The following is a 121,896-nucleotide window of genomic DNA, read 5'->3' on the forward strand; positions in this document are numbered from 1 at the left end:
CTGTTTTCATCGCAGCGAGAGCACCGGATACCGCAGTACGTGTGCGTGTGCGTGCGTGCGTGCGTGCGTGCGTGCGTGCATGCGTGCGTGCGTGCGTGCGTGCGTGCGTGCGTGCGTGCGTGCGTGCGTGCGTGCGACTGCTCCCACGGACTGCACGCCGAGGCGACCGAGCTGCATTAGTATACATGACGTGCTTGCCGCATGTTGGCGTATCGTCTGCGTCATGCGTTGGCAACAGACGATGTTTTTTCCTTTTTTAATCTTCTGGTCTCGACAACTGTCTGCACTAGAAAAATAAATTATAGATAGGGTGTAACACTGGGCAGTGTACTCGGTCCGTCTTTATTTATTATCTTTATAAATGACAATATAGCACCGCGAGTAGCTATGCACACGAAGTGAAAACTAGTTTTACTTGCACCAGTAGCGATGTAATTTATATGCTTGAATGTTCCTTCTGTTAGAAACAATATATCGGCAAACAGGACATTCAATGAACGTCAGGTTAAACGGACGTATTGTGGACACAGCTAAATAGCTTCCCCAAGCCGGCGCCGAGCATTTCAACCAACCAGGTCATAACGTTGATGAACTTAAACTCTGCACCCTACGGTCAAATTTCCGTTCTGCGCGAGACCGAATATACAAAGAATCGTACCTCATCCATAAGTTAAGACATTGCAACCAATATCATGAGAAGCCAACAAACAAAGACGCGAAGGACAACGTAGGGGAAAATTGCTTGTACTTACTAATTGAATTAAAGAAATGAAAAGGTAATGGCAATGAAAGTGGATGAAAAAACTACTTGCCGCAGGTGAGGAACGATCCCACGTCTTCGCATGACGCGTGCGATGCTCTAACCAATCGAGCTACCGCACGCGTAATGCGAAGACGTGGGATCGTTCCCCACCTGCGGCAAGTAGTTTTTTTATCCACTTTCATTGCCATTACCTTTTCATTTCTTTAATTCAATTAGTAAGTAGACTTTCCCCCTATGTTGTCCTTGGCGTCTTTGTTTGTTGGCTTCTCATGATATGAATAATAAAAATCGGGCACCTCGGTTAACCCCCTTCCTTCTCGTTCATTGCAACCAATAGGTATAAACGTTTCAAAGTGAGCTTTAGAATCTGTTCGGTATGCTAAATTTAAAGCTATAGACAACAGCAGCTAGTTATTGTTATTATTTTTATTATTATGTCTAATCCGGCTGCTTAGTCTTTTTCTTTCTCTCTGTCTTTTTTTTTCGTTCTTTCATATATATATTTTTTTCCATGAGCACCATTTTCTTCCGCTACATTTGTTCTCTCTTTCAGAGAACCGATAGTTCAGTGACCTCCTGCAGAGCAGATAATCCCCTTCCCCTCCCTACGTGCAGGCCCCTTCCACGAAAACAGGATCCTACGTACAATGACACGTCAACCGGCTGACGCACGAGGCTACCTCACATTCCTTCACCGACGTTGAATAGCACACCGTTCTCTTCAATTCTACACTCTCGCCGCTAACACACCCTCGTTGATTACCTCGCCCACCCGCCTTACCCCATCACCCCTTTAGAAGAACCGTACCTCTATACACTGTGCCGAGGTAAGCATATGTCGCCTTGGAAAAGACAAGTCCACTTGTCGAAACGCTGGCTCCGGCTATCACTTTGTCCTCGTTATGCTCATTATAGGATGGACATTTCAATACACGAAGTAAATCATGCGGACGACGTGAGTTCATTTTTATTTTTTTTCAGGAACAAACGTTGATAACATCATAGCATCGACGAATGACACATTAGAGGACTATACACTTGGACAGCTAAAAATAATTTTTACATTATATTGTTCTAAAACAAAAGCTGTTACTTTTTTCGACGGGGGCGAAATGCAAAAACGCCTGTGTCCCGTGCGTTGGGGGCACGCATAGTATCCCCAGGTGGTCAAAATTGATTCGAAATCTCCCATTATGGCATGCCTTATAATCAAATCGTGGTTCTGGCACGTAAAACTCCAGACTTCATTCATTCATTCTTTTTCGGGCCAAATTCACATCATGTGAAATGCTTAATTCCCTTACTCTAAATAACGTTAGAATAGAAGTTTCGCCGTCTCCAAAGACACTAGGGGTTTTGAAGACTTTCCGCCTGTATATTTACTTAACGACACTACGCTAGGAGATGCGTTCTATAAGTGTATGTCCAGTGAATATCACATAAATTACCTAATGAATAAACTTAAGAAAGTCGTGGGCATCCTACGAACTGTCAGAGCATTCTACAAGAGCCGCAAAAGGCTAGGGTATATAACGCTGCTCCTTCATCTCCTCACCTGTGTTCCTGTCATCTAGTTTGGGCTACTGGTGCTAAAAAATCCTTGAATAACTTAATGAAGTCGCAGAAAAAGAAGTCTTGCGTTGTAATGCGGGTCTACTGTGCATGCACATACGTCCGAACTATTTGTTGATTTTAAGGTTTTAAAAATTACAACCTCATACGAGTGTCACCTTTTAACAACCTTTAGGTCCGAATTGATACAAGATGGTCACCACTTACGCACTTTAGAAAATTTAACTTTTAATTCCCCGTCACGCTTAGCAAGACACCGATCATTGGCCCACACCACGGCCACCTACCAACTATGGACTGCATCTACTGCGGTATTGGTCTCCTCAGTGCATTAAGTTCGAACAAACAGATCAACGTCTACGTGTAATAATGAAGAATGTGTCATTCTAAATAAAATGTCTTGAATGCTTTTTCCTACCTTGTGTTGTGAAAATTGTGTGAAATATTGTAGTTTGCCAAGGCTGTTGCTTCGAATTGTTCTGTGCCACCTGTTTTCGTTGCTGCCTTTGTTACCAGAGGGTCGCGGAGCTAGTCAATCTACTAATAAAGCATGCCCTATCCAACCAAAAGAAGTTCATTAGGAAGATAAAATAGAAAAATAAAGACGTATATATAAAGAAGTATATATATATATATGCCTGGAGTGCGGACTGATCCCGGTGACCAGAACCGGTAACGCACTCTCTCACCAGAGCAGGATTGGCCACCCTGGTGCAGTACTTGGCCACAACCTCCTATATGATTACCACAATCAAACCCCGGCCCTCAGTCCCCAGCAGCCGGGAAGCAACTTACCACGACGGCGGTCAGATCTGTTACGCTGCAGAGGGTGCTAAGAATCCCTGGCTCCGGACAGGCCGCCATTGGAATCTGAACCTGGCAACGTTTAACGTTAGAACGTTATCTAGTGAGGCGAGTCTAGCAGTGTTATTGGAGCAATTTGAGGGTAGTAAATGGGATATAATAGGGCTCAGTGAGGTTGGGAGGATAAAAGAAGCATATACAGTGCTAAAAAGCGGGCACGTCCTGTGCTACCGGGGCTTAGCGGAGAGACGAGAACTAGGAGTCGGATTCCTGATTAGTAAGGATATAGCTGGTAACATACAGGAATTCTATAGCATTAACGAGAGGGTGGCAGGTCTTGTTGTGAAACTTAATAAGAGGCCCAAATTGAAGTTCGTACAGGTCTACGCCCCTACATCCAGTCATGATGACCAGGAAGTCGAAAGCTTTTATGAAGACGTGGAACCGGCGATGGGTAAAGTCAAAACAAGATACACTATACTGATGGGCGACTTCAATGCCAGGGTAGGCAAGAAGCAGGCTGGAGACAAGTCAGGGGGGGAATATGGCATAGGCTCTAGGAATAGCAGGGGAGAATTATTAGTAGAGTTTGCAGAACAGAATAATATGCGGATAATGAATACCTTCTTCCGCAAGCGGGTTAGCCGAAAGTGGACGTGGAGAAGCCCAAATGGCGAGACTAGAAATTAAATAGACTTCATACTCTGCGCTAACCCTGGTATCATACAAGATGTGGACGTGCTTGGCAAGGTGCGCTGCAGTGACCATAGGATGGTAAGAACTCGAATTAGCCTAGACTTGAGGAGGGAGCGGAAGAAACTGGTACATAAGAAGCCGATAAATGAGTTAGCGGTAAGAGGGAAAATAGAGGAATTCCGGATCAAGCTACAGAACAGGTATTCGGCTTTAACACAGGAAGAGGACCTTAGTGTTGAAGCACTGAACGACAATCTTATGGGCATCATTGAGGAGTCTGCAATAGAAGTCGGGGCAACTCCGTTAGACAGGATACCGGTAAGCTATCGCAGGAGACGAAAGATCTGATCAAGAAACGCCAATGTATGAAAGCCTCTAACCCTACAGCTAGAATAGAACCGGTAGAACTTTCTAAGTTAATCAACAAGTGTAAGACAGCTGACATAAGGAAGTATAATATGGATAGAATTTAACATGCGCTCAGGAACGGAGGAAGCCTAAAAGCAGGAAAGAAGAAACTAGGATTAGGGCAAGAATCAGTTGTATGTATTAAGAGACAAAGCCGGCAATATCATTACTAATATGGATCAGATAGTTCAAGTGGCTGAGGAGTTCTATAGAGATTTATACAGTGCCAGTAACACCCACGACGATAATGTGAGAGAGAATAGTCTAGAGGAATTTGAAATCCCACAAGTAACGCCGGAAGAAGTAAAGAACGCCTTGGGAGCTATGCAAAGGGGGAAGGCAGCCGGGGAGGATCAGGTAACAGCACATTTGTTGAAGGATGGTGGGAACATTGTTCTAGAAAGACTGGCCACCCTATATACACAATGCCCCATGACCTCGAGCGCACCGGAATCTTGGAAGAACGCTAACATAATCCTAATGTATAAGAAAGGGGACGCCAAAGACTTGAAAAATTATAGACCGATCAGCTTACTGTCCGTTGCCTACAAAGTATTTACTAAGGTAATCGCAAATAGAATCAGGAACACCTTAGACTTCTGTCAACCAAAGGACCAGGCAGGATTCCGTAAAGGCTACTCAACAATAGACCATATTCACACTATCAATCAGGTGATAGAGAAATGTGCGGAATATAACCAACCCTTATATATAGCTTCCATTGATTACGAAAAAGCGTTTGATTCAGTCGAAACCTCAGCAGTCATGGAGGCATTACGGAATCAGGGTGTAGACGAGCCATATGTAAAAATACTGAAAGATATATATAACGGCTCCACAGCCACCGTAGTCCTCCATAAAGAAAGCAACAAAATCCCAATAAAGAAAGGCGTCAGACAGAGGGATACGATCTCTCCAATGCTATTCACAGCGTGTTTACAGGAGGTATTCAGAGACCTGGACTGGGAAGAATTGGGGATAAAAGTTAATGGAGAATACCTTAGTAACTTGCGATTCGCTGATGATATTGCCTTGCTTAGTAACTCAGGGGACCAATTGCAATGCATGCTCACTGACCTTTAAAGGCAAAGCAGAAGAGTGGGTCTAAAAATTAATCTGCAGAGAACTAAAGTAATGTTTAACAGTCTCGGAAGAGAACAGCAGTTTACGATAGGTAGTGAGGCACTGGAAGTGGTAAGGGAATACATATACTTAGGGCAGGTAGTGACTGCGGATCCGGATCATGAAAATGAGATAATCAGAAGAATAAGAATGGGCTGGGGCGCGTTTGGCAGGCATTCTCAAATCATGAACAGCAGGTTGCCACTATCCCTCAAGAGAAAAGTGTAAAACAGCTGTGTCTTACCAGTACTCACGTATGGGGCAGAAACCTGGAGGCTTACGAAAAGGGTTCTGCTCAAATTGAGGTCGACGCAACGAGCTATGGAAAGAAGAATGATGGGTGTAACATTAAGGGATATGAAAAGAGCAGATTGGGTGCGGGAACAAACGCGGGTAAATGACGTTAGTTGAAATCAAGAAAAAGAAATGGGCATGGGCAGGACATGTAATGAGGAGGGAAGATAACCGATGGTCATTAAGGGTTACGGACTGGATTCCAAGGGAAGGGAAGCGTAGCAGGGGGCGGCAGAAAGTTAGGTGGGTGGATGACATTAAGAAGTTTGCAGGGACAACATGGCCACAATTAGTACATGACCGGGGTAGTTGGAGAAGCATGGGAGAGGCCTTTTGCCTGCAGTGGGCGTAACCAGGCTGATTATATATATATACATATATATATATATATATATATATATATATATATATATATATATATATATATATATATATATATATATATATATATATATATATATATATATATATATATATATAATCATATATTTATTGTCCTAAAGGCGTTTATTAGTCCCCGGGGCGTTTTGGGACCGATCGTTAGAGCAGGGCACGGACTCTCAGCACAATCGGCATCTTCAGAGAACCGCACTAGAGAGGATGGCCCACTATAGTGTCCCTCTTCTTCGCTACAATGACCGCGGGGAACGAAAAAGGAGCCGTCCGGCGACCTAACAGCTCCTCACTATGAGCGGGTGATAGTATGGCTTGAGGCGTTCGACGTTGACAATGTCTCGTCCATGACGGCGCATGTCCGAACACGGTTCGATGGTTTCGATCACTTAATTAGCGGGGGATCTGCGCTCGGCGATCCTGTGTGGTCCTTCATACTTGGGCAGTAGTTTTTCGGAGAGCCCAGGTGCAGCGGAAGGAACGGAAAGCCACACGAGCGCTCCACGAAGAAAGGTTGGTGCCGAGGTGGTGTCACCACCAGTGCTCCTCTGGCGCTCTTGGTCATTGGAGGTAAAAGCCCGCGCGAGATCGCGGCACTCTTCAGCGTGTCTTGCTGTGGCAGAAATAGGCGCACATTCAGATGCATCCGGTCTGTATGGTAGAATTGTGTCGATGGTGTTCGACGGTTGCCTTTACCGTACAGTAAGAAAAAGGGTGAAAAGCCGGTGGTGCTCTGAGTAGCGGTGTTGTACGCATACGCTACGAAGGGCAGAATGATGTCCCAAATTGTGTAGTCGGAGGCGACGAACATTGTAAGCATCTTGCCGAGCGTACGGTTGAAGCGTTCTTTAAGGCCATTAGTTTGAGGATGGTACGCCGTAGTTGTGCGATAAACAACGTGACACTCTTTAAGAATGGCTTCAACTTCGTATAGGAAGACACGTCCGCGATCACTGAGCAGTTCCTTTACTATATATATATATATATATATATATATATATATTGCGCGTACCTGAACGCCGAGATGCACCTGAGGAGCTCCATTTGTTGTCGTCGCTGAAATAACTATTGCACGCGACCGAGATGGTCGCTTTTCGCATGGGGGGCAATTGACACAACGCTGTGCGCCTCCCGCACCGTGGGACGGCGCGCTCAACGGCCGGCGCCATGGAAGACGACGAAGCGCGTACGCTTCACGCTCTTTTTCTGGCCCGCCATTAAAGAGAAGCGTATATTTTGTAAAACTCGTCTTCAATCTACGTTACAATATATATATATATATATATATATATATATATATAGAGAGAGAGAGAGAGAGAGAGAGAGAGAGAGATGTGTAAACGAGAAGAAAGGGGGTTAACCGAGGGGCCCGATTTTTATTAGTCATATCATGAGACGCCAACACTGACACCAAGGACAACATAGGGGAAATTACTTGTGCTTAATAAATGAAATACAGAAACGATAAATTAATGGAAATTAATGTGGATGAAAAAACAACTTGCCGCAGGTGGGAACCGAACCCACACCGTTCGCATTTCGCTTGCGGTGCTCTACCAATTGAACTACCGAAGCGCTGTTTCCCCATTCACTTTCTTGGGTATTTCTGTGTCTTAGTAGAACTCTGGGAGTCGAATTCTGATTGGTGACGCTGGCTAAACTCCCAGGGTTCATCCACTTTTTTTTCCATTCATTTATATTGTTTCTTTATTTCATTTATTAAGCACAAGTAATTTCCCCTATGTTGTCCCTGGTGTCCGTGCTTGTTGGCTTCTCATGATATGACTAATATATATATATATATATATATATATATATATATATATATATATATATATATATATATATATATATATATATATATATATATATATATATATATATATATATATATATATATATATATATATATATATACTAAGCTTAAGCTGATTCTGGAAATTGGGGAAGCATACCAAAGTGGCAAAACGTAAAAGAAAGGCACGTATGAGTCAGCCAACCATCAGAAATTTTGTATTAAGGAAGCACCTGACCCATTGTACCTTAGTCTTTAGGATGCAGAGCTTTTAATTCTGCCATCATTTGTAGCTACGAGCATCTCTCATATACGTATATTTTCACCTGCGTTTCCAGTGAACGCTCATTTGTTAGACACCGCCTGTCTCGTGTTTTACTATTCTTGGTGTCATCTTTAACGCGCTGATCACCATAAATACTTTCCAACTTACCCAATTCGCAATTTTCCTGCAATTCCGGTGAAAGGTTGTAGTGAAAGTATTAAACGCCCATTAGTTGCTGTATGTCGTAAGTTGAGAAATCTCTCCTGCTAAATTTACTTTTCTGGACCATAGAGAATCTGTCCTGAACCTTCACTCAGAAAGAAGACAATTCGTGGAATTCAGAACCACTGGCCTGTACCCCCTCGGTATTAAATGAAATAAGCTGTTATACAGTGGGCACTTTCGGCTGACTGTAGATGCCAAGCCACAATTGTGAACGAGGGACGTCACAAAGTTTCTTCCCTCGCAACAAAATTTTGATTGCACTTATCACGCAACGCGCACATTAAGCTCTCAAAGCAAGTTTCGACGACGCAATTGCCTCATCATAAGTGCTTAATATGTGAGACATCGTGGCTAAATTAAGCGCGTTTGAATGTTGAGGGCACTAAGAGAGCACTGTTGCCGCATTTTTCTATACTTTACCCGTTTGTCTGATTTTTTTTTTCATTTTGCCATATTGACCTATCTCAGAACCATTTTGTTAGGTTGCGAAATTAATCTACATATTATGAATTTCGGTTTTGTAACGGGATCTTTCGGGAATGTCTCTGCAGAGACCTCGGTGTTCACATAGGCTCGTTGTTCTGCTTTTAATGCCATCCAACTAATTACTATGCAAAGCAGTACATGCGCACATTATTAGCTTATAATTATTTTAAATTCGTATGCAATCAACAGACAAAACTCTGTGAGATGCGGTTTGAAATTATTAAATTTCTTGAGATGCAAAAGAAATATTTATGTGAGTACAGGCTGCCAAACGCAATTTTCTCGCTTGGTTCTATACATTTTCGCCAAATGGACACACGGTCTCCGCATAAACAACGGTGCTCGTGAGATAACAGTCAGACACCTTGTCACACAGGAGGATGTTCCTCCAACAACCTTTAAGCTTCGCATCGGTGCCAGCACAAGTTCCAAATCGTTGTGGAAATAAATGTCAGCGATTTTAGTCTTGCAAAGGTGATTCCAGATGTGGCGAAGTTTGAGGCAACACTTCTGTCGCCACAAGCTACACTCCAGTCGTCAGAACAACGAGCAAACGCACTTTAATGGACAGTATGTAAGCAGCATCAGAAGCGACACAAATGACCATGCGGGTAAACGCAAATACACTCACAGTTGCCGGAACACAAGATTGCGGCAACAGAAGCGATAGACACGCACAGGACAGTGACAATGGACATGGTCATTGACTGCAAGACATTGACAAAAAAGTGTCTTTTGGCCCGCCACTCCCGGTCCTCCTTCACCTTGGCATGCTTACTAAGTTGCAAGAAGCTCGAGGGTGGTTGATGTTACGCAGTAAAATTGTAGCGCAGGACAGTAGTGACCGAGGGAAATAATGGCAACAACCGTCATTTATAGTAATGCATGATCGTGCGAGAAGTCCTTTCTGGTTGCTTGCCACGCTTGTACCCTGTGTAACTTCGTGCAGCAGCATTTAAGCTGGATGCGGCTAACGCGTCTGAGTATTCTTTCCTTCCGAGCGCATCTTGCGTTGAATACTGACTTGACGGACCAGTGCGCTTTGCGAAATATACTCCCACAACATTTTGAGTTCAGATGTCAAGTCACTCACAGAGGAACGCGTATTCAGGTCATGTGATATCTTGTTGTGCCTTAGCCTCACTTTATGCTCACTTTCATCGACTAAACAATTCCACTCACCTCTTCCCGCTTTCCGCCCCGAAGTTACTGGCTGCGCCACTCGGTAACGTACTGCGGCGCTGCAGCACCATGACCTGAACGACTGACTGGTCAGCAGTCAATCTGAGTAAGAGACGATTACAGCAGTGATGAAAAAAAGCAGGAAAGATATTGGTACAATATAGTGATAAAGATCTTAAAAACGAAAGATTGATATCAGATAGGCAAAGTGTTAGATAGCTATAGATGTAGTAAAACCTGATTAAGTAAAACAGTCTAGGTGACTGTCCCCGCCCCGTTTCAAATAGGATGCCAATCATCATCATCATCATCATCATCATCATCATCATTCTAGCTTTAACGAGGCCTGCACAATGTACATACCATGTGTTGTGTTTCAATGCACGCTTTTCCAAAATTAAGAAAGCTTCCCTTACATGGGCAAACACCAGGGACCTGTTCTGCATAATATATTTTCCCCCTCAATAATGCACTCGGGTATCTACGGTATATAGGCACGTGGCATTGCTCTTGCTCCACAACATCGACGGGACTTAATACTGCATCAGAAAGCAATGCAAGCGCAACTGCTGTGCTTAAGATCCACCGGCCTGCGTGAACGCCTCTAATTCGAACGCGCTTCCAGCTACTTTCTTATTTAATCTCGTTCTCTCTCTCTCTCTCTCTCTGTCCTCTTTCCAACCCCTGTTTCCCCCACCTCCGTGCAGTGTAGCAAACCAGAAACTCACATCTGGTTAGCCTCCTTTTCTCTCTCTCTCTTTCTTCCTACACGGATTAATAAACTGATGGCGAAGTTATAATAAAGTAAAGCAGTGTTGAATTTTAATGTTTTGGTTTAAAAAGACACTGCTGATGAGCACACTAAAGCTGTTTATAATTTTAAAAAATTTCGTAAAACTGAATTTTCGTTGATTTTGCGTTACAATGCTGATTACTAGAATAAAAAAAAATTCCAAAGTTCAGTTTCTTATATTTCGCATTGAAACGCCAGCCCCAATACGTCAGTGCGACGTAGTGCATTTTAATGTATACCTTATTGTATTTTTGGGCGCCAATTGCAACGTAGCAAATCGAAATGTTGCCAAGTGCATTCTTTCGTTTCTTAAATGCAATGTAGTACATGTTCCTTGATAAAATACATGCCCAAGCAGACACTGTCAAAATCTGTGACGTCACTGCGAGCTGGTGCGGGAACTTCAACGCGGCGTCGTTACTCGTATTTCTTATTTTCTGCTCTTTTGGCTTTAGCCTCCTCTCTCGGCAAGAGCAGCTTTTCCAGTATTGTAGAAGCGTAATTTATTCATACAGCTAAAATTATTTCTTTCTCTTTAATGTCCCTTTAATGGCTGAAGAGAAACGGCAACAGGCAGGCTGCGTTAGAGTCGGTTATGGCAGCGAAAATTTAAGAAGTTTAAGCTACTTCTATCCTTGCATAACACGTACACATATACCTCACAAGCATACGGACGTACTAATGCCAAGGAAGAAAAACAAAACGTAAATGTAAACACGACGAAAAAAAATTCGGCATAGTCTCTTAAGACTGCTTACGTGTGGCAATGCGAAAGCATTATAGCGTTTGTAGACGTCAAGAACGCGCTCATTTTATGCACTGATGTCGTGACGTCACCTCCTCCCCATTGGCTGCACCGTCACGTGCCCAATGACGCACACGCTGGGCCACACCTTTAGTCAGCCAGAACCGTGACGCCGCCGTGCCTTCGGGGAAGCGTGCTCGTCTCGCACCTCGGAGGCCCGGGCTCGATTCCCACGCGGACCGAAATGTACAAAATTTTATTTCCAAAGCCATTTAATATAACCTCAAAGCCGCTTAACCTCCCTGAAAAATTTGACATCAATCCGAGCGTTCTTTCACGTGTTTTAAATGTTTGCGCCGTCGACCATTTTTAGTACCATTCTCTCGGTCACGCCACCGTCGCCGCCGGATGTTCGCGTAATGGGGTATATGATGCTTTCGCATTAAAACAGCTAACGAGAAGAAATATATCGACATACCTGTGTTCAGTGACACAAGTTCATGTCTAGTGTGCCATAAAAACATAATTATATGCGATAACAGAATTGGCCTTGACAGGAAAAAATTGGCATCCACTGGTACGTAGCACGAAGCTACAAAGGAAACCCACAAGGGTTTCACAGAAACAAAGCTCCGTAGTCGAAAAAAAATTCGTCCTAGTCCGGGATTTTTCTTCAACTACCAAGCTTTGTTTCTGTGAAACCTGTGCGGGTTTCTTTTGTAGCTTCGTGCTGCATACCAGTGGATGTCAATTTTTTCATGAACCTTCCTCCAACTTGCGAAATTCTGGAGAACTGATTTGCCACAAATGGCCTTGTTTAAGATAGTCCTAAAAACACACTCGATGTAAGTAGAGTATACGCAAGAATCTACAAACTAAACAAATATATGGAGCTTCCCTCAGAGGTGTCAAAAAAGCCCACAGTGTATGTTAAGAGGGGCGTGACCATGGACCAAGTATTTTGGAAAATTACCACTTTCTTAGTGGCTCAAGTTATCGTGCAAATGGACTCTCTGTCGATCATATTGTGAAATTGCACAGTTAAAGGTTTCTTCTGGTTTATTGCAATGATAAAATCAGAGACAACTCGGGCAAATTTAGTGCCATGTAAGCGCACTTCCGTGCGGCTAGGCAAGGCTACTGCCTGCGCTTCCAGCAGTATCCACCGTGCTTGTACATGTTGTTGACTTTGTAGCTCCTTTGACCACCATAGTCGCCTTGCCCATGGCCGTAGTGATCGTGTCCGTGTCCGTAGTGGCCGTGACCGTATTGACCGCGACCGTTGTGGTTATCTCTGTTGTAACCGTGACCGTGATGATGGAAGTAGTGCTTATGATGTACCGTCTTAGTGTGGTGGTTCACCGGAATGTAAATCTTGTGCAGGTGACGGATGTTACGGATCTTGTGCTTGGTGTACTGATTGTGGTACACCCTGCGCAGTCAAAAGAAGAAAATAATAAGAAAAAAAAAAAAAGATTGTATTTGCATTGCATTTGCTTAGGCAGGAGTGTTCGCTAGCACTTAAGAGGAAGCTTTAGCTCGGGTGCTCCTATCTAAATACATGTGAAAGGATAATTCGTTTTTCTCGGCAACCACCGCACCAAATTTTAGGAGGTTTGTCGCAGTAAAAAAAAAAAAAAAAACTTGATATCTAGTGACTGTTGGTTTCGAATTTTTTATAAAAAGTTGGCAAAAATCGAAAATTTTCAGAAAACAAAATTATCGAGTTTACAACTCTGTAACTCAGCAATTAAAGATGGTATCACAATTATGTGAATTGCATCTCATAATAAATTTAAAGCGGACAAAACTGATATGTCACGCATGAATCTAAAAAAAATTGTAATATGGAAATACAGCTTTTGCAGAACCCTTGCACACAACGCAACAGATTCACGTAACATATAAATTGATATATCGAATTTGTTCGCTTTCAATGATCTAATGGATGCCGTTTACAGAACCGCGATATCTGTTCTTGATGCAGAGCTATTAAGTTGTAAACATCGTGCTTCTATTCTTTTTTTCAAATTTTCGTATTTTTGAAAATCATTTTAACAAAATTCAGGCCCTAAATTGACATTCCGCTTCCAACAGTCACTATAATTTCACCTTTTCTATAAAATGCAACAAATTTCATTACAATCAGTCTAGGGGTTATTTCAGAAAAAATGTTTTCGCGTTTTACTTGTATTTGAATAGGCCGCGTCGGAGTTGGGCCCGAGCTAAAGCTTCCCCTTAAGTGGTGCAATCTTGCATCTCCGCAGCCACTAATAAGAGGCTCATTAAAGTTGTCATTGCCCTCATGGAACCAGGGCAAGCCAGATCAAGCGACTAGGCTTACTTACTTCTTACTTTCTTACTTTCAGTACTTTCTTTCAACAAACACAAGTGGAAGTACGTAGAAGCCGTATTTCTACAGAAGACAAGGACGTTTTCAGAAGTGTTTTCCGCCTTCTTTGAAACAACAGCACTTCTCTCGCACCCTTGACCAAGATTGCAATATATTAATGTAGGGTAAGCTTGCAAGACAAATATATAACTTGGCTGAAAGATTGAGTGATTTGTAAACTATTTGACCCGTCAAGACAGCACTCATGACAGGTTCTCTGATTCCGCTGTCTGGTGAGCGTGTGACCGTTTCACAAGAAATTTTGTGTTGACATTTCAAACTTAGCGCGTTTCTTTCCTAATATGCACCTATAGTCACCTGCAGATTCGCGCATGTGTGATACATATACCACGCACAGTACGTCGTACCTCATCGCACATTCACAACGAATGTACCCCTGCACGCATCACACATACTTCATGTGCTATACACGCATATCGTCAAGTAATTTCAACCTGCTTGAATGCATAACTTTTTCAGTCTTATGCGCTTTGAACTGAGACATCATTTGGATGTGGCTGAACAACACGGCTTTCTTGTGTCAGTCCATGGTGTCGGTCAGACTTGAAGAAATGTTATAGATCTGATGGAACGCGTTCCTTCACTGTTTCTGCCCAGTTAAATGGAATACTGCAAGCCAGGCCATCACGAATGCATTCCACGTAAGCAAGCACCCCCACTGCTCCTATCAGACCCAACAGAGCAGGTCGGTTTTCTTCGCGACCTATAATCAGGGACAGCTCCAGAGAACGGAAAGGAGGCGACCGACCCCCAATATTTTTTCTACCACCCCCCTCACACAGACATACACACTGCCTGCCCTCTCACCACCACGGAGTGCAAGCCATGGAGGGTGCACTACCAAACGAAAATTGAGAATCACGCTCTGCCCCCACCACCACTGAACATAAAAATAATGTCGTCATCACAGAACTCACGTTCATAACGACAAAACCACATACTTACTTTGTGAGACTACAAAGTTTCGAATTGTGGTTCTTCGCATACTTTAGATAACACTTTATTTAGCAGCCTGCACTATACACCTGCAATATGAGCGCCGCCTGCGGCAAGATAATAAACTCCAACACATGCCAGACGTCACATATGCGCTTGTAACTTGCTCGACGAGTTGTCTGTCTCTTTATCTGGCCATGCGTAGCAAGCATTAACAGCATGCAGCTTACAAATGATACCCGCTTTTAATTCGTAAAGGCCGAGGCCAATTCCGTGCAACAGCCGTGGCTGAGTCATTCAATCAAAGGCACCTAGATCAACCACTGCGTGATCCCGCCCGCATTTATTTTTGTTTTCCTGTTCTTTTTTTTTATCCACCGCTACTTCTTTTGGGAGAGAATCCCGAAAAACTTCAGTCACTCTCATTTTTCGCTCTATTTGTTTCTCGTTTTTCGAGTTCCACGTGAATAAGGTATTGCCAGAGACTTCCAATATGTGATGCTGAAAGTACATCGGGTAAATTATGCTAGGACAGGAGGCTGGTAGGCTCAGTGATGCTGCACAGAATAAACGAATTGCGTATGCTTGGCAGGCGCCCGAGAAAAAACAGCACACGTCTCTTCAGCGCCCTAATCGAATCAGCAATGCGACCCGTCACAGCGGGTCAGTCACCTTTCTAGTTGGGGGCAAGCGATTTTGTCGAAAATAGGCGCACAAATATGACTGGTGTCAAAGTCGTGAGAAAATAGAAATTATCCACGTGCCACATGTCTGGGGCCACCGAGCATGAACGAATGAATTCGCATGCCGTTCTACAGGTTTCTGCACGATCAGAGCATTCTAGCAATAAATGTATACTTCTGAATCTTTAGCAAGTTCTATTTTTAGCACATTCCCCGGAGTAAAAGAACAAGCATCGAAAGCAACGTCTAAAACCACGTTAATAAGGTATGTATATGTCATATACCAGCGGTCTGTACCTTGCGGGAAGAAAAGAAGATGTCGGGCGTTCAAAGAATTCTCGAAGCTCCTGCGGCTAGGCTCGGAATCCTTCTCGGACGGCAAAAAGGAAACAAAGTACAGAAATATGCGTCGCTAGCTTCGCTTGCTACAGCACATTCCTTTGTTCGCGTAGCAAGTAATAACAAATACGAACATAAATTTGATGAGTACACCCCCAGATATCTTTCCGTTTGGAGCATCTTTCAGACTCTGTGAAAGTTTGTCAGAGGAAAGATGCGAATACCATTTTGCAATACGGTTTCTGTGTCGTCGCTGATTTCTGATGCGTTGACTTCACCTTGCGAGCACAGAAACGTAGTACCAAGAACAGAACGCGTTTGCAAAGTACTTGCCACAGGCAAAATGGCACAGGAATGGAATACTGGAAGCGGAGTGTTAGTCGTTACTTAAACAGGCGTTGTTTTCATTTTCTGTGCCTCTGTGCCCTTGAAAAAGGGATGTAGCACTCGCATAAAAACTGATCGAGACAGTGTATGGATGGATATAGATTTTTTATATAGAAGTTTACAAATTGTACAGGGATCGACGTCCTTATGGACCTAATTGTTAAGTCGACTGACGTAACAGGCATACTTTCTGGTAGCAGCCGACCAGGAATTCTGTAGACATAAAATAGACAAAAATGAAATGGGCATTCTAATTACTTTTGTCTATAGGCAGTACAGTACATGAGCTACAGTGCATATACTGTTCGCATACATACAGTGCCGTACAGTGGCAACAGAAATTGCTTAGCGTAAGAAGCCGCTGATCGGAGTGGCGAAATTGCGATACGCGGAATGGCAACTAAGCACAAGCTGATAGCAAGAGTATACCAGGCCGTTCCCGCTCCTCGCCTTCAAAGGTACAGTTCGGTAAACCACTGCGACTTGGGGAGAAGTAGTTTTCGTTTTAGTATAACTGCCAACCTTCCCTAGCACTGTGAACATGCAATGGGTCCAGAATCATCGCTGTCTGCCTTTTTCTCTGCACAGTAGGGCCATGTATCGATATTTAGCCGATATGGTGACTTAAGCTAATCTCTTTACATATAAATTATACAGCAGCAGTATCAGCGAGCAAGGCAAGGCAAGGCAAGGCAAGGCAAGGCAAGGAACTGATTGGCTACGGCATGATGAGTGCGAGGCAGCTATAGGTCGATGACTGTAGCTCTGGAGTGAGTGGGGCACAATGTGGGTCACGTAGACCGCATAATTTAGTGCAAGTTTCGAAGCGCTGTATACGGTTCGCAGCAGTGAACGATACGCGAAATTCACTTAGCAGGGGTTTCCACACATCTAACTTGCCCTAACCAAAGACTTTTAAACCTGAGACACGCGTTTTGAAAGCTTGTGCGCTGCGGGGGAAAGGGGGGGAGGGGAAGGGGGAGAGGGGAAGGGGCGGCGGGGTTGACGGCCCCTGTCCACATGTTGACACCTCAATTGCGACTCTAGCTCGAGGTCAAACCGTATTGGTTAAGTCAAATGAGGTGTGTGGAGACGCGCACTCGCAGGTTTTGCATGTCGATCGTTACAGAATTGACAGCAGTGTTTCAGTTTTCAGTTCGCTTCGCTGTATGGTTATTATAGCAGTGAAAGATGGCTTTTTTTTTTTCTAGAGCAATAGAGTAGCAGGCGCTGCCTGCGTTGCAAACTTCTTGCCCTATAGGAAGTACACTAACCAGAATAAAGAAATTTGAAGGTATATAAACGGCAGGCGAAGCGGGGAAGACAAGAGGCAGCTGGTGGAAGTTGACTAAAACGCCAAGAACAAAACTCGTGGGTGGCGTGTGCGGAAAGAAGGACGGTTGCGGAAGCAAGGGGTACAGCCGATAGCTCTTTGAAGGTGGTCGGGCGAACACCGTCCAAAATGTTCGTTCGGACTCCCCCGCCCACGGCGAGCCTCAGGCACGACATACACGAGATTCTGCTTTCTCGCTTGCTGCACCGCGAAAAACCCATCACTAGTGGAAACATTGCGTGATGAATCGACCCCTCTCTCTCTCTCTCTCTTTCCTTTTTTTCTTTTCTTTTTCTTATTTGTTTTTCTTAGGTTCTCAGGTTTGCGAAAAGGACTTGGCGCTACAGGCTTCGAACGAAAGCTTGTCGGCTACTGTTTATCGGCTGCTCGAACAAAATCAAACAAAAGAAAAGAAAGAAAAATAAACGAACAAAGAAATAAAAGTAAAAAAAATTTGTTTCTGAGCACAATCACACAGCGTGTAACAGATTTACTTGGATTTTTTTTTTTTTTTTGCCTTCGAGCTCGTATTGAAATAAATGGAGGTGCAATAGGGATGGGGTGTTACAAGGGCGCTAAGGGGCCTATTGGCCTAGGTTTCCTTTCTCTCTTTCTTGCTTGCTTGTTTTCTTTTTTTCTTTCGTTTTCTCGCATCTTCGCATCTTTGTACCTGATAGCCGTCATCCAGGAAGAGACGAGCTCTAGAAGTCCCAGCGAAATGGCGGATTACCAGCGCCACCCGCGGCGCAGCACATAAACCGCGAACTTCAAAGCAAGGAAATGTTGTGGCATCCATTTACATTATTTCTTTGCAGTGCCGTCGAGATACGTCCCTGAATTGTGATATTGTTCTCTTTCGTTCTCGTGTATTCTTTTTTTTTTTTTTGACAGCATGATAGAGCAATTGGAGTGTGCGTGTCGAGCGACGTGAATGTGAGAGTGAAAAGCTCACGCACACGTCCTTTTTCCTTCTTTTTTTTTTCAAGCCTGTGGACACAAAATCAACCTTAAGGATACCTCCGTCTACCGTAAGTACTGACGTCCTTTATGTATGTGAATGGTTGTTTATTCACTAAACGTGGAAGGAGGAAGGAAGGAAAGTCCTGCTGGTCGCGTCGTAAAACCGTCCAGCCAAAGCGGCTGACACCTGAAAGACGGACGGTCAGCGGAGGTAGAAGGAGTACGGGAGCAAAGAGCAGGCAGAGATGACAAAACAGAGTATAGGTGATAATAAGCACTAAAAATATATCTTTGCGATTGTATGCAGTTCGCGACTAAGACAGCATTCCCTTTTAGTTCGCGCGCATACGGTTTCATGCGCAGTGCACTGATTGCACGGCCCTGCTTCCCGTCACTATATGGGCGGTGCTATATGGGTACTGATTGAACAGCAGCCGAGGTGCGAGCCCAGGCTTGCTGTGCAAAGGCGCAGAGTTAAATGTAAGATGCCTCCCGCGCGCATGGGGCACCGCGTGCCAACCGGCAAGCCTTCTGTGTATGTGTGTGTGTGCTTTTTTTTTAATTTTTAAATTCGCTATTGCGGGTACCGAAGTAACATTTGTGCGACATTTTTATTCAACCGAGCGCAGGCAACGAATAGGTGCAAGATTGCATATTTTTATTAGCCATCAGATACTTCGCATTATAGTTCTCTAAACGACAACTTTACGGCGTGTATGCGTATATGTCAGGAAAAGTTAAAGCCGATTTTCATCCGCGGCTTACACCCATACGTCGGGAATCTCCCCTGACTCCTTGCTTCGGAATACAAAACAAATCACTCCCTGTTGTCAGTATACTAGCCAAACATGCCAACACGCCGCAATGCCTTTGCGTTATACTTCATGGCCGTTGGATGAGCCGGTCATATGAATTTAGGTCGCCATTGCACGCGAGTGAGGTAACCGGTAACATAGCCGTAGTGTTGCGACTCGTATGTAGGTCACAGGGTTTATCGACAAATTACTTTATAGCACGCGCCGCCACGCGACTGCAGGATCGACACAGAGCCAGCAGACTTATCGCTCGCATTGAATGTCTATTACTATGATACAGCCACAAGAGTTCGCTGGTCCGATCCCTTGTGCAACTGCACTCCTAGCTGGCGCAAACCCATCCTCGAACGCACCAGCAAATGAGGAGGCTGTGGTATGCGCTGGAGAATACCTAGTCTGGCGATAATCGTCGCACGAGCACCGCCGCCTATTAAATGTACATATAGATGAGGTTAAGCCCATAGTACGCCGGATATCGCTGCGAATATGTCGAATTTTAAGTAAAAATCGAATAGGTCTGTTTCGAATCTATAAGTACTCGATCGGTTTGAGAACTCGGTATTGAAGTTAATCGAATATTCGGATTTAGCCAAGTATGCAGGGTTACTACAATTTCTTGAGCCGTACCGGCTCCTAAAAAGGCCGATGTCTGTGGGGCGCAGGCCTCTTGGAGTGTATGTTGCAAACCGACCTGAATCTGTGGCCATTTTTCGCGTTTGCAAGCTGTATATTTGGTTGGACCTACAAGTACGCGCAAATACGCGCATAGCAGAAAATAAATAATATTTTTGTTTCACTTTTTCTACCCTTGTTTATCTTTTTTGTTATTTCGACAAGCTAGAAAAAATGGGATATATGATTCTATATTTGAAGCCCGTATCTTCCCGAAAACTCTTGTTCTGTTCGAGAACTTCACTATACGGACAGCTGCTGCTATAGTGGACATGGCTATACGCGCGCACAAGTGCTCGAAATGACTTTTATCGCACAAACACGCTTAATTCCTTTCACAAACGCATTATAACTATAATGTATCATTCACCCCCCCCCCCCCCGTGTATATGGAAACTCAAATAATGTTCCAGCTCAAAGTTCCAACTCTGTTACCCAAAACCCCATTCAGGGTGCCACACTGACTCCCACAGAGGCAGCTATATTGTCACGTAGTAGGTGACGGTGAAGAAGGCAGCATAACTGTGATTGACGAAACTAACGTATTATTGGGCGGGCATCTGTTCTCAAAAGCAGGCTACACTTAAAGAACAACGATAGCGGCGAACACAGTCGGCGATCGTCGAAAATCTGATCAGTGGGTCAAGCGCGTCAGCTTTTATGCATGAGCCATTGAACGTTCCAGAGTAATCGCTGGTGACCGCGTGTCTTCCAGAAAGTTCTACATGCAAGTTCTACATGCAATCAGATTACGCAAGGTTCGGCGACAACAGACAGCGAATAGAACCATCGATAACATTCCAGAACCTTCCGATACATGCAGGCGCGTCCTACGCTGAGCGATAACATTCGTTAGACGATGAAACGCGGTCATTCAATAAACAAGTACACGTGTCAATATAGACAGAGCGTGTAATGATTAACTCCTGTACGGGAACTGGGTAGTGCACCGAGCGGTACTGCTTGTCTTCCTGGTGGATGGGAATGGGAACCGTGTTGAATTCGCGGTGGCCGCCCAGCGCAGATGCGGCGAAGGCGATCTCGAGCAGCTTGCCCTGTTCGGTGTGCTGAACCAGGGTGCCGAGTACGACCAACGATGCGGCCGCCAAGCACCATCGCCACCCGGGCATCGTGTCACGCTTCCCGCGTTGATGGCACACCGCAGGGCCCTGTGTTTTATCATACACTTTTCAACCGCGCCCGCTCATTTCAGGGCACCGTATCAAGAACTCGGAAAGCATTATGAAAACGCGAAACCGACTCGATCAGTAGCTACCGAGACTCGGAAAGCTCATACGACTTTTCTTGAAAGTTGAGAAAAAGACGCAGATGGGAGATCTCGAGAAGACGACACGAGGTCGTCAAACGAACTGCTGCATTGCGAAAAAAAAAAGGGTGGGGGGGGGGGGGGGGAGTTGAGATGGCCTCAAACAGCGACAACCTCCGCGCGCGCTGGGAGTCTGCGTTGCTCAGCTCGGACTTGCAGCACCAACTCTGGGCCGTCCAGCGAGCCGAGGAAGCCGCCAAGGGCCAACAACCCTTGGCCGAAACCTAGGCGGGGTCGAGGCCCACCCCACCAAATCGCAGGCAACTGAATAAAGTTATTTGAATGAATGAACGAGATGGCGCAAAGGTAATTTGCTACCTAGCCGAAGCATGACCTTAGCTTTCTGAGGAGATATTGCAATGATGTGCTAGTTGGTAGACCATGATTGTTGTAAACGCAGTGCACTTGATACGTAGACGAACACCAACCAAAAGTCGACTCAAACGCGAGCACTTAGCTTTAGCCCCCCCCCCCCCCCCTTCCTCTCCTTTCTTTACTTAGCCGTTCAAAAACACAACGGTGGTTCAGAAAGAATTTAAAAGAAAAGAGTAGAAGCAGCCGAGATCAGGAAGAAGAACCCGTGACCAGCGGAGCCTGGCGATCCTCAGAATTGTGAGTTGGCCGTGGAACTCAGGTTAAGAAAGACCTGGCGATGACAGCAAGCCGGCAACATCGTCGGATGCCGGCACAGACAGCGTTCGTGCGGCTCTGTTTAAATAGTGTAGAGTGCCTCTTGAGCTGTTGCTTACCGTGACTTGTTTGTCGTTGTTGTCGATGCTGTCGCCCATTGTCGTCATGAAAGCGACGCGCTTACGACTCACAATACACACAAAGAATTTGAAAGTCAAGGCTGACCGCCAAGAGCTAGCAGTGCACAAACGAAGCCACCTGGGAAGAAACTGACGCGGTAGCCTGCACTTTTTTCTTTCTTTTACATCGATATACATGTTTTGGATATTTCTTCCAAATCGTTTTGGCGTCTGTCCGAAGTCGTCATCATCATGCTTACCGCTATGTTTCCTTGGGTGAAGTGTACTCACCGTAATAAAAAAAAACTGCGATCGATTGCACCCCTGATTCAATGAAGGCTCGTGACGTGTGAGCTGTTTTACCATCGTGGTCATCAACGTCGCGTCATCGTGCCGTCGTTCCGTTATCGTGCCGTCGTCGTCGTCAGTTCTGCTGCCGCTGGTCCGAGCAGACCCCTTTCGGGTAAGTTTTCCACGAAGCTTTTCTTTAAGTGATACTATGTACGTTCTTCTCGGGAGCCTAATGTAGACGCTATCAACGTATGAGTACATTGTCAGGTTGTCGTAGCTGGTATAAGAGGAGCGTCCGAGTCCGGTTTTGATTAAAAATTAGTTTTCATTAAAACTCGTCTTTTAGCGTTATGTGGTACACGTTACGTTGAAAACGGCCCCGGTGAGTCCTTAAGTGAGGCTTTGGAAACCAACACTTGATGTCACAGTTGCTAAGGCAACCTTGACGCTGATGAACTAAAGAACGCGCCTGAAACAACTATTCATCAGGACATACATGTACAGTGATACGAGTTCGAAGTAGTCGTAACGCACCTTTACCATAGACACTTGTCAGAATTTTTTACATGTAAACATCATAGTACTGTGATGTCAGGGTATCGGCGCAACGCGCTCTCTGAAACGTTTTGTCGACGTAACAATGTTAAACGCAGTCTGAGAAAGAGGCACCCAACGTAAAGCATGCTGGGCATGCGCGACGCTACAGTACCCTAGCGTTGTCATTATAATCACCAATTAAGGTATTATAGGCACACACACAGTAATGGATATTTAAATCTGCATTTACTATCGGAGAAACGGCAGTGGAGGGCTCAGGGTCAAATTTCGCCGCCTTCTGTGTAATAACCTTACACAGAGGGCAGGAGGGCAGAATGCAAAGGCCATTAAATAAATAACTTCTTGGAAATATCCAACCTTCCTTTTCAAGCAGTCAATGGACAAAAGAAATCTCCATCGGAGCAAACACACTGAGGCTACATGTTCAGCGCACTCTGAAAATCCCTGCTCGGACGTTATCGCTTGCAATGGCGCTGACGAAATACGGCTAGTCATCACGGCTATATATATTGCAGCGGCTACATTTTGGCGCTTATGCACTCTTTAAAATATTTACGTCGCCCTAGTTGCACTCCCGGGTTTTTAGATGTCCCAGTGCTTGTACTATACAACATCAGTGTTGTGCCTTGGGGGTAGCGCGTATATATACGAAAAACCACAACCTCCATTTCTCTAAGGTAGACCGAACGCGTTCCGAAACGGACACTAAAATCACCCAGCCTGGAATTCGTCTTGCAAGCTGCGAGCTGACCCTCTTTCTCGCTCTCTCTGTCTTTCTTTCATTTTCTTATTGTTATTTTGCACCGTTATAAAGGAATGATTGCCTGAAGACTCGACTTTCCTGGAACAAACCGACAAAAAAAGGACGCGACGGTTGTCCGATGTGTTGAAGCACGTTCGAAAGAAGCGTTAGGAAATAATCGAAGGCATAAGAGCACAAGCGATCAACCTGAGGAAACAATGGCAATCACTTTGAAGTATCCGCCTTTTTTTTTGTCTCTTGGCTAAAACACCTGTGTTTCGTTGTCACAGCTGGGGAATTTTCCTTCGCACACCTTACAACCTTCGTTTTGCTTCCATGAATAGCATTTCCTTGCTTCGAGAATATTGCAGTAGCGAGCATTGTTTACGCACGAAGCATAGGGCTTAAGGCCACTCACCTGGTTCCGTATTCGCAAGCTTTTGTTCGTAAGAGTTGTTTTCCATTATCCGGTTGCCTTCGCCCATTACATAATATATGTCCAAATTCACGACTTGCCGGCACTTGTTCTTACGAAAAGTTCCAAAGTGATAATTCTTTTTTGTGTGTGAATACGAGCCCTAACGGTAAAAAACAAGCTTGTCTTTCTTTATTTTTATTTCTGCCTCTCCTTATCAATCATATTTTTAACCAAACTGGTTTTCTTCTTCTCATTATTATTTTTCATCGCAAGCTGGTGAACCAGGCCAGGGAAGCAGCAAAGGCCAATGGCTACTTGGACTGAGGAGACCACCCGCCTTGGGCGATGAAGAAGCACTCTTTCTCACTAGTTCAGTTTATTAAACGTTTATTATCTATCTATCTATCTATCTATCTATCTATCTATCTATCTATCTATCTATCTATCTATCTATCTATCTATCTATCTATCTATCTATCTATCTATCTATCTATCTATCTATCTATCTATCTAGTTCGAACAATTATTTTTAAAGTCGCATGGAGCATATATCGCAACCTTTTCTTCTTTTCTTCTTCTTAAGCTTTGGTTTGCCTTTCGGCATCAAAAATTTTCTACGCGCGATTGCGAAGCCCTGTTTCTCGAATAAAGTTCAAGAGCTAAAATGTGCTCTACGATTCCAACAAGAGAAATTTGGGCTATAGTTGATACGGGTTTATCGTGTTGCGATGGGCGTCAAAGATAATACATTGTCAACAAGAAGGCCAGAAGCCACTTTGGCTGATCATAGTGTGAGTCGCGGATGCTTGCCAATGCTTAGCAATACGGATATCTTGTTCGTCACTGAAGAAAGGGTACCGGAGAACTTATGGTAGATTACCACATATCTTCAATAACTCGGATGACTGCGTCAGTTTTGGCAGTTGCTTTGTCTGCCAATGAGGTAGACTTTGTTTTTGGAAGTCACGTGATAAATGTTGATTTATGATAACTGGATGAAAAAGGTGGTGCCGGCGCCTGCGATTGGTCCGCTTTCCCTTACTTAGCTTGCAGTGGCTGGCCGAAAATCGCGGCGGCGTGCGACGGAACGTTAAGAATGCCGCTAAAACGAGTCCTCAGCGAGGAAGAGTTAGCAGAGCGAGGTCGTAAACGTGCCGAAAGTGCTCGAAAACGTTACACGGCCACGCATAAAGATTTACTATACGCAAATAAACCCACGCTCTCAGGTAGGTGCGAGTAGCCGGTGTCTGAGCGATCGGCGGCAACCATCTTTTATTCCTTTTGGAACGGGGAAACCTGCGGCTATTCAGAAAAAAAAATGTTTTGTTCGGCATATTAATGCATCTTTAACGCGTACACGTCACTTTGACGCGGTGAGTTTTTGCGGTTTTGTGACGTCGCGTGACAGGCAGGTGGAGTGGGTTAAGCTCGAAAACTTTTGACCAATAGACCAGGGCTAATGGCGAGAAGGCGTCGAACGAGAAATACCTTTCTTTTGTTCGGTCCAATCATGTATAATCAGTGTGTGCGCGCCATATCAGACGGGGAGCTATCGCGGTTTTCATAATATCGTGTGACAGACAGGTGACGCGGGGGTGGGGGGGGGGAGGGGGGGTCCAAAAACGTTTTAGACCCATCGCGGAGGGCTGATTGCAGAAGTGGAATAGAAAAGTTTCGAATAGCCTTACGTTATAGCGCCCCCCAAAAAAGCAAAGCTGACGTTGTCTTCTAACGACACGGGAAGCACTTCCAGCTATTTCGAAGTAGACAGTGGCGATTTCAGCGAAGATTTCAGTGACGATATGAGCGCTGAAGGATCGCCGTTTGCTTTTGACCTGCCGCCGCCGCGCGAGGCAGCTGACGTGCCCAAGTCCAACGCATGATGCCGTGGCAAAACGGAGAGAAGCACCGGTTATCGCGGTGATGTCGGCCGTTTTCTCGTACAAAAAGGAGTCAGCTTTGTTATTTCTGAGCGAAGTGGTCGTGTAATCTCTGACGGCACAAACACAGGGTGACCAGTAAGATGGCACAGATGATCAGAGTGCAATAGAGAACGTACACTCAAAATTTTGTTAAGGTCAGTGGACATAAAAAGATCGCCGGAGTTTCCCTGTAAACATCAAGCGTTACGTTTGGTACTTCTCGGTTACATGCACCCACAACCGTAAATAAAGACCTGCACAGCGAGGCGGACAGTCTCTCGTTGCTCAGAGTATACGGTGGAAGCCGCCGAAACGCTTCGCGTCCACCGGTTCCCGCAGTACGGGGGACAGGCGCAATTTTTTTTTTTTTTTTCAAATTTAGTTTTGTGGTTGTGGTGAATTCGGGCCCCGCTTATTAGATAACAAGCACAAGCGAGCAGCTTCGTCCGTCCGCGGGCTGTCAACCGGTGTGCGCGCTCTCGTGATATCACCGCCGCGCCTCGGCCGTACACCAAAACCAGACGCGCGTCTCCCCGCTCGCCCTCCCCCTCACCCCCTCTCCACCTCTGCCGCCGCCTCCCCTCGCGCGAGCACGCAGAAAGTTCCGCGAGACCCGACGGAAAAAGACGAGCCACTTCCAGGACCACTTGTGCCGCGTGTCTCCGAACTGGATGCAGCAGTGAGTGAGACGACGCGATCGGGATCCTTTCGATACACACCGCCAAGCATCCAATCGGTCCCGCTTTGTGACTAAGGTGAGTGTACGCATTACGCACTAACGATCTGCAGGTAACCGGTGGTCTATTTAGAGTTCGCGCAACCGGCATTCGAGGGAAAGGGAACTGACAATCGAGGGCAGCAGAAAATTAGGTTCAGTGATGAGATCAGGAAATTTGCCCGCATGGAATGGGTTCGATTCGTGTGGGATAGGTGCATTTGTAGATACCTTGTAGATAGTACATTAGGTCTGCTTGTATATAAGTGCATTGCAAAATAAAAAAAAACAATACAGGGGAATCAATCAGTCTCGAGATGGTGACAGTGATCACCATTGTGCCTTGTGAACGGAGAGGAGTCTTCGTGTCCTGATTCGAAACGTAATTCATTTATATGACCTTACTGTCTACTAAGTGGTAAACGTTTGCGACCGGATAAAGAGAAAATATAGTTGCTCGCTGGATGCTGTCAAAGGATACAGAAGTTATGCTTTCTTCCTCCTTTCTTTGTTTAGCTTTTACCCTCTAACGCTTAGCTTGAAAAAAGTTGCGTCAGAAGGAAATGTGAATACAAGAACACAAGAGAGTGGTCCGTTTCTTTTGCTCTCGAGTGAACATTGGCGCATCTTTCCGTCCTTGTCATGTGCGGTTCAGTCACCGCGGCATCCTCTCTCTTTTCTACCAGTCGCGTGGGTTGGTTCCACAGGGGATGCCAATAGATGCCAAACGCGACCCCCTCCTGGAATCTAAGAACACGACGGCAGGCGCGATGCGAGCGAGCTAGAGCATGAGAACACAGCCGTAAAATTTATCCGCCCGTCCCAAACCACCCAGTCGGGTATCTCTCTTCCCCACCACGGCAGGACGTACGCGGCACTTCTCTGGCTTGTCTCCGGCGTAGCGGCCAAAGTAATGATCCGTATCTGGAGCTGATAAAAAAAAAAAAGTGACAGCAAAGCGTAGAAGAGCAGGTGAGTGCATTGACTGAGTTGGGGGAAAAAAATGAAAAAGAAAAGCAGTGGTTGAGTGGCCGCACCCGTATATCTCCTGAAGGAGAGGTGAAAAACTCTGGTGAAACTATACAGTAAACCTGCACTTTACCTATAGTTCTATATATATATATATATATATATATATATATATATATATATATATATATATATATAAAGACGTGCAGTTCGGACGCTTACGAATGTCGCGGTGGCTCAGCTGCTGGCCTTGTTTCGCTCAGCGACGAGAGGTCAGACGTTCGACTCACAATCGCGTCTAGGATAACAATAGAGACGCAATAAAAGAAAGGAGAAAAAGAAAATTCGTGCTCTCATATTTTGATTCATATGATAAGGCCTTCAGGAGTTAAGGTTAATCCAAAGTTCTCCCTCACGACATTTTTTATCGAAGCTTAATATATAAACGTTTCGTGAAAAATATCCGTAGAGATTTCGCGATCAACGCGAGAAAAATGCGTTTGCATTAAGTAGGACCTTTCTGAGGTGCCGCATCCATGATTTTAACAGCGTTCAGCCCATTGAAAAGCGTTGTTCAGCACCTCACTCGACAAACGTCCTGCACTCTTCGAAGAGCGAAGTGCAACTGACGGTGGTTCGTCATTCATTCATTCATTCATTCATTCATTCATTCATTCATTTACCGCCGTCAGTATACCGCCAGACCACCGTCAGTTGCACTACATGTACAACTACCACGTGACCGACTTCCCACACTTCACACGCTTACACTTTTTTCGACTTGGACATTTTTAATGCTAACGCATTAGTAAAGGGTCATATGTGCATTTATCAACCTGTAGACAGTCGATCGACGGACGTGCCAAAGCAAAGCGCAATTATTTCTAAATATTAAATCAAGTTCGCGCGTTTTACGTGCCAAAACCACGATCTGATTATGAGGTGCATATCGCATTGTAAATGCTCCACAATAATCGTGACCATGCACCTTTGATTATTTAACGTGCACCCTATGCATGCTAAATACGAGGACTTTTTTTGCATTCCGCCTCGATTGGAATGCGGCCTCCGCGGTCGGTATCGAACCCGCGAGCTCGGTAGCTCAACTCTATATATCCACTGGGGTATACCGGTGCATGCGCAATTCTTTCTGCCGGAGGCTACTGTTTTTTTTTTTCTTTCTTTTTTTCGCCGTGCCGTGAGCGACGGAGAAAGCGCAAACGCCCTTGACATCTCTGCGGAACTGGTGTGTGACACGACGTCTCCTTTCGTTCGGCGGCATTTCAATCTTGCCGCGACGACTGGCTGATGCTGGCGATAACGTGCAGAGGCAGTACTATACATAAAACCTACAACTACGCAAAAAGGCAATCAAATTTTTTTTTTACATCGATCAGTCAAAAGGCAATTAGCTTTTTACTATGCCAACTGAATGAAGTTTCCCAGCCCAAGGGGCCGCACTTCTGAAAACAATTTCTTTTGCGTTGGTTCCAGTTCCTTTTTATCACTCGTCGCTCCAGTGGCCAATTCAGACGATAGCGACGACGTGCGAACCAATAAGAAGCGGCGAAAATGAAGGGGGGGGGGGGGAGCAATCATTAACGAAATCTTGCTCGTGAGTGAAAGTGCAGCGGACGTCCACCCGAATTCTGTGTACGACACGTATACAGAATCGAAGCGATACAGGCGTATGCAGGGCATACACACACTTAAAAGGCCAACTGCAACAAAATTTTGAAGCGCGGAAAAATCCCAGTCTTAGACGGCGTAGACGTAGAGCAGCCTCCTCGCGAAATTTTGCCGTTGAAATACCGAAGCTGAAAAGAAACGTCCCTATATAATACTTCTCGCCGGAAGTGTCGCATGACCCAGACCTTTGAGAACCAGTGCGGTTCATGGTGCCCGCGGCTGGTCGCAGCTAGGTTGCCCCAATGCGCTCAGAGAAACCGCCTCCAGGAAGCCGCGGGGCAGTGGTTAGAGCAGTGGTCACAGAAGAGGGAAAATAAGAACGCACTAGAAAACTATAAAATATGAAAGGAAGAGACAAATAACTTTTCTTTCTTTTTCTTTTTTTTGACAGCTCGAGGGACAGTGCACTTCTTTTTGAGGCTATATAGGGCAGGCTGCCAAAAAACGCCAAGTTATAATAAAAAGGGGTTTACCGCAAGAAGATTATCAATGCGTATGCATACAACAATACTACGGAGACAACTAACTGCACATATCTTGTTGGAAATACTGCGCACTATACTAGAATAAAGCAGCGCTTTCTAAGCGACATGCTTCTTCCGTCTTGTCTTGCCCGCTTACGGGCTAATGACTTTCGCGTAATTTGTTGGATGCGGGCATTTAATACACGACGCACAGAGGAACGAGAAGGGAAGCAGGATTTGCAGAAAATACGACATTAAAAGGAAAGAGACAGCGCGATCGCCACGTATACTTTGGCTGCCACGTTCGTATAGTTCATTCTTCTGAGGCGCGTGTCGCATTCTATTGTCTATAAAGAGAAGTTTTGTTTTAGTTTTCATCGACTGGAGAGCGTGTGTCGGATCCGTCGTTTCTTGTTTGAAGTAAAGGAGACACAGTCGCTCGAATAAGCTGCAGTTTCCCGGTCAAACAACCACCGTATATCAATGGCAAAACGATGTAGGCTTAGCTTCATACTCGGGCTACATGCAGAGCCTTCCGGAGAATGAACCTATATAATAGCTTGAAATATTTTTTCTGCAGCAAAACCTTTCAGTGAGACCCAGCAAAGAAAAAAGGAAATATATGCACTGCATTTTCGTGTATAACTGCAAACTTTCCTCTCTTTTCTTCTGTTAGTAAGATTAAAATCACATTAATGTGTAGGTCGCAACTCATAACGCAGGTCCTGCACAGCTCATCACTTCTGAAACGGGGGCTGAATTCACAGCACTTTTCACGCGTAAATGGTGGGGTTCATTAGCCGGCCGCCTTCGCTATTATGTCCAACGTCACGATAGACTGGCACTTGCTCTCACGAACAGCCATATATATATATATTTTTTTTGTCAATACGTGCCCAGAATCTTAAGAAGCTGTAAGTGCAGCAGGAGCGTGCAATACATGGGCTTTTCGTTGCTCAAGTCCCTTGTAGGTTAGCCATTACATTAAAGAAAAAAAAAAACTTTAACTAGTCTATAGCCCCAACTGTTTACAAATATTGGGAGTACTGGTTATATTTTGCTTTCTCTGACATTTGTTTGTGTATATTTCACGTTATTTTCCTACGCTTTCCCGCAGTGAAAATGTGAAATATCACCGCTTCGGTCCAAGAAATTAGCAAGAAAATAAACGCATTCATTGCTATGATAAAAGCAATGCTTCGATAGTCAATATTTTCAATGCTGCGCGTGTTACCGTGTGTGCCGATTCGGCCGGTGCATGAATGATAAAATTTATTTACGTGGGAACCACACAAGTTTGCCATTGAGTTGCCCAGAAAATTCGGCACAACTGTCATTAGGGTTGAAGCCTGGCACCGCTCACTGTTATGAGTAATTTCTTCCGAGTTATCTAGGTGCGAACAATGAAAACACTTGCCCTTGGTATAGGTATATATCAGGCCACAAAGAAAAATGCTTTGATTGGTGATTTAATTTAGTTTCACGTCAACTATTGTATTTCTGGGCGAAAATTGTTACATTCCTGGTTTGCTCCAACGCTCAGAAAGCGAAATCGTGGGCTCGCTCGGCAAGAACATGCCAATGCCATCCCAGCCATCCTCGATATAAGGATCAGGAGCACGCGCATGCGCGCACACATGCCGGCAATATTTGCGCGTCACCGCCTTCAAAGTGCAGTTCACGGGGCAAGCTCCCAAACTAAGCCCTTCCTCTCCGTAACTCCAGATGACGTCACTGACATTAACCATGGTCCTCAATGTGCATTGAAGCAGCTCCCGCAGTGATTGATCGCAGTGCGCTCCCGCCGCGAACAGGAGCTGGACATTCCAGCGATTCGCTGTCGCAGGCCGGCAGTCCCAAGTCGCAGTGACGTCATCAAAACCACACCTTCGCTTCCGTTCCGCTGTCGAATTCTTCGAGCGTTCAGCCCCGAAGGCACAGGACCTGCTCGAGGCGCGATTACTGAGTGCATAATCACGGCGCCCTACACCTCGAGGCAATGACCGGGCGTGCGTACGGGCAAGCGAGGTCAAGAACAAACGCCTGCATCGCTCGGTGAGAAGGGCAAGCAGTGCAGTCCGCTCCCAGTTCACGGCAGGGAAGGCTTCCGTCTTCGACTGCGAGAATAATAGGGTTTAGGGCTGAGATGCGTGTTTATTTCTAGTCTTCCTTTTCTCCTTTCTTATGATGACCGCTTATGCGGAGCGAACCTTGTAATTCTCAGAGTCGTTCGCCTTAAGATATTCGACCGAGAGACGACAGAAAATCCCAGAAAATGCATTGATAAAAAGGACACCGCATAGCTTTCCCGTAGCGTTTGAACGGCACTGCCTTAGGACCACAGGTTGTGCTATCGATGAGGTTATGTCCGCCATGAGATGACATCGTACTATGAGAGAGCAATGTTGAGTTCGCTCGTTGAGCGAACGCAGCGCTGCTCTCTGACACGTCGTCGTCATAATGTTGCTATATATAGCAACAACACGGGGCATATCCAGAGCTGCCTGCTATTAATATAGAGTGCCCCCCCCCCCCCCCCGGTCGAAGAGGACACCGATATGACTACCCCATTGATATTGTTTTCGGATTACAAACACAAAAAGAAGAGCGAGTTTTGGACGGTGTCGCAGCATTGTTTAAACTTCTCTGTGTGTGTGTGTGTGTGTGTGTGCGTGTGCGTGTGCGTGTGCGTGTGTGCGTGTGTGTGTGTGTGTGTGTGTGTGTGTGTGTGTGTGTGTGTGTGTGTGTGTGTGTGTGTGTGTGTGTGTGTGTGTGTGCGTGCGGGAGAGGGCATCGCCGCGACGCCACGTCACCTTCGCTCTCGGAAGGCTATGTTATACGGCGTTCTTTCGCAAGCTCTCGCCTGTGCTATAAACTGCGCCATTTTAGATCCCATGGCAGTCGGGCAAAGTCGCCTGACTTGACGGTTCGAAGTGCTCCGGCCTTGCGCCATCTAGGGGGCGTTGGCCAGGCGTCTCAACGCGCTCGCTTGCTCGCGAGCAGCTCAGCGGCTTTCAATTCGAAGGGCCGCTCAGCGGCTTTCAATTGGACATTAATGCTTTCGCATTCCCAACTGATAAGTGCTTAAGTGTCCTCGGATATTTTTTTTTTCTTTTTTGATGTGGCGTGTATTGCCCCCAGGATAACTTCTAACCACGCAGACGCCGAAGGAGCGCGAAATTTCGCAAGTGCGCTTATCCACACATCTCGTTTGACACGCGCCACAAGAATATAGTGGATTTCGCAGTTTATGTATGTGGAACAAAGCGTGCGCAGGAAAGCAAGCGTCCCGCCAACGGGGCCACCCGCACTCCTTCTCGTTGCTCGCACGCGTCCCTCACGTGTATACAGTGACGCCAGCGTGGGGGCGCCGGCCACTTTGCGTATAGGGCAAAACTTAACTATGTGGGAAAGCCTGCTTGCAGAATTTCGCACTCTTCAGAATTTTGTTCAGTGTTGTTTACCCTGTCCGAATTTCCATTGTATAAGGAAAAAAGAAAAGAAGAAAAGAAATAAAAAAAATTGGGCCCGATCTAGCCCAGGGCTATGGATCCACTCTGTGTGTGCAAACTTTATGTTACAAAGCAAAAAAAAAAAAAAAAAGAAAGAAGTCAATCAAATAATCAATATGTGGAATGCTTCAGGAAGCGGACATAACAATTTTGGGAAGATGATCGAAAAGCCAAAGAAACGCACAGAAACACCACCAAGCCTACGGTTGAATTCTTACTAATTTGCGTTTGCGCAGGCTAACCTACGTGTTCTTAGTTTAGCAAAAGTTTTCAATGAGAACGAGAAACTCGCTTTTCTTGGCATCAACGGATCTTATTTGGATTAGGTTTGTGCATTTAAAGAAAACGAAAAGACAAATTCTATATGACAGTCAGAGAGAACATGACCTTTTAATTATGCTCTCAAATTTCGAACAAAAGTGTATCAATATTGGAAATTTTCAGAACACTGAAGGGCAAACTTAACAGTTATGCGTAACTACGCATGCAATAAAAATAGATGCCACAATTATTCAAAATGCATGCATATGTTACATACGTCGCGCTGAAGTGTGCCACTAAAATTTGTGAACAATGCCTGTGTGAAAATCACGTGAACAGCGTAACGATTTCGCATAAGCTGCAAACCAACGTGTAGCATATTTGCCGACTTTAAGCACTCTAGCACGCATGTACAGTTTACCGAATTTCGATATCCACGTTTAGTGCGGAGTTGTAAAGCTGTGTGGTTTAAATATCGTTTTCTTTTTAAAATTTGCCGAAAGTGGGCCATCCTCATAAAATAATTTCATCCCTTGGACGAAAACCCTGCACCCAGCACTCGGTAGAATTTAAATTTCTCTGTTGAACGCCATCACAAATTGCTTCATCGATTGCCTTATGAGAGAATTTCAGCGTTTGAAATGTTATCTTTTTTAATTAATAGGAAAGTTAAAGTAAGGTTGCCTCCGAGATGTATAAAATTTACTGTCCGGATCTTAATCGTGCTAGGAGATCTTACCGCAGACCACTAGATATTATGATTACTTTATAAGCGATGGTGAAATTAGGAAATGTGCAGGCGTAACCGTAAGTTGGAATCAGCTATAGCGCAAGACATAGGTAATTGGAGATCGCAGGGAGAGGCTTTCGTCTTGCAGTGGACATAATTATGTGATGATGATGATGAAGATGATGATTCGCAATAAACGTACGCTTAGCAAACGTAACGTCCTTTCACGCTTGCGAGATCGGTGTGAGAAAGTGCATCTCTCGGATATCTCATCCTGGTATTCGAAACAAACGGAGAGCATTCGGTTTTTTTTTTTTTTTTTCGAATTCTCCAAATATGCTAATATGCTATATATCGAGTTCTCCAAATATGCTATATGTATAGGCTGGAAGTTGGCGCTTCACAATAGAAATAAATGCAAAAGCTGCAAGCTCGGCTTTCGAGCAATATAGCGCAAGGCACGTACCCTCAGTTCGTGCCGAACAGCTGCCCGCATAAATATTCTTGGAACAGCTTGGAATCAACAAAGGGCGAGATAGCCCTGCACTTCGCAGCGCAATCAATTTTGTAATTGCAGGCTTTGTCGCGCACGGACCACGTGGCACCCCACTGTGACGGGCATATAGTTTTTTTTTTTTGTTAGCTGCACCAAATTAAAAAAAAAACGAAAAGAAAAAGAAATTGCCTGTGGCAGATAGCGCGATTTTAACCCTTGACCTAAATTACTCGGCGAGGCGGCCATACTTGTGCGAGAAATCAAAATGCCTAAGCGAATAGTTAACGTAATTACACTAATTATCGTCTTAATGAATTATTTTACGGCACAAATTTTGATCTATACGAATTGCAGCTAGTGAGTTCGAAAGGCGCATCCACTTGGAACGAGTTATCAGTGCTGCACCAGGTTCGAGATATTAATTTTGAAAGTGTCCGACCAAATGCGTGGGTGTTCAAGTTCCTTTTGGGCTTCAATTATGCATAAAAGAGCCTCTTCTATTAAAAGAAAAAGCAACTGCAACGCTTCTATACGTTTATACGAATACGTTTATGCGAATACGTTTTGTCGGGCACATCGAAAATTATTACGAAACTGGTGCAGTCGTGAGAATTCATTCCAAGTGGATGCGCCTTGTTAACTCACCGGCTATAATTCGTAGACTGAAATGTGTGTCGTCAGCTAATTAATTGGAAAAGTTAATTGCCGTAGTTATGTTAATTATTCGTTTAGGTATTTTGATTTCTCGTATAAGTAATGACCGCCTTATCAATTAATTTTATCAAGGGTTAGAATTGTGCTTCCTGCCGCAGGCAGTTTTAAAAAATTTTGGTGCACCTAAAAAAAAAAAAAAAGGAAAAAACACCCTATACTGTATAACGTAAAATCCACCACGTCCTTTCATTGTATGCGAATGCATCCTTATATTAGGTGGAACCCGCACTGAAGCTGAAATGGTGTTTTTCTCATGATGACGCACTGAGAAGAGTTACGGAAAGTTGCTTTTCTTTTTCTTTCATTTTTTTTGAGCAACTAGTTTCTTTGCACTAAAACGAAAGATACCTCAAGCTCTGCAAATAATCCTTTAGACTTTGTGATGTTCTTGATTATAGTTGTCGCGGCCAGGAACGTCAAGCTTCGGTGCGAAATATCTGTAGCACGTCATTTGTGTTTCAGTTATATAAAAAAAAAGAAGAAAAAACCGCAAGGAGCACTTGACGCTGTAGACTTAGTGCTCAGCAGAGCTGGAGAAAAATGATTAGGAGAGTGTTTGTGTTCAGTCATATGACTTCGTATTCTGATACTAGTAATAATATTTTGACCAATATCTAAAACATTTCCCGCTGCGTTGTCCACTCATTCATTAACCCGTGCTCTGAGACCCCGGGAGCTTACTTACTTACGCTTAACCAGCATCGATTAACGTAACGACGAAACCTACACTACGGTAGATCCGTAAGCAAATCACGCAACTTCGTCACGGTGTGGACGTTCGCACGTGTCCGCGACTTAAAGGCAACAGCGATAGTAATTTGATAGTAAATGAGCAATCAATTCACAATTCGCCCACCGCGGCAGTTCAGTGCAGTCAAATAGTTCGTTGCAGTAGGTCAGTTGGTTCTGTGACGTGATGGAACGCTGCACTGCGAAGCAATACTGGTTCAGTGGCCATGGCGGTCTGCTGCTAAACTAGCGAGGTCGCGGGCTCATCTCCCGGCCGGCCGCGTTTCGATGGGGGCGGAACGCAAAATACGCACGCATGTACCGGCCATTTGCGAACACGGGCAAAGTTAATCCGGGGCACCCCACTATACAGGCGTCTCTCGTAACCAACTGTCCAGTTTCAGGACGTTAAGTCGCATAAGTTTACTTTACTCAAAGGACATTTCAAAAATATTTCTGATACGATTCGGTTCCGTGACTGTTGGAATCGGTTTCAAAATTTGGTGTCGCAAAAGATGAAACGGAATTTGGAGCGAGTTTCGGGTGCAAACACTCCTAAGCAATTATGCAACCGAGAAACAAAGTGCATAAGTGTCAAAAAAAAAAAAAAAAAAGAAAGTGCGGCCTCGATAAAAGTCGGGCCTTATTAATGATACAAGTCCGAGTAACACAAAAATTAAAAGTGTTATCGTGCGCTTATTTCTTTTTGCTTTGCCTTGCAAAAACAGAGAGAGAAAAAAACTACAATGGAATATAATTAGTTCTGCTGCTGCTTCGCCGTTCAAGACATTTCTAGGATATTGTTGAAACTTTGCAAAAATGTCGCATCTGTGAGTGCAGTTGCGATTTTCAAGGCGGCGTGCATGGCAGCGCACGCCATACACATAGTACATATTCTCTTCGACAATGCCCTTTGTAATCTCTATACACACGTATAATAAATTGCAAAGGCGTTCATCTTTGTTCGAGTGTGCGTAAGTAACTTCAAAAAGCTTAAGACAATGTTAACCTTTGGAGGCAAAGACGAAACAAAATGTAGCACCAGGCGCAATTTCCAAAGCTATTATTTCCGCACAAAAAGCAAATGCTAGTAGAAAACACAATATGCGTCCATGCCAGTGCCGGGACGATTAGGCAGCTTCTCCATAAGATGTCTTTATTCGGAATCTGAATCAGAAAGCTCCATGTTTCAAATGGTATCACAGAAGCTACAAGCGCCCCCCCCCCCCCCCCCCCCCCATATTTTGAGTAAATCAAGTTACTACTGCGGAAAGTTATAACTACAGTGTAACAAAGCGTCAGATAAAGGATAGAGCGCATTTTATTCGACAAAAACGCAACTAAACAATACAATCATTATTTCCATTACATGTCTAGTACGCATTAATTCGAGAATGGCCGCCTCAAAGCCTAGCAGAAAATGCTAATGCGTGTTCACTTGTTTCGCGTGGCCTGTATGGTGCTGGCAGAACGCATTGCGCCAGTCAGTTGCATAACATCATGTCTGATCGGGACGTACGTGTGCAGCTAACATTTTAGAAAGCGCGTGCGTCGTGTATCGTTATTGCCACTCCTCGCCCACTTTCACAAAGCGCTTCCAATGATAGCGCACGACATTTGGCGCCATGAACCAGTTATAGTACAGGACAGACCGCCGGCGCGACGACCCAGTCTGCAGTCTACCGTGAAATCCTTTTGTCGTGTTTGAATGAGACCCGCAAGAGGTAGACGACATTTTAAGCCCATTAACCAGGCTCCTTCTCACGACTGTCCGGTTCATCGCACGCTCATGACCTCGATTCCGGTTTTCTCCGCATTCGAGTTTTCGTCCGCTACGGCCGCGGGGTGCGCGACCAAAACAACCGGACCGCGTCCGAGCAGCTCGCTAGGCCGACTCGCTAGAAAGTCGCGCGCAGAATTTTCCACTTTGTGTCCGACATTTGTGCTCTAGTAAAGCCTGCTGCTCCGAGGGCTCGGGCTCGTCGCAGTTACTTGCAGCAGCATCGCTGCATACGAACGCGGCATCACGTTGATTTTCAGTTTCGTAAACGCCGCCATATTTCCTCAGCGAAGGCACATCGCGCCACCTCTCGGCGGTGGCCTTGGTGGGGCGACGCATCGCACGATCGTGACGTAACCCTTGTGTAGCTGGCCCTTGCCTCGATCATTCAACTTGCGGCAGCGCAGCAGCTCCTCATCTCCGGCTCTCGGCATGTGCGTTGCTATGGTGCTTTAGACGAGGCCGGCTCCGCGCTCGTTGGTCCGGTCTTATCACGCTGTGTGTGCAAAGTCTCTCCGCCGGCCGTGCCGCGCTTGTGAGTACCTGCCTGTCAGCCCTTTGTCAGAGGCTTGATCTCCCTCTCTCTCTCTCTCAGCCGCAGCTGTCAAGCCGGCAAAATGTCAGTTGAGGCGCGGCACGCTTGTTGCGCCGGTCTGCCATGTCGGTAAAGAAAGGGTTGAAACGAACCAATCGGCAGCGCGTGAGTTCGCGGCGCCGTTGACATATCCGTCAGGTTCGGACGATGCGGCGTGATTCGCATAACGAGGCCCGTTTTTATTCGCGTCGCACTGTCGACGGAAAACGAACCGTTTTGACTGACACGTTGTGCGCTGTCACCGCAGACGGTAGTGGAAAGGGGAGTTGCGTTATCTGGCGCGATATCTTCTCCGCGGCGCTGTTATTGGTTCATTGCTTAGGCGGAGGATGCGCGCGGATGACGAAACGAAAGTAGTATAGGCGCCAATTGGTGCAATTACGAAATCAAAAGCTCCTGCGATTGCGCGATTTTATCCCTCAAACTGTAGATGGAAGCACATCAGCCGTCATCGCGTTTTTCCGAAGCCACTCCTCTCTGTTCTCCCTCTCTCCGCTAGCTGTCGCGTCACTGGAGGCCCTAGCCGTGTCCAAGATGAGTGGATCGGTTTAATGAAGTTATTCAATTTATGGTATATCTTGCCGAGTGTTCGCTTTGAGTCAACGCAGGTTAGAGAAGCGGCCTTGAGAAGCTGTCACAAGCGATGCGTGTGTATGTGGGTGCGCCATCCTATGACGTGTCAATGACCAGTTCCGTGTCCAAGTCATTGTAGCGGTTACGTTGCGAAACATACAATTTATTAGCTCATCTTACTTGTGATTTGTGCACATGTTTATCAGCTTCGGGTGCAGCTAGACTTCAGCAACCGATATATCTGTCATTTCCTTTTTCAGAAGATTGTCTCCACATTTCTTCTAGTGCTTTTTTTTACTTTGCCTGTAGTATTCATGTGATGTTAATGACTGAACCAATTGAATGAAAAATATATATTTTCCCCTCTGCATTAAGGAACACAATGCAAGGAACGACCAAGATTTTCCTCAGCCTCAAAGCATGCAAGAATGTGTGCACAGGAAGCAAATTGCCACCAAATATTTTGCTGTGCCGAGGACTGCTGACTTCAAGATCACATGGGCAGATTGAAGCTGTTGCCACACAGGTAAATTTTATGCATCCTTGTTTACTGCCCAAATAATTATTATCAACAACTAAAAAGATGGATGATAACTGAGTAAAGTTTTCTAAGCGTTCAGTTCATTACTGAACATGATTTCTTTGCTGTCCCATCCTTTCTTATGTGTATTACTACTGAAGTTCCCAGTCACACTTGTGTATACCCATGCTGTGTTGATATCTCCTCCAATAGCTTGCCTCCAAATGATTATTTGCAAATTGTACAACCAGCTTCAGCTAATTCAACCTTGTCACGAACTGAAGAAATTACTTCAATGGCCCCATATTTGAACCAAATGACAAGTTTGATGGCTGATGCAGTTTAAGTCAAATTGGCTGTTGTGCTGTGAAAACCTGATTCAACATCGTCATAAGTTCATATACCATAAAATACACTGTGATTGCTGCCTGTACTAGCGCTAGGTAAAAAGCACTGCACAGATCTTGAAGTATGAATATATCTTGAATAACAGGGTTAGTATAGGTACAAAACGAATGTTGCAGACTTGGTTTAGTCTACCATGAATGATTGCTCAGAAAGGGGCACATAATAGAAGCTGTCACTTGCAAACGGAACTTCCATACTATGTGTTCATTGGCTCTTGCATAGCTTCATATTTCAAGCTACCCAACGTGTCTACACCGTTCTGCTGTTATTGGCCCCTAAAACCAGAAGTCATTAAATTCACTCATACTCTTGCCATTTCATCCTTTATTTCATCACACACATGGGAAAGTGGTGTACGTGGAGTGCTGGCAGTGCCGTCAATTTGATCAAGAAACATTGCCATTAGACCCTTTAACAGAACTGTATTTGCCCACAATCTTTCCAATGATTATTTCCTGAAAGTGCACGCAGCATTTAGGATTTTTTTAAAGGCAGTAAGAAGTCAGCTGGAGTTGAGTTGACAGAGGTCAACCTTATGAAATCATCATTCACCATGGACAGATTAGATAGGGGTAGTCAGAGATCGTTGGGAGAGGCCTTCATCCTACAGTGGACATAAAACTAGGCTGACAATGATGAGCATGGCAGACAGATTTAGGCAAGTTCTGTTCCCATGCACGGTACAGTTGTTGATACGTGTTTCATTTTTGCCACATGGTACATCATATTTGTGCACTTTCATTGGTTTTAAATACATGTTACAAAGTACTTAGATCTCGGCGTGCAAACGCATAGCAATATCAGTTTTGCACATTCCACGAGGTTGTTTTCAGAGCCTAGAAAAAGGAAACACCTGAAAGTTAATTTCATGCAAACTGCATCGGTGTGCTGTGTGATTTTTCATGTGACATGTGTACCATTATAAGGTTATTCACAAAATTTCATAATTAATTTTATGTGGGTCCTCCAACACATTTAGAACAATAAGAATAACTTGCATAGCCACTAGGTGTACTGTCATGGACACTTGAACCAAATATTATGCCTGTGCTTTCTTACATACATAGCAGGTAATGCTGTGGAAGTTACTGAAGTAGTGCGATCGTAGAAGACTCACTCTATGTGTTTCAGAGTACTGTTGTTTTTTGATCTGTGATGCTTTACTATGGAACAGCTACTTCTGATATTATAACTGCAACTTGCTGCTTCAAATCTGGCATTATTTGTGCACTTTTGCACTTACAATGTGCAACATACTGTAAATTGGTGGGAAGTGTAAGCGGTGCGCGTGCCTGCTGCTCGCAGAAATGTGTCACTCCGCGTGTTTGGTGGCAAATAGGTACAGATCTTTGATGCTTTCCCTCTAAATTGTATTTTGTGACATAAAATTATGAGGCTTGACGTTCGGTCAAATTACATTATGCGTGCCTATATCTTTCTTTAATGTGTGGTGCACTATTCTTTTAGTTGCAAATGTGAGCATTGCGAGGAGTCTCTCTAGCCTTCATTGCATTGCTCGGCATGTATGAAACAGAGTACATACACGCAGCGGGGAGACACAAGTTTGCTCGAAAGCGTGGCTGCCCGTTTCTTCCACTTTTCAAAGCCCCGACTACTTTCTTTCCTTGCTCTCGCAGGAGAGTAAACACTTTGGCTGTTCGGTTGGTTTATTGAAGCATCACAACTAAGCAGTGTTCTTGGCTAAAAGCAATGCTGGTATTGTCAGTGATTACCACGCCCTGTGCTGGCTCGCCAACCTCAAGGATCATTTAGGTAGACTAGCCCGTTGGAGCCTGCGCTTACAAGATTATGACATCACCTTTGTCTACCTATCTGGAAGCACAGCGACGCTTACTGTTTGTCATGCGCATCTTTCCCTACGACATTATCGGATCCTGACCACGACTTGCCATTTGTTGGTGTTGTCGACATCGTAAAGATGGCTGAGCACTACTGCGCTGACCCAGAGTTGCTGCCACTGATCGAGCACCTACAGTAACTTGAAACGTTTTACCTCGCTCACTCATGCATTGCTTATCATCATACTGTGTGCGCAACAACGTCCTTTACAGGAAATACTGCTGGAGTGGTTCAGAAACGTACCTCCTTGTCATACGATCAGTGCTGCGCCAAGACATTTTGCAAGCCTACCACGATGAGCCATGTGCAGAACACGTTGGAATCACTGAGACGTTAGTTAGCAAGGATAAGACAGGAGTGTTACTGGCCTCAGCTGTTTTCTTCTTTGCAACAGTATTTGAAGACCTGCCGAGATTGCCAGTGCTGCAAGAAACTGGCTGGCTTTCTCCACCCTGTAGACCCTCCTTTAATACCATTACAACAAATAGGAATGGACCCACTTGGTCCGTTCCCAGTGACCTCTTTGTGCAACAGATAAATAGTCGTCGGTACCAGCTACTTCATCTGATACGCCGAAACCGAAGCTATTCTGCAAGGAAACCCTTATGAAGTCGCCACGTTGTTTGTCCGCTACATCGTCCTATGACATGGTGCACCCTTTGTTTTCTTCAACCTTCGTTACAATATTAGAGTCGCTCCAACTCTCATTGCTCTAACAATATGGCTCTGAAAAGGGCGGCAGGACGGAGTGTCAAGATTGTGCTAATGCAAAAGCTCCGTGCGATGATAGGAGAAGCATGGTGAACTTTGTTCCATATGTGTGCAGCACACAGTTTCCAGTGGAGTGGAAATGACAAAACGGTGAGGAGGTTGTGAGGGTGTGGAAGCGGCAGCGTCTGATTGCTGATAACTCCATTAATATGAGGTGCAATAAAATATCTTTGTTAGAAAATGTTTGTGTGGAGGGGCCCTTTAATATGACACACATTCTATTGCCTTTCATAAACCTAGTTTCATCTGTGTGCAGCAGATTTTGTTCAAGTTAGGTTAAACACGTTTTAAGTCCATGATTGTAAGACTCTTAGGTCGTCCTTACAGGAAGTCTCCCTTTGTAATGAGGCCCTCTTCATTTTTATTGGTTATTGTAAGCTGAATTTGGAGTGAATGGTCAATATACTTTCGTGAGAGAAGTCAGCTGGAAATCTTTCTGTTAGATACAATTTATGAATTATACCTTCATCACACGCGCACACAAAAACTTTTTTGTGTAAGCAGTCTTTTACCAAGTTGAAAGAGTTATAATGAAGAGGCATTGCGCAGCAGACGCACGGCACCAATAATCTCATTTTAGTGTTTTCTTCTGGGCACGCTACTGAAAGCGTGGCGCTAGCGTTTGGGACAAAATTGACCTAGATAAACTGATGTAACTCAAAATAAAAGTGAAAACTTATTGTATTACACATTTTCGAAATAAATTTAACAATGCCAAATTAAGAAACATTAATGTCTCGTCCATGCGACACACGTCTGTAAGCGTCATCATGTGACATCTCTGACCCGTTCGGCCAGCTTACGAGTACAGAAAAAAATGAGCATCACTGTGTTTACTACAGCTTCTGGTATGATGAGCCTAGGTGACAGAAAAATATGTGTTTGCTTATATTCTTTAATATATGATAATTGCTGGTGCCCACTGGTTTCGAGGCTACTCCTTTTTCGCTGTAAAAGAGATCGACGAACTCCACTTCTAGGAAAGACCACTTCTGTAAACAATATCGCTCCCTGTCATGTGTCTGCGGGCGAAACTCTTTTTTGAGAGAAGTCCTCTTGCTCGAAAGACTTTCGAGTGCCCGTGTGACCGGGGCATTATTTTATATGAAAAGAGGTGCTGGCTACTATAAGCAGCTGGAGGCTGCTTAACAGATGCTCTATACACTGCTGCAGGGATGTGAAATGCACCATATAATTGCACACATCCACTCTTCCATTAATTTTGGGCTGCATGATATTGAACTCAAACAAGCCTGTAGAAATTAGCAATCCATAGCACAAGCCATTGTTTTTTATTATTTTTGTTAGAACACATAAATGTCTTCCCGATATTCCATTGGTGCATGCTAAAAATTTTTAAAATAAATGGTCATTTGCATATAAAAGTACCAGAATGTTCACTGGTTGAGAAATTTTAAAGTTTTGTTACTTTGTTGCATCATGTTGCTTTGCTTTTCTTTTCACCATTGTTCTCAACATGTTGCCAATGCATGTCCATTGAACAGGTCCTTGAACCCACTGCAGCTGCACTGAAGAAGCAGCCTGCACCAGTGGAACCACCTGAATGGCCTTACACCGAGCACATTGTAAAGGTGCACACATGTGCAAAACTCTACCAGGACTGGAGAAAATGGAAACCTGGCTATCAGAATGCACCTCCTGAAGGTATAGTGAAAAATTAGAGGGCACTGACAGATTGTCATCCAGTAGCTTACAGTTATCCTTGAAAAGAGTCCATTTACTACATTCTGCTGGTACTCAAATATGGGGCAGGAACTTGAGTGAGCCAAGGACCACACATTGAGTGATGGAACCAAAAGTTATAGACTTAGCATTAAGAGGCAGGAAGACAGCAGTGTGCACAGCAGGCAGAGGGTAGCCAATATTGCAGTTGAGATTAAGAGTAATAAATGGAGTTGGACAGGCCATGTAATGTTTAGAGCAGATAATCAGTGGTTTATTAGAGTTACAGCATGGATGATGAGGAAAGGAACATGCAGTCAAGGACAACGGGGAATTGGGTGCTGCCTGTCAAATTTTCAGGCAGCAGATGCAGTCAGCTGATGCAAGACGGGTAATGGGAGGCTGCTGGGAGAGGCCTCTATGTCGCAGTGGACGTAGATTAGGCTGATGGTGACATTGTCTAAAGACACTGTCTCATGTTAAGGTCTAAAAATGTGACTTTTACTTGTTGACTGTGGTAACACATTGAAAATGTGAAGAAGGAGGCAACTGGGCTGCTCTAGGGCTTGACTTCGATATCACTAGAGAAGCGAAACGCTTGTATGAGGTAATGTAAAAATATGTCACATATTTAAGTTGTAGCTTCTATTATAAAACTATTGCAGCATCACTGACATGTACATTTCCGCGTTTCTGTCCTGGCATCTTCCTATGACGTTCCTTTTGTCACAATGGAATAAGAGGACCACAACAAGAGAGAATTTGCCATTATCCATGTCATTTTTTTCATTTCTGCACAACCAAAATAAACCGTTATGTTCGTTTTATGATATCCGAGAAGAAAACCTGATGCTGGAAGTGTGTCGCCTCTAAAACAACCCGACACTTAAAAGGTTAACCATACTCTTAGCACTAGCTAGATTATTTAACAAAAACACTTTGCCCTTCAGTTATTCATCACCTTCAAAAAACCCACATTTAATCAGTTTCAGAGGTGGGCAGTATCTCTTCTCTGCCAAAGGACACGTTTCGTGAGGAACTAAAATGTATTAAGTATGTGAAGAAACTGTTCAGACGCGGCAACATAATATTGCTACTTTGTATTGCATTTAAATATGTGCAAACAGCGCTATAGGTCCCATGACACATTCGTCCAACTATTCTCAATTTATCATCGTAACTGAGTGTAGAGGGGCAAACATAGTTATACACACAAAATAACTGGGCTCTCAGAGTAAATTTTAACTATTTCAATTTGAAATTGCTGCCTCCAAGCTCCTCCCATTGACAATGACCACTATTTTGGCATGAATTACGTGATGTCAGGAAATGCGGGGCCACTGCTGCACAGGCTGCTCCAAAATAGTCTGAAACAACATCAGACTGCTTGCTCCGCACGCTCTGGCAACCGCAAGGGCATCGCCATTGATTTGTGCCCTCAGTTCCTTCACGCGCACGATAAGAGCAGCAGAAACTAGAGAATGCATGCAGAAACTATCTTGTGCCGACTGCTGCCGACGCATGGCAACCATGACATATTTCTGGCTTGTGGAATCGCTTCCGGCACTTGCAGTACACAAAACCATGGCCTTTGAGATTGCCTCCTGTCACTACGAGCGAGTATTTTCTGGGGTACGTTTCATTTCGTCACCAGTAAGTGTTGCCAGACTGCTGTACAGTTCAACTGTGATGTAAAAAATTAAAATACAAGTTTTTTACCATACAGAATATGCTCAAATTTTACCAGCTTGATGTGCGATGCGCACAGTTTAATGTGCAATGTAAATTCAAGCTTGAAAATTTGGTGTCACGGCCCCTTTAAGCTCAAATCAGCTAGAAAATGACATATCCTGGTTAAGATCACCGGAAGCCTTCTGCAGCAATACAACTTTTTTACATTTCAGGTGACTCAGTGTATGAATTAACAACTAACATCATGTATATGCAAATTTGAATCAGTGGTTCAAAGCATATTGGAGCCTTGTGGTCATTTATTTGTTTAAATTTTTTCTTCAATGCTGTATATTTTATTTGACCTCATATCTTTGGCATAAAGGTTTCCGTGATTTCCGGGCAACACATGTACATAAAATGGCCTTTTTTATATTTATAGTGCCCATTGTTCTACGCCACTTGATGTGCAGAACACAGATGTATGCAAGTCTGCTCTACTTATGCTTTTTATTTCGCTATCCACTCAACCTCCCCCCTCCACCCTCCCTTTGAGAGGAAGCAAATGCCAATCTGATCAATAGATATCTTGAAGTAAAATTAGGTGGTTGTGCACTGTTGTCTATTCATCTACGGGCAGGAAAGATTGTTATAGAACAGTGCAAGTTCTCTTAATCATTTCTGAACTTCTATTTCAAGAGTCTGTTTGTACTTCAGGAAAACACTAGACAACAGAAGCAGTGCTCACAGCTGCTAACTAAGGTTCCATTACTTACAATAGCATCTGCATTCTGCAGCAGTGATGACACAAAGATGAAAAATAAGAAGTCAATGCAGTAGCGTTCTATGACATGTGGGCACAGTCACAAAAACAGCAAAAGGACCTGTTACCGACTAGTTACTCAACAACTAGAAACATTTTCCCAAATCACACTGCTTTGAAAGCATTGAAAAGCCTTTTAAATATGGTTATTTTATTGTCGCAGTGTTTTTAGTGCATTTCATGCATTTGGTTTTTGTTTGCTGAGCAATTAGTTCTGCCAGTGCCACTGAAGGCACCAAAGTACTTTTTAAGTTTACATAAATTATAAAAAAAGTACCGACTAGTAGTCAACACACTTCTAGTTTATTTAGTGTATTGGCACAAGCGATGTCCGACAATGCTGATCCCATCAAGTGTGTTTTTTTTTTTAGCCACTTCTGTGCTGCACATCTTGTGGCATTGCTTTCACGCAGTGGTCGTCATCCTCGCCTGAATTGCTGGTATTTCAGGTGTTGAAGTGGAACTGGGCTACATGCACACAGGCTTAGACAGACCAGCTGCCCAGCGTGAGGGCTGCCCCACTGTGCTGCTGCTGCATGGGGCACCTGGCAGTTATCGTGACTTCACTCAACTGGTGCCTTTCCTGGACAGTCACGGTGTCACTGTCATCTCACCCCGGTGGCCCGGTAAGCATAGTGGCAGCTCACGGAATGTGACAGTTCAGTCATGTGGAGTAATGTGCAAAAAGCATGCGCAGCAGTTTATGAGAAACCAGACCTGTGACATCTGCGGTGTTTGCAGAGTGCCACTAGAAAAGACATCTTTATGTCTAAGAATGTCTAGCGCATTACCGGGGCTCCCTAAAGGTACAGCAAAAAGTTATGTGCTGCAAGATTCGTTGCAAGACCCAGTAGATGGAGTGTACTGTACACTGACATCTGCTAAATTATTGTTTATATGATGTCTACTCCAGAAGAAGCAATGACTTTGACTTGCAATGTTCACCTGTGCCAGGCACATTTTAGCAGTTTGTTGTGGGGGCATGTTGGCTGCCATGGCAGCATTTGCCATGTACAGGGTCCTCCACTGATACAAGGTGCATGTCATCAGTGCACAACTTAAGTTTAACTGTGCAGATCAAATAGAGGTCAGTGCGATGTCTTGCACAGATTTTTGATAATAAGAAATCATTTTGCATGTCTTCACTTCAAATTGAAGCTGCTATGGCTCCTTGAATACTAATGGGGTTTTTCTCCCACAAGCTGATGACCCTGCACAATTAAGTGAACAATACTTGCTGTGTCACATCAGTTGGTGTAGCATATTGCTACAGAAGTGAAAGTCTGAAGTTTGATTCTGGCCCCAACGGCCACAATTGGTGGTGACAGAATTGCAAGAATGCCAGCATTTGCTGCTCATATTAATGGTCAAAATTATTCCTAAGCCTTCTCTGCAATGGTGTTTGTCATGCACCAGGTAGTCATGTACACATAGCACACAATCGGTTAACTCTCGCAGATATGTATGATGCTTTATTGCTTGCAGAAAAAGACCACATTGTGGCTACCGCCTGCAAAATTTTATTTCATGTGCGGCTGCAGAATGAAAGCCCTTCAGCAGTTATGCAATTAGTATTATCTATGTAAAGATCATGGCTGTGATCTTGGACTATGGTGTTTTAGTGTGATTAAAGTTGGCATTCTCCTCGTGGATCCGCCTTTCTGCCGTATCTTTAGGTCGACAAACTCTATTCCAACATGGCTTTAAAGGGCCCCTCACCAGGTCCCATAGCAAATTTTGGTTATGTGCTGGAAGTTGTTACATGACCTCTAGAGAGCGTTCTGCCGAACAAATTTTTCAAATCGGCTCATTAATAGCCGAGATAAAAATATTTCATTGCTGCAAACCCATGATTTTAGAAGTCGAGCTCCACTGCATAGCAAGGCACTCTCACCACTCGTCCCGTCTAGGCTTCGCAAGCGAAATTCCTTCCCTGCGTTCTCCTATACCGGACCTCGAGGCTCGCGTGACGCATACGTCACCGGGCCGCCTTCATTTCTTTTTCTCCTCATTCTTCTTTTCCTTTTTCTTTCTTTCTTTTCTTTTTTTGGCGCTGTGCGCTTTTGTTGACAGCGTTGCACGCGAGGTGTTGCTATGTCTCGTTTCGCGCAGTGCGCAAGAACACGACTAGTGGTATAATTCAGTGCTAGACGAATACTGAGGCAGCACAGGCGGATCGCAGAGCATCATCATGCGCTGGAACACGGTAGAAAACGGCACAGTTTCGGTACCTGCGCATGTGACTGCATGGCCGTGGGAACGAGCAGGTGAAGCGGAAGTACACCTCTCTTGCTTTGATGCGAAGTACTAAAACAAAGAGCACGCATACATTCTGTTTGTGTGTTTTATTATTTCTCGAAACTTCAATTCGTCAATTCAAGCAACAGATTGCACAAATAAAAGATGTTGCCTTGAATAATTTGCGAAGTCACGTGTCACCACAAGCAACGTCACACTGCAGGCACGAGTACATAGCCGCAGGGACATGACTATGCCACCATCCGGCTTGGAGCGCAGTTGCCGCGAGGGAAAGGGAAAATGGCGTTCAGATTGAAATTTCATACCTTTCCGCAGCGCGTAGGGATGTAATTCTTTGCAAACACGATCGTTAGTGTGCATTGTATGCTCTGCGCTTGTCAGCTCAAAATGGCCAGACTTGGTGAGAGGCCCTTTAAGAAGTGGCTCCTTCCAGCTGACATGTAACTAAAACAATAATATTATAGCTATAATATTGCTATTGCTGCAGCTGCTGCCAGCTCATGCTATTGACCCACTGCAGTTGATGACATAGGCAGTATATAGTGGCGCTGTTGACAGTAGCGATGGCCGATTTGAGTTACCAGATTTTTCCTGACCCATAGAAATATATGGGCCAAGAAATATGCAAATTAATTTAAGTAATTTCTCATTACTGTTACGGCTTGTCACCCATTCGCCGTCTATGGGGTATACAAGCCGGTTGGTCGTTCCGTACTCAAGCGAACACAGTGAAGGAGTCAGAGTCGGGAGAAAGACAGAAAAAAAAGAAGTTTATCGACTGACAATGTCACAAAGGTTTAAAAAAAACACAAACAACACAAGAACACTAACACACATGCACTTAATCTAGATCAATGATGAACACAAAAAAAATACAATGAACATTTAACAGTAAATATAGAAATTAACACTACACAAAACACACCTAATGGTGGTCAACTAAACAGAGTTCAAAGGAAAACAAATGATGGCATACCCATGGCAGCAGCAAGTCCATAAAGCGTGGAGTCGACGGCAGAGCTTTCCCGAAGGACTCTGACAAGCCGATCTCGTTGCAGTGGATGTGATTGCTGGGCTGGTTTTCTCGGGAGTCTAGGTCTGACATCTTCCCTCGAGCAGGTTGTGCTAACTTGAGGGAAACTACCGTGAGCTGCATTGCAGACGTTGGTTTGTCGTCTCTTACGCCAACTAATTACTCGCAATTCAGACGCGGCTAGGTGGCCCAGGTGATACTGGATGGCACTAGCTCCTTGACGCTTCTCAGCAGATTGTAGGCTTAGTTTCTAGACTGCTTAGCTCAGTCTAAAACCTGCGTTTAAATAACTTCTCTTTTTCCTAGTTCCCTGTGTTAGGGAACAGTAGATATTGGTGACGATCCAATTAAGTTCACCCACTTGTATACCGGCTCCTCCCAAGGTCTTGACCGCGCCCCTTTTAATTATGGAGGAGGGAACAGGTGTTTCCCCCCTGCTGATAGAGGTCACATACTTGTATTGCACCACACACGCACACCCTTGAATCCATGGTGGACCTCCATTGTCTGTTCAGAAACACAGGAGAAACTATGGCAGCTGGCCATATGGCACTCTCGGCACACATACACTGTCAGCAGTTTGTGGACACAGGATTGCACAGAGACACCACATTTTTCGGAGTATTCGCACCCCTGCTTTTTTAGTAAGCTTCTCAATGCACGCGCAGGGCAGAGAATACACAGGGGTTCTTACAAAAAGCTGTGGGGCATCAAGGTCGCGCCGATAACATAAAGACAATAATCTCTAAACCTGCCTTCGACTTCTTTCGGCCGCTTGCCTGAGTGGTCGGTAATACCCATCTTGCTCGCAGGTTCCTATTTCCACGAACTTTTGGTGCTTACTGATCGGTGCTTCACCGAATCGAATAATGCTGCACCGTGACAATTACACTGTGCAGTTATGAAGTGCACATTTCATGAGAAAATAGCTTTTACATCTTAGATAAGCCTGCAACACAAAACAGCCATTTCGAACCCATTATACTTTTGAAACACAGGTCTAGCGGCAGAAGCAATATCCTCAACACACCCACCTCATTGAAATGCCAGTTGGCAAGTAGTTCAGAGGCGTCTAATTTATTTAAACAATGGCCAGTAATGCAGGAGTTTTGTCAACAGGTGCCCAGTGCAAGTCCTGACAACTTTTTTTGAATATCAACATTAACATAGCTGATTTGGGAAAATATCAGCAGGCAGTAGCACAGAATGGTAATGACAAACGGGGAACAATGAAGCATAGCATGCGACATAGTGGTGTAAAGTTACACAAAACCTCAACAATCGCTTCAAATTACTGGTATTTTATTATTTACAGGGCATGTCACTACACTCACACACTGTGAACTACCCTTTGAGGGTAATTTGTTTTTGCCAAATGCAAGCCCCCAGAGTTGAAATTTTTATTGCATACTTAAAAAATTCATTCTGACCTATGTCGAAAAAATTTGTCAATTTTTTAGAGTGACCATGAAGTGACAAAAAGTTCCATTGGTAAACATGCATTGTTTATTCATGAATACAGATGAGCTTCCATAAATACTTATAATAAGACAAAAAAATTCACTGATGATTACAATACTTCCTGATACAAATTTTTAGCGCAGCTGTTTAGGTGTTTTGATTGCGTGATATATTGTGGTAAAGAATTTGATTCTGAATGACAGGGTCCTCTCGGTGGCAGTGCTGAACCTTGCTCGGACAGCTAATTTAGCAGCAGTGGCAGACGAAGCATTTCCACCAGTTGCATCACCCACTGTTCAGAAAGAAAACGTGAACACAGGAATGTGTGGCTCGTGTACAGTGCATTCTCTAGTGGCTGTGGCAGATGAGAAGTAGTGCATGTGCAGTGGGTTCGAAGCACACGTCAACACTTTGTTTTTATATATATGGTATCGGTGGACACCATTGCCGTGTGCTAGGTTGCCGCCATGGAGTACGTCTCGTGCAGCACCAGGGTGTCTAGCAACCGGGAAAACCGGGAAAACTGGAAATTCTCAGGGATATTGAGTAGTCTGGAAAAACTCAGGGAACTTGTGCTTCTATCAGGGAAAATTAGCCGTATATTTATTGAAAGTGAACGAAAGTTGTGGTAATGCTGGCTCGAGTAACATACAGGAATCATAACGAATAGTCTTTGACGCCCTGTCATTGGCTGGAGGAGTTGCCAGTGTACAGTGAACGACCGACTTTTCGGACGGCTTTGCAGTACCACCACGTACCCCATAGAGTCAATGTATCAGAACATCTGAAATTTACGACGCGAGAACCCTTCACCGTCCAATTTTCCTCAAGTTTTTTGCCGAGACCGCTGGTCCAAAACAGCATTAATCAAAGCCACCACCGCTGCCATTTTGATTACCTCGCCGCATCGAACCGGCGCTCGCGCACGCAGATCCGCTGGCAGCCATAGCCACCACTGCGGCAACGCTAGGCCTAGCTGCTTCGACGTTCGCTATTAAGCTTCTTGCTGTGGGGTGCAGTGTTTTTCATCGAAAGAATTTGCCGCTGTTAGCAATGGTACCGACTCCGCATTTGTGGTCCTCACAATTGGTTTCCAAGCTCGCGAAAACGGTGCATTGCATAATGCCAGTTCCCGGAAGTCAGCTTCGCCTTTGTACAGAAATGTACTTTCTGAAGCATATGCAAAAGTATTGCAGTGAAGCATAATAAGCCTGTGAAGGGGCTATTGCCACGGGTCACAGTATGTATTCCTTAATTACACACGCGTGCACCTGATATCTCCTGTCACAGTATGAGCACCGATATGACTAATACGTGTATTGACAGACCTTCAGATCTTTTTCGAATGTGCCTGTGGTGGCAGTAAAGACATGCATTCTTTTCGAACTAACCGATTTTTCTGACGTTTTCTCAGTGCCTAGGGAGTTCGAAAAATCTGACGTTGACTGTACAACTGACCAAAAAGATGCTTCAAATGGCCCGTGGGGCAAACGAGCGGCGGAAGGAGGACGAGAACAGAAAGGACCTACGCATTGAGGAATGAATGGGAAAGGAAGCATGCAGCCGCTGTTTTGAAGGAGCTTGAGCTCAAAAAACAAAGTGTTGGCTGATGCCAACATGCAGGTGTCCCTTATCCAAACTAAAATAAACTCTTTAAAGCAGAAAAACACAACACTGAGGCATTGTGCATGGGCTGAGAGTATGTCAAGACAGTTGAAGTTGACTTGCAAGCTGTTGAGGGAGAATCTCAATTGTGACAAAATTCGGGCCTCGAACCACTGAGCTTGCTATCAGTCGATAGAAATAGCTCATATTCAAAAATATTTGCTTCTTTATGCATCTCCTTTTTATTTGTATTTGAGATGTCCGACTTGATTTGCAATTTCTTTCTAAGACATTTTATTTGCTGTGCATTTTACTCACCCCTCCCTTCTATTATCTTTTTGAATAAAATAAACACCACTCCTTAGTGTTAAACTGGATCACGTTTCTTTTAAATTTTTTTCACATGCTTAATAGAGAGTGACAGCATCGGGCGACATGGTTTCAGCCCGTCTTGACATAAAACATAGTTCTGCGTCACTCAGGGAATTTTGCAAAGGCATTCAGGGAAAACTGGGAAAACTCAGGGAATTTGGAAATGTTAGCTTGGTAGACACCCTAAGCACTCTGCTTTCCTCCTCACCCTTGCCATACTCTTTTCCTCATGCTTCCACTGCACCCTCCTTCTCCACTTTCCTCCTTGCGCTCTCTTCACTCTCATTGTCTTTCATCCTTCATTGTGCTCATTTGCTCAGTTATGCTGAGGGACACTGATCCTCAGCGCAGGAACGGGTGCGTAAGGGCTATGCTCTAAAGGCCCAACCACTGACTGGCATGCGTCAGCATGCTTTTGCACGTGTCGACAAGTGAATGCGTTACTTTGTGTCGGTTGAAGGAAATGGGCATGCAACCACTGAACACAAGCTCTGGTGTACGCCGATGCTCACTCTCCGGCTGCGGCGGACTGTTGCTTGGCCATTTTATCTTCAACCGTCCAAGTCAGGCCTAAAACAGCCTGCTGTAAACTGAGCTTGAAACAATAGGTTAGTGATCCGTATGCTCTTTTAGATATAAAAAACATGTTTGATTAACCTATGTATGCCTGCCGCAACAGTTAGTTTTTACCTTTGGAGTAAAAATAGTGCACAAAATATCGACATCAACACTCACGTCGCAGTCTGCCTGCAAGATCGCTTTGCAAGCACCTGCACGACCATGCCATATCATATCAAAAGCTGTCATACAATTTCATTTTTGGTAGCTCATTGCACAGCCAACTATGTAAGAATTAGGCATGCAAAGTATCATTGAAAAATCTGTCTTAGAAATAATGTCACATAGTAGTGACAGTGAGGAATGATGCTGAGTCAAACCTGGGAGTTACAAATTTAACTCTTTATTGGATGAACTTGTGCCCAGAAAAACAATTGACTCTTAATCGCAACAGTAGCAGCGAGCAAAGCCGATAAAATCTTATCTGAGGGTCAAGCGCATCAGCTTTCGTACATCAGTCGTCGAGAGTCCCTGTGTATTCGCTGGTGCCCGCGTGCCTTCACACAATTCGTGTTGCGTATGCGATCGGATTATACAAGGTTTGTCGACAACAGACAATGGATAGAACAATCGATAACATTTGCAAAATTTCCAATACGTGTAGGCGCGACCTGTGCCGAGCGATAATGTTTAACATTTATTAGCCGGTGAAATACGGCCACCTGTTACAGGTAAAGAAGTATGCATGTCAATACAATTATGCTTGTTGGTGTATGAAAGAAACGTGAAAAAGTGGATTCTGAGAAAATCAGCAGAAAGAATTGAAGCACCTGTAGCGCTTGCAAAAATACATCTAGAACACCTAAAATGACCAATTCATAGCTTTTCTCCTGCCAATTCTTGTCTCTGTCTAATCTTGCCCATGGAGCACCTCATTTATTTTTCTACGTTGTTTTGAAGCATCAACAACGCATTGGAAGGCCTTCACTTTAAGTGGCATGAGTGTGTTGCTAGAGAGAGAGATAGAGAGAGAGAGAGGAGCAAGGAATGGCAGGGAGGTTAACCAGAGTGAGTCCAGTTTGCTATTTAAGATGTGGGGAAGCGGAGGGGGAGTGAAAGAGAGAGAAAGATAAAACAGGAGTTTATATCGCACTTTCGTATGCACTAAGTTAGGTGCAGGGTGTCTACGGTCGGGCACTCAAGTCTGTTGCTTTCAGGTAGTGAACGTAGTTTCTCGACATTAATGAAATGACGTACCATCAGATACCACAAGCTTGAGAATCACAGGTCTTTCATTGCCCTTTGCCAAGTTGTACTATTGAAGCACTCTTTCAAATGAAGGGCAGCTCATTTGCATATTACAAGAAATATATATATATATAAACAAGTTATTTTCACAATTTCTACACTTCAAATCACCGCACAAAAAAAGAAAGTACCAGCTTGTGTATCGTTTTCATCCTACTGTGATGTTCTGACTGAGAAAGACGTTCAATTTGTTCTGTGAGGCATGCAACACAGTTACACCTTGATATAACGAATAGGTAAAACAGGCGATTTGCTTCGTTATATAAAATTTTTGTTGTATTGAAATGCGACCTTTTATGCAAATAAGTACAGTCACAGATCGATTTTTCTTACACGGAAAGAGGTTGCAGAATTTTCTGAATTATCGGGCAATCTAAAAATGAAAATTTGAGAAAACAATTCATTTTGATGAATTTGGGAGTCGGCGACGAATGATACGGTTTCATGCTACGTCAATCATATCTTCACATCGGCAGTACTAATTAAACGAAGGCAGCCACGATTTCGCGTTCACACCGCCCCCGTGGCTGATAGCGGCGTTGCTTGCACTGGAACTACGCTATCATGAAAAGCACCGGCAGCGGGGAGTCTTTGTCTGTCTCTCGCTCCAACAGGTCACTGAAACTTGAGATTACAGAACCTCCAATACTAAACGCCCGGGAAAACAGCCTGTGATGCCACGCCCTCTAGGCACACCCACTCTCTGCGCACGCTGCAGATTAGCTCTAAAGCAGGGGGTACGGCTGCGTATACACTCAGCCGCGCTTACAGCCATGCGCAGCCACGGCCGAGACGCAGACACGCGCCGACTTACCCCCTCCCCCCCACTTTCTGCTTCGTGCTCGCGCTTGATCGCCTTACCGTAAGCTCACTCCGCTACCCCTCTTTCTCTTTGCTCATGCAGAAAACCGCCACTCATGAAGCCACCATCTTTCTTGTCTCACCCTCGCACATTTCCACTCGCACCTGAAGCACAAAGTGTGTGGGGCACGATAGGATCTTATCGCACTTGGATTTTATACGGAACATGATGCGGCTCCACTTCGGTGGTCACTCTTGTCGCGCCGCACATTATTTGACAAGCAGCCCCATAATTCAATCATTTGACCATCTGCTTCCATGAAAGTTTCCCTTTATTGTCTCGGCATTCCTTTGCGGCAGGAGTGAAATTTCGTTATATTGAAATCGGATACAAACACATTTTGTGATATTGAGATTCTAAATATATTGTGTTCTGTTTACAAGAGGTTATGAAAAGTTAAATAATTTGTTGTATCGATAATTGTCTTATATTGAAGTTTTTTATATCAAGGTTTACCTGTATTGCTGTGGCATATTATTTTATTGCACAGCACAAGATACTGTAGTCAACCATTATTAAACTTCAGAAGAAATTAATAGCACAATGCATTTGATCAGGCACATAGCGCTTCATTGCACTTTCTCAACTCATGCTTTATTTTTAAATTGTAACACTGCAACAATATTGCACAAAAGCTACTACACTGAAATAATATACCAGTACATACTTAAAAAGCATGATTTTATACTACAATATTAATCAATCAATCAAATGATTATTATAGTGCTCAGGGACAACTAGAGAGCCTTTGTACTGATGCACTTAAAAAGCAGTATGCGAGCCAAAATGTACAGAGAACACAAATGTGGTAGATAAAACAATGTGAAATAGAGAAACAGATAGGGAAAAAGAAAACAAGGAAGCATAGAAGGGAGTTAATGATACAATGTGATTATCTACATTTATACAAAACATAGGAAATGAACTCTGAAATATGTCAATACGAGCACAATTCTTATTACATGTTTTTTTTAGTCAAGCCATACATAGGACAGTCTGTAATGCAACAAGACCAGGCAGAGAATGCATAATGCTGCCTGTTACACTGTTGTGGCACAAAAAATTGCATGTGATCAAGAAGCTTTGGGGAATGTATGATGCCATGGACCACCTTATACAGGAACAAAAGGTCATGATTAATTAAGTCTTGAGTCTAGAGGTGTGAATTGAGGTATATTTGAGAGGGCTGGACTGTGGTCGCCAGAATGGCAAAAGTGTGCTTGAAGATGGATATCAATTTATTCTGGATGCATTCAGTGAGGTCAGAAGTAGATTTGCACATTGCTCCCCCATCTACAGAGGCATACTCTAGTAGTCGAAGGCACACAGCAGAATACAAATTCAGAAACAGAACAGGTGAGGGGAAATCATGAAATATAGGACATACAATTCCAGGACCGTGAAGGGCACGTTGTGCATATTTAACATGTAAAGAGAAGCCTATCGTTTTGTCAAAGTACACAACAATATCTTCCATTTCACCAACCCTGGGCAGTGAGCATCCTGAAGGGTGTATGAAAATTGCTCATGGTGTGTTTTCTGTGTATAACTTAATACCATAGTTTTGGAAGCATTTAAGACTACCTTGTTGTTTCAGCACCAGTTTGCGAGTGAAAAAAATTTCTTTTTGAAGGTCAATGCAGTGGTGCACACCGTTGACAGTCTTAAATAGCTTTAAGTCATCGGCATACAAAGCCGTGCTGTTCACTTATTAAAGTGTTCTTAGCACTAACAGAAAGCAGGGAATGCAATACCAATTCAAACACTTTTGACGCAGCACAGAGTATATATGTAGGCTGGCAAATAGTAACTGCACATTTAGCACCCGATTCGATTTGTGCACGGGCAAGATCTATGCTACCTTCCAAGTGCTAGAAAACTTACTAGACTTTAGTATACTATTTGATGCTTGTGAGAACAGGGACAAGTATGATTCCGCACGTCTTAACCCTTTCAGACGCCACTTCATCCTGTTGATTAAAAGCTTGCTTTCACCACATTTCTTGCATCTTTAGAATCTTGGAAAGTCTACAGCTGAAGAGAAGATGAAGAATTTTCAATTGTTTAGTGAGTTTTGACAAGTTTACAGAATGTGATCTCCATGCGAAACCTCACTACAGGAACATAAAATATGAGGACATAACTATTTCGTGTTTGAAAAGCTTGAAAAGCACTTATCCAGTCACTTGAAAATTATGCCTGGTGCATGACATTGTGAAAAACAATGAAAGAAGTGAACCCGCTACATACAGCATACTGACACCGAGTGAAAACTTACACAGCATCTGAAAGTGTTAAGCACTGCGAGAGGAATACCATCAGCACTACAAGAAAGGGAAGGTTTGAAGCGCTTCATAAACTTGAAAACAAGGTCTTCATTGACTGATAGTGTACACACCGTGTCAGACTGAGAAGGAAAGTTATTTGAACCGTCTTTTGCACCATGTACAGATCAGAAATGTTGTGCAAAGGCATCAGCGCTGTTCGAGACAACACCACCATTTTCATCAAGAAGACATACATCTTCAGTGCTCTCTTTAGAAGAGTGAGAGTGCAAGAAAGTCCAGAAATATATTGAATTACATGCCATGCTGGCTTCAACACATTCAATGTGGTCACAGTGATTATAATAATAATAATAATAATAATAATAATCTTAGCACTAACATGGCACTCTGCTCTAGACAGCTTGCAAGGCTAAAAGAAAAGGCTGAGGCTTGTTCGCCAGAGTCTCTGATAGCCAGCCATCTAGAGCAGGAATTTGCAAAGGGCAGAAGACCCCGTCCTACACACACACATACGCACAGGCCAAAAACTGGGTAGTCAATTCATGCACGACACGCAGGAGCTCCGATTCAGTCTGGTTGCAAGGAAGGGGAGTCCAAATGACCAGCGGGTGGAGAGAAAGCTCTGTATGCCAAATATAAGCATGGAGTTGCTGTGTCGAGCCGTACAGACGCGATGGTGCTCGGGCTGTCCTGACTGCTTGTTCAGATTGACTGAAGAAAAAAAATGAGTGCTGTCCAGAAAGTCGCCAAGCACCCTGCAGAATAGACAGACTAGTGCAATGTTGTGCTGGTATTGCAGGGTGTGCCACTCAAGGGCTTTGACGCGATCCTCGTACGCTGGCATGAGCTTGTGACAACCAAAAAAGACGAAAGTAGAGGGTGTGTGTTGCCCGGCGCTGAACAAGCTCAAGTTTGTCAGCGAGGTGAGTTTGGTTCGGGGACTATACTGATGAGCAGCACTCAAGCCGTGGCAGAATGATAGAAGTGTAGAGTGCTCTGAAAACCTCAGGTCCACACAGAAGGGAGACACGGGACACAAACCCAAGAATGGAACGAGCCTTAGATACAGTGCTGGTGACACATGCGGAAAAGTCAAGAGAAGGCCTGAATGTTACACATAGAATGGGAAGGGCCCGAACAGTCTTCACAGGGGTGCCTCCGAGAAAGTAGGTTGGACACGCAGCAGTTTTGTTGTGACTGATACGCATGGCAGCACTTTTTTCAGTGTTACTACACATTTTGTTATTGCAGGCCCAGTTGTTCACTTTTACAGGATGTATTTATTTCAAGTGCATATGCTGCATATCGGCATAATGTTGCAGTGGAAGTGTTAACTTGTTAATCAAACACATTCTGCGAAGATGCATTAGCAACTTGGTTTTGAGTTAATATTCTTCCTGATTACAGTTTATAGTATTGCAGTGAGAAACATTTTAATGGAAGTTGAAGATATTTGCGTAGTTGAAGAATATAGACTGCACAAAGCACTGATAACACCTTTTTCCCTTCCTCACAATGCACTCACAGCATCTGCTTTTTCCATAAAAAAAAAGAAATCAAAAGCCAATTACACTTTCATTGACTCAGTATGTGCGGCTTCTCAAGCAGGCATGGAAGCAATCCTGGTATATGTGGCTGCATGCATAGGTCTTGTATGGTGCAGGTCTCCTATGCATTGCATGCGGTGTACATATTGCAAACAGATCATGTTCTTTTGCAGTGCTCAAGTATGAGGACACACAGACTCAAACATGACAGTGCTGTGTCATGTTTCCTTCAGTGCATCAGCATTCTTGAGTGTTGCACAAACGATTTATCCCCAACTAGCTCATAAGACGCTTACACTTGAAAGAAGTGAGTGAAGGAGTACTGTGAACTTGTACTGAGCTTGATTCGTGTGTTGAACAGAAGAGTGCACTGTCAGCTGAAACGGAAGGCAGGGCTGATGATGTACTTCCCATTGTCTGGCTACTAGTGCCTTTCACTTTCGAAAGTTATCTTTGTCGCTAGAAACAGTGCAGAGCTCACCCGTGAAACTTTAGTCACCTGAGACCACATAATTCACACACGAAACACACCGCGGTTCACTACCCAAAGTTCCACCTGGTTCATTCACCACATCACACACCACACGAAGGCAGGAGTGTTATATTTCAAATCGGTGCAGCACCAAACAGAACTGAAAATTCATTTCCTTTGACAGAGTTTCTTGGCTGGATTCATTCACTCATCAGTCATGAACTCGATGAACGCACTAGGCCTATGCGTAAATTAAACAACATCGGCAGTAGGCGAGTACTGATTATCCAGACTTCGGAGTTTGGAAGCATGTTTTCATTCGTTTCGAGCACAACAAAATACACATACACCAAGCACAGACTATGCAGCAATCGGGATTCGGTTGTATGTTTTAGCATACGATCACATTGAGATCAGCAGAACCCAGTGGGCAGGTTGGATTTGTCGGCGTCACTTGAACTCGGCTAGGATCCACGTCGTACTACCACAACCCACGGTTGTGTCGTTGTTGTCCTAGTATCACAACACTGTCTTTGAAGAACACTGTCGTGCACATCGTACGTCCAAACAATTCGGACGATTGTTGATGTCAGCGTCTTCGCATTGGTGGCCATCGTAGGCATAGCAGCCGGAGGTCTTGCAGCCTCTGATTGGTGCATGCAGGCGACACGTCGCCATCATCACTGATCTTCTAGCATCAGTAGTCGGCAAAATCTCTGCGCGTCACCACGCGTCACCCTCTTTGCGATGCGACCGACCCTTTTGACGCATGTGATGCATCGGCACGTGCTGAATCATGCCGACAAATGTCAGTGGTTGGGCCTTAAAAGTGGATACACTGAAGTAGGTATACCATATTTACTTGCATAATGATCACACTTTCTTGTCAAAAAAATTGACATAAATTCAGGGGTGCGATCGTTACGCAGGTTAAATTTCCCGCAAAAAAAAATTTTTTCCATCCCGCATTTGCTGTAGGATGACAACAGGTCAAGAAGCAGGCGGCTTCCGCTGTACGATTGCCCCGTAATAGTGAGGGTCTGGTGCGGGACACCAAAGCAAAAATGGCTGCCGGCAGAGCAAGCCAAACGCGCCGAAACGATTTTTTTTCTTCTCATGAGTACTCTACACGCATTGAAACAGTTTCTTCCATATCAGTAATGAGTAATATCATTAATATCGGCAAGTTTGCGACAATAACGTAGCCATGTCCACTTTGAGGGGACAGAAACAGAGATGGGCTTGCTTAGCTGCCAGTGACATAGAAACACATGGCAGGCATGCTGCGGAAACTGCGGCATTTGTCTTCACTGCTATCCTAATACGGCGTGTTTCTGCTTAGGGTGGGCGAATATCTTAGCTGCGTTACAAGCGTTGGTGTATGAATAGGATACACTTCTAACTTATCAGTGTAAACATGGCCACTATCGCTGCCGCTTGCGATTTGTTGCGTGCCCACGAGTGCAGACGAGAAGAATCGAAAGGCGCCTTTTTTGTCGTTGTTGCTGGCCAAGACCATTATGAAGCCTACAAGTAATAATGCCAAGGCAAGCTTAGTTGTAGCTTATTTTTTTTTTTTTTTTCATGGAAGTGCGGAAAGTGATGAAAGGAATGAAATGGGGCATCTGCTTAAGAATCTTTGGTGCATGTTTGGTATGTCTTCAAGAGTCATTCGCGTAGCATTTGACAGCATTCGACAAATAGTAAGCGCGATCATCATTAGGTAGACTAGGCACACGAGATATCGCTGCGACAAGTTCGGAGTGCGATTGTTACACGGGAAAGAAAAAAAATCAAATTTTGACAACAAAATTCAGGGGTGCGATCCTTACGCGAGTGCGATCATTATGCGAGTAAATACAGTATTCCAATTCTGCACTTGGGTAGGAGTCCGCATTGGAGGAATCGCCACTCGACTCACTTGCAGCAGAGCAACCATTGGGCATACCCATAGCGTAATCGATCCGTCTATGTGAGCACATGCATGAAAACTCGATAGTTGTGCACCCATCGGACAAACCAAACGAGGCAGAAACTTGCAGTAATCAGTAATCCTTCGTTCCATTGCTAACAAAAGGCGATCAGTTTTTATGAATTGAGTCTCGTGAAAATAAACATAATCTTGACAGCATCATTTGTATATGGTGGCATCATTTATATATACCAGCGCCTGCTTGTGAACAGATGTAATCGCATCCCTGTGAGCAACTGACGAGCGAGTATCTAACGGTGACCCTCTAAGAAATTAAAAACCAGATAGATATCAGTTTTTATAAGCACAACAAACTTCCGGAAATAGCTTGCGAGGTGAAACCAAAACTAACTGCTGCATGCCCTTGCACACATGGATGCTTAAGCAGTCGCTGAAATGCAAGCGTAAAAGAAGCCATAGAATGAAAACCAAGAGACTATGGTGTAAAAAAAAAAAAAGATTGTTGCATGCACACAGTGTGGCAGCACTTGCTGGGAAACAAATAGTTTTTTAAAAAATTGGTGCATTTTTCAAACATACAGAAGGTGCCATAAATAAAACCAATTTTATTCAGCCTTACATTTCAGAAAACTACATCATGTCATTGAAAGAGGTGTTGAGTTTGTACTTAGCTGATGCATAGTACTAAATATTGGTGGAGGGTGAACACTATGCAAATCCATGTCATGGCATTGACACATTTAATGAACACGACCTAAGACACAGCAATGGAAATGTTAGCTAAGTCATACAGAAGAACTAGCAAGGGTAATTAAGTGCACTTGGCGCTCTGAGCATGCGGTATTCACTGATGAGAAAATGCAAAACGTAGAAAAAGAAAGAAACGGCAGCATATGTATCCAAAGTTCACTGAATAGGCACAGCCACGAACACATTCCGTTCTTTCATGCCAACGCACTGTCCAAATGGTGCACATTATTTTCCATGAAAAGGAAAAACAAATGCAGACACACAAACACTTTTAAAGCTGTGAAGTAACTGCCAGATGAGGATGATTCATTAAAAATTGACAGAAGCTCGGTGTACTCTTGAGTCATTTCGCACATCTTCATTGGTTACACAAGCAAGAAAGTACGATTGAAAGCTGCTCACAAGTGATAATGGTTAGCCTTCTTTGTCCCCTCTTGGTGTAGTATGTAGCTTCATTGTGTTTGTGCGATCAACTGCCCACAATGTTGGTAGCAAAATTACTGCCTTGATGCAGACTTCTCTGGGAGTTCGTTTGACCAGGTGTTCTGTGGTTTGATTTCTTCATACTGCTCCAAGGGCTCCAAGCACTCCAAACTACTACAAATGTTTCAACCGCCACGGCATCTCTCATTACTGGCTGTCATGAGGTGTTAAGAGAACGAAGCCCTTCAACCTTCACTTTCACTCTCACATGTTTACTGTGGCAAAAAAAAAGAATGGTTCACTGACACAGAGATGTCACTGATGCCTCATTCCTCTTCATGCTCTTTGAAGAGAAGTGGAAAGCGAAAAGTGGCAGTGAGGAAAGTGTTTGGTGCGCCAGTTGTGTTGTTCTTTGCATACTGTTGCAAGCAGAGAGGTGTAGCGCACAGCAGCTATCGCCCTGGAGCTGCTGCTGTCTGTTTCGATTATTGCCGCCAAATGACTGACGAAGAAAATCGCTTGTCTTTTGACCACATGTGGTGCTAATAAAGAATATTTAAAACATTTTTTATCGCCGGAAGTGGGCTACAGACATTTCTTTCTTGGCCTATAGGTGATACTCTTGGAAGTAGCTTCTTTTTCATTGTTGCTGTTCCCTTTCTCTTTTACGAAAATCTCTTGTGTAAGGAAGTGTGCAGATAATGAAAATTATGCATATTTTGAAGTGACTACATTTGACACTGACCTCTGCATCGTAAGTAAACGTAAATAGCCAAACAAGACACGATCACTGCACTGAACTGTAGCAGATGACAATGGTGTGGACACCCCAGCCATGTCGCTACAGACGCCAGCATGCCCTTTGTTGGTAAACTTGCAGTTAATCTATACGCGGCGTGCACGCCGATGGCCGCGCCACTGGTGGCGGCCTTGCGCAGAACGCATGGGAGAGGAGCGAGCCGCGCGCCGTAGCACGCCGTAGTTTGTTGCGTCGCTGATAGTGCTTCTCCGTCTTATTTGTGTTTTCAGAGCAAAATAAGCAACACCCTTCGCATGTGTGGGATGGCCACAGCTTCCGAAGAATGTCGAAGAAGAATTGTTGCAGGGTGGGGGGGCTCAAATACCGGCGAAAACGTGCCGGTGATACGGTTCTAATTATTCCCCGCAAAGCCTCAACAGCAGGAGCAACGGTGGCAATGGATCGTAGCTTCGGCGCGAAATTTCTTGTTCTCATCCTTTCCTTTGTCGCTTCGGTGTTTTCTCTTTTTTATTATTATTTTTTTACTCAATTGTAGTTAGACGGGTAAGCGACGAAGTTCGTCTGTAGTGCAACCTGCGGTTGAAAGGCATTTCGCTAAAGTTCGGAATGCCGTTTGCCGCTTATATTTTTTTCCGCTTCTTTACCGCGTTGGGCTAGCTAGGCAGCACGACTGCATGAGCGCATTGTTTTGCATGTTAAAGCTACAGAAGTTTGCAAGAACTGAAATTGTTAGTTTTATGTGGCCCGGTAAATCCTCGTACCAGCTGTCGCGCACTTCATGTTTTTACATTTATTTTATGCGTGGCTTCGCCCATGTTTAACTGTTGCTAGTTGCTTCATGCATAACTCTTGATTCTTTTGAGCTGCGAGGTTTTCACCCTGCCTCGTTTGTAAAGGGTATAAATCACGCTGTGTCTTATCGGAATGACACCAAGCAAGTGCTTCTTTAACAGCTTTATTCATTTCGCCCGAGGGCACCTTAGATATTGTGGTTTTTTGGGAAATGTGTTTAGAAAATAGGTAGCTCAGGGCGAGAATTGCTAATAGTTACTGCATATGGTATTTTTGTTCTATTTTTCGCTGATCCATTTTTCGCTGAGTAGTTCGCGTCACATCATCATACCTTGATGCTGTCTGAGCAGACTTAAGACGCCGAGTGATTTGTTTGTTTCACAACGTAGTCGCTTCTTGCAAGTGAATTTTGCACTCAGCTGAATTATTTCTTATTATGATTACGCCGCATAGGACTAAACCCGGCCTTGCCGCCAGCGCTGTATCTAATTTGACTGGCGCTGCTCTGCCTTTAAATATATCATGTGGCCATTCTCTCTAGTAACATTTAAAAAAAGTACTGCAATGTTAGTCACACTATAGCTTTGTACGTTTCCAAGCAGTTCCCTTAGGGAATTTAAAATTGCAAAAACTGCAGCGCGAACGGCAGTTCATCGGCGGTACAGCGCTAACACGCGCTTTTATTAACCCGTGCGTTTGGTGGCTTCGTTGACTATAGTGTACGCGTTTCTATCAATAAATTCGCAATTATTCTACTTCAGGCGACTTTCACTACACTTATTCGGCGGCGTCACATGTATTCATCGGCAGGAAAATCACAACGGTATATGCAGACATCGCACCGTGCGGATTTGTTATCTAAGTCTGCACTAACGACGGGTGCTTATTATTGAGGTACAGAAGCAGCATTACGGCAAGGGTAGAATTAAAGAAAAAAAAAACGGTCGAGACATCGCATTAGTCAACAAAATTTGTCGGCTAGTTTACATGAGCTCCACTTCATGTAAATGGTCTTCATGGCGTTTGTCTGCGGGACGCACCTGGCGCGTATGTGGACCATGTTGCCCCAAACACCGGTAACACCTTGTTCATACCCGCTCCCACAGAGGTCTGCGTCTTCCCTACAGCTGTCACCGCAGAAGAAGCAGTCTGGCGCCCGAACCAAGGACAAATCGCAGCCGCGAACTTCAGTCACCCTTCCTGCAAAGCGTTGTCGTCTGCTACTGCTCCCACGCGTATTGTTGGAAGCGCCCGCTAGGTGGCTATCAGTGGCGCCTCTATATGCGGTGCACGCGGCCTATAGGAAGTGTTTATGTGATCATAGTTGGCATTCTTGCGTAGAACTCATTATGTAACTGGCATTTGTAGGTGTCCTTGTAACATGCACACTTCAATACTCATACTATATGCATATATATAGCATTTGTGATGAAGTAACATTCAAGCAGTTTGGGCTTTACTATTATGCATGTCAAACTAAACTGTACAAAGTTCTCAACATGAACAAAGAAAAAGTGAACTCGTTGGGAAGGGATTTGCTTAGCACTCCAGAGCTCATAGGAAGGCATGCAAGTAAAAGAACTGTAAGTGGACCCTATGTACAAAACATCAGCTAGCAACAAAGTGCCTTTACTTGTTTCGTTTGTTTTTGCTGTTATAAACCACATATATGAGGGGGACCCCCAAAAAAACAGACTGGCTTCACAGAGCCTCTCGTAATTGTACTGCTGTGTTCTCCTGCTAGGTCAGTGTAATTACACCCCAAGCCCACACCACCATAGAATGTATGGTGGGTTTGTCATGACAGTTTTCCTAACTGTTGTCGCACTCTTGTGAAATCGTGATGTCTGTTTGTTATGGACAGCAAATCTCTGAAATTTTTATTCCTCCTTAAAAACACAAATGAAGAAACGCTTAAAATGTGCCAGACGAACTGGATGGAAGAGCCACTTTGAGCCGTACAAACGTTTTTGAGTGGTTTGGGCAGTTCCAATAGGGGAAATGAGTGCTGAAGCTCATGTTAATTTTGGCCAATCTTCAACCAGTCTCACCTACAATATATTCAAGAGGTTCGACAAAAGACGAATAAAGGTCATCACAACACAATTGACAAGGTTTCAGAAGCTGCTTGCATGAGTTGGAGCTCCTGTGAGTAAATTTTGAATGCGAAATCGGGCATGAGATGCATTGCTGCGAAGCTTGTTCCCGACCTGCTCACAGTGGACAAAATAACAAAACAAGAAACAATTGCCTGATTTTGTGCCAGGGCTTGAAGAATCGCGTGACCCAGACCTTCTGTCGAAGAACATTGCAGGTGGTAAAAGTTAGTGCTATGGGTATGACCCTGTAACCAAGCAAGTTTCAAACCAGTTGAAAATGCCTTCTTCACCAGTACTGAAAAAAATGTGATAAGTGCGCTCGTGTGAAGACAATGATCATCATTTCATTTTCTTTCTGCTGAGGCATTAGTATAATTGTGCAGCGGGAATTTGTTCCTCCTGGACAGGCTATCAATCAGCAATTTTTCTTGCATGTATTAAGGCAATTAAGAAAGAATATGTGAGGAAAACGCACAAAATTGTGGAATATGGATTATTGGTTTCTCTATTATGACAGTGCCTCAGCTCACACTGCTTTGGCTATGACATGGTATTTAACCTCTTGGGCATGGGCCAATGTTCCCCACATGCCCTATTCATCAGGCCAAGCTCAAGGTTATTTATTTCTTTATTTTAAAAGAAAAAAATTCAAAAAAGAAAGGATATTTAACGCCATTCATGATGTGAAAACAACTTCGCAGGAGCCACTCAACAGCATTAAGCTTGAGGAGCTCCAGAGTTGCTTCGAACAGTGGGGAAAAAAGTTGGATGAGTGGGGGGTATTGACTCTGATAAAAACTGTATTGAAGGGAACTAAGTCCTTTTTGTCCTAAATGATAATAATGTTTCCCTTTTGAAGACTGTCCGGTTTCTTGGGGGGGTCCCTCCTTGTACATGCTTTTCTCTCTCATATTTTTGGAGGATGCTGTACTAAAGTGTTTCTACATTTCTTCACTCACAGATTGTTAAGCATCTGTTAATTACCACTTTTCACAGACTTGCGTCTCAGCTACCGGACAGGAACATTCTGGCATTCAGCAGAAGAAAAGACACAGCTGCTCACGGACTTCCTCAAGGCCATCAACATCAGCAAGTAACATGTTATCTAATGTTCTCACCATTATTTTCTATTGGTGTGAAATATTTTTTCTGTCAGCCTGTTGTTGTGGGATGGATTCAATCTTTTGTTAATGCAGATAATTGTTTCTGCATGCTAAAGGACACCTTTTCTGTAGCACATTAAAGGTCCTTGTGAATACAATAAAATAGTGGGTTTAAATTGTGCATGCCGGGGCCTCAACAGGAAGCGTTGCAGGTAGTGTACGTGCACTGTCTTCGAGATTTAGTATCACTGGCTTTTCATGACTCGCATAGCAAGTATGACTGCATGGCAGCTCCCAAGGTGCCTGCTTTAGACCAAGTTCACCACAGTTGTTATGCTTACTGTGACACTGAAGCATTGTAAAGGATTTTTCACTATTCTTTAACCTTTTGATGGTCACATTTTTTCTAGAGGTGTATTGCTCCAGGGTCACATCTTTTAATTGCAGATGTAAATTTTTCAGAGTGACTTATTTCGGGAGAAAACAAGCAAATAATTTTTCAAGTGGCATTAAAGTGGCAAATTTTTTTTAGTGTGTGCAGTTTTATTGTGCACATTAGTTTGCTTCCAACCAAGAAACGTACAGATGTGATGCTATGCGACTGTATTGCATTGCCTGTAAAAAAATATCTGAGTCACGTTATAATTTCAATTTCTTAGATCACATATTGGTTATAGCAGGTCACATTAACATAGCATTATAGAATATGAAATCATTTTTGTAGTTGAAATCAAACCTAACAATACTATTGTGAAATGAACAAATATGCTTGCCATAAAGCAGAAAGTGAAAAAGAGTATTAGCCAATTTCTTGGCTTCCAAGATTTATGACACTGCTGTATGTTGCCTTGATGCTCGCCTCTGAACAGTAGAACCCCACTGATATGTTGCAATGTTGGTGCATACATGCAAGAAAATATAAATTGTACTGTCTATAACGTAAAAAATCTGAAAGGAAATCGTCAACCGCACTAGACATCCTATATCTGCATACTTCCAACTGCTACCAACGTGTGTTTTTGACACGCTGCAGAGTTTGCGGGTGTGGTCTTGGTGGAAAGTTAAGAAATTTCAGACACCTTGCTGCTCGTTGCTCGATATTAAGACTCCACTTGCATGACTGTCTCCCAATGTGGCCACAGGAACAAGAAAAGAATAGCAATATTGTGGTTTTAATTTGTTGCTCACATGGTGATTTGCCATGTCACCAGCTCCTTCTCGAAACAGAAATTAGCAAAGCCTATTTGATCCACTAGTTGCTGAACTCACCCAAACTGCAAGACAAGCCAAGCCAAGCCAAGCCACTAAATGTTGAAAGGCTGCATCGACTGTATTTAGTATTTGTCTTGCGAGTTTTTCATTTGCGTTTTGAATAGCGACACTTCTTCAAGCAGTTTCAAGCAGTGCCAACTGCACCCTCGATGTCAGCACCGACGAGGATGGTGGTCACGTGATTGAATCGCTGGACAATGACTGTTGCAAGAAACCTGCGATCATTCAGCTATTGAAACTCTGTCAACTTGGTTTATATTGCAAGGGGTTGAAGATTCGGTGCAAGCATTGACTATGCTTTTGTCTATCTGGAGTGGTAGCATGACAATGGTCGAAATACGGACTGACCAGGTGTATGCAGCAACGCTTTGACAAACTTCGGCCATATTCTCGGACAATCACTTGCAAAGATGCTGTTGTCGGTTTTCAAGCAGCAGACGCATTGATGGCCGACGGTGATCCTGGCACTGCGATAAGACAGCGTGCTTGGCACTGTGCCAAGAAAGCCGTTGCTCATAGACACCAATGCGCTAGTTATGCAAAATCCTGCAAAAGCTAAGGTATATCCGAAAGTGATAATCCGAGAATACGACACGCCTTTTTCGGCCACATTTAGAATGAGTCTCATTCTCTGCCAAACCCAATATTCCCAACATTTATTAGGTTGTCACTGTTCAGTCTGCATTATCTGTTGGCAACTGTAAATCCTTTGGAGGCTGAGCCATGCACAGTGTCCTTGTCTTAATATTTACCAGCATGTTTGTGTCATTTTAACAGCATACTTGTGCAATGCATTTCCCGGGTGTTACATCATTTTCTCGCAGTCCCACGGAAAGCATATTAGAGGGGTTCTACTGTACTTTAAGCTTACACATACTATATGGCAGCATTCAAGGCGAATCCCCACATAAAAATCTGCGGCTGTCACAATTTCTGCTGTGTGTTCTGTTGTCAAAGTGTACATTTTGGAAGGAGTTGCTCTTGACTCATGTATCTGACAGGCTGGATAACTACAAATTTCACCAGTCATTGATAACCAAAACTGCCGCTTTGAATTAATTCGCCCACATGTGGGGGCATTGCCATTGCCATTCAAATATAGACCAATCATGAGCAAGGCTTATGTAAGCATTTGTTTGGTTGTATGACTGAGGTTGCTAGGCCATGTGAATGCTTACATTGCAATAGAGCTGCTTAGCACAGTCATTGACTTGGCGCTACTGAGTCTGTATATTATTTTATAGGAAAATACTACTGAACCTTGAGGTGAGTTATTGATAAAAAAATTAAAATTAAATTATGGGGTTTTACGTGCCAAAACCACTTTCTGATTATGAGGCACGCCGTAGTGGAGGACTCCGGAAATTTCGACCACCTGGGGTTCCTTAACGTGCATCTAAATCTAAGTACACAGGTGTTTTCGCATTTCGCCCCCATCGAAATGCGGCCGCCGTGGCCGGGATTCGATCCCGCGATCTCGTGCTCAGCAGCCTAACACCACAGCCACTGAGCAACCGCGGCGGGTGTGAGTTATTGATAGGGCTGTGGGTAACAAGTGTGAGGATGAGAACTGGTAAACATCACTATAGCTGACATAGCAGAAGGATAAAGCTGTGATGGACATGCGTTGAACTGCAGAACAAGACAATTAACTATCACAAGTCTCAGTACTTGAATTTGTAAGTGCTTAAGGCTGTTTGGGCATAGTACAGTCAAACCGCTATATAACAAAGTCGTTAAAATCTGCACTTTGTTCTGTTAATCAAAATTTTGTTACTTGAAATTTGACCTCTTATGCAAATACAGTGAATGATCGATTTTTCGGACGTCTTCGCGGCATCGCCATGTACCCTATAGAGTCAGTGTATAAGAACATCTGAAATTTCGGATGAAAAAAAAAACAACAAACCTTCACTGTCCGATGTTGTGTACTTTTTGCCACAACCTCAAGTCCGAGATGGCATTAATCAAAGCTACCACCGTCGCCATTTTGATTATCTCGCTGCCTCGAACTGGTGCTCTTGCACACAGATCCACTGGCAGCCGTAGACCCCACCGCAGCAATGCTTGGCCTTTTGACTTTCGCTGCCAAGCTTCTTGCTGTTCCGTGCCGTGTTTTGCATTAGAACAATTTGCCGCTGTTAGCAATGGTGCAGGCTCCGCCTTTGTAATCCTCACCAATGGCTTCGAAGCTTGAAAAGCACAACAAATTGCACAATGCCGGTTTTTGAAAGTTAGCTTCGCCTCAATACAGTACTGTTACGCGGTGAAGCACACACGAGTATTGCGGTGAAGCATATCAAGAGTGGGACAGGGCAGGAATACATAAAAAATACATTAAGGAATACATACTATGTCACGGGACACGGTATGTATTCCTTAATTTGCATGCGTGCACCCATCGTATCCTATCACAGTCCGATCACTGATATGTCTATTAAGTGTACTGGCAAGCTTTCAGAGCTATTTCGGACGTGCTTGTGGCAATTTGAGCCCTTGGGTGCAGTAAAAGGCATGCATTCATTTTTTCAGACTGCCCAATTTTCGCGACATTCTCGCAGCCCCTAGGGAGCCCGAAAAATCGGATGTTGACTATATATGTACAGTAACACATACTTGCCGCAAGATAAGACACCCACAAAAGAAATACATGTATGCTATGGCATGAGCCAAGTTACCAGGCATTTGGAAAAAACAAACTTCAATCACAAAAAAGTTGCAGTTTTATTCCAAAGGCAAAGCATTGATAGCAGTAGCAAAATATTACACAACTACACAAAGTAACATGTGCAGTTTTATCAGATGTATAACTTGAAGTAAACAATTGCTTATTAAATTAGCAAGCATGGTGTCACAAATGCATGGTTAATCATGAACAGATCTTACCCTATGACCACGAACACTTGCTGTCACAATACTGACATAATGAAGAGCGCAAACAGGAGGGAGTGAATACTATCTACTGCCTCGCCGTTCAATACAACTTCGAAACTTGAGATTATGTGACCTCCGACACTAGGTGCACACGAAGAAAGCGAACATGCATGTTCGGTAAATGTGCAGCCACGGCCGCAGATGCTTGATCACATTACTGTGTGCTTCCCCTCCTCCTTCCTTGCACGCGTGGGAAGATGGTGCGCATCAAGTCACTATCGTTCTTGGCTCACCCACGCACCCATAACACACATCATGTGAACACGATAGGATCCTATTGCATTTGGACTTTATATGGAATATAATGGCAAGGAGGACACAATTTGAGAGGTGCGTCTGCAAGCAACCGCATGTAATTCAACCATTTGACCATCTGTGCCTGCTGTTGTTTTGATTTATTGCCTTGGCATTCCTCCACAGCAGCAGTGAAATTTTGTTATATTGAAATCATGTATAAACACACTTTGTTATACTGAGGTTCAGAATACATAGTATTCTATGGACAAGTTCTTAAAAAAGATAAATATACTTTGTTATATTGAGAATTTCATTATATTGAAGTTTGTCTTATCAAGGTTTAGCTGTATACCGTGGCAATGAAAAATCATATTTCTGTAAATGTAAGCTTGTTGTAGGGAATTAGTATTCTATGCTTTCTGCAATTATGTAATGGTTGCTCTATGGTTGTGATTTCAAGGTATAAAATCCTTTGACAAAAGCAGGTACATTAAACGTATCTGCTTTTGTTCTTCGCAAGCAGTGGTGATGGCCATTGCATAGGACCTTGCTTTCCTGCTTAGGGTTGACATGCTGGTGGCTCACAGCAGCGCCATCTACCCGACCTTAAATGTCATGACCAGGCCAGGCATGCCCCACGTGAAATCAGTGGCTCTGCTGGCACCAGCAGGACATCAACTGGTCAGGTATGTGTTGTATTTGCCCTTAACTCTTTTCCTACCATGGGGAAAATAGGTGTTTTTCGTAGGTTACGCCAGATTTTTTTTTTCTGAAGAAACTACTGCACTTAATATTTTATGTAACACATAAACAAAAAGCAGAATGAATGCACTTTTCACGCATATACGTTTTATTAACGAGATGCGTATCATAAAAAAGATATAAATTGCCAGAATCAAGATTGTGGGATAAAATTGAACAAGCTTTGTAAAAACATGCTTGTATGTACTAAGAAAAATATATAACAAAATTTATAAGGTATACAAAATGTATGACCATCTAATAGGCACTATCTCTGAAAAAAATTAAAAATATTTTATTGAACAGGCATTCCGCTACAAACACTTAACGGCCAGCACTACAGTTGGGCGTGCCAGGCTGCTGCCGCAGATGTTCCGGGCTGGTTTGAGTCGTTGTCACTCAGAGTCAAAGTCTGACAAACAGGCAGCATCCTGAGACTCGCTGCTGCTTGATCCATCGATAAAATCAGCCGCAGAAGCAGCTGAATCACGACATCTGCGATTTCTTTAGGCGCGTGCACCGCTTCCGGAGGCAGCCATTTTTGCTTTCTACTTTTACAATCACTAAACTGGAGCGCATTCACTAAACTGGAGCGCATTCAAAATTTACCGTCTCGTATGGAAAAATCTAACTGCTTAGAAAACAAAATATAGTTCTGCTTCACGTCTAATGGCACAGTGTGTCCGTGAGCGTCACGTAAGGTCTCTGAAGCGGCGTTTGAAACAATCACTCGCCGGAGCGGCCACGGCAAGTTACCGCACAAACCTTGCTACGATCTCGCGACGGGGATGCCGGGCAGCCATTTTTGCTTTCTTTGATGGTCGCAAAACGTCAAAGCGCATTAAAATATCACCGCCTGGTCGGAAAAAAGTGAACTGCTTAGATAACAAAAATGTAGTTCTCCTCCTTTACGTCCGATAGCGCAGTGTCCGTGAGTGGCGCGGAAAGTCTCGAAAGTGGCGTTTGAAACTATCGTTAGTGGGCTAACCATGCCCAATGGGCGTAGTACGGAAAGAGTTAACACACTTATGTGTGTTATTTACACTGGGACGCTAATTTGCAAGGCTCATAAGAAAACAGCCAGTCAAAGCACACATAATGAGATGTACACGTACAAGGTAGAAGCACTGGACCTACATATTTACATTTGCGCTTGAACTTCATTATACTGAAATAATGAATATAACATAAAAAAACAAGTTTCTCTTTACATTCTCATAGAAATACAGTCAAACTTGTATATAATGAACCCAGCTAAAGCAAATTATTCTCTATATTGAACATGCCATACTTACTGATCGATGCACATGCAAAATAACTTCGTCATAGTGGACTGGAAGTTCGATATATCAAACTCGGTGTGTCCTCTACTAGCATCATAAAGCTGCCCGCATGCCATGAATGCAGTGTTAAGGAGAGTTCTTTTTATTGTTTTTGTCACACTTCATTTTTTTTCCCCGAGTGGACTGCAGCATGTCGACATATTCTCGTGTAACGAGATCACCATTCTCAGTGAACTGAGAAACAGTTCAAGGCACATGCAGAAATTGTTACCTACTATGCATACTTTTATTTTCAATAAATGGATTCCTTGCTTGCTTTCTTTTCCTCTAAATTGTGATAAAACAATACTTTGGTTTGGGCGAGTTGGTTCATCTTGACAGTTTTCATAAAAATGCGCTGAAGACGAAGATGAAAGGAATAGATACAACAGGACTGGCGCTGAACTTCCAGCTGGCGTTTATTTCAAACGATCATGTATTTATGCACTGTGCGTAAGGTACGTCATGCACACATCATTGTACAAAAGACTGTGTAAGTCATTCAGTTAATACATATGATTGTATGGTCAATCAGTTCACGTGCCTAGATGATTCTAAAGAAATGTCACTTCTTTTTGCTGCAATGCCAAAGATGGACAGCTGACACACTTGTCACCGGCCTTCCTCATAAAATATGCTTCAACTATTTTGCGTGCTGTTCTTATTTTTTATTTCCTCAAGAAAGTTATCGCCAAACATGGATGTGCATATGCACTTTTTGCAGTGTTCAGCCAAGTGACTACTGTATCCTTTTCTACCATCATTATCGTGCCGTCTAGTCCTGTCGTTGAAGCACTGCCTTTTTGCCCTACATAAACACGTCCACAATCTAAGGATATCTCACACACAACATCTGAAGTACATTTGGTGTAATCGGTTCGGTGATTAGTATGGCATTGCATGCATTTCTGGTGCTTTTTCTTTTGAGGGTTACACCCTGCTCATAATTGACAAGGCGCTGAAAAAGATATATTGACAGTGTTTCAGTTTGTGAACTTTTTCAAATTATGTGAAGCTTTATGTAGGTATGGAATTAAATGCACAGGTCTTTTGTCATAATCTTTGGTTGGGCACTTCCTTCCCCATTTTGATTTTTGAAGTAATGTCTAATTTTGAATAAACTTTGGTTTCTCTTCTGCTGGCTAATAAGTCGTCTTTTTCAATTGCGTGAATAAATATTATACATTATAAAAAGCAATCTACCAGTCTAGCTTCATATAGTTGTTCTCTTTATTGTTCCTTTAGTATATGTATGTGAGCGCTTCGTAAGCAGCACTTAATCACTCAACAGTTTGAGCATATTCACCTCTTGTAAAGCATCTTTCAGCCACCGCACAGTGTATGCACATAATAGATAAATGCTAGACAGTTTAAAGTTATCTATACTAAGAATTTTGCCAATATTCCTTTTCCTTGTATCTTGCTCACTTCAAATATGAAACATCTTTCGGACATCTATGTATAGACATCCTGCAGCCACCTTGAAATGGCTAAAAACAGCGAAAGGTAATTTGTCTAGGTCAAAATATTTAATAAACATCTTTTCAGTGTTATGAATAGATTATATGCCTTGAAAAACATGTCAGTCACGCATCTTGACCTTTACAATTTTATTTAGCACCTTTTAGCCATTTCAAAGCGCCTACAGGAATTTCTGTGTATCGATAAGAATCCTGCAGTATGCACCACAAAACCTGGTAGGTAATGTCTGCATATCCAGCTGTCTAAAAGCTACTACACTTGTTACGAGTTTGCACTTTGCATCGCACTTTTGGTTGGGACCTTTTTGTCTGAACTGTAAACATTTGCAGACTGTAAAATGTAAGAAAAGAAGCATTTTTCAAGAAATCATGCAGATCCAGTGCGCATGTTGGGATCTGCGAAGCGAAGCTTTAGTCAAGCAGTGTTATGAAATCCTGTACAACTAACAGCGACTCATGAAATTGTGTTTGCTTTCGTAATTTGTACACTTATTCGTGAATTTTAATCTGTTGCCCACTTGCGCAGAGCCATCAGGCCACTACCCCTGATGCGAGCCTTTGCAGTGCACTACACCAACCCACGGTATCAAGGCTTCATGAGACATTTGGGCATTGCCATCATGAAGTACACGCGAAGTCCTATCAAGCCTAACATTGAAGATGCCATCATGTCACTGCAGACCATGATCTTTTCTGACTATGAAGAGGTGCGCATGTTTCTAAGTTCTTGATATTCATTCTGATGTTCACGTTTTTTTAGATTTAGTCACTTATTTTGCTTGGTGAAAACTACTGTCATGCTTTGTTGCTTATTGTTAAAAATGGTTACTGTGAACTAAGCAGACACTCAACATTTTAAAACATGGCAAATGAGTAAGGAAGTTTCTTAAAGTGTTTGTCGGGTGACGAGACAAGCAATACAGAGAAGCTGCAGTTTTGTAGATCGATGGCAGTATGGTTTAACTACGAGTGCAGTGTGGGCAGACGCTCAAGCTGTGCTCTGTGCACTTTGCTGTTATACTTCATTTTTATGCTTTCGCTAAATGTGAATTTGGTTTGGGGTGTGAAATTTATTATAGTAAATCTTTATTGAAAATTTGTCATTACCACAGCAAATATTTGCTCCATGCCTGTTTAAAAATGTCAACAATAAAAAGAATAACTTTCACTTTAGCTGTAAGCTTTGATCCCTAAATGCAAGAATTTAAATAATCACCTGGAAAATCATACCACATCTATTTGCTGTTGACAGAGGGTAGTGATATAGCTTGCGCCGAGGCAGTTCTCTATACAGCACTAAAACTCATTTGCATTTTACCAGAGCAGGCAAGTGCAAGAATAAGTTGTGACACATGTTTACTTGTGTTTGCTATTCAGGCATCACATTTTACACATTTTATATACAGTTGAGCAAAAGAGAACAAAATATATGCCGGGAGCTGTCATGACTGCTTGCACTGTATCTGTATGACTTCTTTTCACTACCTCCCAGGCTCTTTCTTGTTTTTTCAGCGTATTGACGACAATGAATGACAGTCCTCTCACCTCTCTTTACTCTATAAGCTGTATAATGCACACTTTCTATGGTTAAAGGAAGGTAGTGATAACACAAATTGAAAGAGGATCACCAAATTGAAGGAACAAGGCGGCCACAGCCAACAAGAACACTTAGACCATGACGTCTGCTTGCAGTCCTCCGAGTTTAATGCAGTCCTCTAAGCCAGCATTGAAGCCAGGGAAGCTACTGTGAGCTCCTAATTTATCGGACACCTTGCAGTGGGATGTCACATGAAATGAAAAATTCTCTATAATGCATACAGCACATAAAATCGCCATATTATATGTGACTACAACATATTTTTCTTCATATTTGTGAATAGAATTTTCGAAAAACTTGCACTGACCTTGATTAAATTATTTAATGTATACTTTCACATAGATAGTAAGTTACGTGAGTTAATGTGTTGGTTTTACCCACGCTAAATGCATCATCAGATGCAGGTTACAGCTTTGTGATAGCAATTTTTGTTGCGGGGCTACAAAGCTGCAAACTTGGCACTCAGAAGTTATTCGAGATATCGCAGTTTTCGGAAACTTTATTTCATACAGCAGTTACAAGCTAACATCACTGTCTGACACCTTGGCAACATAAAATTTTTAAAAATTTCTCATCACTAATTGCATTTGAGCCAAGATAACTGTGGTACAGGTGCTATACTCCACAGCTCCATTATGCTGCCTGCAAAGCACACACACAAACAGAGAGAAAGTAAAGATGTTAAAAATTAGCTCATTTGGTCCACAAAAGGATTTTAATCGGTCACATTGAAAATAGCTACCCAAAATGCGAAAGCTCTTCTTTCATGGATGAAATTAAATCTGAAAAGTACTTTCATGCAAACAAAATGTGCTACGCTTGTGTTTTACAAGCGCTGTTCTTCATCCTTCTTTTGATGTTACCATCAGTTTCTGCGCTGATTTTATTTAAGTATGTATATTGATTGTAGCTTCGTGGCTCCAGCCAAAGAGCTTGAAAATCAACATGCACACAACCATCACAACTCGCCAGTTAAATGTGCTCTAAACTTCCATTTACAGGACTATAATAAAACAGCACCATTTCAGCTTAAATTGGTGACGTGCTCTTTAGTGCTCTTTCAGAGCTCTGTTTCTGTTTACTTGGCATTAAATAAAAAGAAAGAAGAAGAAAAAAGTTTATACTAAAGAATAAACGAAGGCCAAATAATTTTTTTTAATACTGTATTTACTTGAAGCTAGGCTGACCCCGATTCTAGGCTGATCTCCGAAAGTTCAAAGCCAGAAAAAAAAACAAAAGAAAAAGAAAAGAACTTGCCTCGAATGTAGGCCGAACAAAAAAGCAAGGACAGAGTTCACAAAATGAAAACAGCATTTATTGAATAATGAACATGCCGAGCTCATTCGATGCCATCATCGCTGCTAGCCTCGTCACTATCTTCCTTATCGCTGTCATCTTCAGAGAGTACACTATCTTCAAGCAGTGAATACCATCCTCGTTGCATCACACACAAAAAGCATATCCCATTGCCCCCTCCAACGACAGACATTTTCCTCATTGATGCCAAAGTCCCACCCGACTTGAACGTTTGTTGATGCCTCTGCGGCTAGCACAACTTTTTGCTTTAAAGCAGCACTATAGTGGCATCGCATGTTTGGTGCCATTACGATAACGCCACGCTGCATGCCGATATCATAGAATAAACAACCAGCTCCAATACTATACAGATCAAAACGGCGACGTCACTTGTGTACTTCATTTGGTTACTGGTGCGGCTAGTAGCAGCAGCGATACTGAATTTTCTAGGGGGCGCTAGGTATGCACCATATTTATCGATTTTAATTAAAAACTGGCACATTTTTCGAAAACCTCGAATTTAAGCCGACCCTGGAATTTCGTATATGATTATTTGAAAAAACTATCAACGTAGTTTCGAATAAATATGGTATCCAGTCACAGATTACAAAGTATTTTCTCATGTTTTGGACATTTTCCCATAGGAAATGTTACTGAAGCTTGCTAGGTTCAGTATTTGCTTTCTTCAGAAGGCAATGTAGTTCTTCCCTACCAATAGATGATTTAGACCTAGAGTAGATGCTTTCATGCAGCCAACAACAGATGCAAATGTTTTCTATGTAATCTATGATGGTAAAAAAAAATGTTGGATAACTTGTCACGGAGTGGTCCATACAAATTTTCAGGAACCTGTTGATAACATTGAAACATGTGCATTGTTTATAATTTTCCACTGACTGTTTTTCACCAGCTAACGTGTGTCACAAATTAATTCCTCGGCGCAAGATACACCTTCATGTATCAGAACTTTTTCGAATGTTGTTGCCAATTCTATAGCAAAGCAATCTTTCCCAATCACAATGCATGCGCGACGCGAATAGTGGTGTACATTCTGGAAACTACACAAACACCAGCGATTAAGCTGGAATGTACAATGAGCCTTGCATAAACAGCAGACACACTTTACTCGTAGATAAGAGTTCTACGACCAAACGATTGTGCTTGCCACTATCATTGTGGTTGTGTGTCACAAGCTTTTCTAGGCACAAATTCACCCAATAAAGAGTAAGATTCAGGACTTACAAATGGGGCACCGTCTGGTTCCTCACCATCACTACAGTGGAACCTCGATGATACGAATCTCACAGGGTCACGAAAAATATTCGTATTAGCCGAAATTCGTATCATCCAAACAATTAAATCTAGCTAAATTAAAGAGTGAGAGGTGAACTCACTCAGGCACGCGTACGTAAAAAGCATTTATTTCTTGAAGAAACAGTCTCTAATGACCTTCTGCTTCTTTTTCTGTCAGGTCAATTAGCAGAATTTGTTCAAATCCATAAAAACGCGTGCAAGTGTCGTCGCTGATTTCATCTGCGGCCATAGCACGCCTCAGAACTTCGAGCGCATGCAGCGTTTCAGCCGCCGGTGGTGGTCCTTCGCCGTCGCCCACGTCTAACACAAAGAACGCGGCCCGAAGCACAGCAGCCACTCCGTCCGATGGCATGCGGTAAAGGAGGAAAAGCACAAAAGCAACAAAAGTGCCACCGCGTCAAGCTCTTCGCGCCCATTCGCGGCCTCCGCGCTGTCCCGCGCCGCGTCCGCGCCTCCGCACCAAGAGAGAGGGAGAAATCGCGTAACTGCGCGCTGTTCTCTTTCATTGCCGTCGGTGGGGCTCATGCTCGCGGTCGCGTCCGTCCGTGCGCTGGAATCGTGCCAACTGTGGCCTCTCCTCCGCGCAGCGGCGCAACCTCCTCCCCTCCTTAGCACCGGCGCGCCGGTCGGGGGCGCAGCTGCGCATAGCAACCGTGACCTCACACAGTAGCGGTAGAACGAGCGCGCGGGCGTCGGCGGTGGCAGTTGAACCGCCCCTCCTTCGTCAGACGTCTCGTTGCAGTCGAGTGAGTGAGACCCATAGCTCCGAAGCGGCCCAGTGATTGCGCGCCAAGCGGTTCGGGGAAGCGGCAGCGGACGCCGGATTCCCCCAACATCAAACGCCAGAAGAACAAGGAGCGAATGCGCATGCGACAAATGAACATGTCACCAGATGCGAAAGTAAGGGAGGCAGAACGGAAACGCCAACAGCGACTGATTAGATCGCCGGGTACCAAAGGCAGGGAAGCAGAACGAAAGCGGCAGCAGCGACAGGCGATATCGCCGAACACCAAAGCGAATGAATTGGAGCGCAGACGGCAGCAGCGACCGGCCATTTCACCGAACAGCAAAGCCAGGGAAGTGGAGCGCAGACGGCAGCAGCGTCTGGCTTTCGCCAAGCACACTTTCGAATTTCCAAAGTGTCTTCGGTAATTTTCGTATCAACCGACGCGGGTCGAAAATTGATTCGTAACAACCGTTCTCTAGCACGTTGCAAAGCAATGGGGCTCGGCCGAGACCACAGAAAAATTCGTATCATCCAGAAATTCGTATTAGCCGTGATCGTATCATCGAGATTCCACTGTACAATGTAACAATGTAGACAAATAGTGAGGCTGATTCATGCAGTTTAAGTTTGGCCTTTGCATGTTGCAGGATATGCAAAGCAATCTAACCTACTTCTTGCAACATTGCTGCTGAATTGCCCTCAGCCATACTACATTGAGCAAATTATGTTTTCTTGCAGGCAGGTGACAAGATAAAGCAAGTTGCTGACAGTGGCATACCTTTGCTCATAGCATTCAGTGAGAACGATCGAGCCATCAACCCACAGGTTATTTTCAATATGGTGGACCTTATTGGCACACGCAACCAAGATCTTTGGCTCTATGACGCTAATGGCAAATTGGTCAGAAAAGGTAAGTCATACTTGCAAAGACATTCTTTCAGCTCATTCTCACCTTAACTGCACAGATCAGGTTGACCAGTTCTACTTCGTATAAGTAAGCGGACTTGCACATGTCACTTTTGCCAAGTTTGCTTGAAAATTGTTTCCATATCTCACTTCTTTTTTTTTTTTTTTGACTAGTTGAGATTCCTGCTTTTTGGTTACGAAGAATAATTGTTTTATGACTTCATATACCTCATTGCTATCATGCATCTCTTGACATGAAGAAATTTGCTGCTAGCCTCAACTAGTATATAAGTTTAGATGTGTGACTGAAATGTGCGACTTTCAAAAGAAGATGGGAATATTAAAGGGCCCCTCACCAGGTCTGGCCATCTTGAGCTGACAAGCGCAGAGCATACAATGCGTGCTAGCAATTGCGTTTGCAAAGAATTACACCGCTACTTGCCGCAGAAAGGTCTGAAATTTCAAGCCGAACGCCGTTTTCCCTTTCCCTTGCGGCAACCGCGCTCCAAGCCAGATGGTGACATACATGTGACCTGGTGCCTACATACTCGTGTCCACAGCACGATGTCGCTCGTGGTGACACGCGACTTCGAGAATTATGCAAGGCAACATCTGTTATTTGTGATCTGTGTCTTGAGTTGACAAATTGAAGTTTAGAAAAATAATAAAACACACAAATGGAATGTCTACGTGTCCTTTCTTTTACTTCGCACTGAAGCAAGAGAGATGTACTTCCGCTTCGTCTGCTTGTTCCCACGATCGTGCAGTCACGTGCACAGGTACCGAAACTATGCCATTTTCTACCGTGTTCCAGCACGTGATCACGCTCTGCGATCCGCTTGTTCTGCCTCAGTATTTGTGTAGCATTGAATTATACCGCTAGTCATGTGTCCTTGCGCATGGCACACAAAATCGTGCACTGCGCGAAGCCAGACAATCAGAACAGCTCGCACGTGACGCCGTCAGCAGAAGTGCGCATTGCCAAAAAAAGAAAAAGGAGGGAAAAACGAAAGCAGGGCACGGGATGTTTGTGTCACGTGATCCTCAAGGTCCAGCATGAGAGAACGCAAGGAAGGAATTTCGCTTGCTGCACCTAGACAGGGTGAGTGGGGAGAGAGTTTTGCTTGGCAGTGGAACCCACCTCCTGAAATCATGGGTTCGCGGCACTGAAGTGTTTCTACCTCGGCTATTAATGAGCCGATTTGAAAAATGTTTGCGGCAGAACGCTCCCTAGAGGACAAATAACAACTTCCAGCTTATAACCAAAATTTGCCCTTTAAGGGATACTGTATTCACATATAGGAGAAGTCCATCTCCTTGCTGCAAGAGAAGTACACCACGTGACAGCAATATCGTGCCTTAATCAGGGATGGCTTCCTGCAGAGAGAGAGGACGGTTTTTCTTAAGCTGCTGTAGCGCCCACTGATGCCACTACGTGCGGACGCTAAAGGTCGGCGCTTTTGGTTGGCATGGCAAAAGATGACGAAAATAAAGTTGGGCGGCGTGTGCTCATGGCGCAAGCACGGCATGGGCTAGTCTGTTTTAAGAGCCAGCTACGCTGGTCCTCTAGTCCTGGCACTATGCTGCAACCTCTCGGTTCGCAGGATTGGTGACTCTGGACTATGAGATAACCGACCCCAGCAACCTATCACCCTCAGGCAACCTGACAATACCTCGCACCCACAAGATGTCGCATCTCTACAGCTTCACTTGCCCACATTTTGGTGCAAGGACCCACAGGTTTGGTTTGCCCAGGTCGAAGCCTCCTTTGATCCACACCACATCACCTCAAAGGCTTTCCGGATTGCTACTTAACGTGCCAACCTGTCGTCTGAGGTTTCTCACAAGGTGGTGGACATCATCGCTGCCCCTTTGTGGGATGCCTCATAACAGCACCTAAAGCAGAGTATTTTGGACCACATCGTGGTGTCTGAGAACGCACGCCTCGAGCACCTGCTCACCTCCGAGGAGCTGCGAGATCACAGCCCTTCCCAGCTGCTCCACAGCATGTGATGGCTCCTGGGCTCAAGCAGTGTCAACATGAATGGTGCGCTGTTGAAGCAGCTCTTCCTGCAGCGCTTGCCATAGTCCACCCACCTTGTCTTGGTCGCTGCAGGAGACCTGACCCTTGACCACCTCGCCCAGCACGCTGTTCGAGTTCACGACGCGACTTACCCGTCTACAGATACAGCTCCCGGCTGTATTTGCCTACATCGACAACATCCTCATCACGAGTCCCCATCCACAAGATCATGAGTGTCACCTCCGCGAACTCTTGAATGCCTGGTTGTCAACCCCCAGAAATGCGTCTTTGGGTCTTCCGAGCTCAAGTTCCTTGTCTGGCACGTCGTAGGCACCAGAATCAGAAGTAGTGACATCAATGTGAACATCCAAAATCAAATTTTAACTACGCACCACAGTGACATTCAGTAGGCAGAGGGTTGTGGGCACTCCCCGCTCCGCCGTAGCCTTCACAGTGAAGGAGGAGCAGAAGTACTGCGTAGGGGACACTTGATTGCCAATAGATTCTGCTGAATGCATTGAAGTACTTTTCGTGAAACGTTATTTCTGAAATAGTCTATTTTAAGATCAAATGCATTTCTTGACTTCGATGAAAAGTGGTTCAGGGCCTCTTTAATTTAACAACTGCCAATTGCACTCATTTCTGTCCTTGCCACCAAGCTGTATATTGTTTTAGATGGCACAGATGTGTCTGATAAGCTGTTTACAGTGTAGTCCCCACGTCTGCCAGCACATATGTCTGCCTGCCTACAACAATATTCTGCTTGTTGTTTATTCTTAGACAAGCTTTGCTCTTTGTTTCAAGTTTATATTAAAGGTACAATTTACTTGATTTTGATTCATGTGGCCAACCTAGAGCAGATAAGTTATTTTTTAACGATTTCATGTGTAAATTACATTTAATGGTATGAATAATTTAGGTAATGGAAATACTATTTTGCTTTGTTTTGTTTTAGCCTTTCGTATGTCTTGATTCTTAACAGCTCCTTGCTTGTTGAAAGTTAAGCTCCCATTTGGCCTTGTTTGGTGGTGCCTATAGAACCTGGAATCTTGCCTTGGTAGTTGAAGTTACTTCACCTCTCACTTCGTTGTTTTGATATACTTGTGTTTTAAACCACTCTTTATTTATGCCTTAGGGTCAACATCAGGCCAAAGGAAAGTGATGCTGTTCAAGAAAGGAGGTCATTATCTGTTTCGCCGTCATCCAGAAGTTGTCAATTCTGCCATTATGGATCTTCTTCAAATGGCCCTTGCATCTAGCAAGTAACTGGTCTTTGACATGGGGTAAAACGCTCAGCCAAGACAGCAGTTCACGATAAGTAGTTGATCTGAGGCATCATCCTGAATTTATTGATTCTGCATTCAGCTACTTTTCTTGTAGCAATGCAAATGTAGTTCACTGTACAGCAACACTGTCAGTAACTTTCTCACCATTTTTTTATCTCACTTGCCTAACTACTGCTCTGATTACTTGTGAGCACGCAGCTTTTTCCAACTTTATTCAATGAGATGCTCTGGCACTCTTAAAAACTTTGGGAATTATGAACTGTGTGTAACAATCCATCATACAGGACAGGTTTTAAAAGTGAACCAGACCTTGGGTAGTCTTGATGTGTGTGTACGTCAGTAGCTCTGAGAAAACAGTGTGACTTTAGGCACTCAATAATGTGACAGTCTCCTACAAGTCTCAGGAATTCTAACTACTACTCCTGTCACTTCAGATTTTTCTAAAGCTTTTCTTAACTATGCTAAGTTAATATGTGCATGATGCAAATTAAAGCATAAAGAAGGATCACCATCACCCACAAATTTGATATTTGAGGAATGCCAAGCAATATCTAGACATTGCCATTTCCAACGCACTTTGTAGAGACACTTTCCTTCCGTGTACTTGTTCGCTTTTGTGTAGCTTCACTAACACACATGTCTCATTGTAGCTTATGCAAGTTTTGAGTTAATTGACTGAATGATAGGTTCTCCAATACTCCCAACACACAAGAACCCTCAGAAAGCATCTGTGTACATTTTACACAAGTTTTGCAGGGTTTAACATCTCTATAAAAGTATCGGTCCTTAACCAAAGCAAGCTAAAGGACTACTCAAGTGTACTGTGCACCCAGTTTATACATGCGTCTTTTTTGTTTTACTGTATAAAGCAGTTATAAGGAACATACCATATTTATTCGAATATAGGTTGACCTCTTCTTTCCAGAAATGTTACCCCATAATTGCCTATCGACCTATATACGTGACCAAAAACTTTAACCTATATTCGTGATCAAAGCTAGCAAAAGTGCCGAGCTAATGGAGTTCCAATGTAGAACAGAGTCGCCGCCAGAGCCGTGAGTGCCAAGGCCGCAAACCAAAACAGCCTGCCATGCATGTCAATACCATACGTCGAAGCCGCAGTTGCACAAAACACTAAATACTCTATTTACTCAATTTTAACGCACACCGATTGTAATGCGCACCCGTACAGTACAGTACTAACTAAATTAACAAGCATGGTGTCACATGCACACAAGCAAACATGAGCACATCTCACTCAGCGACTGCGGAAACTCGCTGTCAAAATGCTGGAGTGAGGAAGTACGGCAGCAGCTGCCTCTCACTTCAACGCAAACTATAAGCAGCAAAAATACAGCGTGCAGTGGACTCTGTCCCCATCGCAGATCGCTTTCAAAATAGGACTGAGACGATCGTATTGCTGAATTGGATTGTCACAAATACGTCCTGCTTCGGTCCACTGTGTTGCTTTGCTGGGGAAAACCGTCTTCTTCTGTTTGCGCCAGTCCTGCATGCAAGTTTCGGATACTCCGAACACCTGTGATGTGGCCTGATTTCCGTCTGTCTCCGCGCACATGACACTGTCCTTTTACATGCAGCATCATGATGAACTCGGCAATTCATGCTAAGAGAGCTGACACAGAAAACGGGAAGACAGACGGTGGACCACAGAGGGAGAAAAGCTTAGTAAAGGCCCCAACCAGTACAGACAGGTTGGAAACAGTGTGGCAGAAGTAACATGCTGTTTTTCGCAAAGGAGCACTGTGGCTGGTGCCTCAAATGTCAACGTTGCCATAGCAACCGTGCTCCTGAAGCTCTTGCTGCTGGTGTCAACCTCTGAAAAGTGAGATAAGATTTTTCCACTTGCGTCTTTCTCGCAGCACGTTTTGTTCGCGAGGCAAGCTGACTTTAAATTGTGGTGTGAAGCTTGAAAGTTGTGTTTTGGGTCTGTGAGTGCGACTGTCAGTCAGCAACAGAGATACTCAAGTAATTACGGCACGGGTCTTTGTCGGCTTCTTCAACGGGCCACGGAAAAGCACAGGAGTGCGTCTGCTTCACTAAACTTGATACAGAAGTCTCGCAAGCTTTGTTCTGACATGCATCAGCAGCACGCACTTCCAGCAGTTCATAGCAACAAAAGTTTAAAGCTTGTGCCTATCTGCTCTCGTGAGCTGATTGGAGGTGCAAAGGGAGATGGCATACCAACGTAGCTGCACTTCCAGCTTCAAAGACATGACTTCAGGGCCTCTCTTATTTTGTTTCTTTTTACACATGGAGGAAGCACATGGAGGAAGCTTCGGCAGCTAGGGCGGACGAGGCATCCATTTTGAAATGCCCATGTGGATATGGTAATGCAGATTTATTGTCATGCTCTATTCTAATGTGCCAATTCTAATGGGTCGACCTATATTCGAATAATATTTTTTTTTTTATTTCTCAGAGAGCACAATATTAGGGGTCTACCTACATTTGTGCTTGGCCTATTTTCGAGTAAGTAGAGTAATATCAAAAAATGAAAAAGAGAAACATACTCAAGCAGGTGTACCTGTGATCACATCAATAATAATTAGATTTCGGTGTCAATGTCAAATTGACAGTTTTTCAGTTGGGGGCTAGTCTCGTGTGCCGTCTCAGATTTGTCAAGACGTGGAACCTTGAAAGTTGGTGCGCATGCACTTCGGTGTGCCTTTCCTTCACCTCACCAGTGTTTGTATTCAGCTGCATGTGCCATCTGGGAGCTTAGCAGATTTGTAAATCAAATGCACAAAAAGAAAATGAATCAAAGGTTTGCAAGAACTTGCTAAAGGGACTCAACAATGCTTTTTCTTCAAAAATTAGATTGCACTGGAGTAAGCCTGATGCCTCTGAATGAATATACTCCCACAGAAATCTTCTAAAAGGATGTAACAATGACAGCAGGTTAAAGAGCACAATGTTTATTTCCCCGTTCCACTTCAACACAATCTTTCTTCTCAGCTATGGTCAGCGTATTGCTCCTTACTTTTTCTTCTTTCCATGGTGCACTCATGGTAACCCTTGAAGATTGGTGTCTTAAAAAGATGCTGGAGAGGGACACATCTTGGAGGGCTGTATATGTGGGCATGAACTTTCACTCAGGCGTAAGTCGTGGCTATAAAGAATTCTCTAATGGCTGGCATCTATGGGCTGTTGTACAGGTCTATAATGTCACGGGCGTCCCGTAACAGGAAGGAAGGGGGCTGGAAAGCAATCTTTTATGCGAGATTGTGGGTTGCCTGCTACGTGCAGTGGAATAATATTTGGCATGCATGTCCATGGCAGCATGGTCCACAGACAGCGAATGTTTTCGTGCTCAAAAGGCATTGCATTGCCCCTTTAAAGGCCGCTTCATGGAGAGCTCATTAACAGTATGTGCCTTGCGTGTTTTGCTTGCAAATTACGGCACATAAAGTGCAGGTCTGCTGCTGCATCCATGCAAGCTTTATGCTAGTTCACCTCTTAGTGTTGTCCTGTAGTTTTCAGTTTTTTAGGTGACCACTGAAGTTCTGTTGGACTATTCTTAGAGTGCTGGCGCCTTCTCCTCAAGATCACATGTGAGACTCCTCAGGAAATTCTGCTCAGGAATAACTGCTGTTTGCGTTTATCGAGTTGAGGTGAAAAAGTGTTGCTGAATCTAGGTATTTAAAAATTATGTTATATCACTTACTGCAGTGTGAGCTTAAGACCTAATTCCTGTTGAGGCGTCCTAAAAGCGATAAACGCATTAACCTCATTCGTTCACTTTTTATTTCCTTGTTAAGATAATTCTTGGCTTGTGGGCTTTCTTATGAAATTTTCTAAGGCATGCAAAATTTCTGCTAATCCTTTCAGTGAATGTGAGGGTGATGTTGGTGTTTCTGATGGGAAAATTACATGCATATTCTGCATATAAATGCAGAAGGTTCCCGAAACTGTATTTTGCATTGATTTTATTTGGCAGTATCACTTTGCGAGTCTCAGAATTATTATTTTATTCATTAATTTCATTGGGTCCCTTTCTTTACATTTGTCATGCAATGTATGCAAACTTATTTTAACACCAACCAATCACAGTCTGTGCTGAAGCTGTAGCAATGTGAGGGGACCTTCCAAGTTATTGTGTTGAGCACAGTTTTTAGTACATTCGTTCTGCATTCCCTCTTCTCATTATATTTTTAGCATAGCTTTATTTATGGTACAGTTTTCTGATGCAGTGTGCCAATGCAGTATGCATTCAGTATTATTTTTCTGTATTAGTATTCAGGCAGCACATTCTTTTTATTCTCTTTTGCTCATGCACCCAATTTCGTATAATCATAATAGGTCATAATTATCACTGGTGACTCATTTTACTTTTTCTTTCCTATGTCCTATCTTCCTTTTGTTTCTGCTTCACTTTCGTTACACAGTTGGTGAATTGCTTTCATTCTGACTAAAGTAAGGGGTAAAACAATTGGGAGCACCAGTTGCTATTGCGAGACTTCAGCAGTTTTAGTAAAAGCATAATCTTTCTTGGGCCACCCGAAATATATTTAACACTCAGCATAGTGTAGCGGTTATAGGAGTGGAGTATTAATTGTGGCTCATCAGGTGTTTGCATGCTTAGCAGCCAGTGGCTTTGCAGTAACTCATTTTAAGTAGGCTTTCAGAACTGTGTCATCTATTTGAAGTATTAATGCACACAGAACTTTATGGTTTATGAGTAATTAAGGTAAGGAGACCAGTACCTATTCATTTTCCATTAAGTTACAGTAATATGCTCACGCAGTTATCAAATAATAAGAAAGAGCCATAGAAGAATACACTTATTAAGCCACATAATGAACACTCGGATCGTGAGGTCTGTCAGGCAACCGAGTTGGGCAGAAGTTTGCAAGGTGAAGGAATGAGCAAAACGAGAACAAAGTGAAAAGCCAGGGCTCTGGCTTTCACCTTGTTCTCATTGTGCTCATCGTCTTGAGTTTTCATCTCCCGTTTTCCCAAGGTGAAGGAAGCATCACCAAAAGAAAAATTGGCATCCATCTGGAGATATCGCGAATGAAGCACATTGCTAAACCAAATTTGCTAGCGAATAGAATTCTTTGTGTATTGTGTAGCCACACGACAACTGTATGTATTTGTTCTTGTCTGTCATTTTGGGTGATGCATTTGTAATTGCTTACAAGATGTCTGACCTCAGTGCTGTGTGTTAAATTTCGGTGTATGTACGCAACCAGATCTTTATACATATGCAACCATTGTATTGCAGTTTCTTTTTGTGTGTGTATGTTCGTTTCAGTGTACTCAATGTTTGTCAGGTATAACCACTTGTTTGCTGAGCAAACAAGTTTGCTTCGTCTGCAGAGATATTTATTGGGCTCTCCTGGTGAGATGCCCCATGAATGACTGTCATTGAAATGCTCCTGGTGCCAGATTCTGTGAGAAGTTATCGCTGAGTTTCGGACATGCACCGTATGAGAAGGCAGCAGACATATGCGGTGGACATAATCAGCAGATGTGTGCGGAACAAAATTTGGAAATGTGCTGCCCTCTCTTGTCGCTATCTGTTTCCATTCATCCTGCAGAGGAAAGCTCAATCTGAATTCTCACAAGGTCTGGTGCCACTGAAACATTTTGTGTGTGCTCACATAGATATACTAATACATCTGGTTAAGTTTTAAACACCTGTACTACTACCTGGTGAAATGATATTCACAAGTGAATGTGGCAGAACCTCTTTTATATAGTGAACAATGTTGAATTTTATACATTTTCCCAGTTACTTTCATAACACATTTTTTGTGCAGCCTGTAACATGGCTTCAATATATATGGCTTCATAATGTTTAATAAAACTGATTGGCAGCACTTGTTTCATTATTTTGGACCTGTAGTTATTTCGAGTGGTTGAACACGAACTCTTCTTTTACATCTGTTCACCTTCACTGTATTCTCATGATATTTTATCGTTAGCTTCATACAGAAAGCATGAGCAATAACAAAGCATTCATTTCTGAAAATGTCTTTTAAAGGCATGTGATGACTTGTTTGCCTTTCTTTTTTTTCTTATATAGTCCTGAGCAACAAAGGCAGACATGACAAATTGGCCTCACTGAATAAAAACAGTAAGGATATTATGTGAGTGCTTTTGAAAGTAGTGTTTGAGGCACTTAATCTGCTGCTTAAGGAGCCTGGCAGAAGTGTGAATTAAAAAAGAAAAAGCCACACATAAGCAGTTTTACAGCTACAACAGGATCTGCTAATATCGGTACCCTTCAAGTCTTAGCGAAAATAACAAGTCTCATCATTTATATTTCAAAATGCTTTCCAAGACCACGCTGCATGGTATGAACTGTCACGACAGACAGTCATAAGTGGTTAGGCGAGACAACACACAGTCCTCTTTCATGATTTGCTAGTACCAGTGCGCACCTATAGGCAAGCTCATTTCAATGAACAGCTGGAGTGGAAAGCAAAGAAGAAGCTGCGATACTTAAGCATCAGCAGTAACAAAATCCATGATACTGTCACACTGTAGTGACGGTGCAGAACACAGTAGCAACAACTGTGGATCACATGACTAATTCTTTATTGGGCAAACTTGTGCCCAGCAAAACATGTAACACTCAGGCAAAACGATAGAGGCGAGCAAGGTTGGCATTCGTTGAAAATCTTATCTTTGGTTCAAGCGCATCGGCTGTTATACATGACTCATCGAAGGTTCCAATGTAATTGCTGGTGCCCGCGTGCCTCCCAGAAATTACTACACAATTCGCGTCGTGCATACAATCTGGTCATACAAGACTCAGTGACAACAGACAGAAGAGATAGAATCCTTAACCTTCGAATAAGTTCCATATCACGCAGGCGTGTCTCACGCTGAGCGATAACTTCAAGTTGTTAGCGGTGAAATGCAGTTCTCGAGAGGGATAAATAAATACACGTGTCAATGCCCTCCTATTAAAAAGCATTGTCTCAATGCTACAAACTCAAGAGCAAGAAACTGAAGCACATGGAGTAAAGAAAATAAAAAACAAGAACAAAGTCCCAGAATTTGTTAGCGCTGGTAGAAGGGCTTAAGGTGTACAACATGGACTATTTCAGGCCGTTAGTGGCGCCTCTGTGATTGCGAAATACCATCTGGCACAACTTCATAGTCCAGTGCGCCAACACATCGGATAATCTTGTAGGGTCCGAAATAGCATCACAAAAATTTCTTGCCAAGTCCTCATTGGCTTATTGTAGTGCAAACCCAAACATGGTCGCCAGGCTGGTGCTCCAGGTAGTGTCGTTGAAGATTGTAATGCCAGCTGCTGGTCCTCTGCTGGTTCTTGATGTACACGCAAGCGAGCTGTTGAGATTTTCTTTGTTGGTGACGCACTGCAGCATGGCGTTGAGAGTCGTCGTCGGGTTCCTCCCGTAAACCAGCTTGAACGGCGTGATCTGCATTGTTTCTTGCACTGTCGTGTTGTAAGCGAAGGTTATGTATGGAAGGACGGCATTCTACGCCTTTTGCTCAATGTCAACATACATACCTTGCTAATATGTAGGCGAGAGTCTTGTTCAGCCACTCCGTACATAAGACCATTAGTCTCCATATGCTAGGTAGTTGACCTCCTGTGACTGTCTGGCTGTGTTGCAGAATTTCTTGGGTGAGCTCTGCTGTAAAGACTGTTCGTCTGTCACTGATGAGGACTTCTGGGGCATCATGTCATAGCAGGATGTTCTAGACGAATAATTTCGCCACTTTGGCTGCACTTCCAGCAGAGCTTTTGTTTCAGCAAAGTGGGTAAGGTAGTCCATTGCCCCGACAATCCACTTATTTCTGGATGTTGGCATCGAAAAAGGTCCAAGCAAGTCCATTCCGATCTGCTGCAATAGTCGGAAAGGAGGCTCGATTGGTTGTAGCAACCCCGCTGGCCTTGTTGGCCGTGTCTTGCATCACTGACAGTCTCGGCATGTCTTGACGTAATGGGCAACGTCGATGGTCAGGTGCAGCCAGTAATACTGCGCCTGAATCCTAGCAAGTGCACGAGAGAATCCAAGGTGCCAAGCAATTGGATGTTCATGAAGGGCATGGAGAACCTCAGGCCGCAGAGCTGAAGGCACAAGGAGAAGGTAGCTGACACGGACGGGTGAAATTTTCTTTATGAAGACGTGGTTGTGCGTGGAAAACGAAGACAGTCCACACGAGAAGACCCAGTGACAACAACAGTCTTGCCTTCAAAGTACTCCACAAGGCTTTCTAACTCTGGGTCTGCTTGTTGCTGTTCGGTGAAGTCGTCTGCGATTATTGTTCCTAGGAAGGCATTGTCGCCCAGTTTACCTTGTGGTGGTGGAGGAATAGGAGTGCACCACTGGCATTCGGCATCGGAATGATTCCGTCCGGACTTTTAAGCCATGGTAATGTTGAATTGCTGGAGTCGACTCATTCATGCTAAGTGACCCGAAGAATCCTTTAAGTTTGCCAGCCAACTCAAGGCGTAGTCATTGCTTACCACTTTTAAGTGCCCCTGGGCTGTCATCTGTGTCACAAGATAAAGTCTCTGTGAAGTACAGCCCACGGTCGAAAGGGCTTCTAGACTGCTCGGCAATGCCGGTATACGAAAAAGTGGTATATTAAATACCATGCAAAGGGAACACTGTTTAGTTTGCCAAATTTTCGTATATGGGTGCCTGTGCAGTCTTGGAACTTCTGCGAACATGGGCACAGAAATGCAGCTCATATTGAACATTACCATATAGGCAGGGCAGCACACAGTGCCTAGGTGTGTACGAGCCTTATTGTGGGCACTCATTCCAATTTATTTCTGGTAGGGAAGGTAGGCAAGATTGTTTGTGTGCATGCAAAGTACTTGCACACACAAGCACTCCCATCACGTGGCCTCCGAGATCGCGATGTTGTGATCTCGGAGGCCATGCCCATGATTAAAAGCTTTCACACACTGTTGTCCAATAAGCACCATTTTATCCAGTAATTTAGACAAATCCTTAGACACTCTTTTGGAGGCCACGTTTGATCTTGTTAATGCTGTACTTTGGTGAAGTCTGGGAAAGCGATGCCTTTGAGCACGGTGGCCAGTAGCGGCGCCACACGTGACGTCATCGCTTGCTCAATGCAGCTGCGCACAGCCTGAGCGGTGGCTTCCGTGATGAACTTCTGGTGAAGTATGCCGACGCTCACCTTGGCAAGCGTCAGGCCCATGAACTCCTTCGTGTCGAACACCTTCAGCTCAGGCACATCATCTGGCCCCTTGGGGTCTGTTCACCAAGAGAGAAAAGCGTAGAAAAGAACTATAGCTGTACTTTGGACTTTAGTTATTTTCTCTTTTTGTATGTGTGTGTGTGTATCTGTATAAATACCAGGCATGTGGCAACAACCGTGTGAATTGCTAAGAGCCAACAATGTCATGGAAGCAAATTTTAGAGAAACTGAAGTGTCTTAAAGCGAGTAGCTTTCTTTGGCTGTTTTGCCCGTTCTCTGCAGAATTATGCAATGAAGCAAGAAACGCTACCTAATGTCCTCACTGCAAGAAGTGTACGCTGCCAAGCGCACCAAATTCCTTTAGTAAAGCGAGCAGCTTTCTTGAAACATTTGGCTGTTTGCCTAAATTGACAGGTATCTTTTATAGTTCATGCAGAAATTTTTCCTTTTTCAGTTTTTGGGCTACTAATAATTTATGCTTAACTTCGTACCGTTAACAGAAAATAAGGGAAATTATAAAATATTCATCGCAGGCTTAACACACACCTGTAGTTATTTATGACATTTGTTTTTGAAAGATAGCCTATTCCTCTATGCTTTTTTTTAACTTCATTGTTTGTTGGCTTCTAAGTTTACTAAGAATCGAGATTTTCAGTTTCCTCACCCGTATTCTTCCAGCACTGTATCAAGATGGGGAGAAAAAGGAGAGGGGCCACTGCAAAACAGACTAAGCCTTATGCACTGGTACAGGCATTTTGCAACCTCTGCCAGATGGGGAAAAGTGGTGCGAGGCAGTGGTGGAGGACAGGAAACTAAGTGACAAGGGTTGCTGGAGTGAGCAGCCGTAGGTGTATAGTTACTTCTCTGCCGCTATATCCTGCTCCAACAGGGCTATAATCCCACACAGACTAATCTAGACGCTGACTCGACTCTCCAGATTTAACATTCGTTTATTATGGTAAGGAGATTTATAAGAAACATGACCTTCATGAAGCGGGTCCGTCACGGGGCTTTACGGGGCGGCAACTGTGTTCCACACAGTGAATCTAGTTCTTTCTTCCAATGACGGTACTTCCAGAATTGCCACGACTAACAGATACTACCGTATATACGCAATTAAGGGCTGCGTTCATGCAAGAGGCTCAGCCCCAACTTGGCAGCCCGAAATTCGAAAGAAACTGTAAGACGCTGAACAGACAACTGAAGAGAGCATCACTGCAACCTGTGTGCATGCTTGGCTTGCGCAATGAGACGTCAGAGTCGACGCCATGGAGGACACTGAGGACTACTGTATCCATGAGCGGGCTACCAAACCGAATCTGAGCAGCGGTCACAGCGGCAGTAGCGAGGACTATAGCCTCTTTGCCCCCATAGTACCCAATTGGGCACATTGCTTTTATTCGCTTCAGGACTCTATTGGGGACTATAGCCTAGTCATGCTGCAATTTGCAGCTTTTTTTGCCGCCACCCGCATATTTCTCATGGAGAAAATAAATGTTCTTTTGATTGATTGATTCACTGATTGATTGATTGGCTCAGCTGCAATTACGTAAAATCTCCAATCCCAGTATAAAGTCTGAAGCATGCAGAACTATGTCGGAGTGGTTTAGGTGCACTACTGCTGCAAGCATTTGTGAATATTCCCACCAACTCGGGTCTAGGCCGTTGTGTCGTCACCGATGACAAAATGCAACCATCAGGTAGCTCTCGATTACTGTGAAATAGAGGATGCAGTATCGACAAGCCAAAGTACCAATCAATGTTAGCTTTTCATCTATGTCTTTTGGCCAGTAAAAATGGCTAAAAATTGAATTCTGGGTATAACGAATGATTATGAAGCATGCCATAGTGGGGAACTCCAAAATAATTTGGACCACCTGGGGTTCCTTAACCTGTGCCCATGCACAGTACATAGGGAAAAAGGTTTTTATGACAAGAATTGTAAGGAGCCGATTACTTTCTCCATTTACTTGGTGATGCTGCCTCCACATCAAACCGGCATACTTTAACGAAAGATAGTGTTTTCACATTCATGATGTGCAAGTCGGTAATAAGAACCGGCTTGAATATTACGCTTTTGAGTGTGCTTTGGGTCTGAGGAGGATAGAAAGGCACCAGCTGTGTGGTGTGCTTGCATAAACAAATATATATGCATTTTGAAAACAACAGCGTTCGCTCTTTTTGGGCAAAGAAATCAAGGGTATCACACATGGCATGAAAAAATTTGACCGCAATCGCCAACCCGCCTGTAAGGGTGGCATCTCGTCAACATTGCAAAAAAAAAAAAATGTGCTACTCTTACAAGGGTGCATACAGGATGTCCCAGCTATCATGCACCACGTTTTTGAGCGCAGCTCTTAGGCTCCCGTTCTTGTGGCGAGCGTCGCCGTCGGTGTCGTACCTCGTAGCCGAGCGAACGAACACAGCGACGGATGAAAGCGAACGCGGAGCGCAGCGGTACAGAAAAGATGGCGATAGCGAAGTGAGCGCGAGGAGGAAAGCAGAGAAGGAGGGTATGTCGAAAGCGCGAGAAAAGCGTAGAGCCGCGCAAGGAACACTTTGCGGCGACGATGTCTGCGAGATTGCGCCAGATTAGCGCGCGTCAGACAGAAACAAAGCGCTGCATGAGCGGAGGTCTGTCTGCGGCTGCTGCTGTGAATCGCGTCCACGCGCCGTCTCTCGCGATCTGCCGATTATCGAGACAGTCGCTGTAACAATCATGTGACGCCCCCTCGGGTATAATCTTCATTGGTCCGCCAGGTTCGGTGGGCAACATTGGTCACCGCACCCAATAAACACCGACGAGCACAGCTGCTCGGCGGTCAGTCATCGTTCGTCACCACCACGCTGCGAAGCGTATGTATAACGGAGGGTGCCTCGAGCCCTCCCTCGCTCACGAATCCGGGCAGATCGTGACAGTCGCGCCACACATCGCTCCGTTTGGAACGTGCCGCACGAACGAAACAGATTGTCCGCGCCAGCCATGGTTAATCGCAAAATGGAAACACGTACAGCAGAATCTCGTTGATACGATTCTGCATAATATGCTTTATTTTCCCGGCCAACTTGCACAGGAGCGACGTAATTTCGTACGGTTACTGCGATTGCGTTTTCCCCCGAGATCAAATAATACGACAGCAGTAGTGGGCTCTTACAGGTATTTCTAAAGCTCACAGCTTTATATTCCAGTGTATTAGCTTAGTTAGCATTCCAATGACCCACGAACAACGTGTTAAGCCCCCAAACACACTGAAGGAAAAACGCACGCGGCGGGCCACCGGCGGTAAAGCGCTGCTGCGGCAGTGCGGCGGTGCGCCCCTGATCTGTTCAGTGAGGAAACTGCGGCTTTTTTTTTTTAACTTCCAAAATAAATTTTGTATGGACATTGAAAAGAAGAGAGTTCAGCGCAAACTGACGGGCTATTTCAACGCTGCTGAATAAAAGTACGTTGGCTGCGGTTTGTATGGCATCGAGTGATGCTTCTGCGCATAACGTGTTGTGCGGAGCAGTATCACTCAACTCCACGCGAACCTTAGCTGTTGATTAAAACTTCTTTCTGGGCGAGTTGGTGCTTACTTGATTTGACAAATATAACAGCGCTAACACATGCAACCACAAAGGAACAAGGACGAGACACAAGCGCTTGTGTCTTGTCCCTGGTCTTCAACTTAGCTGTTGAGTTCGTCACCGAGTACGCCTATTTTCTTGCTTTTTGGAGCTAACGTTGGATAATACGATTTTCGGATGATGCGTTTTATTTTTTGGCTCCCGTGAATATTGTATCAACGATATTCCACTGTATACAGCTACGCTCAGATTTGGGATTAGGGAGTATCGTAATCGTCGGCGATTTTTCAAAAAAGGACGGTATATTCTACGCGAGGATAACTAAGCGCGTATTGTTCACATTCGCTCAGAGTAGCTGCCAGTATAAGTTCTTTTCTTGATGTTATTCGGTTTAATAATCAATTGCGGTTGGCTAATTTCTTTAATTACAGCTCTGAATGCCATGCTGTCAATGAAAAATTCGTAGGAAATTGAAAGAAACTTAAAGCTGGCATGTTTTCAGCCAGGCATTCTTTTCCAGTTTATTCTTTCCGCTGATAAGGTGCAGCACCGTTAGTCACATGTATGACTCGAACCTTCAACCGCCACCAGACCAGACCGGTGCTGCGCTCCGCGCATCCAGATGGAGCTCCTTGGCGAGCACTCCGGGAGGCGGCGAGGGGGGGGGGGGTGCACTTCATGACTTTGGGCGGAAACACCTTTGTTTCAACGTCCCAACACATCATTCAAACTTTGTTTTTCACTGTCGCGATCCAGGGAGGGAGGGGGGGGGTATTCTGTAAATGTTCACCAAGAGGACGCGTCCATTTCGGCCGCTGCTGAAGTGCTGATTGGATGAGGTGGAGTACCAGCGAGAAAACAGGCGTGCACAACCAGTTTCATTCTCGATGGTTCAGCTCCGGCCAGTCAGTGGTGGCCGAAATGGACAGTCCAATATAGGCGGACACTTACAAAATACCCCAGCATTCATCATGGACAAGACCACCTTTACCAAAGCGCCCATCACTCAAGCCGAACAGCGCCGTGTCCGGTTGGATGTGCGATCTGAAGAGCGATCAAACATGGACATGTACGGCGGGTCCGTGACGCGTTTGCATTCCATGCAGTTCCAGCTTTGTGGAGCGTATTTGAGGGCACTGCTTTTTGATGCGGGCGGACGGTTAGTCACGTGACACACACACACACACACACACATATATATATATATATATATATAAATCATTTCTCGCTGGCTGTCTTTATCAGTCGGGAAAAGTGAACGGGCAGAAAGTACCTGGCTTAATGCATGCCACTTTTAAGTTTCTCTCAATTTTATTCATTGACAGCATGCCATTCAGAGCAGTAATTAAAATATGTGCTAAATAATTAATAAATTGAATGACATCAACAAAAATATTGCTGGTGCCTGCTCTACTCGATTGTGAACAATATGCACTTGGCTCTCATCGTGTCGAATGGCGCGTCTTTTTAAAAAAACGCCATGCATGACAGCTGGGATCACCCATATATACGGTATATGTGCGCCACTATACACCAACAAAACGTGTAGAGCGGATGATGCGCTTGTAAGACAGCGTGAGCTCCCTTGCTTACTCACGGCCAATGAGCATGTACACGCGCACGATCTCCACTTTTCCGGTGACCTTGCCCGAGACCTGTTGCGCGACGCCCGTGTAGTCGTACAAGGCTTCAAACTCGCAGTCGCGCACCAACACCGTGGCGGCCACGTCGAATCGCTCCTCCGGCGTCGGTGCGTCGGCGTCGCCTTCGTTGTGCGGCAGCACCTCGACCAGCCACGGCCTGCCGTCGTGGCTGACCCGGCCCAAGCCTCGGACGGTGCCGTCGTGGAGCTTCCAGTCGGAGCCGTCGCCCGTGCTCCGTAGTTCGCTCGGCTCCATCTCTTGCAGCCGCACGTCGTCGCGCAGGCGCTGCATCACGACGTCCACGTATTCGCGCGCGGCGCGGAGGTTGCCTGCATACGCGTGCGGTCAGTGCGTAAGTCTGTCGAAATGCCTGAAACCTAGACGGACCAGCAGTGTTCTGCACGCTGCCCGATTGGCTCCGCACAAAGACAGAAGCTCGCAGGAGACTCGAAGTGATCGACAGTGGCCGAAAGAGGAATAATGTGTCAGGCGGCGCCCAGCGTTTCGGCCCCGATGGCAGAATTAAGTCTTCTTGTCGAAGCACTGGCTGCAGCCTGTGACATCCCTCGCTTGATCACTTTTGATCGCGCTCTGACCGGCTGCTATATAAACGTGAAATTTTCTTGTAGTTAGTCTGGCAGAGCTCGGCAGGGCGCATTGCAGCACGCAGTTATATTCTAAAGTGTCGCTTGTGGCAGCCTTTCCTTTGGTCTTGCAACTGGCATTGCTGGAATGTTCATTATGGGAATAACTGGACTCAGATGCCATGAGAGTACCGCATTCATCCATCTTAAGCATCGTCTCGGCCTCTGTTGCACCCCGGCTTACTGAACAGCATATGTCGTGACTCGCCGCCGCGGTTTAGCAGCTGTCGTGAGGCTGCTGCTGTGCACGATGAGGTGGGTTCGATAGCTTGCCGCAGCGGCTGCATTTTGATGGCTAAATGCAAAGGCGCTCGTGTACTTAGATTCAGGTGCACGTTAAAGTAAACGCCGGGGGGTCAAAATTAATCCGGAGTGCCCTACTACGACATGCCTCATAATAAGATCGTGATTTGGCACGTAAAACCACAGAATTCAATTTTTTATATGTCGTGACACCCCCGTGCGTCCTCTCGGCGATTAAGACGCCCAGTTTGCCATCGGAGCGAAGAATAGTGTATCAGCTATCGTTCCCATCTCAAGAAAACCCCTTCATTCCCGCTTCCTAAGGTGACGTGGTTCACGCCATGAAAGCTGCATGAACAAGGCTAAGACCATATAGTTTTCTACACACTTTAAGGAAACGCTGGTGCTATAGTGTCTAGAAGCTGCAAATATGGTGGTTCCGCCAGAGGTGCTGTTATTCTGGACGATCTCGAATTCTGTCATATTGTCAAATTCTGCATTTGAGTGCGGCAAAATGGCGCCATTCTGAGCCAATCAGAGAGGCGGCAGTAGCCTTCTCGGCCAATCAGAGCTGATAAGATGGCGAATTCTTCAATATGGCAGATTTTGACAAAGCCTAGAACAGGACTCCTGCACGGGAATGATGGCTAAATTTAGTACATAAATTTGCCCTAAACCTCGTCTTTTTAACTTCAAATGGCTTCGTGATTTTGCGAGATCATTTTCAACAATATATTGAGCTATAAATGCGAAAATTCGCAATGATTACGCACGTGCTCAGATTCTCATTGCCCTCTGCGTCTAAAAACATAGGATTACTTCTAAATTCTGGCCGATAGAGGCAGACTAAGCGCAGAAAATAAAGCCGCAAGGACATCTGGAAGCCACAAGCATGAAAACCTGACAAATATGTACTAACCATCATTATTGTAGGTGAACGATCACAGCGCCGGAGTTCCCTCTAGAAATTTTAGTAGGAAATTCTGTGGCTCAGGCGGTGGATGATGGCAAGGAGAAGGAACGAGTGATGTAATGAAGTACGAACTGATTTTTTCTGTCTTATGCATAAATACTTTCTTCGAGTGCATTTCCAGCTGCTTTCCTGACCTGTCGTTTATTGCCGCTTTAGTTAAGTATTTCCTTCGGTGTTAGAAACGGCGTGTCACGTAAAAACGACAGTGAACGAAGACATTTTCCATTGTTCCATTAACTGCGGATACTTTGCGAGTGCAATATGCAAGTATCGGGGACTGTGAAAATTATGCGAAGCAAACAAAAATATATATATTAACGCTTCAACTAGCAGCACTAGAATTAAAGTACGGAACAACATGCAACAGTGCAATCTGGCTGAGGCGAAGAACACGTTTAGAAGTTGAACGAAGATACTCACGCATATTCTTCGCCATTTCGAACGAAGCGCACCTCTGCTTCTTCTTTTACCCATACAGAAAACGCACGCGTATCCGTTCATGTCGACATTCCAAGAGTGTCTGTTGTGAAAGTGGCCTGTCATCAAGGCCAACATATAACCACTCTGGGGGATTGGCCAAGAACCGGGAAGTTAAAAATAAGAAATGTAAATGGAATTCAAACAAAATTCGAATCCATTTGCCCAATCTGCTTTTCCTTTTTCCTCTTCTTTTTCCTATATGACACATGGACTACATCACGGGACTGCGTGATGACGTTACGTGCTATCACGTGCGTGACGTCACGTGCGTATGTCTCACTGAAAATCATAAGCGACCATGTTTTAGGAAGATGATGTCTTATTGTTAGCATAGCCCGCTCATCAACAGTCGTGGTTACGCTGTCGTCTTCCTTTGGTGGCATTTTTTACCAGCGTTTTGGCAACCTCTTATTCTGCGTCCGTCATTTTAGCTTTTTAGTGAATGTTTGCGGCTGTTGTTGTATCAGTCCCAGACTGTACAGGTCGACAGCGTGGCGACTGTTACCTTGGGTGTCACAGCGAGACCACATGAAACGCACAAACTGATATCGGAGTGTGCTGGAATCGCCAGCTGACGTGATCTGGCCGTCGCCATTACGTTGTATGGATGATTTTGTGGGCGTACTGTACAGCGCAACCAAATTACCACGCTTGAGTTCATGGATGGATGGATGGATGGATGGATGGATGGATGGATGGATGGATGGATGGATGGATGGATGGATGGATGGATGGATGGGTGGGTGGGTGGATGGATGGATGGATGGATGGATGGATGGATGGATGGATGGATGGATGGATGGATGGATGGATGGATGGATGGATGGATGGATGGATGGATGGATGGATGGATGGATGGATGGATGGATGGATGGATGGATGGATGGATGGATGGATGGATGGATGGATGGATGGATGGATGGATGGATGGATGGATGGATGGATGGATGGATGGATGGATGGATGGATGGATGGATGGATGGATGGATGGATGGATGGATGGATGGATGGATGGATGGATGGATGGATGGATGGATGGATGGATGGATGGATGGATGGATGGATGGATGGATGGATGGATGGATGGATGGATGGATGGATGGATGGATGGATGGATGGATGGATGGATGGATGGATGGATGGATGGATGGATGGATGGATGGATGGATGGATGGATGGATGGATGGATGGATGGATGGATGGATGGATGGATGGATGGATGGATGGATGGATGGATGGATGGATGGATGGATGGATGGATGGATGGATGGATGGATGGATGGATGGATGGATGGATGGATGGATGGATGGATGGATGGATGGATGGATGGATGGATGGATGGATGGATGGATGGATGGATGGATGGATGGATGGATGGATGGATGGATGGATGGATGGATGGATGGATGGATGGATGGATGGATGGATGGATGGATGGATGGATGGATGGATGGATGGATGGATGGATGGATGGATGGATGGATGGATGGATGGATGGATGGATGGATGGATGGATGGATGGATGGATGGATGGATGGATGGATGGATGGATGGATGGATGGATGGATGGATGGATGGATGGATGGATGGATGGATGGATGGATGGATGGATGGATGGATGGATGGATGGATGGATGGATGGATGGATGGATGGATGGATGGATGGATGGATGGATGGATGGATGGATGGATGGATGGATGGATGGATGGATGGATGGATGGATGGATGGATGGATGGATGGATGGATGGATGGATGGATGGATGGATGGATGGATGGATGGATGGATGGATGGATGGATGGATGGATGGATGGATGGATGGATGGATGGATGGATGGATGGATGGATGGATGGATGGATGGATGGATGGATGGATGGATGGATGGATGGATGGATGGATGGATGGATGGATGGATGGATGGATGGATGGATGGATGGATGGATGGATGGATGGATGGATGGATGGATGGATGGATGGATGGATGGATGGATGGATGGATGGATGGATGGATGGATGGATGGATGGATGGATGGATGGATGGATGGATGGATGGATGGATGGATGGATGGATGGATGGATGGATGGATGGATGGATGGATGGATGGATGGATGGATGGATGGATGGATGGATGGATGGATGGATGGATGGATGGATGGATGGATGGATGGATGGATGGATGGATGGATGGATGGATGGATGGATGGATGGATGGATGGATGGATGGATGGATGGATGGATGGATGGATGGATGGATGGATGGATGGATGGATGGATGGATGGATGGATGGATGGATGGATGGATGGATGGATGGATGGATGGATGGATGGATGGATGGATGGATGGATGGATGGATGGATGGATGGATGGATGGATGGATGGATGGATGGATGGATGGATGGATGGATGGATGGATGGATGGATGGATGGATGGATGGATGGATGGATGGATGGATGGATGGATGGATGGATGGATGGATGGATGGATGGATGGATGGATGGATGGATGGATGGATGGATGGATGGATGGATGGATGGATGGATGGATGGATGGATCAACATTGTCAGCGTTTTATATAACGCCTCTAGAAAGGCCGGAAAGAAGGATTTAGCAATGCGCATTTAGCCCGTAATTAAACCACAGACTTCAAAATTTGCCTTCATTCTACTTTCGATCCTATCAGTTTACCTCCCCCTCCCCTCTCTTCCCAGTGTGGGGTAGCAAACAGGATTTTACCTTCTGGTTAACCTCCCTGCCTCTCCCCCTTTTCTTCTTTCTCTCTTAAAATTTGCCTGTGTATCACTCCTATCATTTCCCATATTTATCAGTCCAAAATATCCCCCAAAAATCAAGTTTTCTAGTTCTATAGTTATTTTTCACAAAACAGTGAAAACAGGCATACAAAATATTTTTAGCTCGTTTAGTCGCACTAACAGCTTCTTTGTAAAGTGTACCTAACATACGCAGAAGGTCAATAAACGAAGCAAATCTTTCGAGACACAATCAAGAAAATCGAGGAGGGGGGGGGAGGAGGGGGGCACGCGAATAAAATTGGCAGGACGCTGCTATCCTAATAACATTAAATTCACACAATTACGGCATAAATTCTAAAAAAAGAAAGAGGCAGGATGGGCTTCACTTTAAGACGCCCGGCTGAGTTGGCCAACAACCGCTAGTCACGAATGCAGGCACAAGGCTTGTCATTGCTGTCAAGACGCTGCGATCACAGGTGGGCGGTAGCAAATGCGGCGCGTTTCTGTACTTCTCGCCTTCCTATGCATTTTAATGCATAAATGCTAATGCACAAATTAGGTTTACGGGTGTCTTCATTTTGTGACTTCTGATAAAACACACTGTAATGATGCTGGCTCCGACGATTTGCACCCGACTACTTACACAAATTCGAAGATTTTCGATGGTGCGGCAACTTACTAGGTTCAACTTACATTCGATGACGAGGGCTCCCAGCCGGGCACGTGCGATTACGAGCTGAGTGTCCGTGAAGAAGAGATCAGGCTGGAGTATGTGCAGGTACGCCCTGAAGAACTTCGTCCTCCAAAACTTTGTATTTTTTCGAGGACTTCTCACCTGCCGTCGTGCCTGAGTAACTCCTTCAACGCGCGTTCGGCAGCTGCAGCAGCGAAGTGTCTTTTTATGTTTATGCAACAACGGATGGATGGATGGATGTTATGAGCGTCCCCTTTGGAACGGGGTGGTGTGTTGCGCCACCAAGCTCTTGCTATTATACTGCCTAATGTCCTACCTAGGTAAAACAATGAAAAGAAAAAAAAAAGCACTATGAACTACCACGCCCAAATTTTCTGATCCCCTATTGCGAACTGTGCTTTTGTGCGTCTCCGTCTTTTGTCGTTTCCCTACTTTTCTTCCACCAATCCTCCAATCGCCTCTTACTAATGCCGATTACGGACATGTTTGCTTTAGCACTGCTCCCGATGAACCCAAGGGCTTCAAGGAGGCCAGTGGTGCCTAAATCGACCGCTGGGTAAATGTCTTCACATTCTAATAAAACATGCTCCGTCGTTTCCCTAACTTTACCGCAGCAAGCACATGCTTCTTCTTCCTTCTTATATCTCGCTTTATAGGTGCGTGTTCTAAGGCATCCCGATCTCGCTTCGAAAAGTAATGAGCTTCCCTTTGAGTTATCATAAATGGTTTCTTTCCTGATTTGGTTTTTTCTCTTCAGTATTTACTCATGGCAGGTTTCTTTTCCATTGCTGCCACCCATAAGATTATTTCAGCCTCTCTGACTTTCCGCTTGACCTTCTTTGTTGCTATGTTGCCCACCCTACAGGCCGACACCAACAACCACGGGCAGTCAGCGCCATCTGTAATATAGTCGCGACGTATGACTTATCGGCAGTTAAGCGTCAGTGAACAGAGCATGTGTACGACCTTTGGCTGCGCATTGCGACGGATAAAACACCTCAATTGGAAACCGGCCGATTTCCAGATTGAGCAGCGGCACGTAATACTGAAGTAAGCTCGAAGAGAGCAGAGGCACGACACAACCGCATACTAACGCATATCACTGCCGCAGTTTTAAGAAACGTGCGCTTCATCGTTCGTTGTTATTTAATATATATATATATATATATATATATATATATATATAGAGAGAGAGAGAGAGAGAGGGGGGGGAGGACGAGAAGCTTGTTCAGAAGTTGTCCAGCGTTTGTTGCGTCTTCCTGTATCTCGTGTCGTAGCACTGAATTTACCATATGTTTTTTTTATTATTAAGAAAATGAAGTCCATTTAATGGTGCATAACAGCATGTGAAAAGTAAAATCGAAAACTTCACTTTATCATGGGCATCATGTTTGACCATTTCTGTTCATCACAGAAGAAAACGGGCTAGAAATTTGGCAGTCATGTTTTACCGAGGCTTGTTGACGCTCCTGGGGGGATAGTCTGTAAGTATAGAGCTAGCGAACGTGTCTGTTTCGTCTGCTACTTAAGTGCTGATTGGCTGAAGGCGCTTGTTTCATTCTGATGCGTACGCCAGCCCAGCCAATCAGAACTTCAGCAGCAGACGAAATGGTTATTTCCACTAGGTGGACGCTTACAAAATACACCCCTGGACTGGGCTCCTGACGAAGCAAATCAATACGTTTGCTTAACAGTGAAGAAGAAAAAGCTCACGTTAACAATTCTTGGAGCCTATTTATCTCCAACAAGCCGTCTAGATTGTGAGCGCATACGGGGAATTTCGACATCGACTCCACAGCCGTGGGTGCTCACTGGTGACTTTAACGCCCACCGTTACCTATGGGGAAGCTCCAAAGTGAACTCTAGAGGCAGAACGTTGGTGTTCTTTGCCTATGAACTTGAATTTTGTCTGTCAAATGATGGAAGCCCTACTTATCTGCGTGGATCAGCGTATAGTAGCTGCTTGGACCTTACCTTCGTTTCACGTTCGCTTTCGAGAAGAGTGCACTGATTTTCGGATTTAGAAACACGGGGTAGCGACCACATCCCAACCTATTTAAAGATTGAAGGTTTGACTAGCTCCAAGTCCTCCAGAACCGTCCAGTGCACCGATTGGCCTAAATACAAAATAATAATGGAAGACTGTTGTCGTGACGGCACCTCCTATAACCTACAGGGCGCGATAAAGGATGTCATACAAACAACCACGCATTTGCTTTCGAATGGTTCTTCCCGCACCGATTTCGACATCGAACTAGCGAAACTTCGAGCAATTCGCCGTCGTGCAGAGCGAAGCTATAGACGCACGAAGTCCAATTATGATCTGAGATTGGCTAGACGAACACAAAAGAAAATACAGCGTCACATGAACAAGCTGGCTTCGCGACGATGGGTATCCTTTTGCGAGTCCCTGGATCCGCGAAAACCTTTGCCGCTTATATGGAGGACTGTTCGTGGCCTTCGCACAACCTCTGGTCAGCGCCACCCGCTTAAATCTCTGGCACTCCATCTACAATGTAGAGATATTGATGTCGCTGAATCTTTCTGCAGAAAGATTGCTGGCGAAGCAAATTCCGATGGAACGGGTACGGGAACGCTCGACCACTCACTGTTCTCACGCGATCCCCGCATGGAATGCCCTTTTTCTATGGAAGAACTAGAAGCTGCGCTGGCTTTGTGCTGGCGTTCTTCAGCGCCAGGACCTGACGGCATTACATACCGTGCCCTGTGTAACCTAGGAGACCAAGCTCGGAAGGCACTCTTGCTCCTGTACAACGACTCCTGGCAGACGGGTACGGTTCCGCAAGAATGGAAGTCAACTCGCCTTATTCCACTTCTCAAAGCTGGCAAGTCGCCTTTGGACATTTCCTCATACCGTCCGATCGCTCTTGCCAGCTGTGTCGGAAAAACAATGGAAAGAATGATTTTAACACGTCTGGAATGGTACTTATATGAAATCTACCCAGATGCTATGGCCGGATTCAGACGTGGCCGTTCGTCAACAGACAACGTTGTTGACTTGATAACATTTGTGCAACACCAAAAGGCCTGTAAGCGACTATCTGCTGCTCTGTTTATGGACGTTAAAGGGGCTTATGTTAATGTCACCCATGAAGCCATCCTTAGCACGTTAGAAGCCGTCGGACTTGGTGGTAAGATATATATGTGGGTGTGCAGCTACTTACAGAGGAAACCATTCTACGTGCACAAGAAAATGGCCCGACATCCGAGCATTACGGTAGCCGAGAAGTCCCTCAAGGCGGAGTGCTTAGCCCAACTCTTTTCAATCTCACCCTCTGTGGATTAGTTGACAACCTGCCAAGCACCGTACGACTTTCCATCTATGCGGACGACATCTGCATTTGGTCATCAGTTGTGACACGACTTCAGCTTCGCGCTCGGCTTCATAATGCAGCCACAATGACATCTTGCTACCTTCGTGAACAAGGACTTGAAATTTCATGCGGGAAGTGCGCAATGGTGGCATTCACGAGGAAGCGAATGTCTGCTTACGGCGTATCTATTAACGGCAACTTTACCATAGAGCAGAAGTCACAGGTTCTTGGGAGTCGTAATTGACAGAGACCTGTCTTGGACTCCGCACGTGAATTACGTGGAAAAGCGGCTGACTGCTATCTGTCACCTGTTCAGGTTCCTTGCAGGAAGAAGTTGGGGAGTATCTATACAGGCTATGTTACAGCTGTACATGGCGTTGTTCGTTCGTTTCCTGCGATACAGCCTGCCTGCAATATCCAACACCTGCAAGACTAACCTGCGTGCGATTCAGAGTATTCAAGCCCAAGCCCTCAAGATATGTCTTGGCTTACCACGCAGTGCATCAACGGCTGAAACCATTGCCCTTGCGCAGGATTACCCAATCACGACGCACATTACCGTTGAGACAATGCGTATGCATCTCAGGCATTATGCTAGGACCCCTTCCCACCACTGGCGAGCCTCACTGCTGCAAGGCCCTGCTCGACATTTAGTGGTATTGTCAGTGCACATCGTGCGTCGTTTACTTCAGGGTACGCACCTGCGGCCAAGCCAGCGTTTCCTCCATGGTGTTTGAGCCATCCACAAGTACATATAATGATTTCAGGTCTACATAAGAAGACAGATATACCGGCCCCTGCTCTAAAACAGCTGAGCTTACTTCTTTTGCATGAGAAGTACAGCAACCACGTGCACATCTATACCGATGGATCGACTACGTCGTGCAGTTCTGCTGGTGCCGTGGTTATACCAACGCGAGGAATGACACTGCGGTTCAAGACATCGCATGTCACGACCTCAACGGCGGCAGAACTAACAGCCCTGCGTCGAGCACTGGAATTCATTGATTCTGAAAGACCTACAAAATGGGCTGTGTTCTGTGATTCAATACCGGCATTACAGTGCACGCAGTCAGTTCTCCGACACGGATGCCATGACAAATTGACATACGAAGTCGCGAAACTTTACCATCACGTCCAACAAAAAGGTCACGAGGTCGTTTTTCAATGGGTACCTGACCATTGTGGAATCAGTGGCAATGATTCCGCCGATAACGCTGCTCGCACAGCACATCAAGAAGAAGAGCACAGCGTTCCAATTCCGCTTTCGAGGACAGACGCCGCAAGGCAGCTTCGACACCTGGCACGCAGTCTCACACTGACCGAGTGGAACTCGCCAAACTTGCGAATTACACGACTGCATCGACTAAACCCTTCTCTGCAACTCCGACCTCCAATCGGACTTCCTCGACGTGAAGCTACGCTTCTCTGTCGCCTTTGGTTAGGAGTTGCCTTCACAAAGGCATACTCTACATTAATTGGAATGACTGACAGTGCAGCATGCGAGGTCTGTGGCACCGAAGAAAACATCGACCACCTGCTGTGCCACTGTCCACGATACACTCCAGGGAGACAAGAACTTACCAAAGCTTTCCAAAAACTGGACAATCGACCGCTTTCTGTGCAGGTGCTGCTGGAACACCGCCCCCATCGCCCGTCGGCCCATAAAGCGGTGAAGGCGCTTTTGTGCTTCTTAAGGACGACGGGCTTGTGCGACCATCTGTGACTTTTAATGCAATTTCTGTTGGACCACACACGTCAGGGAATTCACCGCAATTTCCTTCTTTCCTTCCCTCCTCTCTCTCTCCCTGTTATCTTTGTTTCCCCTTTCCCGTTCCCCCGGTGTAGGGTAGCCAACCGGACGTTATTCTGGTTAACCTCCCTGCCTTCTACTTATCTCTTTCCCTCCTTCCTGGACTGGGCTGAAAAACTTTATTGTGGCCCTGCAGGCCTTGGGGGGTATCTTAATTCACAAAAGCTTACTTTAATTGTTGAGTGTTCACGCAGTCGCGAGTCAGTTAGTGCGAACACATTTCCGCGTAGCCCGGGACTGCAGTACCTATTGAGATCCGTAACCATTGCAGGAACGCGAATAGCTGCCCAAAAGTTCTTATACTAATTTGTTAGCGAAAGGTAGTATTGTAATCAATGCTGAGGAAGTATATTTACCGTTTATTTCTACAATGTGTGTGCGTGTTTGGGTCTGCAAGCATCTGCAATAATAATAATAATAATAATAATAATAATAATAATAATAATAACAATAATAATAATAATAATGATGATGATGATGATGATATACACGCCATATAATTATATCAAGTCAGATTCCAGAAATGCCCAATAAGTTAGAACGTGAACTCACGTCATGGAAAGGCACGAGCGTCAGCCTCCAAAAACTACGTGAAAGTATGACCTGTGAGTGTTTTCTGCTTTACTTTTAGTTTACCATAATAATTATGATATTGGAACAACTTCTCAGATATGTTTAAAGCGTAATCTTCCGCTTATTATGAGCAGTGTTGGACGTATCAAAATGCCGCATGCTTGATATTCTGAGCTGCATTGGAGTAGATAGGTCCAGTTAAGCGCAACAGGAGTCCACTGCAGAGTTCGAAAAACCTTGGCCTTGCGTGAATCTTACTGGACACGTGTCACTGCGTTACAGCTCTCGCCTAGAAGAAATGAACATCGAGAAAGATTTACGTTGTGTTTGTTCTGTAGTCTATTCAACGTCCGCAAAGTATGCGGGCGCTGACACAGCGCGAGAGATTTCGTTGCCGACTACGAAGTGCGAAAGTATGTCAGAGACGCATTTCAGCAGCCCCAATTGTTTTGTTTTGTTTTTTTCATTCTTTATGTAAATCTGTAACATGTCGTTACTAGAACAAACGCACTCGGGCATATAGCTCGTGAAGCTTTCTTTATTCCACACAAATACGTTTTCTCGTGGCGTCGTCTCTCCATAGGCGGCTGTCTTTGTACAACATCCTAAGTCTTGCATCGCCACTCGCGTCTAAATGTACAGTATATGTCTGAGCGACAGTGGGAGTGAAAGTTTTACTTGATGTGCGCCGTCATGTATAGCCTGTATTTAGAGGGAACATGGGCCTTTATCAAGCCGCGCTCTTTCGGCTTTTTGCCCATGTTCTTGAAATCGTGTAATCATGATGCCGAATAAATCTGTCTGTATGCCTATCACTCGTGATACAAATATCCGTTTTATTTTCTATAAAAGTACACTGATTGGAGAAGATGGTAGCTTTCTTTTTTCTTCAGATTGTGTTATGTATTTTTAATTCCAGTTTGAGGATGTCCCTGCGTTTTCAAATTTGGGAATATCGTTTTTTTTTTTCGTTTTTCTCTCTCTCTTTAAGTTTGGATATCGAATGGAATAGGCAGTTTGGTTAATTCTAATTTTCTACGGCGATGGCCCAGCCTCTTACCGAAGAAAGATGTATGATAATTATATGGATATTACTTTGACCTCGGTGATAGCCGTAGCCGTCATACCGAATCTTTCAAATAATTCATAGACGGTAATACTGTTCTGACTTCGGTGGCAGCTGTAGCCGTCATACCGAATCTGTCAGTGAATTCGTAGATAACGCTTCTGTTGACTTCGGTAGTAGCCGTGGCCGTCATACCGCTATGTAGATATTTACCCACTGTTTTGTACTGCCTAATAAGACTGATGGGAGAGATTATTCATGCATTAGTTGGGAGTTTTTCACAACAAGATTGATATTTCAACATTTCACGATGAGTGTTGTATATTTTCGGCTATTGTCAAAAGTGAAATAGATGTAATGAGTCGAAATGATTATCGGCTGTTTGATTTTCTAAATGCATTGTACTTCATTGATAGATGCTCATATTTTTCCCTTTTATTTGTGCAAGACAAGGTCAAACTGGATTTTATTTGTCTTTTTCTGTTTTCTTTTGCTTTATATGTGTTAAATTTTGTTCTTTTTTTTACTAAATATGTTTATTTACATAATCTACCATCTCCTCCAAAATACAAAGTGCCTCTTTGTCATTTATGAATTCAGTTTTTTTTCCTACTGTACATATGTCCGAATTTAATTTTTAGTTGGTCTCGGTACTTTCTAGTTATTATACAGTTTTCTAAATAATGATCAAACGAGTTTGCATCGTTACCACAAATACAAACACTATTTTCTCTAATTCTGAGCCTCTGCAGGTAGTTCACAACCGGCCATGGGCTGTCAAAAACTCTATGTTATGATTGGCCAAGAATAAATTTGGAATTTGGTCAATGGTTCTAATCCATTCTCTGATATACTATGGTTATATGATTCTTATCTCCACTAAGTATTCCAGTTAATGTATATTTGTTTATTTATATGACTACAAATAATTTTTTTAGCTATGGGCAATTCTATTATTTTGCCATACCGTATGCCTTCTTTTGGCTAGATCGTCTGCATAATCATTACCCATGTTTCCACTATGTCATTTTATATTTGTTAACGCTATGTGATGATTCTTATTTACCTTTGCAATTTTTTTCTTTTATTTTATATATGTACTGATTTAAATTATCAGGATTATTAAGGCCTTTTAATGTAGACAGACTATCTGTTATTATTTGATAACTGTATGTATTATGTTGCTCTTCCATGTATTTTAATGCTTTTGTTGTAACTATAACTTCGGTATCAAAGTTATTAATATGTTTTGGTAATGAGTACTGTTTTGTTACAATTATTTGCGATAAATTTTTAAAAACTATGAACGCTGCTCCTGGGTTATTTAAATAGCAAGAACCAACCGTAAATATATTATATTGAATAGTCTTATCTATTTCTGTTCTAAAAGGATACCTGACTTTATTTGTAGAATGAATTCTCCATTTATCTACTATTCTTTATATTTTCTCATTTGTGAATATTTCATTATCCCAAACAAATGGTTTATCTCTATGTAAAATGCTAAATATTTCTATTTCTCAATTCTTTGATTTACTGGGGGTGTATTTGCTAAAACGTTAAGCGCACTGTTAGCCACATTCTTATATGCTTTTGTTATTGCTAATAAAGGTTTTCTTTGAATTGATTTTAGTTCTTTAACGATGGCTGTTGTATTTCTGTACCATACTGGTGCAGCATATGTTATTATTCGCTGTATACCCCGTCGGTATATATATATATCATTTGTTTGCCTCTACTGCCTCTATTTTTGCCAAACGAGAAGAAAGGGGATTAAGCGAGGGGCCCGATTTTTATTAGTCATATCATAAGAAGCCAACAAACACTGACAACAAGGACAACGTAGGGGAAATTACTTGTGCTTAATAAATGAAATAAAGAAACGATGGATTAATGGAAATTAATGTGGATGAAAAAACAACTTGCCGCAGGTGAGGAACGATCGTTGTGGGATCGTTCCCCACCTGCGGCAAGTTTTTTTTTTTCATCCACTTTAATTTCCATTAATCTATCGTTTCTTAATTTGATTTATTAAGCACAAATAATTTCCCCTATGTTGTCCTTGGTGTCAGTGTTTGTTGTCTATATTTAGCAGTAAATTTATTTAGGTTAATTGTTCGATTTGTTACGTTTTCTTTTATGTATTCTAGATGTTGAGCAAACGTAAACTTCTCATCAAAAATTATCGTTAGAATTCTTAATTTATCTACTAGTTGACTTCTATCACTTCCAAATTTTAGAATTGGGCAGGCTTTTCTTGTACCTTCCTTTAAAAATCATGTATTGCGACTTGGCAGAATTGAAATGTATATTCTTTGCTTCTCCCCAGTTATCTATTATTTGTAGAGCTTTATTTGCTACTTCCTGAAGTTTTCTTTTAGATTGACCTTTAATTATTATTGTTATATCGTCAGCAAAAGTTTGTAGGTAAGGATTTGCTGGAAGTTTCTTAATTAACAAAACTGGTATCATAATTGTCCACCATAGCGGACTTAAAGGTGATTTTTGTGGCGAACCTTGTTTAAGCTTATATTTTGAATCTACTTCCCCATTTTTATATGTAATGTATCTATTCTTCATTATTGCGGCCAATAGTTCTTTTAAATTTTCTGAACATTTGTTTTGAGTTAAATATTCTGTTATTACCTTTATAGAATTAAATGCGCTTTTTATATCTAATAATATGAGTAAGACTGCTTGCGTATCTAATAGTACTTGTGTCACTTTCTTTTTTATGTTGTCTAATGCATGTGGTGAAATTCACTTCCAAAAGCTCTGTGGTTTAGTCACCATACATATAGCTCCTTCGTAGGCCCCCGTTTTCACTCCCCCTTCCAGGCGCCACAAGAAACAAAATGTCTGCCGACCGTAATCCTATCGGAAGCGCAGAGCACTCTGTGGAAAGCGCACTATGCGACTGTCACTTACACGCATGACGTCATCACGTACGCACGGCCGATGACTCCGCGAAGTTGTGAGGTGCGGCGGCGCTGTCGTCGCATGCAGGTGCACGCAGGAAAAAGAAAAATTGCCACAACTTTTTTTTTTTTTGTCTCTGGTGCAAGCGGTGGAAGGTATCATTTTCAATATATACGTCGTCAAACTTGCGATAAAGATGCACTGTCGTTCCACTTACCTGCTTGGTTTTCTTTCTTCTCGTTTCTTCTTCTTTTTTTCTTTTTTTTTTTTTTACAGAACGCTGTTTTATACATTGAAGCACAAAGGTAACTGGACCGCCAACGTATTTCTTCACAAAGTTAGGGAATTAATATCTCGAGACTGGTGTCATCCTGGGAATTCGTTCCAAGTCGATCTGCCTTACGAACTCCCTTGATGCCATCTGTAAACAACAATGTGGGCCGTAATGTAATTCGTTAAAACTTCATCAGTGAATGTTTGTTCATTACTTTCTCGTGCAAGTAATGTACACCTTTTCGAGTAGACCAGCTCAGTGACTAGAATTGTGCTATCTGCCACAGGTGATATATTAAAATGGCCTAAAGTCATCGCAGGAATGCCTGGTAATGTATCTTCCTAGGCAGTTTCACGATATCGTCATCTATGCCCTCCTGTTTGAGAATATGCACTGACGTCAAGGGCCCTAATTTTGTGGCTTGTATTGCAATTCTGTATATCACCGTCGTTACTGTAACTAGTCTGTAAGAGTTCGTCTTATTCTCATCACCTTTTATTTTAGAGATGAGGTTCGCCCTGCTTTCACGTCACCCAACTGAAATTTTCCTTCTTTTAATCACTTGCTCTATGACACTAGTCAGCTGTGCCTTGGTCTTTGAAGATGTTTGATTAACTGTACTGGAATTTCATCTGGACCTGTGGCCATGTTATTAGGGACTTTTCCTTCTGATATTTTCCAGATAAAGTTCGTACGTTAAATTTTGAGCTCTCGATCGGGCTTCTCTGTCACTGGATCTGGTTGAGCCTGGACTACGATTTGTCTCATGCCGAAGTTATCACTAATAACATCGCTTATGTATCGCAGTGCATCGTCTCCTTCGAAGATCTTAGCGTCTTGTTCATTACGAAAAAAAAAAAAAAAAACGGGCGAATATTTAGTTGGTGCTCCTAGTGCCCTTACATCGTTCCGAAATCTTTTTGGTGCGAGTTTATCTCTTTTGTGACTGCTATGTACCCAACGTTCAGTTAAACTTTTTTTTTCTTGCACTAGTAAAGTTGTCGCCCTTTCCTTTTCCCGGTACTTGTTCCATCTAGGCAGTACTTCTACGTGTAACACCAAGTTCTGGCTTCTCTGCGATACCTAGCTGCATGTTCGCTCTCTTCTATGCAGGCTTGCTTTATTTCCTTGTTCCAGAACTTACGTGGTCTCCTTTTTCCACCACAACGATGATAGATAGCGCCACTGCTCCAAGATGATGGCACCCTTGCGAAAATTGTCTCGGACGTTTGAGACTCGGAATGATGCGTCGGGTATTTTCAACGCGGACCTGTTGTGATGCATCCATTTCCATGACGGTTTTTTTTCTCGCAGCGGCCACATTTCGATGGGGGCCAAATGCAAAAAACACCCGTGTACCGTGCATTGGGTGCACGTTAAAGAACCTAGTGGTCAAAATTAATCAGGAGTGCCCTACTATGGCGTGCCACATGATTATATTGTGATTTTGGCACGTAAAACGCCATAATTAAGTTTTTTTTGTGTGTTTCATTCAACCTTAGACAACTTTTTTTCCTGTTTGAATGATTTAATGCGGAACGAATATGTGTTTTCTCGGAACATCCCACATTTCTTCTATTTTGTAAAGGAGCGTACGTAATGATAGGCCACTTGTTTGGACTTCTTATGGTGCCTGAGAATGCATCAGACAGTCCTTCCGCAGATGTCGATCATCGAGTCGCTGGTTCACTCGCAAACCGCGTGGCTATGCTGCTATCTGTGAAAGTTGCGAACAGTTCTCACGGGCACGCATTTTCCTTGCTGGTGGCATGCATCTAGGAATGTGTTTGCGAATCGCTGCCAAAAAAGTGAGACACACTGAGAACACCGTTTTCTTTTTTATCACCTCGTAAAAATATTTATTTCCCCACGAACACACATGATGAATAGCACACACACACACAAATGGACAACAAACACTTGGCTCGGTCTGTCCTCTGTTTGCCGTGCGACGCTCAACTGTACTAGCAATTTCACACAGAAACAGTGTCGCACACACGGCTTCGCGCGGCCAAGAGCTGAAACAAAGGTCATGCGTAAATGAATTGGCAACAGGCGTATCGCGGCCTTTGCTCCGATGGCCGCAAACATTGTGGTACACAACAGGTAATACAACATTGGCACTCGCTTCTTTCTCACTTCTGCTCGAGCAGTGGACACATCAGTGCTATCCTGATACTAGGGCAAGGTTTACTTGAATGGGCTTTGCAACTTTCCACACCTCTCTCCGACGCAGCGGCATTTACTTGTTTCCTCTCAGCCTTCCTGTATGTTTTCGTCGCCTAATTAGGGATTATCGCATAATTAGGGATTACCAAACGCAACAAATTTCCAGACATCCAGGTAAAGTGACATGTGTTCATCAAGTTTACTTCTGAGTCAAGCGTGCTTTCTCGATTGCTTTCTGCTTACTGTGATAGAGCAGGTAATTCACAAAAGGAACGCTTCCGAAGAAAAGTAAGTTTGGAAGCTGAACAAGGGTGAACTTGACTATCCATATTCCTGTCACAAAGTAAAACAGCCGATGTAGCTCACTAAATGACCTCTATCACCGAGACTGGGAAAAGGTTTTGCATGCGTAGAGTGCCTTAGACCAATAACGACATCTCTGTTATATTCGCTTCGAAACAAAGCATATAGTAGGATTCCAGAGTTGCCAAGCATCCTGGTCAACCAACATGAACTTTAAAACTGTTAAAAACATGTAAAAATAAAAACTTGTGTGGATGTACCGAGTAATTTAACTAGATTTTCATCAGCTTGAAGCTTGTTTGTTTCGTTCTTGTTTCTTTATTGTTGTCACTCATATGCAACAGAACGACACTTTCTACTATTCATTCATGGCTGAACTACGCTTGCGTGGACGACTACCCGTAAAATTGATCCACGATGAACGGCAGTGCATTCTGACAGCATGCAACACTCACCCCCTGTATTATTGGCCCTATGCGCTGACGCGTGGTCATGGATGTCCACTCCGTGACGAGCTCACAAAGCTTACGGCTTGTGAATCCACTGCGGATTGTTATTTTGTGACTCCTGTTGTTTCTTTACCGCCAGCAGTCTTTGTCAAAAGTTATGCAGAAAATTTTCCAAAGTGGGAGGAGCTCTTATCGGGCTGCGTAATGAAGCCACTGCGTAACTTATCGTGCTCTAAAGACTGAGAGAATAAGAGTGAAAGAAAGAGGGCGGGAATGGGGTTACTTGCTACTTGCTTTCTGGAGCTTCGGATTGCCAGGAATGCCACAGAAGCACCGCGCCCAGCGCCAGCTCTGGCCTCTTGAGCAGCGACTGCTGAACTTTTGACAGAAGCAGTACCGACGTTCGAGGATTAGCCACAACTCAGCATAGAAAAACAACATGGTTCGCAAAATGAAGTAGAATAGCTTGCGAGAACACAGGCATAGCGTCACTTGGTTTTCTCATTCTTCTTCATTACATTTTTATTCCCCAAACACGAAAAAAAAAGTAATTACTCGTACGCCGTCGTCGAGAAAAACGACAGAAGAGAGAGAGAAAGAGAAAGAAAGACTAGAAAACTTGCGCTTTTTAATTGCACGCAATACCAGCAATTGAAACATTGTTCTTGAGCACGACGCTACTAATCAAGCATTGAGAGCCAAAACAAGCTGGGGCCACATGCTCATAGACTTTCGCCGTTCCTCTCTGAATGCTTGACAAAAAGATCGGTACACCTCGTCTTTGCCTTTTGCATAACTGATGGCATAGTTCTAATCCGCTGAAATACTTGAGCGCCTGTTTCACTTCTTGAAACTTTTCGAAGTACGCCGAGCAGCCATGGCCAGTGGAGTCTTGGAATGAGGACACCACCCACTCGACCTCAAGAACAACGACCTCGATGGTCCAAATAAATGTTTTCTCTGTCTCTCTCTTGAAGTTCGGCTAGAAGACATGCCGGATATGGCGCTAAACTGATTAAGACGATCGTGTACGCACGCTGCTAAGACCTCTAGCCATTCCCAACACATCAGACGGTAGGGGCCATCCTGGTGCAATCGCAGTTATCGCAGTGTGAGCTGGAACTTTTTTTTAAATATTTGACAAACACCTAATGATGATACGCTGCGAAAAAAGCAAAACAAAGATGTGTTTCACTTCACTTATCACCATGTAAATTGTGCATGCACTGAGGCAGAAAACACTCAGGAATTAAGGGCACGGTATAGCCACGCCGTTGTCGTATTGCGACGATGTTGTTCGACCGAAGTCGAGTGTTGTTGGTATTTAAGCTCGATCGTGATCTTGCTGAACCGTGCACTTTTAGCAGCACAGTTATTGTACTCGCTCAATGTACGCACAAGTGTCTCAGGTGTTCGCTACGTACACATTCCACAAACAAGAATAATTAAATACCAGCCTCTTTTGATGAAGTCGCATTGTTTCAGCCTTTCATGTGGCCTTTGTGCGCCTCGCGTTTCACGAGCAGCTGGCGCGATGTCGTATTTCTCGGTTTCCTTTTTATTATTTTTTAGGTGTGGAGGTCACAGCTTCTATAACTTTGCTGGAAACGCAGGCAGTTCAGTGGTTTTGGATGTACTATACATTCAGCTGAAGCTGTTGACCACTGTGTTGTTCTGAAAAAGAGCCCAGTTTCTTTGCAGCTTGACAAGACACGGCGAAGAACGAACAATATCCAATCTAAAACCGATGCTCTACCTCAGCACCTCTGTACAGTGCGGCTAAAGCTACTGTTTAGATGATCGGTTAATGGGCGTGTTCCATTTATTGAGTTTCCTACCATAATCTACAAGAGGGAGCTCTGGTTCTGCGATCGTTCAGTCGCCATGGGAATGATGGCTGGCTCACAGATTTGTCAGATTTGCGTGCTTGTGGCTTAAGACGAACTTGTGGCTTCGTTTATTACGCTTTATCTGCCTTCATTGGCCTAAATTTTAAAGCAATCTACACTTTCTATTGCTAATTGCAGTGGTTCCGCTTGTCCATGCCTCCGTGGCGTGATGGTTTCAATGTCGAGCTTCTGTGCTCGAATCCTGCCGTCATACAATTCTAAAATGTTTATTTCATTATTTCATAACGCAGCACTTTCTTGAAACGGATCAGTTTACAAAGTCACGAAGTCGTTTGAAGCCATAATGACGAAGTTTAGGCAAATCCATGTACTAAAACCACCATTTCCATGCTACTGAACTGCCCTGCTTGCAGCTTCCGTATACACTAGCGTCACAGTCCCCTCTAGTTAATTGTATGAATCTCTATGGTTCCATTGCCAGCTGCTACTTTTACAGTGTAACAGGCCGGTCGCACAAATTCATAGCGGGAATGATTAGTGGAACACAATAGGCAAGCCATCTGCTTTCTTTCAAGACACGCATCCTGTGTTCTTTCCCTATAGGCTGCTTTTGCTGCACTGTGCAGACATACTGTGACAGAGACGTGTTTGCCCCTTCAAGGCTCTAACAGAGTGCACACGGCATTTTGCCGAGCAACTTGAATTCTAAGAACTGATGATTCACAAGCGATCAACGTAAACACTTCACAATACACGTCACTGTTGAGTGCCTTTGATTCTGAAAACAAGACTTCGTGGCAGGGTGACATCTCACGCTTTAGAAACAACACTCACACATATGGACGCGACACACACACGACTGCGTATATCACACAGATGACGCACCACTTTTACTGTACATACACTTACATGATGAAAGATTTAACATCAGGCCAGCGTTGCTGCGCCACTAAACAGAACATTATTCCCTGAGCTTGTGGACGCCTTTTTGAAGGCGCGAGCGTCGGTTAGCCCGAACTACGTGAGTGGAGCTATACATACAGTGTGCTTTCTATTAATTCGTGTGGCAGGAAAATAGAGTGAGTTGTGCTGTTCGTACACGTATTACGGTTTACGAAATACAGGAACACCGGAAACATAGACAGCAGCGGCGC

General features: G+C 44.0%; 2 protein-coding genes across 5 annotated transcripts; one reads left to right on the plus strand and one right to left on the minus strand.

Moving 5' to 3' along the window:
* Positions 1-26,136: 26,136 nt before the first annotated feature.
* LOC126537128 (uncharacterized) lies at positions 26,137-91,664 on the plus strand. Of its 2 annotated transcripts, none has more exons than XM_055073731.2 (9): positions 26,137-26,843; positions 39,691-39,841; positions 44,380-44,539; positions 47,501-47,677; positions 68,570-68,666; positions 73,683-73,805; positions 77,190-77,370; positions 82,336-82,507; positions 85,662-91,664. In XM_055073731.2, exons 2-9 carry the CDS (start codon positions 39,698-39,700, stop codon positions 85,790-85,792), a joined length of 1,185 nt encoding a protein of 394 aa, XP_054929706.2. In that variant the 5' UTR covers positions 26,137-26,843; positions 39,691-39,697; the 3' UTR covers positions 85,793-91,664. The 2 variants fall into 2 exon arrangements, with proteins under 2 accessions (XP_054929706.2, XP_050040239.2); XM_050184282.3 differs by lacking the exon at positions 26,137-26,843 and adding an exon at positions 38,485-38,682.
* On the minus strand, positions 88,094-102,568 carry LOC126537129 (uncharacterized). 3 transcript variants are annotated; one of them, XM_072287830.1, is made up of 4 exons: positions 102,483-102,568; positions 100,157-100,531; positions 94,972-95,048; positions 88,094-89,030 (listed from the first exon to the last, which is right to left on the minus strand). In XM_072287830.1, exons 1-4 carry the CDS (start codon positions 102,496-102,498, stop codon positions 88,971-88,973), a joined length of 528 nt encoding a protein of 175 aa, XP_072143931.1. In that variant the 5' UTR covers positions 102,499-102,568; the 3' UTR covers positions 88,094-88,970. The 3 variants fall into 3 exon arrangements, with proteins under 3 accessions (XP_072143931.1, XP_072143932.1, XP_050040241.2); XM_072287831.1 differs by lacking the exon at positions 94,972-95,048; XM_050184284.3 differs by lacking the exon at positions 88,094-89,030 and having other exon boundaries at positions 94,736-95,048.
* Positions 102,569-121,896: the final 19,328 nt, after the last annotated feature.

This window comes from Dermacentor andersoni, chromosome 4 (assembly GCF_023375885.2).
Source record: "Dermacentor andersoni chromosome 4, qqDerAnde1_hic_scaffold, whole genome shotgun sequence".
NCBI lineage: Eukaryota > Metazoa > Arthropoda > Arachnida > Ixodida > Ixodidae > Dermacentor > Dermacentor andersoni.

Excerpts from the sequence above, each read along its gene's own strand:
- LOC126537129 (XM_050184284.3), bottom strand. Across the intron at positions 95,049-100,156 it reads CGTGTACATGCTCATTGGCC|ACCCCAAGGGGCCAGATGAT; the intron begins GTGAGTAAGCAA and ends CTTGGTGAACAG.
- LOC126537128 (XM_055073731.2), top strand. The coding sequence starts at position 39,698 with ATGCAAGGAACGACCAAGATTTTCCTCAGCCTCAAAGCATGCAAGAAT. Across the intron at positions 47,678-68,569 it reads CATCTCACCCCGGTGGCCCG|ACTTGCGTCTCAGCTACCGG; the intron begins GTAAGCATAGTG and ends CACTTTTCACAG. Across the intron at positions 73,806-77,189 it reads GCAGGACATCAACTGGTCAG|AGCCATCAGGCCACTACCCC; the intron begins GTATGTGTTGTA and ends CCACTTGCGCAG.